At 45.3% G+C, this 117,112-nt stretch overlaps 4 protein-coding genes across 9 annotated transcripts in view; 1 reads left to right on the top strand and 3 right to left on the bottom strand.

Annotated features, from left to right (window-relative positions):
* Window positions 1-13,864, top strand: part of macrod1 (mono-ADP ribosylhydrolase 1) — a 114,030-nt gene extending 100,166 nt beyond the window's left edge. For 3 of the 5 annotated variants that reach the window (XM_014198900.3, XM_045717676.2, XM_014198902.3), the window contains 5 exons: window positions 2,999-3,120; window positions 3,203-3,233; window positions 9,239-9,312; window positions 10,684-10,765; window positions 13,042-13,224. In XM_014198900.3, the coding sequence (XP_014054375.1) occupies window positions 2,999-3,120; window positions 3,203-3,233; window positions 9,239-9,312; window positions 10,684-10,765; window positions 13,042-13,067 (335 nt within the window). In that variant the 3' untranslated portion in view covers window positions 13,068-13,224. 5 annotated transcript variants of the gene reach the window in all.
* Window positions 13,865-55,840: 41,976 nt separating this feature from the next.
* On the bottom strand, window positions 55,841-81,469 carry ccdc88b (coiled-coil and HOOK domain protein 88B). Of its 2 annotated transcripts, none has more exons than XM_045717955.2 (28): window positions 81,193-81,469; window positions 77,647-77,795; window positions 77,133-77,241; window positions 76,348-76,417; window positions 76,181-76,239; window positions 75,978-76,061; window positions 75,708-75,848; window positions 75,305-75,453; window positions 74,816-74,897; window positions 74,558-74,716; window positions 70,609-70,755; window positions 70,302-70,482; window positions 69,635-69,765; window positions 69,352-69,423; window positions 66,349-67,101; window positions 65,915-66,094; window positions 65,446-65,786; window positions 65,106-65,265; window positions 64,591-64,926; window positions 64,103-64,264; window positions 63,683-63,960; window positions 62,809-62,952; window positions 59,808-59,994; window positions 59,403-59,548; window positions 58,056-58,160; window positions 57,476-57,636; window positions 56,870-57,184; window positions 55,841-56,043 (listed from the first exon to the last, which is right to left on the bottom strand). In XM_045717955.2, exons 1-28 carry the CDS (start codon window positions 81,250-81,252, stop codon window positions 55,964-55,966), a joined length of 4,941 nt encoding a protein of 1,646 aa, XP_045573911.2. In that variant the 5' UTR covers window positions 81,253-81,469; the 3' UTR covers window positions 55,841-55,963. The 2 variants fall into 2 exon arrangements, with proteins under 2 accessions (XP_045573911.2, XP_014054410.3); XM_014198935.3 differs by having other exon boundaries at window positions 56,855-57,184.
* An 887-nt stretch (window positions 81,470-82,356) lies between these two features.
* LOC106604375 (RDS/peripherin-like protein xRDS35) lies at window positions 82,357-88,452 on the bottom strand. Its single transcript, XM_014198936.1, has 6 exons — window positions 87,603-88,452; window positions 86,000-86,242; window positions 85,499-85,686; window positions 84,078-84,324; window positions 83,738-83,899; window positions 82,357-83,157 (listed from the first exon to the last, which is right to left on the bottom strand). The coding sequence occupies exons 1-6, from the start codon at window positions 87,750-87,752 to the stop codon at window positions 83,104-83,106; spliced, it is 1,044 nt and encodes a 347-aa protein (XP_014054411.1). The 5' UTR covers window positions 87,753-88,452; the 3' UTR covers window positions 82,357-83,103.
* A 689-nt stretch (window positions 88,453-89,141) lies between these two features.
* LOC106604376 (uncharacterized) lies at window positions 89,142-96,972 on the bottom strand. Its single transcript, XM_014198937.3, has 7 exons — window positions 96,081-96,972; window positions 94,370-95,942; window positions 92,147-92,175; window positions 91,675-91,803; window positions 91,475-91,541; window positions 90,805-90,912; window positions 89,142-90,598 (listed from the first exon to the last, which is right to left on the bottom strand). Exons 1-7 carry the CDS (start codon window positions 96,380-96,382, stop codon window positions 89,915-89,917), a joined length of 2,892 nt encoding a protein of 963 aa, XP_014054412.3. The 5' UTR covers window positions 96,383-96,972; the 3' UTR covers window positions 89,142-89,914.
* Window positions 96,973-117,112: the final 20,140 nt, after the last annotated feature.

Below are 117,112 nucleotides of genomic sequence, written 5' to 3' on the forward strand. Positions count from 1 at the left end.
TTGAGAGCGAGGGAGAAAGGGAAGTGTAGAAAGGAAGGATGGAGAAAGGGACGATTAAAGAGTAGAGAAGTAGTGCGGAAATTATAAATTGTAGTGAAAAACAAAGTAGAGAATTGTGTTTTTAGATTTTGAGAATAAAGAGAGTTGGACTATATGATGGGCTCAGACTCAGTGGAGTAGTGTGGTGGTGGCTCAGACTCAGTGGAGTAGTGTGGTGGTGACTCAGTGGAGTAGTGTGGTGATGGCTCAGACTCAGTGGAGTAGTGTGGTGGTGGCTCAGACTCAGTGGAGTAGTGTGGTGATGGCTCAGACTCAGTGGAGTAGTGTGGTGGTGGCTCAGACTCAGTGGAGTAGTGTGGTGGTGGCTCAGACTCAGTGGAGTAGTGTGGTGGTGGCTCAGACTCAGTGGAGTAGTGTGGTGGTGGCTCAGACTCAGTGGAGTAGTGTGGTGGTGGCTCAGACTCAGTGGAGTAGTGTGGTGGTGGCTCAGACTCAGTGGAGTAGTGTGGTGGTGACTCAGACTCAGTGGAGTAGTGTGGTGGTGGCTCAGACTCAGTGGAGTAGTGTGGTGGTGGCTCAGACTCAGTGGAGTAGTGTGGTGGTGGCTCAGACTCAGTGGAGTAGTGTGGTGGTGGCTCAGACTCAGTGGAGTAGTGTGGTGGTGGCTCAGACTCAGTGGAGTAGTGTGGTGGTGGCTCAGACTCAGTGGAGTAGTGTGGTGGTGGCTCAGACTCAGTGGAGTAGTGTGGTGATGGCTCAGACTCAGTGGAGTAGTGTGGTGGTGGCTCAGACTCAGTGGAGTAGTGTGGTGGTGGCTCAGACTCAGTGGAGTAGTGTGGTGGTGGCTCAGACTCAGTGGAGTAGTGTGGTGATGGCTCAGACTCAGTGGAGTAGTGTGGTGGTGGCTCAGACTCAGTGGAGTAGTGTGGTGGTGGCTCAGACTCAGTGGAGTAGTGTGGTGGTGGCTCAGACTCAGTGGAGTAGTGTGGTGGTGGCTCAGACTCAGTGGAGTAGTGTGGTGGTGGCTCAGACTCAGTGGAGTAGTGTGGCTCAGACTCAGTGGAGTAGTGTGGCTCAGACTCAGTGGAGTAGTGTGGCTCAGACTCAGTGGAGTAGTGTGGCTCAGACTCAGTGGAGTAGTGTGGCTCAGACTCAGTGGAGTAGTGTGGCTCAGACTCAGTGGAGTAGTGTGGTGGTGGCTCAGACTCAGTGGAGTAGTGTGGTGATGACTCAGTGGAGTAGTGTGGTGATGACTCAGTGGAGTAGTGTGGTGGTGACTCAGTGGAGTAGTGTGGTGGTGGCTCAGACTCAGTGGAGTAGTGTGGTGGTGACTCAGTGGAGTAGTGTGGTGGTGACTCAGTGGAGTAGTGTGGTGGTGGCTCAGACTCAGTGGAGTAGTGTGGTGGTGACTCAGACTCAGTGGAGTAGTGTGGTGGTGGCTCAGACTCAGTGGAGTAGTGTGGTGGTGGCTCAGACTCAGTGGAGTAGTGTGGTGGTGGCTCAGACTCAGTGGAGTAGTGTGGTGGTGGCTCAGACTCAGTGGAGTAGTGTGGTGGTGGCTCAGACTCAGTGGAGTAGTGTGGTGGTGGCTCAGACTCAGTGGAGTAGTGTGGTGGTGGCTCAGACTCAGTGGAGTAGTGTGGTGGTGGCTCAGACTCAGTGGAGTAGTGTGGTGGTGGCTCAGACTCAGTGGAGTAGTGTGGTGGTGGCTCAGACTCAGTGGAGTAGTGTGGTGGTGGCTCAGACTCAGTGGAGTAGTGTGGTGATGGCTCAGACTCAGTGGAGTAGTGTGGTGGTGGCTCAGACTCAGTAGAGTAGTGTGGTGGTGGCTCAGACTCAGTGGAGTAGTGTGGCTCAGACTCAGTGGAGTAGTGTGGTGGTGGCTCAGACTCAGTGGAGTAGTGTGGCTCAGACTCAGTGGAGTAGTGTGGCTCAGACTCAGTGGAGTAGTGTGGTGATGACTCAGTGGAGTAGTGTGGTGGTGACTCAGTGGAGTAGTGTGGTGGTGACTCAGTGGAGTAGTGTGGTGGTGGCTCAGACTCAGTGGAGTAGTGTGGTGGTGGCTCAGACTCAGTGGAGTAGTGTGGTGGTGGCTCAGACTCAGTGGAGTAGTGTGGTGGTGGCTCAGACTCAGTGGAGTAGTGTGGTGGTGGCTCAGACTCAGTGGAGTAGTGTGGTGGTGGCTCAGACTCAGTGGAGTAGTGTGGTGGTGGCTCAGGGGAGTAGTGTGGTGATGACTCAGTAGAGTAGTGTGGTGATGACTCAGTAGAGTAGTGTGGTGGTGACTCAGTGGAGTAGTGTGGTGGTGACTCAGTGGAGTAGTGTGGTGGTGACTCAGTGGAGTAGTGTGGTGGTGACTCAGTGGAGTAGTGTGGTGATGACTCAGTGGAGTAGTGTGGTGGTGACAGTCTGTGTTTCTGACATTTATCACTCTGACATGCAGATGGATAGCCACCATAAATGACCATATTCTGAACCTTGAGTTATGTTGGGCTTTTGTGATGGTTGACCTTTGTGTTACTAACAGAGACCCCCTCTAACCCACCCAGACCCCCAAAGGTCCCCTTGCTCTTGACTGAGGCTCAGTGCACAGAGCTAATGTACTCTGTGACAAGCCAGCCCAGAAGGAAAAGGGCTTTAGTGTAGTTATAGATTGATGCAGTGTTCCTGTCGGAATTGTGTTCAGAATACTAGAGTAGTACAGTTTGTTGATTGCAGTGTGCTATAAATGAACTTAATCTCGCTCTTCGTCTCTGTCATTCTCTCTCTGACTCTCTCTCTCTCTGACTCTCTCTCTCTGACTCTCTCTCTCTCTCTCTCTCTGACTCTCTCTCTCTCTCTCTGACTCTCTCTCTCTCTGACTCTCTCTCTCTGACTCTCTCTCGCTCTGACTCTCTCTCGCTCTGACTCTCTCTCTCTCTCTCTGACTCTCTCTCGCTCTGACTCTCTCTCGCTCTGACTCTCTCTCTATATATATATGTCTGTCTGTGTGTTCCAGATGTGATCCACACAGTGGGGCCCATAGCGATGGGGGAAGTGGGGGAGGAGGAGAGGAGCCGCCTCAGGGACTGCTACCGTCACAGCCTGCAGAAGGCCACTGATACCAAGCTACGCACTGTGGTGGGGGGGGGGGTGAGGGTTATTATCATCAATCAGTTTAAAATGTATTTTCTCTGTTTTACACTGTGTTTTATACCCCCAGGCGTTCCCTTGCATCTCCACTGGAATCTACGGTTAGTCAACAAAAGTGTTTGTCTGTGTGTGTTCTCTGTGTGTTGTTGTGTTTTCCAGCATCACTACTCAGCAGTTTACAGAGGGGTGAATTGAGTTCAGCACACTAGATATCAGTTTTCAGTAGAAAGAGGTTTCCAGATTAGGGGTTGAGATTAGACAGGCAGATTAACAGAGATTAGGGATGAGATGGTGTTAGCTGGGATGTAAATCCCTCCATTTGCTGCTGGCGAGTTTAGCGATGGCAGCGCTCCAAGACTCCCCAGGGTTTCTGACTAGTGTTCTTCACACAGAGCTCAGAGAAGGTCAACTCAATGAAACTGTCTCAATAAAGATATAGTTTAGAGCTAAATGCTGATTTGTGTGTTTTTACTCAATATTGTCAGCAATTGAATTGTAGCGGGAAGATGATTGAGGCAGTGAGAACATCCAAAGTTAGTGCGCTATATAGGGAATAGGTTGCCATTTGGGACTTAGGTAGATAAAAGTGAAGCAGAGAGGGGTAGAGAGTAGACAGCCACTCTGTTAGAAGAGAGTAGACAGCCACTCTGTTAGAAGAGAGTAGACAGCCAATCTGTTAGCAGAGAGAAGAAGAGAGAAGACAGCCACTCTGTTAGCAGAGAGAAGAAGAGAGTAGACAGCCACTCTGTTAGCAGAGAGAAGAAGAGAGTAGACAGCCACTCTGTTAGAAGAGAGTAGAAGAGAGTAGACAGCCACTCTGTTAGCAGAGAGAAGAAGAGAGTAGACAGCCACTCTGTTAGAAGAGAGAGGAAGAGAGTAGACAGCCACTCTGTTAGCAGAGAGAAGAAGAGAGTAGACAGCCACTCTGTTAGAAGAGAGAGGAAGAGAGTAGACAGCCACTCTGTTAGAAGAGAGTAGACAGCCACTCTGTTAGCAGAGAGAAGAGAGTAGACAGCCACTCTGTTAGAAGAGAGTAGACAGCCACTCTGTTAGCAGAGAGAAGAAGAGAGTAGACAGACACTCTGTTAGCAGAGAGAAGAAGAGAGTAGACAGCCACTCTGTTAGAAGAGAGTAGAAGAGAGTAGACAGCCACTCTGTTAGCAGAGAGAAGAAGAGAGTAGACAGCCACTCTGTTAGCAGAGAGAAGAAGAGAGTAGACAGCCACTCTGTTAGCAGAGAGAAGAAGAGAGTAGACAGCCACTCTGTTAGCAGAGAGAAGAAGAGAGTAGACAGCCACTCTGTTAGCAGAGAGAAGAAGAGAGTAGACAGCCACTCTGTTAGAAGAGAGAAGAAGAGAGTAGACAGCCACTCTGTTAGCAGAGAGAAGAAGAGAGTAGACAGCCACTCTGTTAGAAGAGAGAAGAAGAGAGTAGACAGCCACTCTGTTAGCAGAGAGAAGAAGAGAGTAGACAGCCACTCTGTTAGAAGAGAGAGGAAGAGAGTAGACAGCCACTCTGTTAGAAGAGAGAAGAAGAGAGTAGACAGCCACTCTGTTAGCAGAGAGAAGAAGAGAGTAGACAGCCACTCTGTTAGAAGAGAGAAGAAGAGAGTAGACAGCCACTCTGTTAGCAGAGAGAAGAAGAGAGTAGACAGCCACTCTGTTAGAAGAGAGAAGAAGAGAGTAGACAGCCACTCTGTTAGAAGAGAGTAGACAGCCACTCTGTTAGAAGAGAGAAGAAGAGAGTAGACAGCCACTCTGTTAGCAGAGAGAAGAAGAGAGTAGACAGCCACTCTGTTAGAAGAGAGAGGAAGAGAGTAGACAGCCACTCTGTTAGCAGAGAGAAGAAGAGAGTAGACAGCCACTCTGTTAGAAGAGAGAAGAAGAGAGTAGACAGCCACTCTGTTAGCAGAGAGAAGAAGAGAGTAGACAGCCACTCTGTTAGCAGAGAGAAGAAGAGAGTAGACAGCCACTCTGTTAGAAGAGAGAAGAAGAGAGTAGACAGCCACTCTGTTAGCAGAGAGAAGAAGAGAGTAGACAGCCACTCTGTTAGAAGAGAGAGGAAGAGAGTAGACAGCCACTCTGTTAGAAGAGAGAAGAAGAGAGTAGACAGCCACTCTGTTAGCAGAGAGAAGAAGAGAGTAGACAGCCACTCTGTTAGAAGAGAGAAGAAGAGAGTAGACAGCCACTCTGTTAGCAGAGAGAAGAAGAGAGTAGACAGCCACTCTGTTAGAAGAGAGAAGAAGAGAGTAGACAGCCACTCTGTTAGAAGAGAGTAGACAGCCACTCTGTTAGAAGAGAGAAGAAGAGAGTAGACAGCCACTCTGTTAGCAGAGAGAAGAAGAGAGTAGACAGCCACTCTGTTAGAAGAGAGAGGAAGAGAGTAGACAGCCACTCTGTTAGCAGAGAGAAGAAGAGAGTAGACAGCCACTCTGTTAGAAGAGAGAAGAAGAGAGTAGACAGCCACTCTGTTAGCAGAGAGAAGAAGAGAGTAGACAGCCACTCTGTTAGAAGAGAGAAGAAGAGAGTAGACAGCCACTCTGTTAGCAGAGAGAAGAAGAGAGTAGACAGCCACTCTGTTAGAAGAGAGAGGAAGAGAGTAGACAGCCACTCTGTTAGAAGAGAGAAGAAGAGAGTAGACAGCCACTCTGTTAGCAGAGAGAAGAAGAGAGTAGACAGCCACTCTGTTAGCAGAGAGAAGAAGAGAGTAGACAGCCACTCTGTTAGCAGAGAGAAGAAGAGAGTAGACAGCCACTCTGTTAGCAGAGAGAAGAAGAGAGTAGACAGCCACTCTGTTAGAAGAGAGAAGAAGAGAGTAGACAGCCACTCTGTTAGCAGAGAGAAGAAGAGAGTAGACAGCCACTCTGTTAGAAGAGAGAAGAAGAGAGTAGACAGCCACTCTGTTAGCAGAGAGAAGAAGAGAGTAGACAGCCACTCTGTTAGAAGAGAGAGGAAGAGAGTAGACAGCCACTCTGTTAGAAGAGAGAAGAAGAGAGTAGACAGCCACTCTGTTAGCAGAGAGAAGAAGAGAGTAGACAGCCACTCTGTTAGAAGAGAGAAGAAGAGAGTAGACAGCCACTCTGTTAGCAGAGAGAAGAAGAGAGTAGACAGCCACTCTGTTAGAAGAGAGAAGAAGAGAGTAGACAGCCACTCTGTTAGAAGAGAGTAGACAGCCACTCTGTTAGAAGAGAGAAGAAGAGAGTAGACAGCCACTCTGTTAGCAGAGAGAAGAAGAGAGTAGACAGCCACTCTGTTAGAAGAGAGAGGAAGAGAGTAGACAGCCACTCTGTTAGCAGAGAGAAGAAGAGAGTAGACAGCCACTCTGTTAGAAGAGAGAAGAAGAGAGTAGACAGCCACTCTGTTAGCAGAGAGAAGAAGAGAGTAGACAGCCACTCTGTTAGCAGAGAGAAGAAGAGAGTAGACAGCCACTCTGTTAGAAGAGAGAAGAAGAGAGTAGACAGCCACTCTGTTAGCAGAGAGAAGAAGAGAGTAGACAGCCACTCTGTTAGAAGAGAGAGGAAGAGAGTAGACAGCCACTCTGTTAGAAGAGAGAAGAAGAGAGTAGACAGCCACTCTGTTAGCAGAGAGAAGAAGAGAGTAGACAGCCACTCTGTTAGAAGAGAGAAGAAGAGAGTAGACAGCCACTCTGTTAGCAGAGAGAAGAAGAGAGTAGACAGCCACTCTGTTAGAAGAGAGAAGAAGAGAGTAGACAGCCACTCTGTTAGAAGAGAGTAGACAGCCACTCTGTTAGAAGAGAGAAGAAGAGAGTAGACAGCCACTCTGTTAGCAGAGAGAAGAAGAGAGTAGACAGCCACTCTGTTAGAAGAGAGAGGAAGAGAGTAGACAGCCACTCTGTTAGCAGAGAGAAGAAGAGAGTAGACAGCCACTCTGTTAGAAGAGAGAAGAAGAGAGTAGACAGCCACTCTGTTAGCAGAGAGAAGAAGAGAGTAGACAGCCACTCTGTTAGAAGAGAGAAGAAGAGAGTAGACAGCCACTCTGTTAGCAGAGAGAAGAAGAGAGTAGACAGCCACTCTGTTAGAAGAGAGAGGAAGAGAGTAGACAGCCACTCTGTTAGAAGAGAGAAGAAGAGAGTAGACAGCCACTCTGTTAGCAGAGAGAAGAAGAGAGTAGACAGCCACTCTGTTAGCAGAGAGAAGAAGAGAGTAGACAGCCACTCTGTTAGCAGAGAGAAGAAGAGAGTAGACAGCCACTCTGTTAGAAGAGAGAAGAAGAGAGTAGACAGCCACTCTGTTAGAAGAGAGTAGACAGCCACTCTGTTAGAAGAGAGAAGAAGAGAGTAGACAGCCACTCTGTTAGCAGAGAGAAGAAGAGAGTAGACAGCCACTCTGTTAGAAGAGAGAAGAAGAGAGTAGACAGCCACTCTGTTAGCAGAGAGAAGAAGAGAGTAGACAGCCACTCTGTTAGCAGAGAGAAGAAGAGAGTAGACAGCCACTCTGTTAGAAGAGAGTAGACAGCCACTCTGTTAGCAGAGAGAAGAAGAGAGTAGACAGACACTCTGTTAGCAGAGAGAAGAAGAGAGTAGACAGCCACTCTGTTAGAAGAGCGTAGACAGCCACTCTGTTAGCAGAGAGAAGAGAGTAGACAGCCACTCTGTTAGAAGAGAGTAGAAGAGAGTAGACAGCCACTCTGTTAGCAGAGAGAAGAAGAGAGTAGACAGCCACTCTGTTAGCAGAGAGAAGAAGAGAGTAGACAGCCACTCTGTTAGCAGAGAGAAGAAGAGAGTAGACAGCCACTCTGTTAGCAGAGAGAAGAAGAGAGTAGACAGCCACTCTGTTAGCAGAGAGAAGAAGAGAGTAGACAGCCACTCTGTTAGCAGAGAGTAGACAGCCACTCTGTTAGCAGAGAGAAGAAGAGAGTAGACAGCCACTCTGTTAGCAGAGAGAAGAAGAGAGTAGACAGCCACTCTGTTAGCAGAGAGAAGAAGAGAGTAGACAGCCACTCTGTTAGCAGAGAGAGGAAGAGAGTAGACAGCCACTCTGTTAGCAGAGAGAAGAAGAGAGTAGACAGCCACTCTGTTAGCAGAGAGAAGAAGAGAGTAGACAGCCACTCTGTTAGCAGAGAGAAGAAGAGAGTAGACAGCCACTCTGTTAGCAGAGAGAGGAAGAGAGTAGACAGCCACTCTGTTAGAAGAGAGTAGACAGCCACTCTGTTAGCAGAGAGAAGAAGAGAGTAGACAGCCACTCTGTTAGAAGAGAGAGGAAGAGAGTAGACAGCCACTCTGTTAGAAGAGAGTAGACAGCCACTCTGTTAGCAGAGAGAAGAAGAGAGTAGACAGCCACTCTGTTAGAAGAGAGTAGACAGCCACTCTGTTAGCAGAGAGAAGAAGAGAGTAGACAGCCACTCTGTTAGCAGAGAGAAGAAGAGAGTAGACAGCCACTCTGTTAGAAGAGAGTAGAAGAGAGTAGACAGCCACTCTGTTAGCAGAGAGAAGAAGAGAGTAGACAGCCACTCTGTTAGAAGAGAGTAGAAGAGAGTAGACAGCCACTCTGTTAGCAGAGAGAAGAAGAGAGTAGACAGCCACTCTGTTAGCAGAGAGAAGAAGAGAGTAGACAGCCACTCTGTTAGAAGAGAGAGGAAGAGAGTAGACAGCCACTCTGTTAGCAGAGAGAAGAAGAGAGTAGACAGCCACTCTGTTAGAAGAGAGAAGAAGAGAGTAGACAGCCACTCTGTTAGCTGGTCCGAACAAATGGGTGTTTCTCTAATTGTATTGATTCTACAGAGATCTTGGCCACCCATAACACAGTGCTCTTGGCCACCCATAACACAGTGCTCTTGGCCACCCATAACACAGTGCTCTTGGCCACCCATAACACAGTGCTCTTGGCCACCCATAACACAGTGCTCTTGGCCACCCATAACACAGTGCTCTTGGCCACCCATAACACAGTGCTCTTGGCCACCCATAACACAGTGCTCTTGGCCACCCATAACACAGTGCTCTTGGCCACCCATAACACAGTGCTCTTGGCAACCCATAACACAGTGCTCTTGGCCACCCATAACACAGTGCTCTTGGCCACCCATAACACAGTGCTCTTGGCCACGTGCACACCCCAGTAATTGGTGTGTGTCTGTGTTTGTGTCTAGGATACCCACCTGAGCAGGCTGTGCACGTCGCGTTGGAGACTGTCAGGAAGTACCTGGATGAACACCATGAGAAGGTGTGTGTGCTCTTGTTTGTGTGTGTGTGTGTGTGTGTGTGTGTGTGTCTAATTAAAAAACAAAATCCTTTCCTTCTGGTTTTCTGTCTCACAGCTGTTGTTTTTTGTTTTCTGGAGAGAGTCAGGAGAGGGCGGACTGCGACAACACACACACACACACACACACACACACACACTCGTGGCTAAGGCTGTGTTTTAATTGGCTCCTGACGGGCTTAGAGGACTAGTACACACCTTTTCCTGACAGAAGACAGAAGAGGGAAAAGAGGAATAAATGACTGGAGGGAAGTTAGTCTGTCGCCTGTCTGTTATCTTTACTATCTTCTTCTTCATCACTCACTCCTTCCTCCTCTACTCTTCCTCCTCTACTCTTCCTCCTCTACTCTTCCTCCTCTACTCTTCCTCCTCTACTCTTCCTCCTCTACTCTTCCTCCTCTACTCTTCCTCCAGTTTAAACTATTTTTGTGATCAATTATTTATTACTTTTTTTAGTTATACTAGTTGACACAACACAACAGCATGAGATATCTACATATTAAACCAAAACAAAAAGGAAGTCCCTAAATTCATAGTACTAAAAAGATTTCCTATTTTGACCTCCAGATTCTGATGTATTGTCAATGTTCCTGTGCATTCTCCCAGCGTCCATACATCTGTCTGTTTTTACCTGATGCCAATAACATCTGCTTCCTACCAAACCCTATGATATATACTGTATAGATAATGATGGCTTCTGCTGGATCTGTGGCGTAATTGTAGTGGCGTGAACCAGCATCCAGCTCTGCTCCAGTCCAAACACTGACTTCATGAGGATGTAAAGGGATGGGAGGGTCCACTGCCAGCCGCAGGGTACCTGGCTTATAGAAGTCACTGCTGGTTATTATTAACACGGTTGTTCTGATATCGTAGAGCTCTTTTCTCTGGGCTGATGAAGACATAGCCCGGACTTACAGTCTTTAGCATTAGATCAGCTTTATTCTACAGTTATACCAGCGGTAGATAACAGCCCGTAAGCCCATCCAATCTTTTTGTTGTTGTTGAGGAGGTAATTATTATTTTGGGTTAAATAAAACTCCAGGCCACTGTTGAAAGTCTAAAACTTGATAGAAAGTAGGTAGAAATACTAATGGACCTATACATTTTCAAATAACTGCTCTTTTTCTGACGAACAAATTGTTCCAAAAAGAAAATCAGTGCTGCCCTCCGCTGAATTTTGAAATCCTGCTGTGGCCCTCGAGACAAAATGATGGTCTTCCGCTTATTTATACGGGTGTGTGTGTGTGTGTGTGTGTGTGTGTGTGTGTGTGTGTGTGTGTGTGTGTGTGTGTGTGTGTGTGTGTGTGTGTGTGTGTGTGTGTGTGTGTGATACAGCTGGACAGAGTCATCTTTTGTGTGTTCCTGCCCACTGATAAGGAGCTGTACCTGAAAAACCTCCCTCTCTACTTCCCTTCCGGTGAGTCAACACACACACACACACACACACACACACACAGTAACACCATACATATCCTACACAGCCAAATCATCACCTCTGACTCATTTGACACCAGTGGGAGTAGCTTGTAGTTTACACTGGTTTGCTCTGGTAACACCACTCCATGTAAAAGGACTTGTCAGGATGGCTCCATACCTGGAGCTATGGTACTGACAGGTCTCTTAGCCAATCATCTCTCTTTACCCCTTATCTTTGTACCCGCCCTTAGCCTGCTGATCAGAGCGCCCTGTTCGAACACAGGTAACACGCATGGTGTGGAGTAGAGATGTGTCATGTGTGTCGCTAGCTGTAGCTATGGCAACGATGGTAGTTTTGCTATCAAGGGTCTGACAGTGATTGAACTGATGGTGCTGTGGTGTTTGTGGAACCCATCTGTAGTTTCCTAACTCCTAACCTAGACCCTTTCCTAGCCAACTGACAATGTAGCAGACTGTACAAATTGTGCTGTGCTAGTATCTTAGACGAAATCTAACCAAGGATCCCCATAGGTTAAGGATAGCTTTAAGGTGAATGTTCGCTGTTCAAACTGACTGTGTGGAATATTGTACTTGTCTTTTCCTGTGAGAGATGTATGGTGTGATCCTGGTTGAATGACTGTGGTTAACCCTCTCAGCCCTGCTTGTGTTGACAGATATTGCTCTCACAGTATAATGCATTATGTATATTACACTGAACTAAAATATTAACGCAACATGCAACAATTTCAAAGATTTTACTGAGTTAAGGTTCATATAAGGAAATCAGTCAATTTAAATAAATTCATTAGGCTCTAATCTAGGGATTTCACAGGACTGGTAATACAGATATGCATCTGTTGGTCACAGATACTTTTTTAAAAAAGTATGGGCGTGGATCAGAAAACGTGTCGGTATCTGGTGTGACCACCATTTGTCTCATGCAGCATTACACATCTCCTTCTCATAGAGTTGATCAGGCTGTTGATTGTGGCCTGTGGAATGTTGTCCCACTCTTCTTCAATGGCTGTGCGAAGTTCCTGGATATTGGTGGGAACTGGAACACGCTGTCGTACACGTCGATCCAGAGCATCCCAAACATGCTGAATGGGTGACATGTCTGGTGAGTATGCAGGCCATGGAAGAACTGGGACATTTTCAGCTTCCAGGAATTGTGTACAGATCCTTGTGACATGGGGCCATGGCTTATCATGCTGAAACATGAGGTGATGGCGACGGATGAATGGCACGACAATGGGCCTCAGGATCTCGTCACGGTATCTCTGTGCATTCAGATTGCCATAGATAAAATGCTATTGTATTTGTTGTCCGTAGCTCATGCCTGCTCATAATATTACCCCACCGCCACCATGGGGCACTCTGTTCACTACGTTGACATCAGCAAACTGCTCGCCCACACTACACCATCTGACCAGTACAGTTGAAATCGGGATTCATCCGGGAAGAGCACACTTCTCCAGCATGCCAGTGGTCATCGTAGATGAGCATTTGCCCACTGAAATCGGTTACAACGCCAAACTGCAGTCAGGTCAAGACCGTGTTGAGGACAACGAGCATGCAGATGAGCTTCCCTGAGTCGGTTTCTGACAGTTTTTGCAGAAATTCTTTGGTTGTGCAAACCCACAGTTTCATCAGCTGTCCGGGTGGCTGGTGTCAAACGAGCCCGCAGGTGAAGAAGCCGGATGTGGAGGTCCTGGGCTGACGTGGTTACACGTGGTCTGCGGTTGTGAGGCCGGTTCGACGTTCTGCCAAATTCTCTAAAACGACATTGGAGGCGGCTTATGGTAGAGAAATGAAGATTAAATTATCTGGCAACATCTCTGATGGACATTCCTGCAGTTATCTTGCCAATTGCACGTTCCCTCAAAACTTGTCTTCTGTGGCATTGTGTTTTAGTGGACTTTTATTGTCCCCAGAACAAGGTGCACCTGTGTAATGATCATGCTGTTTAATCAGCTTCTTAATATTCCACACCTGTCAGGTGGATGGATTATCTTGGCAAAGGAGAAATACTCACTAACAGAGTACAAAAGATGAGAAAAATAAGCTTTTTATGCATATGGAACATTTCTGTGCTCTTTTATTTCAGCTCATGAAACATGGGACCAACACTTTACATGTTGCGTTTATATTTTTGTTCAGTGTGTATATATATATATGTATATATATATATATGTCTTACAACATGTTGTGTTATATCTAGTCATGGCTACTGAATTTCACAGGTTTCTGATGCACCTTGTTCTGTTTTTCCCTTAGGCTCACCTGTGAAGAGTAAACTCTGAAAGAGAGACGTGTGGAGTTGTGCAATATGCTCCTCCTCTTCCTCCTCTTCCTCCTCTTCCTTTCCCCCCACTGGCTCTGCACTAGAGAAGACCTGGGTGCATATCTTAACGCTGGATGAATGTCTAGAACTGAATAAACTGCTTTATTATCAATGAACCTCAGGCTTCTGACCAAACTCATCTGACGAGCTGTTTGTACATGTTTGAATAATGAGATGTTGGGAACTTTGTGTGTGTGGGAACCAGAAGTCCCCACAAGAATAGTAAACAAACAACAATTTGACCATCTGGGGACATTTTGTTAGTCCCCACAGGGTCAAATGCTATTTCTAGGGGGTTTAGAATTAGTGTCAGGAGCTAGAGTTAAGGGTAGGTTTTGGGAAAATAGGTTTTTGAATGAGACTGAATTGTGTGTCCCCACAAGGTTAGCTGTACAAGAGTGTTTGTGTGTGGAGAAGAAGAAGCTAATTAAAAGAGATCACAGAGGATTACGTGTTGGCATTTTGGGGGATTGGATTGGATTCACTGAGTTTGTCAGGTGGGACCACTCCCAGTGAGTCCTTTCGTCTTTAGTGTGCGTGTGTGTGCGTACGTGCGTTTGAGTGTGTACGTTTGTGTGTCTGACTGAGTGCGACTGCCTACCTGAAAATGTGTGTTGTCATTCTCAGACAGACCAGGTGGTGGTTTGTTTGTTCCTGTCACCCCACCCTGTGCTCCCGCTTTCATGTTTAGACAATTTTCTTTATTGATTTTCACATTTTCACAATAGCACAAAAATAAATAATCAATGCTGACAAGAAGCCCCAGCTATCATTACAACTCTCCTAATGTCACTAGCTGTCTGAATATTTATTTTAGCTAAGGTAGAGATGGAGGTAGGGAAAAGACATAAGAATTGGGGATCGAGGGAAGAGGTAACTGGAAGGAGGTGAGAAGAGAGAGATACATTTTTTTATAAGCAGATGGACGAGGGTGAGAGAGACAGGGATAAAAAGAGAGTGAGACTCATTATCCCCAACCAAATGCTTGCTTAGGAGCCCTTCCCAAACGATGCAGAGTTATATACAGGAAGTACCAGATCAATGTGGAGCTATATACAGGAAGTACCAGATCAATGTGGAGCTTTATACAGGGAGTACCAGATCAATGTGGAGCTATATACAGGGAGTACCAGATCAATGTGGAGCTATATACAGGGAGTAACACATCAATGCTATACACAGGGAGTACCAGACCAATGTGGAGATATATACAACATTTTTAACATTTTTTTGTCATTTAGCAGATGCTCTTATCCAGAGCGACTTACAGTAGTGAATGCATACATTTCATACATTTTTTTTTTTCTTCCCCGTACTGGTCCCCCGTGGGAATCGAACCCACAACCCTGGCGTTGCAAACACCATGCTCTACCAACTGAGCCACATGGGACTACAAGAAGTACCAGATCAATGTGGAGCTATATACAGGGAGTACCAGTACCAGATCAATTTGCTTCTACATACAGGGAGTACCAGATCAATGTAGAGCTATAAACAGGAAGTACCAGATCAATGTAGAGCTATATACAGGGAGTACCAGTACCAGATCAATGTGGAGCGATATACAGGGAGTACCAGTACCAGATCAATGTGGAGCTATATACAGGAAGTACCAGATCAATGTAGAGCTACATACAGGGAGTACCAGATCAATGTAGAGCTATATACAGGGAGTACCAGTACCAGATCAATTTGCTTCTATATACAGGGGGTACCAGATCAATGTAGAGCTATATACAGGAAGTACCAGATCAATGTGGAGCTATATACAGGGAGTACCAGATCAATGTGGAGCTATATACAGGGAGTAATAGTACCAGATCAATTTGCTTCTATATACAGGAAGTACCAGATCAATGTGGAGCTATATACAGGGAGTACCAGTACCAGATCAATGTGGAGCTATATACAGGGAGTACCAGTACCAGATCAATGTAGAGCTATATACAGGGAGTACCAGTACCAGATCAATGTGGAGCTATATACAGGGAGTACTAGCACCAGATCAAAATGTGGAGCTATATACAGGCAGTACCAGATCAATGTGGAGCTATATAAATGGAGTACCAGTACCAGATCAATGTGAAGCCTTATACAGGAACTACCAGTACCAGATCATTGTGGAGCTATAAACAAGGAGTACCAGTATAATATGGAGCTATGTACAGGGAGTACCAGTACCAGATCAATGTGGAGCTATATACAGGGAGTACCAGTACCAGATCAATGTGGAGCCTTATACAGGAACTACCAGTACCAGATCATTGTGGAGCTATAAACAAGGAGTACCAGATCGACGTGGAGATATATACAGAGAGTACCAGATCAAGATGGAGCTATAAACAGGGAGTACCAAATCAATGTGGAGCTATATACAGGGAGTACCAGTACCAGATCAATTTGCTTCTATATACAGGGAGTACCAGATCAATGTAGAGCTATATACAGGAAGTACCAGATCAATGTAGAGCTATATACAGGGAGTACCAGTACCAGATCAATGTGGAGCTATATACAGGGAGTACCAGCACCAGATCACTGTGGAGCTATATACAGGGAGTTCCAGATCAATGTGGAGCTATATACAGCGAGTACCAGTACCAGATCAATGTGGTACAATATACAGGGACTACCAGATCAATGTAGAGCTATATACAGGGAGTACCAGTACCAGATCAATGTGGAGCTATATACAGGGAGTACCAGTACCAGATCAATGTGAGCTATATACAGGGAGTACCAGATCAATGTGGAGGTATATACAGGGAGTACCAGAACCAGATCGACATGGAGATATATACAGGGAGTACCAGTACCAGATTAACGTGGAGCTATAAACATGGAGAACCAGTACCAGATTAACGTAGAGCTATATAAAGGGAGTACAAGTACCAGATGAATGTGGAGCTATATACAGGGAGTACCAGTACCAGATCAATTTGCTTCTATATACAGGGAGTACCAGATCAATGTAGAGCTATAAACAGGAAGTACCAGATCAATGTAGAGCTATATACAGGGAGTACCAGTACCAGATCAATGTGGAGCGATATACAGGGAGTACCAGTACCAGATCAATGTGGAGCTATATACAGGAAGTACCAGATCAATGTAGAGCTATAAACAGGAAGTACCAGATCAATGTAGAGCTATATACAGGGAGTACCAGTACCAGATCAATGTGGAGCTATATACAGGGAGTACCAGTACCAGATCAATGTGGAGCTATATACAGGGAGTACCAGTACGAGAACAATATGGAGCTATATACAGGGAATACCAGTACCAGAACAATGTGGAGCTATATACAGGGAATACCAGTACCAGAACAATGTGGAGCTATATACAGGGAGTACCAGTACCAGATCAATTTGCTTCTACATACAGGGAGTACCAGATCAATGTAGAGCTATATACAGGGAGTACCAGTACCAGATCAATGTGGAGCTATATACAGGGAGTACCAGTACCAGATCGCTGTGGAGCTAAATACAGGGAGTACCAGATCAATGTGGAGCTATATACAGGGAGTACCAGTACCAGATCAATTTGCTTCTATATACAGGGAGTACCAGATCAATGTGGAGGTATATACAGGGAGTACCAGATCAATGTAGAGCTATATACAGGGAGTACCAGTACCAGATCGACATGGAGATATACACAGGGAGTACCAGTACCAGATTAACGTGGAGCTATAAACAGGGAGAACCAGTACCAGATCATTGTGGAGCTATATACAGGGAGTACCAGATCAATGTAGAGCTATATAAAGGAAGTACCAGATCATTGTGGAGCTATATACAGGGAGTACCAGATCAATGTGGAGCTATATACAGGGAGTACCAGTACCAGATCAATGTGGAGCTATATACAGGGAGTACCAGTACCAGATCAATGTGAGCTATATACAGGGAGTACCAGATCAATGTAGAGCTATATACAGGAAGTACCAGATCATTGTGGAGCTATATACAGGGAGTACCAGATCAATGTGGAGCTATATACAGGGAGTACCAGTACAATATGGAGCTATGTACAGGGAGTACCAGTACCAGATCAATGTGGAGCTATATACAGGGAGTACCAGTACCAGATCAATGTGGAGCCTTATACAGGAACTACCAGTACCAGATCATTGTGGAGCTATAAACAAGGAGTACCAGATCGACGTGGAGATATATACAGAGAGTACCAGATCAAGATGGAGCTATAAACAGGGAGTACCAAATCAATGTGGAGCTATATACAGGGAGTAGCAGTACCAGATCAATTTGCTTCTATATACAGGGAGTACCAGATCAATGTAGAGCTATATAGAGGAAGTACCAGATCAATGTAGAGCTATATACAGGGAGTACCAGTACCAGATCAATGTGGAGCTATATACAGGGAGTACCAGCACCAGATCACTGTGGAGCTATATACAGGGAGTTCCAGATCAATGTGGAGCTATATACAGGGAGTACCAGTACCAGATCAATGTGCTACTATATACAGGGACTACCAGATCAATGTAGAGCTATATACAGGGAGTACCAGTACCAGATCAATGTGGAGCTATATACAGGGAGTACCAGTACCAGATCAATGTGAGCTATATACAGGGAGTACCAGATCAATGTGGAGGTATATACAGGGAGTACCAGAACCAGATCGACATGGAGATATATACAGGGAGTACCAGTACCAGATTAACGTGGAGCTATAAACAGGGAGAACCAGTACCAGATTAACATAGAGCTATATAAAGGGAGTACCAGTACCAGATGAATGTGGAACTATATACAGGGAGTACCAGATCAATATGAAGCTATATACAGGGAGTACCAGTACCAGATCAATGTGGAGCTATATACAGGGAGTACCTGATGAATGTAGAGCTATATACATGGAGTACCAGTACCAGATCAATGTGGAGCTATATACAGGGAGTACCAGTACCAGATCAATTTGCTTCTACATACAGGGAGTACCAGATCAATGTAGAGCTATATACAGGGAGTACCAGTACCAGATCAATGTGGAGCTATATACAGGGAGTACCAGTACCAGATCGCTGTGGAGCTAAATACAGGGAGTACCAGATCAATGTGGAGCTATATACAGGGAGTACCAGTACCAGATCAATTTGCTTCTATATACAGGGAGTACCAGATCAATGTAGAGCTACATACAGGGAGTACCAGATCAATGTAGAGCTATATACAGGGAGTACCAGTACCAGATCGACGTAGAGATATATACAGGGAGTACCAGTACCAGATCAATTTGCTTCTATATACAGGGGGTACCAGATCAATGTAGAGCTATATACAGGAAGTACCAGATCAATGTGGAGCTATATACAGGGAGTACCAGATCAATGTGGAGCTATATACAGGGAGTACCAGATCAATGTGGAGCTATATACAGGGAGTACCAGATCAATGTAGAGCTATATACAGGGAGTACCAGAACCAGATCAATGTGGAGCTATATACAGGGAGTACCAGCACCATATCACTGTGGAGCTATATACAGGGAGTTCCAGATCAATGTGGACTATATACAGGGAGTACCAGTACCAGATCAATGTGGAGCTATATACAGGGAGTACCAGTACCAGATCAATGTGAGCTATATACAGGGAGTACCAGATCCATGTGGAGGTATATACAGGGAGTACCAGATCAATGTAGAGCTATATACAGGGAGTACCAGTACCAGATCAATGTGGAGCTATATACAGGGAGTACCAGTACCAGATCAATGTGAGCTATATACAGGGAGTACCAGATACATGTGGAGGTATATACAGGGAGTACCAGATCAATGTAGAGCTATATACAGGGAGTACCAGTACCAGATCGACATGGAGATATATACAGGGAGTACCAGTACCAGATTAACGTGGAGCTATAAACAGGGAGAACCAGTACCAGATCATTGTGGAGCTATATACAGGGAGTACCAGATCAATGTGGAGCTATGTACAGGGAGTACCAGCACCAGATCATTGTAGAGCTATATGCAGGTAGTACCAGTACCAGATCAATTTGCTTCTATATACAGGGAGTACCAGATCAATGTAGAGCTATATACAGGAAGTAGCAGATCAATGTGGAGCTATGTACAGGGAGTACCAGCACCAGATCATTGTAGAGCTATATACAGGGAGTACCAATACCAGGTCAATTTGCTTCTATATACAGGGAGTACCAGATCAATGTAGAGCTATATACAGGAAGTACCAGATCAATGTGGAGCTATATACAGGGCGTACCAGTACAAGATCATTGTGGAGCTATATACAGGGAGTACCAGATCAATGTGGAGCTATATACAGGGAGTAGCAGTATAATATGGAGCTATGTACAGGGAGTGCCAGTACCAGATCAATGTGGAGCTATATACAGGGAGTACCAGTACCAGATCAATGTGGAGCCTTATTCAGGAACTACCAGTCCAAGATCATTATGGAGCTATATACAAGGAGTACCAGATCGACGTGGAGATACATACAGAGAGTACCAGATCAAGATGGAGCGATAAACAGGGAGTACCAAATCAATGTGGAGCTATATACAGGGAGTACCAGTACCAGATCAATTTGCTTCTACATACAGGGAGTACCAGATCAATGTAGAGCTATATACAGGGAGTACCAGTACCAGATCAATGTGGAGCTATATACAGGGAGTACCAGTACCAGATCGCTGTGGAGCTATATACAGGGAGTTCCAGATCAATGTGGAGCTATATACAGGGAGTACCAGTACCAGATCAATGTGCTACTATATACAGGGACTACCAGATCAATGTAGAGCTATATACAGGGAGTACCAGTACCAGATCAATGTGGAGCTATATACAGGGAGTACCAGTACCAGATCAATGTGAGCTATATACATGGAGTACCAGATCAATGTGGAGGTATATACAGGGAGTACCAGAACCAGATCGACAAGGAGATATATACAGGGAGTACCAGTACCAGATTAACGTGGAGCTATAAACAGAGAGAACCAGTACCAGATCAATTTGCTTCTATATACAGGGAGTACCAGATCAATGTAGAGCTATATAGAGGAAGTACCAGATCAATGTAGAGCTATATACAGGGAGTACCAGTACCAGATCAATGTGGAGCTATATACAGGGAGTACCAGCACCAGATCACTGTGGAGCTATATACAGGGAGTTCCAGATCAATGTGGAGCTATATACAGGGAGTACCAGTACCAGATCAATGTGCTACTATATACAGGGACTACCAGATCAATGTAGAGCTATATACAGGGAGTACCAGTACCAGATCAATGTGGAGCTATATACAGGGAGTACCAGTACCAGATCAATGTGAGCTATATACAGGGAGTACCAGATCAATGTGGAGGTATATACAGGGAGTACCAGAACCAGATCGACATGGAGATATATACAGGGAGTACCAGTACCAGATTAACGTGGAGCTATAAACAGGGAGAACCAGTACCAGATTAACATAGAGCTATATAAAGGGAGTACCAGTACCAGATGAATGTGGAACTATATACAGGGAGTACCAGATCAATATGAAGCTATATACAGGGAGTACCAGTACCAGATCAATGTGGAGCTATATACAGGGAGTACCAGATGAATGTAGAGCTATATACATGGAGTACCAGTACCAGATCAATGTGGAGCTATATACAGGGAGTACCAGTACCAGATCAATTTGCTTCTCTATACAAGGAGTACCAGATCAATGTAGAGCTATATACAGGAAGTACCAGATCAATGTTGAGCTATATACAGGAAGTACCAGATCAATGTGGTGCTAAATACAGGGCGTACTAGTACCAGATCATTGTGAAGCTATATACAGGGAGTACCAGATCAATGTGGAGCCATATACAGGGAGTACCAGTACAATATGGAGCTTTATACAGGGAGTACCAGTACCAGAACAATGTGGAGCTATATAGAGGAAGTACCAGATCAATGTAGAGCTATATACAGGGAGTACCAGTACCAGATCAATGTGGAGCTATATACAGGGAGTACCAGCACCAGATCACTGTGGAGCTATATACAGGGAGTTCCAGATCAATGTGGAGCTATATACAGGGAGTACCAGTACCAGATCAATGTGCTACTATATACAGGGACTACCAGATCAATGTAGAGCTATATACAGGGAGTACCAGTACCAGATCAATGTGGAGCTATATACAGGGAGTACCAGTACCAGATCAATGTGAGCTATATACAGGGAGTACCAGATCAATGTGGAGGTATATACAGGGAGTACCAGAACCAGATCGACATGGAGATATATACAGGGAGTACCAGTACCAGATTAACGTGGAGCTATAAACAGGGAGAACCAGTACCAGATTAACATAGAGCTATATAAAGGGAGTACCAGTACCAGATGAATGTGGAACTATATACAGGGAGTACCAGATCAATATGAAGCTATATACAGGGAGTACCAGTACCAGATCAATGTGGAGCTATATACAGGGAGTACCAGATGAATGTAGAGCTATATACATGGAGTACCAGTACCAGATCAATGTGGAGCTATATACAGGGAGTACCAGTACCAGATCAATTTGCTTCTCTATACAAGGAGTACCAGATCAATGTAGAGCTATATACAGGAAGTACCAGATCAATGTTGAGCTATATACAGGAAGTACCAGATCAATGTGGTGCTAAATACAGGGCGTACTAGTACCAGATCATTGTGAAGCTATATACAGGGAGTACCAGATCAATGTGGAGCCATATACAGGGAGTACCAGTACAATATGGAGCTTTATACAGGGAGTACCAGTACCAGAACAATGTGGAGCTATATACAGGGAATACCAGTACCAGAACAATGTGGAGCTATATACAGGGAGTACCAGTACCAGATCAATTTGCTTCTACATACAGGGAGTACCAGATCAATGTAGAGCTATATACAGGGAGTACCAGTACCAGATCAATGTGGAGCTATATACAGGGAGTACCAGTACCAGATTGCTGTGGAGCTAAATACAGGGAGTACCAGATCAATGTGGAGCTATATACAGGGAGTACCAGTACCAGATCGACGTAGAGATATATACAGGGAGTACCAGTACCAGATCAATTTGCGTCTATATACAGGGGGTACCAGATCAATGTAGAGCTATATACAGGAAGTACCAGATCAATGTGGAGCTATATACACGGAGTACCAGATCAATGTGGAGCTATATACAGGGAGTACCAGATCAATGTGGAGCTATATACAGGGAGTACCAGATCAATGTAGAGCTATATACAGGGAGTACCAGAACCAGATCAATGTGGAGCTATATACAGGGAGTACCAGCACCAGATCACTGTGGAGCTATATACAGGGAGTTCCAGATCAATGTGGACTATATACAGGGAGTACCAGTACCAGATCAATGTGGAGCCACATACAGGGAGTACCAGTACCAGATCAATGTGAGCTATATACAGGGAGTACCAGATCCATGTGGAGGTATATACAGGGAGTACCAGATCAATGTAGAGCTATATACAGGGAGTACCAGTACCACATCGACATGGAGATATATACAGGGAGTACCAGTACCAGATTAACGTGGAGCTATAAACAGGGAGAACCAGTACCAGATCATTGTGGAGCTATATACAGGGAGTACCAGATCAATGTGGAGCTATGTACAGGGAGTACCAGCACCAGATCATTGTAGAGCTATATACAGGGAGAACCAGTACCAGATCAATTTGCTTCTATATACAGGGAGTACCAGATCAATGTAGAGCTATATAGAGGAAGTACCAGATCAATGTAGAGCTATATACAGGGAGTACCAGTACCAGATCAATGTGGAGCTATATACAGGGAGTACCAGCACCAGATCACTGTGGAGCTATATACAGGGAGTTCCAGATCAATGTGGAGCTATATACATGGAGTACCAGTACCAGATCAATGTGCTACTATATACAGGGACTACCAGATCAATGTAGAGCTATATACAGGGAGTACCAGTACCAGATCAATGTGGAGCTATATACAGGGAGTACCAGCACCAGATCACTGTGGAGCTATATACAGGGAGTACCAGATCAATGTAGAGCTATATACAGGAAGTACCAGATCAATGTTGAGCTATATACAGGAAGTACCAGATCAATGTGGTGCTAAATACAGGGCGTACTAGTACCAGATCATTGTGAAGCTATATACAGGGAGTACCAGATCAATGTGGAGCCATATACAGGGAGTACCAGTACAATATGGAGCTTTATACAGGGAGTACCAGTACCAGAACAATGTGGAGCTATATACAGGGAATACCAGTACCAGAACAATGTGGAGCTATATACAGGGAGTACCAGTACCAGATCAATTTGCTTCTACATACAGGGAGTACCAGATCAATGTAGAGCTATATACAGGGAGTACCAGTACCAGATCAATGTGGAGCTATATACAGGGAGTACCAGTACCAGATTGCTGTGGAGCTAAATACAGGGAGTACCAGATCAATGTGGAGCTATATACAGGGAGTACCAGTACCAGATCGACGTAGAGATATATACAGGGAGTACCAGTACCAGATCAATTTGCGTCTATATACAGGGGGTACCAGATCAATGTAGAGCTATATACAGGAAGTACCAGATCAATGTGGAGCTATATACACGGAGTACCAGATCAATGTGGAGCTATATACAGGGAGTACCAGATCAATGTGGAGCTATATACAGGGAGTACCAGATCAATGTAGAGCTATATACAGGGAGTACCAGAACCAGATCAATGTGGAGCTATATACAGGGAGTACCAGCACCAGATCACTGTGGAGCTATATACAGGGAGTTCCAGATCAATGTGGACTATATACAGGGAGTACCAGTACCAGATCAATGTGGAGCCACATACAGGGAGTACCAGTACCAGATCAATGTGAGCTATATACAGGGAGTACCAGATCCATGTGGAGGTATATACAGGGAGTACCAGATCAATGTAGAGCTATATACAGGGAGTACCAGTACCACATCGACATGGAGATATATACAGGGAGTACCAGTACCAGATTAACGTGGAGCTATAAACAGGGAGAACCAGTACCAGATCATTGTGGAGCTATATACAGGGAGTACCAGATCAATGTGGAGCTATGTACAGGGAGTACCAGCACCAGATCATTGTAGAGCTATATACAGGGAGAACCAGTACCAGATCAATTTGCTTCTATATACAGGGAGTACCAGATCAATGTAGAGCTATATAGAGGAAGTACCAGATCAATGTAGAGCTATATACAGGGAGTACCAGTACCAGATCAATGTGGAGCTATATACAGGGAGTACCAGCACCAGATCACTGTGGAGCTATATACAGGGAGTTCCAGATCAATGTGGAGCTATATACATGGAGTACCAGTACCAGATCAATGTGCTACTATATACAGGGACTACCAGATCAATGTAGAGCTATATACAGGGAGTACCAGTACCAGATCAATGTGGAGCTATATACAGGGAGTACCAGTACCAGATCAATGTGAGCTATATACAGGGAGTACCAGATCAATGTGGAGGTATATACAGGGAGTACCAGAACCAGATCGACATGGAGATATATACAGGGAGTACCAGTACCAGATTAACGTGGAGCTATAAACAGGGAGAACCAGTACCAGATTAACATAGAGCTATATAAAGGGAGTACCAGTACCAGATGAATGTGGAACTATATACAGGGAGTACCAGATCAATATGAAGCTATATACAGGGAGTACCAGTACCAGATCAATGTGGAGCTATATACAGGGAGTACCAGATGAATGTAGAGCTATATACATGGAGTACCAGTACCAGATCAATGTGGAGCTATATACAGGGAGTACCAGTACCAGATCAATTTGCTTCTCTATACAAGGAGTACCAGATCAATGTAGAGCTATATACAGGAAGTACCAGATCAATGTTGAGCTATATACAGGAAGTACCAGATCAATGTGGTGCTAAATACAGGGCGTACTAGTACCAGATCATTGTGAAGCTATATACAGGGAGTACCAGATCAATGTGGAGCCATATACAGGGAGTACCAGTACAATATGGAGCTTTATACAGGGAGTACCAGTACCAGAACAATGTGGAGCTATATAGAGGAAGTACCAGATCAATGTAGAGCTATATACAGGGAGTACCAGTACCAGATCAATGTGGAGCTATATACAGGGAGTACCAGCACCAGATCACTGTGGAGCTATATACAGGGAGTTCCAGATCAATGTGGAGCTATATACAGGGAGTACCAGTACCAGATCAATGTGCTACTATATACAGGGACTACCAGATCAATGTAGAGCTATATACAGGGAGTACCAGTACCAGATCAATGTGGAGCTATATACAGGGAGTACCAGTACCAGATCAATGTGAGCTATATACAGGGAGTACCAGATCAATGTGGAGGTATATACAGGGAGTACCAGAACCAGATCGACATGGAGATATATACAGGGAGTACCAGTACCAGATTAACGTGGAGCTATAAACAGGGAGAACCAGTACCAGATTAACATAGAGCTATATAAAGGGAGTACCAGTACCAGATGAATGTGGAACTATATACAGGGAGTACCAGATCAATATGAAGCTATATACAGGGAGTACCAGTACCAGATCAATGTGGAGCTATATACAGGGAGTACCAGATGAATGTAGAGCTATATACATGGAGTACCAGTACCAGATCAATGTGGAGCTATATACAGGGAGTACCAGTACCAGATCAATTTGCTTCTCTATACAAGGAGTACCAGATCAATGTAGAGCTATATACAGGAAGTACCAGATCAATGTTGAGCTATATACAGGAAGTACCAGATCAATGTGGTGCTAAATACAGGGCGTACTAGTACCAGATCATTGTGAAGCTATATACAGGGAGTACCAGATCAATGTGGAGCTATATACAGGGAGTACCAGATCAATGTAGAGCTATATACAGGGAGTACCAGAACCAGATCAATGTGGAGCTATATACAGGGAGTACCAGCACCAGATCACTGTGGAGCTATATACAGGGAGTTCCAGATCAATGTGGACTATATACAGGGAGTACCAGTACCAGATCAATGTGGAGCAACATACAGGGAGTACCAGTACCAGATCAATGTGAGCTATATACAGGGAGTACCAGATCCATGTGGAGGTATATACAGGGAGTACCAGATCAATGTAGAGCTATATACAGGGAGTACCAGTACCACATCGACATGGAGATATATACAGGGAGTACCAGTACCAGATTAACGTGGAGCTATAAACAGGGAGAACCAGTACCAGATCATTGTGGAGCTATATACAGGGAGTACCAGATCAATGTGGAGCTATGTACAGGGAGTACCAGCACCAGATCATTGTAGAGCTATATACAGGGAGAACCAGTACCAGATCAATTTGCTTCTATATACAGGGAGTACCAGATCAATGTAGAGCTATATAGAGGAAGTACCAGATCAATGTAGAGCTATATACAGGGAGTACCAGTACCAGATCAATGTGGAGCTATATACAGGGAGTACCAGCACCAGATCACTGTGGAGCTATATACAGGGAGTTCCAGATCAATGTGGAGCTATATACATGGAGTACCAGTACCAGATCAATGTGCTACTATATACAGGGACTACCAGATCAATGTAGAGCTATATACAGGGAGTACCAGTACCAGATCAATGTGGAGCTATATACAGGGAGTACCAGCACCAGATCACTGTGGAGCTATATACAGGGAGTACCAGATCAATGTAGAGCTATATACAGGAAGTACCAGATCAATGTTGAGCTATATACAGGAAGTACCAGATCAATGTGGTGCTAAATACAGGGCGTACTAGTACCAGATCATTGTGAAGCTATATACAGGGAGTACCAGATCAATGTGGAGCCATATACAGGGAGTACCAGTACAATATGGAGCTTTATACAGGGAGTACCAGTACCAGAACAATGTGGAGCTATATACAGGGAATACCAGTACCAGAACAATGTGGAGCTATATACAGGGAGTACCAGTACCAGATCAATTTGCTTCTACATACAGGGAGTACCAGATCAATGTAGAGCTATATACAGGGAGTACCAGTACCAGATCAATGTGGAGCTATATACAGGGAGTACCAGTACCAGATTGCTGTGGAGCTAAATACAGGGAGTACCAGATCAATGTGGAGCTATATACAGGGAGTACCAGTACCAGATCGACGTAGAGATATATACAGGGAGTACCAGTACCAGATCAATTTGCGTCTATATACAGGGGGTACCAGATCAATGTAGAGCTATATACAGGAAGTACCAGATCAATGTGGAGCTATATACACGGAGTACCAGATCAATGTGGAGCTATATACAGGGAGTACCAGATCAATGTGGAGCTATATACAGGGAGTACCAGATCAATGTAGAGCTATATACAGGGAGTACCAGAACCAGATCAATGTGGAGCTATATACAGGGAGTACCAGCACCAGATCACTGTGGAGCTATATACAGGGAGTTCCAGATCAATGTGGACTATATACAGGGAGTAACAGTACCAGATCAATGTGGAGCCACATACAGGGAGTACCAGTACCAGATCAATGTGAGCTATATACAGGGAGTACCAGATCCATGTGGAGGTATATACAGGGAGTACCAGATCAATGTAGAGCTATATACAGGGAGTACCAGTACCACATCGACATGGAGATATATACAGGGAGTACCAGTACCAGATTAACGTGGAGCTATAAACAGGGAGAACCAGTACCAGATCATTGTGGAGCTATATACAGGGAGTACCAGATCAATGTGGAGCTATGTACAGGGAGTACCAGCACCAGATCATTGTAGAGCTATATACAGGGAGAACCAGTACCAGATCAATTTGCTTCTATATACAGGGAGTACCAGATCAATGTAGAGCTATATAGAGGAAGTACCAGATCAATGTAGAGCTATATACAGGGAGTACCAGTACCAGATCAATGTGGAGCTATATACAGGGAGTACCAGCACCAGATCACTGTGGAGCTATATACAGGGAGTTCCAGATCAATGTGGAGCTATATACATGGAGTACCAGTACCAGATCAATGTGCTACTATATACAGGGACTACCAGATCAATGTAGAGCTATATACAGGGAGTACCAGTACCAGATCAATGTGGAGCTATATACAGGGAGTACCAGTACCAGATCAATGTGAGCTATATACAGGGAGTACCAGATCAATGTGGAGGTATATACAGGGAGTACCAGAACCAGATCGACATGGAGATATATACAGGGAGTACCAGTACCAGATTAACGTGGAGCTATAAACAGGGAGAACCAGTACCAGATTAACATAGAGCTATATAAAGGGAGTACCAGTACCAGATGAATGTGGAACTATATACAGGGAGTACCAGATCAATATGAAGCTATATACAGGGAGTACCAGTACCAGATCAATGTGGAGCTATATACAGGGAGTACCAGATGAATGTAGAGCTATATACATGGAGTACCAGTACCAGATCAATGTGGAGCTATATACAGGGAGTACCAGTACCAGATCAATTTGCTTCTCTATACAAGGAGTACCAGATCAATGTAGAGCTATATACAGGAAGTACCAGATCAATGTTGAGCTATATACAGGAAGTACCAGATCAATGTGGTGCTAAATACAGGGCGTACTAGTACCAGATCATTGTGAAGCTATATACAGGGAGTACCAGATCAATGTGGAGCCATATACAGGGAGTACCAGTACAATATGGAGCTTTATACAGGGAGTACCAGTACCAGAACAATGTGGAGCTATATAGAGGAAGTACCAGATCAATGTAGAGCTATATACAGGGAGTACCAGTACCAGATCAATGTGGAGCTATATACAGGGAGTACCAGCACCAGATCACTGTGGAGCTATATACAGGGAGTTCCAGATCAATGTGGAGCTATATACAGGGAGTACCAGTACCAGATCAATGTGCTACTATATACAGGGACTACCAGATCAATGTAGAGCTATATACAGGGAGTACCAGTACCAGATCAATGTGGAGCTATATACAGGGAGTACCAGTACCAGATCAATGTGAGCTATATACAGGGAGTACCAGATCAATGTGGAGGTATATACAGGGAGTACCAGAACCAGATCGACATGGAGATATATACAGGGAGTACCAGTACCAGATTAACGTGGAGCTATAAACAGGGAGAACCAGTACCAGATTAACATAGAGCTATATAAAGGGAGTACCAGTACCAGATGAATGTGGAACTATATACAGGGAGTACCAGATCAATATGAAGCTATATACAGGGAGTACCAGTACCAGATCAATGTGGAGCTATATACAGGGAGTACCAGATGAATGTAGAGCTATATACATGGAGTACCAGTACCAGATCAATGTGGAGCTATATACAGGGAGTACCAGTACCAGATCAATTTGCTTCTCTATACAAGGAGTACCAGATCAATGTAGAGCTATATACAGGAAGTACCAGATCAATGTTGAGCTATATACAGGAAGTACCAGATCAATGTGGTGCTAAATACAGGGCGTACTAGTACCAGATCATTGTGAAGCTATATACAGGGAGTACCAGATCAATGTGGAGCCATATACAGGGAGTACCAGTACAATATGGAGCTTTATACAGGGAGTACCAGTACCAGATCACTGTGGAGCTATATACAGGGAGTTCCAGATCAATGTGGAGCTATATACAGGGAGTACCAGTACCAGATCAATGTGCTACTATATACAGGGACTACCAGATCAATGTAGAGCTATATACAGGGAGTACCAGTACCAGATCAATGTGGAGCTATATACAGGGAGTACCAGTACCAGATCAATGTGAGCTATATACAGGGAGTACCAGATCAATGTGGAGGTATATACAGGGAGTACCAGAACCAGATCGACATGGAGATATATACAGGGAGTACCAGTACCAGATTAACGTGGAGCTATAAACAGGGAGAACCAGTACCAGATTAACATAGAGCTATATAAAGGGAGTACCAGTACCAGATGAATGTGGAACTATATACAGGGAGTACCAGATCAATATGAAGCTATATACAGGGAGTACCAGTACCAGATCAATGTGGAGCTATATACAGGGAGTACCAGATGAATGTAGAGCTATATACATGGAGTACCAGTACCAGATCAATGTGGAGCTATATACAGGGAGTACCAGTACCAGATCAATTTGCTTCTCTATACAAGGAGTACCAGATCAATGTAGAGCTATATACAGGAAGTACCAGATCAATGTTGAGCTATATACAGGAAGTACCAGATCAATGTGGTGCTAAATACAGGGCGTACTAGTACCAGATCATTGTGAAGCTATATACAGGGAGTACCAGATCAATGTGGAGCCATATACAGGGAGTACCAGTACAATATGGAGCTTTATACAGGGAGTACCAGTACCAGAACAATGTGGAGCTATATAGAGGAAGTACCAGATCAATGTAGAGCTATATACAGGGAGTACCAGTACCAGATCAATGTGGAGCTATATACAGGGAGTACCAGCACCAGATCACTGTGGAGCTATATACAGGGAGTTCCAGATCAATGTGGAGCTATATACAGGGAGTACCAGTACCAGATCAATGTGCTACTATATACAGGGACTACCAGATCAATGTAGAGCTATATACAGGGAGTACCAGTACCAGATCAATGTGGAGCTATATACAGGGAGTACCAGTACCAGATCAATGTGAGCTATATACAGGGAGTACCAGATCAATGTGGAGGTATATACAGGGAGTACCAGAACCAGATCGACATGGAGATATATACAGGGAGTACCAGTACCAGATTAACGTGGAGCTATAAACAGGGAGAACCAGTACCAGATTAACATAGAGCTATATAAAGGGAGTACCAGTACCAGATGAATGTGGAACTATATACAGGGAGTACCAGATCAATATGAAGCTATATACAGGGAGTACCAGTACCAGATCAATGTGGAGCTATATACAGGGAGTACCAGATGAATGTAGAGCTATATACATGGAGTACCAGTACCAGATCAATGTGGAGCTATATACAGGGAGTACCAGTACCAGATCAATTTGCTTCTCTATACAAGGAGTACCAGATCAATGTAGAGCTATATACAGGAAGTACCAGATCAATGTTGAGCTATATACAGGAAGTACCAGATCAATGTGGTGCTAAATACAGGGCGTACTAGTACCAGATCATTGTGAAGCTATATACAGGGAGTACCAGATCAATGTGGAGCCATATACAGGGAGTACCAGTACAATATGGAGCTTTATACAGGGAGTACCAGTACCAGAACAATGTGGAGCTATATACAGGGAATACCAGTACCAGAACAATGTGGAGCTATATACAGGGAGTACCAGTACCAGATCAATTTGCTTCTACATACAGGGAGTACCAGATCAATGTAGAGCTATATACAGGGAGTACCAGTACCAGATCAATGTGGAGCTATATACAGGGAGTACCAGTACCAGATTGCTGTGGAGCTAAATACAGGGAGTACCAGATCAATGTGGAGCTATATACAGGGAGTACCAGTACCAGATCGACGTAGAGATATATACAGGGAGTACCAGTACCAGATCAATTTGCGTCTATATACAGGGGGTACCAGATCAATGTAGAGCTATATACAGGAAGTACCAGATCAATGTGGAGCTATATACACGGAGTACCAGATCAATGTGGAGCTATATACAGGGAGTACCAGATCAATGTGGAGCTATATACAGGGAGTACCAGATCAATGTAGAGCTATATACAGGGAGTACCAGAACCAGATCAATGTGGAGCTATATACAGGGAGTACCAGCACCAGATCACTGTGGAGCTATATACAGGGAGTTCCAGATCAATGTGGACTATATACAGGGAGTACCAGTACCAGATCAATGTGGAGCCACATACAGGGAGTACCAGTACCAGATCAATGTGAGCTATATACAGGGAGTACCAGATCCATGTGGAGGTATATACAGGGAGTACCAGATCAATGTAGAGCTATATACAGGGAGTACCAGTACCACATCGACATGGAGATATATACAGGGAGTACCAGTACCAGATTAACGTGGAGCTATAAACAGGGAGAACCAGTACCAGATCATTGTGGAGCTATATACAGGGACGTACCAGATCAATGTGGAGCTATGTACAGGGAGTACCAGATCAATGTAGAGCTATATAGAGGAAGTACCAGATCAATGTAGAGCTATATACAGGGAGTACCAGTACCAGATCAATGTGGAGCTATATACAGGGAGTACCAGCACCAGATCACTGTGGAGCTATATACAGGGAGTTCCAGATCAATGTGGAGCTATATACAGGGAGTACCAGTACCAGATCAATGTGCTACTATATACAGGGACTACCAGATCAATGTAGAGCTATATACAGGGAGTACCAGTACCAGATCAATGTGGAGCTATATACAGGGAGTACCAGTACCAGATCAATGTGAGCTATATACAGGGAGTACCAGATCAATGTGGAGGTATATACAGGGAGTACCAGAACCAGATCGACATGGAGATATATACAGGGAGTACCAGTACCAGATTAACGTGGAGCTATAAACAGGGAGAACCAGTACCAGATTAACATAGAGCTATATAAAGGGAGTACCAGTACCAGATGAATGTGGAACTATATACAGGGAGTACCAGATCAATATGAAGCTATATACAGGGAGTACCAGTACCAGATCAATGTGGAGCTATATACAGGGAGTACCAGATGAATGTAGAGCTATATACATGGAGTACCAGTACCAGATCAATGTGGAGCTATATACAGGGAGTACCAGTACCAGATCAATTTGCTTCTCTATACAAGGAGTACCAGATCAATGTAGAGCTATATACAGGAAGTACCAGATCAATGTTGAGCTATATACAGGAAGTACCAGATCAATGTGGTGCTAAATACAGGGCGTACTAGTACCAGATCATTGTGAAGCTATATACAGGGAGTACCAGATCAATGTGGAGCCATATACAGGGAGTACCAGTACAATATGGAGCTTTATACAGGGAGTACCAGTACCAGAACAATGTGGAGCTATATAGAGGAAGTACCAGATCAATGTAGAGCTATATACAGGGAGTACCAGTACCAGATCAATGTGGAGCTATATACAGGGAGTACCAGCACCAGATCACTGTGGAGCTATATACAGGGAGTTCCAGATCAATGTGGAGCTATATACAGGGAGTACCAGTACCAGATCAATGTGCTACTATATACAGGGACTACCAGATCAATGTAGAGCTATATACAGGGAGTACCAGTACCAGATCAATGTGGAGCTATATACAGGGAGTACCAGTACCAGATCAATGTGAGCTATATACAGGGAGTACCAGATCAATGTGGAGGTATATACAGGGAGTACCAGAACCAGATCGACATGGAGATATATACAGGGAGTACCAGTACCAGATTAACGTGGAGCTATAAACAGGGAGAACCAGTACCAGATTAACATAGAGCTATATAAAGGGAGTACCAGTACCAGATGAATGTGGAACTATATACAGGGAGTACCAGATCAATATGAAGCTATATACAGGGAGTACCAGTACCAGATCAATGTGGAGCTATATACAGGGAGTACCAGATGAATGTAGAGCTATATACATGGAGTACCAGTACCAGATCAATGTGGAGCTATATACAGGGAGTACCAGTACCAGATCAATTTGCTTCTCTATACAAGGAGTACCAGATCAATGTAGAGCTATATACAGGAAGTACCAGATCAATGTTGAGCTATATACAGGAAGTACCAGATCAATGTGGTGCTAAATACAGGGCGTACTAGTACTAGATCATTGTGAAGCTATATACAGGGAGTACCAGATCAATGTGGAGCCATATACAGGGAGTACCAGTACAATATGGAGCTTTATACAGGGAGTACCAGTACCAGAACAATGTGGAGCTATATACAGGGAATACCAGTACCAGAACAATGTGGAGCTATATACAGGGAGTACCAGTACCAGATCAATTTGCTTCTACATACAGGGAGTACCAGATCAATGTAGAGCTATATACAGGGAGTACCAGTACCAGATCAATGTGGAGCTATATACAGGGAGTACCAGTACCAGATTGCTGTGGAGCTAAATACAGGGAGTACCAGATCAATGTGGAGCTATATACAGGGAGTACCAGTACCAGATCGACGTAGAGATATATACAGGGAGTACCAGTACCAGATCAATTTGCGTCTATATACAGGGGGTACCAGATCAATGTAGAGCTATATACAGGAAGTACCAGATCAATGTGGAGCTATATACACGGAGTACCAGATCAATGTGGAGCTATATACAGGGAGTACCAGATCAATGTGGAGCTATATACAGGGAGTACCAGATCAATGTAGAGCTATATACAGGGAGTACCAGAACCAGATCAATGTGGAGCTATATACAGGGAGTACCAGCACCAGATCACTGTGGAGCTATATACAGGGAGTTCCAGATCAATGTGGACTATATACAGGGAGTACCAGTACCAGATCAATGTGGAGCCACATACAGGGAGTACCAGTACCAGATCAATGTGAGCTATATACAGGGAGTACCAGATCCATGTGGAGGTACATACAGGGAGTACCAGATCAATGTAGAGCTATATACAGGGAGTACCAGTACCACATCGACATGGAGATATATACAGGGAGTACCAGTACCAGATTAACGTGGAGCTATAAACAGGGAGAACCAGTACCAGATCATTGTGGAGCTATATACAGGGAGTACCAGATCAATGTGGAGCTATGTACAGGGAGTACCAATCACCAGATCATTGTAGAGCTATATACAGGGAGTACCAGTACCAGATCAATTTTCTTCTATATACAGGGAGTACCAGATCAATGTAGAGCTATATACAGGAAGTACCAGATCAATGTGGAGCTATGTACAGGGAGTACCAGCACCAGATCATTGTAGAGCTATATACAGGGAGTACCAGTACCAGATCAATTTGCTTCTATATACAGGGAGTACCAGATCAATGTAGAGCTATATACAGGAAGTACCAGATCAATGTGGAGCTATATACAGGGCGTACCAGGACAAGATCATTGTGGAGCTATATACAGGGAGTACCAGATCAATGTGGAGCTATATACAGGGAGTAGCAGTACAATATGGAGCTATGTACAGGGAGTGCCAGTACCAGATCAATGTGGAGCTATATACAGGGAGTACCAGTACCAGATCAATGTGGAGCCTTATTCAGGAACTACCAGTCCAAGATCATTGTGGAGCTATATACAAGGAGTACCAGATCGACGTGGAGATACATACAGAGAGTACCAGATCAAGATGGAGCGATAAACAGGGAGTACCAAATCAATGTGGAGCTATATACAGGGAGTAACAGTACCAGATCAATTTGCTTCTACATACAGGGAGTACCAGATCAATGTAGAGCTATATACAGGGAGTACCAGTACCAGATCAATGTGGAGCTATATACAGGGAGTACCAGTACCAGATCGCTGTGGAGCTATATACAGGGAGTTCCAGATCAATGTGGAGCTATATACAGGGAGTACCAGTACCAGATCAATGTGCTACTATATACAGGGACTACCAGATCAATGTAGAGCTATATACAGGGAGTACCAGTACCAGATCAATGTGGAGCTATATACAGGGAGTACCAGTACCAGATCAATGTGAGCTATATACAGGGAGTACCAGATCAATGTGGAGGTATATACAGGGAGTACCAGAACCAGATCGACATGGAGATATATACAGGGAGTACCAGTACCAGATTAACGTGGAGCTATAAACAGGGAGAACCAGTACCAGATCAATTTGCTTCTATATACAGGGAGTACCAGATCAATGTAGAGCTATATAGAGGAAGTACCAGATCAATGTAGAGCTATATACAGGGAGTACCAGTACCAGATCAATGTGGAGCTATATACAGGGAGTACCAGCACCAGATCACTGTGGAGCTATATACAGGGAGTTCCAGATCAATGTGGAGCTATATACAGGGAGTACCAGTACCAGATCAATGTGCTACTATATACAGGGAATACCAGATCAATGTAGAGCTATATACAGGGAGTACCAATACCAGATCAATGTGGAGCTATATACAGGGAGTACCAGTACCAGATCAATGTGAGCTATATACAGGGAGTACCAGATCAATGTGGAGGTATATACAGGGAGTACCAGAACCAGATCGACATGGAGATATATACAGGGAGTACCAGTACCAGATTAACGTGGAGCTATAAACAGGGAGAACCAGTACCAGATTAACATAGAGCTATATAAAGGGAGTACCAGTACCAGATGAATGTGGAACTATATACAGGGAGTACCAGATCAATATGAAGCTATATACAGGGAGTACCAGTACCAGATCAATGTGGAGCTATATACAGGGAGTACCAGATGAATGTAGAGCTATATACATGGAGTACCAGTACCAGATCAATGTGGAGCTATATACAGGGAGTACCAGTACCAGATCAATTTGCTTCTCTATACAGGGAGTACCAGATCAATGTAGAGCTATATACAGGAAGTACCAGATCAATGTTGAGCTATGTACAGGAAGTACCAGATCAATGTGGTGCTAAATACAGGGCGTACCAGTACCAGATCATTGTGAAGCTATTTACAGGGAGTACCAGATCAATGTGGAGCCATATACAGGGAGTACCAGTACAATATGGAGCTTTATACAGGGAGTACCAGTACCAGATCAATGTGGAGCTATATACAGGGAGTACCAGTACGAGAACAATATGGAGCTATATACAGGGAATACCAGTACCAGAACAATGTGGAGCTATATACAGGGAATACCAGTACCAGAACAATGTGGAGCTATATACAGGGAGTACCAGTACCAGATCAATTTGCTTCTACATACAGGGAGTACCAGGTCAATGTAGAGCTATATACAGGGAGTACCAGTACCAGATCAATGTGGAGCTATATACAGGGAGTTCCAGTACCAGATCGCTGTGGAGCTATATACAGGGAGTTCCAGATCAATGTGGAGCTATATACAGGGAGTACCAGTACCAGATCGCTGTGGAGCTAAATACAGGGAGTACCAGATCAATGTGGAGCTATATACAGGGAGTACCAGTAACAGATCAATTTGCTTCTATATACAGGGAGTACCAGATCAATGTAGAGCTACATACAGGGAGTACCAGATCAATGTAGAGCTATATACAGGGAGTACCAGTACCAGATCGACGTAGAGATATATACAGGGAGTACCAGTACCAGATCAATTTGCTTCTATATACAGGGGGTACCAGATAAATGTAGAGCTATATACAGGAAGTACCAGATCAAAGTGGAGCTATATACAGGGAGTACCAGATCAATGTGGAGCTATATACAGGGAGTACCAGATCAATGTGGAGCTATATACAGGGAGTACCAGATCAATGTAGAGCTATATACAGGGAGTACCAGAACCAGATCAATGTGGAGCTATATACAGGGAGTACCAGCACCAGATCACTGTGGAGCTATATACAGGGAGTTCCAGATCAATGTGGACTATATACAGGGAGTACCAGTACCAGATCAATGTGGAGCTATATACAGGGAGTACCAGTACCAGATCAATGTGAGCTATATACAGGGAGTACCAGATCCATGTGGAGGTATATACAGGGAGTACCAGATCAATGTAGAGCTATATACAGGGAGTACCAGTACCACATCGACATGGAGATATATACAGGGAGTACCAGTACCAGATTAACGTGGAGCTATAAACAGGGAGAACCAGTACCAGATCATTGTGGAGCTATATACAGGGAGTACCAGATCAATGTGGAGCTATGTACAGGGAGTACCTGCACCAGATCATTGTAGAGCTATATACAGGGAGTACCAGTACCAGATCAATTTGCTTCTATATACAGGGAGTACCAGATCAATGTAGAGCTATATACAGGAAGTACCAGATCAATGTGGAGCTATGTACAGGGAGTACCAGCACCAGATCATTGTAGAGCTATATACAGGGAGTACCAGTACCAGATCAATTTGCTTCTATATACAGGGAGTACCAGATCAATGTAGAGCTATATACAGGAAGTACCAGATCAATGTGGAGCTATATACAGGGCGTACCAGTACAAGATCATTGTGGAGCTATATACAGGGAGTACCAGATCAATGTGGAGCTATATACAGGGAGTAGCAGTACAATATGGAGCTATGTACAGGGAGTGCCAGTACCAGATCAATGTGGAGCTATATACAGGGAGTACCAGTACCAGATCAATGTGGAGCCTTATTCAGGAACTACCAGTCCAAGATCATTGTGGAGCTATATACAAGGAGTACCAGATCGACGTGGAGATACATACAGAGAGTACCAGATCTAGATGGAGCGATAAATAGGGAGTACCAAATCAATGTGGAGCTATATACAGGGAGTACCAGTACCAGATCAATTTGCTTCTACATACAGGGAGTACCAGATCAATGTAGAGCTATATACAGGGAGTACCAGTACCAGATCAATGTGGAGCTATATACAGGGAGTACCAGTACCAGATCGCTGTGGAGCTATATACAGGGAGTTCCAGATCAATGTGGAGCTATATACAGGGAGTACCAGTACCAGATCAATGTGCTCCTATATACAGGGACTACCAGATCAATGTAGAGCTATATACAGGGAGTACCAGTACCAGATCAATGTGGAGCTATATACAGGGAGTACCAGTACCAGATCAATGTGAGCTATATACAGGGAGTACCAGATCAATGTGGAGGTATATACAGGGAGTACCAGAACCAGATCGACATGGAGATATATACAGGGAGTACCAGTACCAGATTAACGTGGAGCTATAAACAGGGAGAACCAGTACCAGATTAACGTAGAGCTATATACAGGGAGTACCAGATCAATATGAAGCTATATACAGGGAGTACCAGTACCAGATCAATGTGGAGATATATACAGGGAGTACCAGATGAATGTAGAGCTATATACAGGGAGTACCAGTACCAGATCAATGTGAAGCTATATACAGGGAATACCAGTACCAGATCAATTTGTTTCTATATACTGGGAGTACCAGATCAATGTAGAGCTATATACAGGAAGTACCAGATCAATGTTGAGCTATATACAGGAAGTACCAGATCAATGTGGAGCTAAATACAGGGCGTACCAGTACCAGATCATTGTGAAGCTATATACAGGGAGTACCAGATCATTGTGGAGCCATATACAGGGAGTACCAGTACAATATGGAGCTTTATACAGGGAGTACCAGTACCAGATCAATGTAGAGCTATATACAGGGAGTACCAGTACGAGAACAATATGGAGCTATATACAGGGAATACCAGTACCAGAACAATGTGGAGCTATATACAGGGAATACCAGTACCAGAACAATGTGGAGATATATACAGGGAGTACCAGTACCAGATCCATTTGGAACTATATACAGAGAGTACCAGATCAATGTGGAGCTATATACAGGGAGTACCAGTACCAGATCATTGTGGAGCTATATACAGGGAGTAGCAGTACCAGATCATTGTGGAGCTATATACAGGGAGTACCAGATCAATGTGGAGCTATGTACAGGGAGTACCAGCACCAGATCATTGTAGAGCTATATACAGGGAGTACCAGTACCAGATCAATTTGCTTCTATATACAGGGAGTACCAGATCAATGTAGAGCTATATACAGGAAGTACCAGATCAATGTGGAGCTATGTACAGGGAGTACCAGCACCAGATCATTGTAGAGCTATATACAGGGAGTACCAGTACCAGATCAATTTGCTTCTATATACAGGGAGTACCAGATCAATGTAGAGCTATATACAGGAAGTACCAGATCAATGTGGAGCTATATACAGGGCGTACCAGTACAAGATCATTGTGGAGCTATATACAGGGAGTACCAGATCAATGTGGAGCTATATACAGGGAGTACCAGTACCGGCTCCATAAATGTATTATCAAAATGGCCCAACGTGCGTTTTAGTTTGAGTCCTCACAGGGGGCACCATAAATGTCGTGTCTTTGGGGTACCATTAAACTGAAGACATGTTTATCAATTAACTCCCTGTAATTATTATCACGCGATTAAACTGATTAATCGTTTAATTGTAATTAACTAGGAGATCGGGGCACCAAGGAAAATATTCAGATTACAAAGTTATAATTTTCCTAATATAACTTTCCTATATTATAACATTATATATGTTTAAGAGTGTCTGCTAAATGACTAAAATGTAATATATTATATTCTATTATAGTATAGGCCGATTATCTTCTGGTTTAAATGGTGTATTTTACCTCGCGTCCAGTCTCATTCCAAACGTCGTAAATTGTTGTATCTGCACGAACACAGTCTTTACTAAGAGTCATCCATACATCAATTGTCTTAAAATCATTTATTTACTTAACTAAGTAATTCACAGAAAGTATACAAACAGTAATTATCGTCACAAAGAATTGGTAGAGTAATGTGCCCTAGTGGGCTAACAGGCCTGGCGGCCTGTTGAACAATGGGTCATAAACGGTCAGCTGAGGAGACACACAGAGTTCATTAATATTAACAATTGACATGCTAATCAATTGCACATGAACGCTCACTCATTTGAGAACAATTGCAATCAATATATATTTACGCTCAGTGTGTCGTCGGGATCCTTGTTGGAGCGTCGTTCTGTTGGAGAGTTTTGTCCGCGTTCTCTCTCTCTCTCTCTCTCTCTCTCTCTCTCAGTTAGAATGGATCTTTCAAAGCGACATTCATTAATGTCGTTATAGAATGGATGTTTCGTTGGTCTTCGCGTTCAATGATATAATTTCTAGCTGCAGACTATTAATTAATATCAAAGACTTGTTCTTATTCTGTCGGTATCAATAGTCTAAAAGTTAACCACGTGGTATAGTTCACTTTCAGTAGCGGAATTGGATGGTCAAACCTATTGGCCAACTCGCAATGGAGTGGAGGCCTGGTCTGAAGAAAGTAGATCAGGGTATAGTTTTATAGTGAACATGTCACATGACGCCTGGTCCTGTCTGTGTCCCTGGGGGCGTGCCGATGACTGAGTTAAGCTTGGTACAGAAATACAATTCTATCACATTAACATCAGTACATAGCATCTCAATGTATTACAAATAGCTTTATCCTTATTAATACATTTTATACAACCATGTGGATGCAAGTCTCATCGCTGAGGCTAATATATAAACAGTTTTATGGTAATATGGCTATATTGTCTCTTCTGAGTATCACAAAATTGTACCAAGCGGACCAGTTCGTAGCTGGATTCTTCACCAATCTTTCATACCTTCTCCAGAACCTAAATGTCATTCGGTTCCCCAATTCTGTCAGTTGGAAGAATTTCCTGTGTCTCTCTATGGGACATGTGGCAAGAGATTCTCCTCTTAGAGTTTTACAACCCTTTCACACAGGGCCTGGGTGGGGGGAGGTAGGTTGAGGGATGGTGCAAGGGGGGAGGGGGTCAACTGTCCTCCCTGTACTCAAAGAGGCCAACGTCATGACACAGGGAGTACCAGTACCAGATCAATGTGGAGCTTTATACAGGAAGTACCAGTACCAGATCAATGTGGAGCCTTATACAGGAAGTACCAGTACCAGATCAATGTGGAGCTATATACAGGAAGTACCAGTACCAGATCAATGTGGAGGTATATAAAGAAAGTACCAGATTAATGTGAAGCTATATACAGGGAGTACCAGATCAATGTGGAGCTATCTACAGGGAGTACCAGTACCAGATCACTGTGGAGCTATATACAGGGAGTTCCAGATCAATGTGGAGCTATATACAGGGAGTACCAGTACCAGATCAATGTGGAGCTATATACAGGGAATACCAGTACCAGAACAATGTGGAGCTATATACAGGGAGTACCAGATCAATGTAGAGCTATATACAGGAAGTACCAGATCAATGTGGAGCTATATACAGGGAGTACCAGTACCAGATCAATGTAGAGCTATATACAGGAAGTACCAGATCAATGTGGAGCTATATACAGGGCGTACCAGTACCATATCATTGTGGAGCTATATACAGGGAGTACCAGATCAATGTGGAGCTATGTACAAGGAGTACCAGCACCAGATCACTGTAGAGCTATATACAGGGAGTACCAGATCAATGTAGAGCTATATACAGGGAGTACCAGTACCAGATCGACATGGAGATATATACAGGGAGTACCAGTACCAGCTTAACGTAGAGCTATATACAGGGAGTACCAGTACCAGATCAATTTGGAACTATATACAGGGAGTACCAGATCAATATGGAGCTATATACAGGGAGTACCAGTACCAGATCAATGTGGAGCTATATACAGGGAATACCAGTACCAGAACAATGTGGAGCTATATACAGGAAGTACCAGATCAATGTGGAGCTGTATACAGGGAGTACCAGTACCAGATCAATGTAGAGCTATATACAGGAAGTACCAGATCAATGTGGAGCTATATACAGGGCGTACCAGTACCATATCATTGTGGAGCTATATACTGGGAGTACCAGATCAATGTGGAGCTATGTACAGGGAGTACCAGCACCAGATCACTGTAGAGCTATATACAGGGAGTACCAGTACCAGATCATTGTGGAGCTATATACAGGGAGGACCAGTACCAGAACAATGTGGAGCTATATACAGGGAGTACCAGTACCATATGGAGCTATATACAGGGAGTACAAGTACCAGATCAATGTGGAGCTATATACAGGGAGTACCAGTACGAGAACAATATGGAGCTATATGCAGGGAATACCAGTACCAGAACAATGTGGAGCTATATACAGGGAATACCAGTACCAGAACAATGTGGAGCTATATACAGGGAGTACCAGTACCAGATCCATTTGGAACTATATACAGGGAGTACCAGATCAATGTGGAGCTTTATACAGGGAGTACCAGTACCAGATCAATGTGGAGCTATATACAGGGAGTACCAGTATTAGATCAATGTGGAGCTATATACAGGGAGTGCCAGTACCAGATCAATGTGGAGCTATATACATGGAGTACCAGTACCAGATCAATGTGGAGCCTTATACAGGAAGTACCAGTACCAGATCAATGTGAAGCTATATACAGGAAGTACCAGTACCAGATCAATGTGGAGCTATATACAGGAAGTACCAGATCAATGTGGAGGTATATACAGGAAGAACCAGATCAATGAGGAGCTATATAAAGGAAGTACCAGATTAATGTGAAGCTATATACAGGGAGTACCAGATCAATGTGGAGCTATATACAGGAAGTACCAGTACCAGATCAATGTGGAGCTATATACAGGGAGTACCAGTACCAGATCAATGTGGAGCTATATACCGGAAGTACCAGATCAATATGGAGCTATATACAGGAAGTACCAGGTCAATGTGGAGCTATATACAGGAAGTACCAGATCAATGTCTGGGTATTCCTCCAAAGCTCCATTGTCCTGAGTCTGCACAACTCTGCCAGGACCTAGGATCAAGGGAGATACTAAAGTGTTTTAGTACTATATCTCTTGACGCAATGATGAAAATAATCATGGCCTCCAAACCCTCAAGCTGCATACTGGACCCTATTCCAACTAAACTACTGAAAGAGCTGCTTCCTGTGCTTGGCCCTCCTATGTTGAACATAATAAACGGCTCTCTATCCACCGGATGTGTACCAAGCTCACTAAAAGTGGCAGTAATAAAGCCTCTCTTGAAAAAGCCGAATCTTGATCCAGAAATTATAAAAAACTATCGGCCTATATCGAATCTTCCATTCCTCTCAAAAAATTTTGAAAAAGCTGTTGCACAGCAACTCACTGCCTTCCTGAAGACAAACAATGTATACGAAACGCTTCAGTCTGGTTTTAGACCCCATCATAGCACTGAGACTGCACTTGTGAAGGTGGTAAATGACCTTTTACTGACGTCAGACCGAGGCTCTGCATCTGTCCTCGTGCTCCTAGATCTTAGTGCCGCTTTTGATACCATCGATCACCACATTCTTTTGGAGAGATTGGAAACCCAAATTGGTCTACATGGACAAGTTCTGGCCTGGTTTAGATCTTATCTGTCGGAAAGATATCAGTTTGTCTCTGTGAATGGTTTGTCCTCTGACAAATCAATTGTAAATTTCGGTGTTCCTCAAGGTTCCGTTTTAGGACCACTATTGTTTTCACTATATATTTTACCTCTTGGGGATGTCATTCGAAAACATAATGTTAAATTTCACTGCTATGCGGACGACACACAGCTGTACATTTCAATGAAACATGGTGAAGCCCCAAAATTGCCCTCGCTAGAAGCCTGTGTTTCAGACATAAAGAAGTGGATGGCTGCAAACTTTCTACTTTTAAACTCGGACAAAACAGAGATGCTTGTTCTAGGTCCCAAGAAACAAAGAGATCTTCTGTTGAATCTGACAATTAATCTGGATGGTTGTACAGTCGTCTCAAATAAAACTGTGAAGGACCTCGGCGTTACTCTGGACCCTGATCTCTCTTTTGAAGAACATATCAAGACTGTTTCAAGGACAGCTTTTTTCCATCTACGTAACATTGCAAAAATCAGAAATTTTCTGTCCAAAAATGACGCAGAAAAATTAATCCATGCTTTTGTTACTTCTAGGCTGGACTACTGCAATGCTCTACTTTCCGGCTACCCGGATAAAGCACTAAATAAACTTCAGTTAGTGCTAAATACGGCTGCTAGAATCCTGACTAGAACCAAAAAATTTGATCATATTACTCCAGTGCTAGCCTCCCTACACTGGCTTCCTGTTAAGGCAAGGGCTGATTTCAAGGTTTTACTGCTAACCTACAAAGCATTACATGGGCTTGCTCCTGCCTATCTTTCTGATTTGGTCCTGCCGTACATACCTACACGTACGCTACGGTCACAAGACGCAGGCCTCCTAATTGTCCCTAGAATTTCTAAGCAAACGGCTGGAGGTAGGGCTTTCTCCTATAGAGCTCCATTTTTATGGAATGGTCTGCCTAACAATGTGAGAGACGCAGACTCAGTCTCAACCTTTAAGTCTTTACTGAAGACTTATCTCTTCAGTAGGTCCTATGATTAAGTATAGTCTGGCCCAGGAGTGTGAAGGTGAACGGAAAGGCTGGAGCAACGAACCGCCCTTGCTGTCTCTGCCTTGCCGGTTCCCCTCTTTCCACTGGGATTCTCTGCCTCTAACCCTTTTACAGGGGCTGAGTCACTGGCCTACTGGTGTTCTTCCATGCCGTCCATGGGAGGGGTGCGTCACTTGAGTGGGTTGAGTCACTGACGTGGTCTTCCTGTCTGGGTTGGCGCCCCCCCCTTGGGTTGTGCCATGGCGGAGATCGTTGTGGGCTATACTCGGCCTTGTCTTAGGACGGTAAGTTGGTGGTTGGAGACATCCCTCTAGTGGTGTGGGGGCTGTGCTTTGGCAAAGTGGGTGGGGTTATATCCTGCCTGTTTGGCCCTGTCCGGGGGTATCATCGGATGGGGCCACAGTGTCTTCTGATCCCTCCTGTCTCAGCCTCCAGTATTTATGCTGCAGTAGTTTATGTGTCGGGGGGCTAGGGTCAGTCTGTTACATCTGGAGTATTTCTCTTGTCTTATCCGGTGTCCTGTGTGAATTTAAATATGCTCTCTCTAATTCTCTCTTTCTCTCTTTCTGTCTTTCTCTCGGAGGACCTGAGCCCTAGGACCATGCATCAGGACTACCTGGTATGATGACTCCTTGCTGTCCCCAGTCCACCTGGCCGTGCTGCTGCTCCAGTTTCAACTGTTCTGCCTGCGGCTATGGAACCCTGACCTGTTCACCGGACGTGCTTGTTGCACCCTCGACAACTACTATGATTATTATTATTTGACCATGCTGGTCATTTATGAACATTTTAACATTTTAACATTTTGACCATGTTCTGTTATAATATCCACCCTGCACAGCCAGAAGAGGACTGGCCACCCCTCATAGCCTGGTTCCTCTCTAGGTTTCTTCCTAGGTTTTTGGCCTTTCTAGGGAGTTTTTCCTAGGGAGTTTTTCCTAGCCACCGTGCTTCTTTCACATGCTTTGCTTGCTGTTTGGGGTTTTAGGCTGGGTTTCTGTACAGCACTTTGAGAATATCAGCTGATGTACGAAGGGCTATATAAAAATAAATTTGATTTGATTTGATTTGAATGTGGAGCTATATACAGGGAGTACCAGATCAATGTGGAATTATGTACAGGAAGTACAGGTACCAGATCAATGTGGAGCTATATACAGGGTGTACCAGATCAATGTAGAGCTATATACAGGGAGTACCAGTACCAGATCAATGTGCAGAGGTACAAGGTATTTGAGATAGATATGTACAGTGCCTTCAGAAAGTATTCATACACCTTCACTTAATCCCCATTTTGTTGTGTTAGTCTGAAAATAGATTAAATCATTTTCTTTCTCTCACCGATCTACAGACAGTACCCCATAATGACAAAGTGAAAACATGTTTATACATTTTTGCTAGTTTATTGAAAATTAAATACAGTTCTCATTGACATAAATATTCACACCCCTTTACTATAACACTCCAAATTGAGCTCAGGTGCATCCAATTTCCTTTGCTCATCCTTGATGTCACTACAACTTGATTGGAGTCCACCTGTGTCCAAATCATTTGTTCTGACAGGATTTCAAAAGAAACCTGTCTATACAGTGCATTCGGAAAGTATTCAGACCCTTTTACTTTTTCCACGTTTTGTTACATTACAGCCTTATTCTAAAATTGATTAAATTGTATTTTTTACTCATCTACACACAATACCCCATAATGACAAAGCAAACAGTTTTTTAGAAAAGTTTGCAAATGTATAAAAAATATTTAAAAAAAGGAAATATAACATTTACTAAAGTATTCAGACCCTTTACTCAGTACCTCAAGTCTTTTTGGGTATGTCACCACAAGCTTGGCACACCTGTATTTTGGGAGTTTCTCCCATTCTTCTCTGCCGTTCCTCTCAAGCTCTGTCAGGTTGGATGGGGAGCGTCGCTGCACAGCTATTTTCAGGTCTCTCCAGAGATGTTCGATAGGGTTCAAGTCTGGGCACTGGCTGGGCCACTCAAGGACATTCAGAGACTTGTCCCGAAGCCACTCCTGAGTTGTCTTGGCTGTGGGCTTTGTCCTATTGGATGGTGAACCTTCGCCCTAGTCGGAGGTCATGAGCGCTCTGGAGCAGGTTTTCATCAAGGATCTCTCTGTACTTTGCTCTGTTCATCTTTCCCTCGAGCCTGACCAGTCTCCCAGTCCCTGCTGCTGAAAAACATTCAATGCTACAGAAATGTATTGTATTACCCTTCCCCAGATCTGTGCCTCGACACAATCCTGTTTCGGAGGTCTAAGGACAATTCCTTCGACCTCATGGCTTGGTTTTTGCTCTGACATGCACTGTCAACTGTGGGACCTTATATAGACAGGTGTGGGCCTTTCCAAATCATGTCCAATCAATTGAATTTACCACAGGTGGACTCCAATCAAGTTGTAGAAACATCCCAAGGATGATCAATGGAAACAGGATGCACCTGAGCTCAATTTGGATTCTCATAGGAAAGGGTCTGAATACTTATGTAAATAAGGTATTTCTGTTTTACATTTTTTTATACATTTGCAAACATTTCTAAAAAGCAGGTTTTGCTTTATCATTATAGGGTATTGTGTGTAGATTGATGAGGATAAAAAAAAATGTTCATCCATTTTTGAGTAAGGCTGTAACTGTAAAGTCAAGGCGTCTGAATACTTTGCGAAGGCACTGTATAAGGTCCCACAGTTGACAATGCAAGTCAGAGCAGAAACTATACCACGAAGTCCAAGGAACTGTCCATAGATTTCTGAGATAGAATTGTGACGAGGCATCTACAGTGGGGGGGAAAAGTATTTGATCCCCTGTTGATTTTGTACGTTTGCCCACTTACAAAGAAATGATCAGTCTATCATTTTAATAGTAAGTTTATTTGAACAGTGAGAGACAGAATAACAACAAAAAAATCCAGAAAAACGCATGTCACAAATGTTATAAAATGATTTCCATTTTAATGACGGAAATAAGTATTTGACCCCTCTGCAAAACATGACTTAGTACTTGGTGGCAAAACCCTTGTTGGCAATCACAGAGGTCAGACGCTTCTTGTAGTTGGCCACCAGGTTTGCACACATCTCAGGAGGGATTTTGTCCCACTCCTCTTTGAAGATTTTCTCCAAGTCATTAAGGTTTCGAGGCTGACGTTTGGCAACTCGAACATTCAGCTCCCTCCACAGATTTTCTATGGGATTAAGGTCTGGAGACTGGCTAGGCCACTCCAGGACCTTAATGTGCTTTTTCTTGAGCCACTCCTTTGTTGCATTGTCATGCTGGAATACCCATCCACGACCCATTTTCAATGCCCTGGCTGAGGGAAGGAGGTTCTCACCCAAGATTTGACGGTACATGGCCCCGTCCATCGTCCCTTTGATGCGGTGAAGTTGTCCTGTCCCCTTAGCAGAAAAACACCCCCAAAGCATAATGTTTCCACCTCCATGTTTGATAGTGGAGATGGTGTTCTTGGGGTCATAGGCAGCATTCCTCCTCCTCCAAACACGGTGAGTTGAGTTGATGTCAAAGAGCTCCATTTTGGTCTCATCTGACCACAACACTTTCACCAGTTGTCTTCTGAGTCATTCAGATGTTCATTGGCAAACTTCAGATGGGCATGTATATGTATTCTTGAGCAGGGGGACCTTGCGGGCGCTGCAGGATTTCAGTCCTTCACGGCGTAGTGTGTTACCAATTGTTTTCTTGGTGACTATGGTCCCAGCTGCCTTGAGATCATTGACAAGATCCTCCCGTGTAGTTCTGGGCTGATTCCTCACCGTTCTCATGATCATTGCATGGAGCCCCAGGCCGAGGGATATTGACAGTTCTTTTGTGTTTCTTCCATTTGCGAATAATCGCACCAAATGTTGTCACCTTCTCACCAAGCTGCTTGGCGATGGTCTTGTAGCCCATTCCAGTAGGTCTAGCCCTTGTGTAGGTCTACGATCTTGTCCCTGACATCCTTGGAGAGCTCTTTGGTCTTGGCCATGGTGGAAAGTTTGGAATCTGATTGATTGATTGCTTCTGTGGACAGGTGTCTTTTTTACAGGTAACAAGCTGCGGTTAGGAGCACTCCCTTTAAGAGTGTGTTCCTAATCTCAGCTCGTTACCTGTATAATAGACACCTGGGAGCCAGAAATCTTTCTGATTGAGAGGGGGTCAAATACTTATTTCCCTCATTAAAATGCAAATCAATTTATAACATTTTTGACATGCGTTTTTCTGGATATTTTTGTTGTTATTCTGTCTCTCACTGTTCAAATAAACCTACCATTAAAATTATAGCCTGATCCTTTCTTTCTCAGTGGGCAAACGTACAAAATAAGCAGGGGATCAAATACTTTTCCCCCCCACTGTATATGGGGAAAGTAATAAAACAATTTCTAGAGTGTTGAAAGTTTCCAAGAGCACAGTGGTCTCCATCATTGGGAAATGGAAAAAATATGGAACTACCCAGACTCTGCCTAGAGCTGTCAGTCATGCCAAACTGAGCAACCTGGCTAGAAGGACCTTGGTCAGGGAGGTGACCAAGAACCCAATGACCACTCTGACAGAACTATAAAGTTTCTTGGCTGAGATGAGATGACATGCCAGAAGGACAGCAGTCTCTACAGCAATATACCAATCTGGGCTTTATGGGAGAGTGGCCAGACGGAAGCCACTCCTGAGAAAAGGCACAAGACAGCAAGCCTGGAGTTTGCAAAAAGGCAAGTGAAAGACTGAGATCATAAAGCTAAATATTCTGTTTTCTGATGAGACAGAAATGTAACTCTTTGGCCTGAATGCAAAGCGCTATGTCTGCAGAAAACCAGGCACAGCACATCACCCGTCTAACACCATCCCTACTGTGAAGCATGGTAGTGGCAGCATCATGCTATGGGGATGCTTTTCAGCGGTAGGGACTGGGAGACTGGTAAGGATGAGGGAACAGTGAATGGAGCCAAATACAGGCAAATCCTTGATGAGAGCCTGCTTCAGAGTGCAAACGTTCCAACGGGGCAATGACCCCAAGCATACAGCCAAATCAAAGGTGGAAGGGCTTCAGAACAAGAAAGTGAAAGTCCTTGAGTGGCCCAGCCAAAACCCAGATTTGAACCCCATTTGAAAATTTGTGGAAAGACTTGAAGATTGCTGTTCACCGCCGCTTCTCGTTTTACTTAACAGAGCTTGAGAGAATCCCCAAATACAGATTTTCAAAGCTGATACAGACAGGGGGTGTGTGTGTGTGTGTGTGTGTGTGTGTGTGTGTGTGTGTGTGTGTGTGTGTGTGTGTGTGTGTGTGTGTGTGTGTGTGTGATGTGAACGTGTGTCGGTGTAGTGAGTGTGTGTATATATAGTCTTGTGAGTTTGCATAGAGTCAGTGCAAGATGTATCCAGGCTGTATCACAACCGGCCGTGATTGGGAGTCCCATAGGGCGGTGCACAATTGGCCCAGCATTGTCCGGGTTTGGCCGGGGTAGGCCGTCATTGTGAATAAGAATTTGTTCTTAACTGACTTGCCTAGTTAAATAAAGGTTCAATAATTATTTTCTTTAAAGATAGAGTCAGTGCAGATAGTGCAGGTAACCATTGAATGAACTATTTAGCAGTCTTATGGCTTGGGGGTAGAAGCTCTCAGAGCCTGTTGGTCCAAGAGCCGATGCTCCGGAACTGTTTGCTGGAGGGTAGCAGAGTGAACATTCTATGACGTGGGTGTCTGGAGTCTTTTGCCAATTTTTGGATCCTTCCTCTGACACTGCCTGTTAAAGTGGTCCTGGATGGTAGGGCGCTCGGCCCCAGTGATGTACTCAGTTGTACACATCACCCTCTGTAGCGCTTTGTGGTTGAGGGTGGTGCATTTGCCATTCTAAGCTGTGATGCAGCTTGTCAAGATGTTCTCGTTGGTGCAGTTGTAAAACATTTTGAGGAGCTGAGGGCCCATGCCAAATCTTTTCAGCCTCCTGAGGGGGACAAGGCCCTGCTGTGCCCTCTTCACCACTGTGCGGTTTACAGTCTATTTACAGTCTGTTTTATTAGTATACTGTTTCTCAAGGTTTTAGCTGTTTCTCTTCTGGGTGGAGAGTTGTGTTTTCTTTCAGTCAGGCCATCACCAAGTGGGAGGGAGACAAAGAGAGAGAGGATGGAGAGTATATGCAGGGATAGAGGATCAGGGTTGGGTGATGTGTATGGAGGAGGGTCTGATGGGAGGAGGGATGGAGAGGAGGAGGAGGGGTGGGGTGATGTTTATGGATGGGGGAGCAGAGTGGTAAACTGCTAGTGAAATGAAAATGGCTCTTTAGCAGAATCCAGGACACTTGGGCGCTGCTGCTGGATAAATGTTTCTGATTTACCGCTTGAAAGCCTGTCAGAGCGAGGGAGTGGAGGAGAGGAGAGCGGGAGGGAGTGAAAGAGAAGGGGAGAAGTTTGAGCAGAGCCCGTGGGAGAAGAATCCTGAGACAGAAGGAGAGACAGAGGGAAATGCGGGGTGTTCAAGAGGGAGACAGGTAATAAACTGAGTAGTGTAGTAGTGTTCAACCACTTCCATCTGTCCCAAAACACACACACATTCACAATAGAAAACCAGCACAATTCAGACACATGCTAACACCACATGTACAACCCCATAAGGAACGTTGCCCTTGGGTAACCTGGAGTCCTCAACACGGTTCTTTTAGACCTACTTAATTCTGTTCCTCTAGTTCCCGACCATTCCCACGAACCGCTACATTAATGTCTACTTGAGAATGTGTGATATTCATATGTTTAAGTGTGCGTGTGTTTGCTGGGAGATCTGCATCTGTATGCGAACAAGACTGAGTCTGAGTGCGCGCTGACCTGTGGAAAGTTTGACTGAGACACTATTCAATATAGACTGTGGCCTGTGGGGGTGTGTGTGTGATCGAAGTGTGTGTCTCTCATTCATACACACACACTCCAGACGTGCTGAAGGCCGGGGACGGTGGACGGGACGTTTACTTGCACCCTGGGGAGGTTAGGATTATTTTATTTTTATTTTGAGTGTTTAATGTATTAAAAGGGCCGAGGTAATGAATTATAATCTTTAATGCAGCGACCGATCGATACCACAAGAGAATAAATCAGCTTTTACTGAGAGGGACAAACCCTTTAATACACTAGGAGAGAGGGAGGGAGAGAAAGAGGGAGAGAGGGAGGGAAAGAGAGAGAGAGAGGGGAGAGAGGGGGGGAGAGAGGGACAAAGACTGAAAGGGAGGGAGAGAGGGAGAGAGAGACATAGGGAAGGGAGGGAGGGAGAGAGAGGGACAGACTGAAGGAAGGAGAGAGATGGAGGGAGGAGTGGTAAAGAAGAAAGTGTGCGGATAGAGTTACCTTAGGGGTAGCCTCATTGACTAAAAGGCCCTGAAAGCTCTGAGATTTTGACAGTTTTGTGATGACGCAAGGTTGCAGGGTCAGACTCTGAGTTAAGACAAACACTTATTCTCTCTCTCTCCTGCTGTCTGTTGTTGTGTTTAGGTTTTTCTCCTCTCAGCAAGTCCTTGTCGATCTCAGAGCGTATCCACAGCCCAGGGCTGGACTTTAATTAATTAGATGAAACCTTATTCCTCTCTCTTGATCAGAGTTCAGCTTTCTAGGTCTCTCATTGTACATGCTCTAGTCCTACAGGTAGCTAGCACCTCCGCCTGAGGAAATAATACAGCAACAAAAATAAAGATATACCTTGAATATCTGATATCACCAAGGGCCGGTAACTACAGTACCATCTCTGAGTAAATAATACATCAAAAACAAGGAATTTAATATTTCCAAATTCTCAATTCATCGTGCTTTTTAGTCGGGGAATAGGCTTAGTCTGTGTCCTGGAAACCGAACCCTAGTGTTTGCTGGGTCCAAGTCAGTGTTACTGTCTCTCAGTTTTTGCTAGGTCAGTGTGATTTCAGGCAGGCAGTAAAGCTAAAGCTGGCCATTAGTGGCTCTTTAGAGAAGGCACCCACATTCCCATTTGATGTCCAGGGCTGAAATAGTTAAATAGACAGACTCAAGACAGAGAGAGTTCTTCACTGACAGAAAAACACAGATGGCATTACACCACTCCACTTGTCAATTACAGTGCCTTCAGAAAGTATTCATACCCCTTGACTTATTCCATATTTTCTTGTGTTACAGCCGGAATTCAAAATGTATTATTGTTTTTTTCTCTCACCCATCTACACACAATACTCCATAATGAGAAAGTGAAAACATGTTTTTAGACATTTTTGTACATTTATTGAAAATTTAATTCAGAAATATCTAATTTACATAAGTATTCACACCACTGAGTCAGTAAATGTTAGAATCACCATTGGCAGTGATTACACCTGTGAGTTTTTCTGGGTAAGTCTCCAAGAGCTTTGCACACCTGGATTGTACAATACTTTTACATTATTATTATTTTTTAATCTTCAAGTTCTGTCAAGTTGGTTGTTGGTCATTGCTAGACAGACATTTTCAGGCCGATTTTAAGTCCAAACTGTAACTAGGCCACTCAGGAACATTCAGTGTTGTCTTGGTAAGCAAACTAGTGTCTATTTGGTTATTGTCCTGCTGAAAGGTGAATTTGTCTCCCAGTGTCTGTTGGAAACCAGACTGAACCAGATTGTCCTCTAGGATTTTGCCTGTGCTTAGCTCTATTCCATTTATTTTTATTCTGAAAAACTCCCTAGTCCTTGCCAATGACAAGCATACCCATAACATGATGCAGCCACCACCGTGCTTGACAATATGAAGAGTACTACTCAGTGATGTGTTGTGTTGGATTTGTCCCAAACATAACACTTTGTATTCAGGACTTAAAGTTAATATTTTAGCCAAACTTTTGGCAGTTTTACTTTAGTGCCTTATTGCAAACAGGATGCATGTTGAATAGTTTTATTCTGTACAGTCTTCCTTCTTTTCACTCTATCAATTAGGTTAGTATTGTGGAGTAACTAAAATGTTGTTGATCCATTCTCAGTTTTCTCCTATCACAGCCATTAAACTATGTAACTGTTTTAAAGTCACCATTGGCCTCATGGTGAAACCCCTGAGCGGTTTCCTTCCTCTACAGCAACTGAGTTAGGAAGGACGCCTGTGTCTTTGTAGTGACTGGGTGTATTGTTAAACCGTCCAAAGTGTAATGAATAACTTCACTATGCTCAAAGAGATATTCAATGTCAGATTTTTTATTTTTACCCATCTACCAATATGTGTCCTTCTTTGCGAGACATTGGAAAACCTCCCTGATCTTTGTGGTTGAATCTGTAATGAAATTCATTGCTCAACTGAGGGACCTTACAGATAATTGTGTGTCGTGTAGAGAAATTAAGTACTTAAAAAATCATGTTAAACACTATTATTGCACACAAAGGGAGTCAATGCAACTTATTATGTGACTTGTTAAGCATATGTTTACTCCTGAATTTATTTATGCTTGACTTAACAATGAGGTTGAATACTTATTGACTCAAGACATTTCAGCTTTTTATTTTAATTAATTTGATTAAAAAATGACAAACATATTTCCACTGACATTATGGGGTATTTTTTATAGGCCAGTGACACAAAATGTCTAATTCACGCTGTAGCACAACAAAATGTGGAAAAAGTCAAGGGGTGTGAATATTTTCTGAAGGCTCTGTGTTGAACCACCACTACAGAAACATACTGACACGTTAAGATGACCACTGGGCTGTGTACTGTATATGTCATTTATCTTTATTCTTGTCTATTGGCTGAAAGGAATCAGAAATGTTTATTTTTTACACCCCTACTCTTCAAACGTACATGTTAATGACAGCTGGCACAGATGTACAATGCATTTAGTTTTATTGAATGCAAGGAATGAGAAGGAGTTTCATTCTCTTTGTTCTGGGTTTTTGTGTCACTGCTTTTTTCACCTTGTGGTTGCTGTCTGTCTGCAGGTGTCAGAGGAAGACGTCTGACTGAGTGGCAGGCCCAATATCATCCTCCACACTCACATTCACTCACGCTGGAAGCATCTCAATTTCATAAACAAAATGTTCAGAGGCTGGGGCCTCATTTTGATTAATGTTGTCATGACAACTACATAATTCATGAATTGTATTAGCCTTCCATTTGTCTTTTTCTGAATCGTAATTCACCGGGGCTTCGGTGGAGAGCCTCTCTCTCTGCTTTTATCCTTTAGTGTCAGTCTTCTCTCCCCTTAATCCCTCCATCCCCCACCCTCCCCAGCTGAAATGCTGACGTGTTGCTCCCTTGGTGTGGGATGCAGGGAACCAGAGAGGCCCTACAGTCGTGATGAACCTACAGGCCATGTTTCTCATTTAAAAGATTCTCCCGCATCTGATCTGTATTGGTGTCTAACTAGCTCTACACTGACACCTATTGGCCACAGAGGAGAAACGGCTGCTTATCACCCCAGAAGAACAGCGACATCTATTCAATGATATATACAAATACAGTACTAGCTGGGAGAAAAACATTTCGTTTACAGTCTATGGAATCGGAAATACTGTATTTTCTGGCACCTTTTACAAAAATCAGACAACACATTTGAATTTGACACTTTTAATTTGAGTCCCTATCTGGATTTAGATCAGATCTGTATGCAGAGGTCGGATGTATGCAAAGGATCATGTTAATTCCAGTTGAAGCAGAAAGGCAGTACTTCTCTTTTAGTTTGCCGGTTTATCCTTACTGGACTGACAGCACGGGTCTGAGTTGAGATGTCCTTCAATGTTGTCCCCACTCACGGCTAAAACCAAACACACACAGAGGTCCTGTCAAAACCAGTCACTTCACTTCAATTTGTTAGGGTTGGTCAGGGACATCAGTTCCAGCTCATGTCTAACCCCTCCCTCTGTCCTCCTCCACCTCTCCATCCCACTTCCCCCACTCCTCCCTCTGTCCTCCTCCACCTCTCCATCCCACTTCCCCCACTCCTCCCTCTGTCCTCCTCCACCTCTCCCCTATAGTCCACACCTGCATCTTCACCTCTCCATCCCACTCCCCCCACTCCCTCCCTCCCTCTGTCCTCCTCCACCTCTCCCCTATAGTCCACACCTGCATCTTCATCTCTCCATCCCACTTCCCCCACTCCTCCCTCTGTCCTCCTCCACCTCTCCCCTATAGTCCACACCTGCATCTTCACCTCTCCATCCCACTCCCCCCACTCCCTCCCTCCCTCTGTCCTCCTCCACCTCTCCCCTATAGTCCACACCTGCATCTTCATCTCTCCATCCCACTTTCCCCACCCCTCCCTCTGTCCTCCTCCACCTCTCCCCTATAGTCCACACCTGCATCTTCACCTCTCCATCCCACTCCCCCCACTCCCTCCCTCCCTCTGTCCTCCTCCACCTCTCCCCTACAGTCCACACCTGCATCTTCACCTCTCCATCCCACTCCCCCCACTCCCTCCCTCCCTCTGTCCTCCTCCACCTCTCCCCTATAGTCCACACCTGCATCTTCACCTCTCCATCCCACTCCCCCCACTCCTTCCTCTGATCCCTCCTTACCTCTCTCCCTGTTTCCCCCCACTCCCTCCCTCCCTTGTCATCCCTTCTCACCTCTACCCTCCTCACCTCTTCCTCCCTCCTCCATCACATTCTCCTGGCTGTTGTTGGCTGAGGTCATGGGTGTGGTTTTGGGTGTGTCTGTAGGGCTGCTCTGCCCTTCCAAGATCACTCTGTCTGCAGATTGGAAACGCTGGAGGGGTGAAGTCTTCTGGTCTCCGGGACTGAAGGACTGGGAGCCCATCTTTCGATGGGAGCCCAGCTTTCGACGGGCCCCCAAACCTGAACGCAGCGGCAGCCCACACAGCCCTCCCGCCTGGTCAGAGTCACTCAGGGAGGGGGCATGTCGCAGGGGGGAGGGGGAGGCGGGGGCACTGCAGGGGTCTGGAGGAGAGAAGAAAGAGAACAGATGGGAAAGATGTAATGGAGATAGAACAGAGGGGACAGTGAGGGAGAGAGAGAGAGACGTATGAGTTGTAGTATCAGTACAAATGACTCATGTAGGGATTTGAATGGGATCTGTGTATAATAGTGTCTGTGGACTCTCACGAGTTGTCTGTCTGTCTGTCTGTCTGTCTGTCTGTCTGTCTGTCTGTCTGTCTGTCTGTCTGTCTGTCTGTCTGTCTGTCTGTCTGTCTGTCTGGTCTTGTCTTGTCTTGTCTTGTATAGTCTCACCAGAACCAGCAGCAGTCTGTGTGTCTGGTGGGTAGTCTGCACTGTCAGCCAGGTTCTCTATACTGCCAGCAGCGTAGAACAGAGCACGTCCCTCTCTCCCTCCTCCTCCTCCTTTAGGCTTAATCAGCTTCTTCATCCTGTCTGCTATCCAGTTGGACTTCCTACAGAGAGGGATGGAGGAGGAAGGGAGGAAAGGAAGGAGACAAAGTGAGGGAGATCAAGATCAATAAGAAGTGAGGGAGATGGAGAGAGTTGGTGGAGGTGGGACGACAAAAAGAGGGATTTGGCCTTGATCTGTGTCTGCATCCCAACGAATTGCAGGAGTCCAGAAGAAACGCTGGAACCTCTCTCGACAAGTCCACCTGTCCATGACAGCATCTTTACAGAGGTGCATCAGCCTCCACAGCCCCAATCTTAACGGCGCATCATTGACTTCAATGGACAACCTGTGTGTGTGTGTGTGTGTGTGTGTGTGTGTGTGTGTGTGTGTGTGTGTGTGTGTGTGTGTGTGTGTGTGTGCGTGCGTGCGTGCGTGCGTGCGTGCGTGCGTGCGTGCGTGCGTGCGTGTGTGTCTCTTTACTTGGCCTTGCTGGGTGTAGGCATGCTGGGGTCCAGGACTCTGTACTGATCCATGATCTTCTCCACCAGCTTCTGTTTCTCTCTACGCAGCTCACCCATCTTCTCCCTGGAGAGGGGGAGGAGAGGAGAAAGAAGAGAGTTGAAGAGAGATGAGAAGTTAGGTGAAAATAGAAGAATATTTACATTTGTGTGTGTGTGTGTGTACTGACTGGTACTCTCTCTGCTGTGTGTGTGTGTGTGTACTGACTGGTACTCTCTCTGCTGTGTGTGTGTGTGTGTGTGTGTGTGTACTGACTGGTACTCTCTCTGCTGTGTGTGTGTGTGTGTACTGACTGGTACTCTCTCTGCTGTGTGTGTGTGTGTGTGTGTGTGTGTGTGTGTGTGTGTGTGTGTGTGTGTGTGTGTGTGTACTGACTGGTACTCTCTCTGCTGTGTGTGTGTGTGTGTACTGACTGGTACTCTCTCTGCTGTGTGTGTGTGTGTGTGTGTGTGTGTGTACTGACTGGTACTCTCTCTGCTGTGTGTGTGTGTGTGTACTGACTGGTACTCTCTCTGCTGTGTGTGTGTGTGTGTGTGTGTGTGTGTGTGTGTGTGTGTGTGTGTGTGTGTGTGTGTGTGTGTGTGTGTGTGTGTGTGTGCTGACTGGTACTCTCTCTGCTGTGTGTGTGTGTGTGTGTGTGTGTGTGTGTGTGTGTGTGTGTGTGTGTGTGTGTGTGTGTGTGTGTGTGTGTGTGTGTGTACTGACTGGTACTCTCTCTGCTGTGTGTGTGTGTGTGTGTGTGTGTGTGTGTGTGTGTGTGTGTGTGTGTGTGTGTGTGTGTGTGTGTGTGTGTGTGTGTGTGTGTGTGTGTACTGACTGGTACTCTCTCTGCTGTGTGTGTGTGTGTGTGTGTGTGTGTGTGTGTGTGTGTGTGTGTGTGTGTGTGTGTGTGTGTGTGTGTGTGTGTGTGTGTGTACTGACTGGTACTCTCTCTGCTGTGTGTGTGTGTGTGTGTGTGTGTGTGTGTGTGTGTGTGTGTGTGTGTGTGTGTGGTGTGTGTGTGTGTGTGTGTGTGTGTGTGTATGTGTGTGTGTGTGTGTGTGTGTGTGTGTGTGTGTGTACTGACTGGTACTCTCTCTGCTGTGTGTGTGTGTGTGTGTGTGTGTGTGTGTGTGTGTGTGTGTGTGTGTGTGTGTGTGTGTGTGTGTGTGTGTGTGTGTGTGTGTGTGTGTGTGTGTGTGTACTGACTGGTACTCTCTCTGCTGTGTGTGTGTGTGTGTGTACTGACTAGTACTCTCTCTGCTGTGTGTGTGTGTGTGTGTGTGTGTGTGTGTGTGTGTGTGTGTGTGTGTGTGTGTGTGTACTGACTGGTACTCTCTCTGCTGTGAGTGGTGCTGGTCCTTGCGCTCCAGGCTCTGCTCCATCAGGTCTCTGTTGTGATTGGTCAGACTCTGGTTCTGCTCCAACAGGTGACGGTTTTCCTCCTCCATGTTCCCCTTCAGCTGGGTCAGCAGCTACATACACAGGTTTCAGAATGATTTATAGTAAACAAGGTCATGTGTGTGTGTGATCTAACTTAAATATACTTTTGTGTTCCAAAAGTCATCACAAGGATAGTAAAACAAGGACAATTTGACAAGTGTGGACATTTCGCCGGTCCCTAAAAGGAACAATGATATTTTGTGCTCAGGGTTTAGGGTACAATTAGGGTTTTTGGTCCCAACTTGGGATAGTAAAACCAACGTGTGTGTGAGACCCTCCCTTCCTCCTGACCTGGTACTGGTTGGTGAGGCGGTCGGTGCTGAGCTCCAGTCTCTGGTTGTTCTCCCTCAGAGAGCTGACCTCTCCCTCCAGCCTGGTCCTCTCCAGCTGGGCAGCACTCAGCTCACCCCGCAGCATCGAGCCCTGAGCCAGCAGCTCACTCTGTACCTGAGCTGACTCCCTCTGCACGCCCTGCAGCCTGGGAGAACAGAACAACATACATTACAACACAACCAGATAGGATCAGATCAGACCGACAGACAGAGACAGAAAACCAAGAAATTACTTGACAAAATAAGACAGTGAAGCAGCAACTCAGGCTATTTGTCAGTGAAACAACCAACTGCTTGGTATCAGACTGAAAAGATCAGGAATGAACTGAATAGATCAGGGATGAACTGAATGGATCAGGAATGAACTGAATAGATCAGGAATGAACTGAATAGAATAAGGACAAACTGAATAGATCAGGGATGAACTGAATAGATCAGGAATGAACTGAATAGATCAGGAATGAACTGAATAGAATAAGGACAAACTGAATAGATCAGGAATTAACTGAATAGATCAGGAATTAACTAAATAGAATAAGGACAAACTGAATAGATCAGGAATGAACTGAATAGATCAGGGACAAACTGAATAGATCAGGAATGAACTGAATAGATCAGGAATGAACTGAATAGATCAGGAATGAACTGAATAGATCAGGAATGAACTGAATAGATCAGGGATGAACTGAATAGACCAGGAATGAACTGAATAGATCAGGAATTAACTGAATAGAATAAGGACAAACTGAATAGATCAGGAATGAACTGAATGGATCAGGAATGAACTGAATAGATCAGGAATGAACTGAATAGATCAGGAATGAACTGAATAGAATAAGGACAAACTGAATAGATCAGGAATGAACTGAATGGATCAGGAATGAACTGAATAGATCAGGAATGAACTGAATAGATCAGGGATGAACTGAATAGATCAGGAATGAACTGAATAGATCAGGAATGAACTGAATAGAATAAGGACAAACTGAATAGATCAGGAATGAACTGAATAGATCACCAATGAACTAATAGAATAAGGACAAACTGAATAGATCAGGGATGAACTGAATAGATCAGGGACAAACTGAATAGATCAGGAATGAACTGAATAGATCAGGAATGAACTGAATAGATCAGGAATGAACTGAATAGATCAGGAATGAACTGAATAGATCAGGAATGAACTGAATAGATCAGGAATGAACTGAATAGATCAGGAATGAACTGAATAGAATAAGGACAAACTGAATAGATCAGGAATGAACTGAATAGATCAGGAATGAACTAAATAGAATAAGGACAAACTGAATAGATCAGGAATGAACTGAATAGATCACCAATGAACTAATAGAATAAGGACAAACTGAATAGATCAGGAATGAACTGAATAGATCAGGAATGAACTGAATAGAATAAGGACAAACTGAATAGATCAGGAATGAACTGAATAGATCAGGAATGAACTAAATAGAATAAGGACAAACTGAATAGATCAGGAATGAACTGAATAGATCACCAATGAACTAATAGAATAAGGACAAACTGAATAGATCAGGAATGAACTGAATAGATCAGGAATGAACTGAATAGATCAGGAATGAACTGAATAGATCATGAATGAACTGAATAGATCAGGAATGAACTGAATAGATCAGGAATGAACTGAATAGATCAGGAATGAACTGAATAGAATAAGGACAAACTGAATAGATCAGGAATGAACTGAATAGATCAGGAATGAACTAAATAGAATAAGGACAAACTGAATAGATCAGGAATGAACTGAATAGATCAGGGACAAACTGAATCAATCAGGAATGAACTGAATAGATCAGGAATGAACTGAATAGATCAAGAATTAACTGAATAGATCAGGAATTAACTGAATAGATCCGGAATTAACTGAATAGATCAGGAATTAACTGAATAGATCAGGAATGAACTGAATAGATCAGGAATTAACTGAATAGATCAGGAATTAACTGAATAGATCCGGAATGAACTGAATAGATCAGGAATGAACTGAATACATCAGGAATGAACTGAATAGATCAGGAATGAACTGAATAGATCAGGAATGAACTGAATAGATCAGGGATGAACTGAATAGATCAGGAACATAATGAATAGATCAGGAACATAATGAATAGATCAGGAACATAATGAATAGATCAGGAACATAATGAGTAGATCAGGAACATAATGAATAGATCAGGAACATAATGAATAGATCAGGAACATAATGAATAGATCAGGAACATAATGAATAGATCAGGAACATAATGAATAGATCAGGAACATAATGAGTAGATCAGGAACATAATGAATAGATCAGGAACATAATGAATAGATCAGGAACATAATGAATAGATCAGGAACATAATGAATAGATCAGGAACATAATGAATAGATCAGGAACATAATGAATAGATCAGGAACATAATGAATAGATCAGGAACATAATGAATAGATCAGGAACATAATGAATAGATCAGGAACATAATGAATAGATCAGGAACATAATGAATAGATCAGGAACATAATGAATAGATCAGGAACATAATGAATAGATCAGGAACATAATGAATAGATCAGGAACATAATGAATAGATCAGGAACATAATGAATAGATCAGGAACATAATGAATAGATCAGGAACATAATGAATAGATCAGGAACATAATGAATAGATCAGGAACATAATGAATAGATCAGGGATGAACTGAATAGAACAAGAACATAATGAAGAGATCAGGAACATAATGAATAGATCAAGAATGAACTGAATAGATCAGGAATGAACTGAAGAGATCAGGAATGAACTGAAGAGATCAGGAACATAATGAATAGATCAGGGATGAACTGAATAGATCAGGAAGTTATATTACATGAAATAAGTTGAAGAGAATAAGTGATGACGGAGCAGTTAGTTGTTTGACTGAGAGGGTGTTTTCTTTTACCTCTCATAATCCTCTTTCAGTCTCTCCAGTTCTCTTTCTCTCTCCGCTTTCTTCTGCACCTCTCCCTCCATCTTCTCTCTTTCCATCTTCATCTCTGTTTCTTTCTCCTCCAGATGGGATTTGAGGCCCAGGAGCTCCTGATACCTGGAGAACATGAAGGTGTTATGAACATTGCTATGAATTTTACTTAAACACTCATTAAGGTGTCATGACTAATTTCATAAACGTTATTTTATCAGGGTTTTTCTCACAAGTCAGTTTACAGTGTATTCAATGGCATATGAAATTACAATCAGACTGGTTTCATAAAGTTAAGAATGCCTTATGTATACTTCTTTAAATAAAGTGTTACTTGGTGTTCACTACCTTCCTTCTAGCTCCCTGTGCTCCCTACCTTCCCTCCGGCTCCCTACCTTTCCTCCGGCTCCCTACCTTCCCTCCGGCTCCCTACCTTCCCTCCGGCTCCCTACCTTCCCTCCGGCTCCCTACCTCCCCTCCAGCTTCCTCCCTACCTTCCCTCCAGCTCCCTACCTTCCCTCCGGCTCCCTACCTTCCCTCCAGCTCCCTACCTTCCCTCCAGCTCCCTCCCTACCTTCCCTCCGGCTCCCTACCTTCCCTCCAGCTCCCTCCCTACCTTCCCTCCGGCTCCCTACCTTCCCCCCAGCTCCCTACCTTCCCTCCGGCTCCCTACCTTCCCTCCAGCTCCCTCCCTACCTTCCCTCCGGCTCCCTACCTTCCCTCCGGCTCCCTACCTTCCCTCCAGCTCCCTCCCTACCTTCCCTCCGGCTCCCTACCTTCCCTCCGGCTCCCTACCTTCCCTCCAGCTCCCTCCCTACCTTCCCTCCGGCTCCCTACCTTCCCTCCGGCTCCCTACCTTCCCTCCAGCTCCCTGTACTGTGCCTCCAGGTTACGGTTGTTGCTCCTCAGGTCAGAGTGTCTATCCAGCAGCTCCTCTAGCTCCGCCTCCTGCCTCTGCTGCAGCGCTGTCATTCGCTCCTGGTCCCTCCTCAGCCCCTCCGTCCTGGCCAATGACTCCTCATGCTCCCTGGCCCACACCTTAGACTCCGCCTCCAGAGCAGCACACCTGGCCTCGCTCTCGCTGCACCTCGCTAACACTGCTGCATGCTGGAAGCTCAGGGCCGCCTGGTCCACCTGGGAGAGGGGAAGGGGGGGGGGGGGGGGTGGAAACCAAACTGTGACTCTGACACAGGTGACAGTACTACAGTCTCTGAAGTGGCGAGAGGTAACAGTTTCAGTATAATAACTATATAAAACAATAGTAGCTGTATGATACCTGTAGCTGAGTGTTGAGGGCCTGCAGCTTGGTGCAGGTCTCCTGTAGGCTGATAGAGTGATGTTGCAGGGTGTCTATCTGCTCCCTCAGGTGGCTGCAGGCTGACTGGGACTGAGACAGCTGGGATAGCAACACCTCCCGCTCCGCACCCACCGCTGCATTCTGAGGGGGAGGTGAGAAAGAGATGATTTGACTAGAGAAAGTTGACAATCACATGACTAGTTGTCACAGCATATATCAGCAGATTAGAATCTGAGAGGTGAACACACACAGACACACATCTCCCGCTCCGCGCCCACCGCTGCATTCTGAGAGGGAGGGGAGTTGAGTACAAATATGTGATTAGGGTATAAGCAGAATGTTCTTCCTAGAGAGGTACACTGGGGGACAGGGTATGGTCCTCTGTAACTAGCTTCTGTTATCTAGGACATATGATATGGCACAGCAAATATCAACAAATCAAACAATAACGACAGGTGAACACACACCTCTCTCTCCAGGTCTATCAGTCGTTCACTCAGAGACCAGTCCATCTTCTCTACTCCAGCTTTTGGGGTCGTAGGGAGGTCATGGGCCTCGTTTGGTTGGGCATCTTTAGCCTCTGGGTGCTCTAATGTGAGTGTGTCTGAGGATGTAGCCTGCTGTGTGTTAGCAGGGCTTTCTGGTGGGAAATTAGCAGGGACGGCATCTCTCTCCCGCTTCTCTGAAAGAAGAAGGTCAGCGGTAACTGTCTTCAGTTCAGCCTCTGCCCTCTCCAACTCCTGCTTCAGCCGTGCAGCCTCATTGGACAGTTTTTGAGCCTGCACCTTCTCATTGGCTAGCTCCTGTGGGAAAAGGAGAGGATGAAAACGTATTTCTAGGCTCAAGGCACACACACCCACACACACACACACACACACACACACACACACACACACACACACACACACACACACACACACACACACACACACACACACACACACACACACACACACACACACACACACACACACACACACACCTGAGTCAGAGATCTGATTTTATCCTGGGCTTCTGTGTTCAGCTCTTTAAGCTCCTGGCTCTCCTTCTCCAGACCCTGTAGCCGAGTACCGAGCTCCTGCTCCAGGTCCTGTAGTTGAGCACAGAGCTCCTTGGATTGAGACAGCTCCTGACACACATGCCTACAGAGACAGAGAGATCAACTAGGTCAGACCCATAATATGGTAATAGTACAGAAACACACTGTATGTACATGGAGGGGACTGTTCTGCTACCTCTATTTTAAATGAATTGTGTGTGTGTGTGTGTGTGTGTGTGTGTGTGTGTGTGTGTGTGTGTGTGTGTGTGTGTGTGTGTATCACCTGTGCTCTGTCTCCAGACTGCAGGCCTTCTGGTTGCTGTGTTCCAGGGCTGATGCTGTGCTCTGTAACTGCTGCCTCAGCCTGGCCGCCTCCCTCTCCCTCTGCCTCTGCTCCTTTCGTTGGCTGTCCAGCTCTCCCTGACACGACTCTTTCTCCTGCTCCAATCGCAAGGCCTCCAGCAGAGCCTGGTCCCGCCCCCGGGTCAGAGACTCCACCTCTAGTGCTACCTCGCGAAGCTCCGCCTCTAGCTCCTCCTCATTGCGCCGTGAGGATTCCAGACTCCTCCCCTGGCGCTCTAGCTCCGCCCTCAGGGCTTGGGTCGTCAGCTCCAATTGGTCACCCTGGCAAACAAGGTAGCGTTCAGGATCACAGTATTCAGTGACATTGTGTAATCTAGTCCTGATCTTTCTGTTGGTAGTAATGTGTGTGTGTTTTGCAGTGCATAGTGTGTGTATTGTAGCAGTGCCACCTTGCGTTGGGCAGTGCGTAGGGTGTCCACAGAGCTACGGAGGGTCTCTCTCTCTCTCTCCAGCATGGCTCGCTCCCCCTCCAGAGTAGCGATGACCGAGGCCTGCATCCGCTGCAGCTCAACCTGGCTCCGCAGACGACATAGCTCCTCCTCCATCTGCAGACGCTCCGCCTGCAGCACCTAACACACACCAGAGAGGAATGATGTGGAAGGGACAGAGGGACGGACCATCTGACAGACAGACTGCAGTAAGGAGGACGAGGAAGACTAAGAATTAAAAGACAGACGATGGTACTCTATGGAAGACTATGGATGGACGAACAGATGGACGGATGGACTACGACAGCTGCAATGTGAAGGAAGAAAGCCCTATGAGTCTGGCACATGAAACTACTGGCAGAGTAATGATTTTCGGATCGTGATTGGTTCCATACCTCTATCTGTCTCCTAGCCTCCGCCAGGCTCTCTGTAGCCTTCCTCAATCTCTGGCCCTCGGCCTCCAGTAGCACCAGCCTCTGCTCAGCCTCCCAGGCTTTCCTGCTCTGCTCCCCCAGCTTGGAGCGCAGGTCCTGGGCTACAGACACCTGCTTGTCAGCCTCCTCCAGGGCCTGCTGGAGCTCAGAGGCCAGGCGCTCCACGTCAGGCCCAGGGAACACACATACGTCTTTTTCACTGAGTTCCACTGACTTTTCTTTCTCTTCTCTCTCCTTTGTTTTTAGCAATTTCTCTTCTTCAGTGGCTGGGCTGGGGTCTTGTATCTCTTTCCGGTCAATATCTGCCTTCCCAAGATCCTCTTCCTTCTCATTTGTAAAATGTTTTATCTCTCTCTCTATCTTCTCACACTCTGCTTCTTCTTCTCTCTTTTTGGGTTTCAGCACCTGATCCTCTGCTTCCACCTCTCTCTCTTCAGGATGGAGCAGCTCTGCCCCAACTCCAGCTTCTCTTTGGGTTCTAATGATGTTGGCTCCCCTCTCACTGTCCAACCCTCTCCGGGCAGTACCCTCCCCTTCTCCTCTTGAGGACTCAGAACCTTGGACTCCCCTCTCTCCCCTCTCCTCCTTCTCTCCCCTCTCCTCCTTCTCTCCCCTCTCCTCCTTCTCTCCTTCTTCCTCAATACTTTGATGCTTTGTCAACAGCAGTTCCAGGCTCTTTTTCAAAGTGGCATTTTCATTCTTGACATTCTGAAACTGAGTGGAGAGGAGGGTAGACAATGACAAGAACAGTAAAAGTGTCAGACGACACAGTGAGGTCACATCTAGATACATGTCAGACGACACAGTGAGGTCACATCTAGATACATGTCAGACAACACAGTGAGGTCACATCTAGATACATGTCAGACGACACAGTGAGGTCACATCTAGATACATGTCAGACGACACAGTGAGGTCACATCTAGATACATGTCAGACGACACAGTGAGGTCACATCTAGATACAATGCCTTTAGAAAGTATTCAGACTCCTTGACTTTTTCCACATTTTGTGACGTTACAGCCTTATTCTAAAATTGATTAAATACTTTTTTTCCCTCATCAATCTACACACAATACCCCATAATGACAAAGCAAAAACAGGTGTTTTGATATTTTTGCAAATGTATTAAAAATAAAACACTGAAATACCACACTTATGTAAGTATAAATACCCTTTACTCAGTACTTTGTTGAAGCACCTTTGGTAGCGATTACAGCCTTGAGTCTTCTTGGGTATGACGCCAGAAATGTTCGAATGGGCTCAAGTCCAGGCTCTGACTGGGCCACTCAAGGACATTCAGAGACTTGTACCGAATCCACTCCTGCGTTGTCTTGGCTGTGGGCTTAGGGTCGTTGTCTTGTTGGAAGGTGAACCTTCGCCCCAGTCTGAGGTCCTGAGCGCTCTGGAGCAGGTTTTCATCAAGCATCTCTCTGTACTTTGCTCTGTTCATCTTTCCCTCGATCCTGACTAGTCTCCCAGTCCCTGCAAAACATCCCCACAGCATGATACTACCACCACCATGCTTCACCGTACAGATGGTGCCAGGTTTCCTCCAGACGTGACACTTGATTCTTGTTTCTCATGGTCTGACAGGCTGACTACACCGCTCGTGTCGCCTGCGCGAGTGTCGCAAAATACATTTTGAAATCTATGTTATTCAATTATTGCACCCACACTGCTCGCGTGCGCCAACGAGCGTCTGCGTTGCCAAGGGATAAAATAGAAGTCAGTTCTATTTGTGACGCAGATTGCGCTGCAAGTCCTATCTCTCCCATCTCCTCATTGGTTTATAGAATCAGGTACCCACGTGACGTCTCCTCATTGGTTATACCCACGTGGGTAACTGAAAGACGAATGAGGTCAGTGGCGGTAATGCACATAATTTATGAAAGTTGCCAATCGCATTATAAAGTCAAGAGAAGAAAAAGCCTGGAAGGAGGAGAGATGACTAGAAACGATTCGGTTGACCGTTTTATGTGTGGATTAATTGTCGGAGTAGAGGACCTTGTGCATTTCAGGTAAAATAACAACTCAATGTTTATATCCCAGGACAAATTAGCTAGCAACAGCAAGCTAGCTAAATAGGACAAATTAGCTAGCAAGTACAAGCTAGCTAGTTAAATTGCCATACATGTTTAATGCTTTTCGACCTGTCCCCAAATTAATATAATTGGTTCAGAGTTTGTTTGATATTTGAACCTGCATGTCGTGATCGCGTTTGGTGTGGGGGGACAAAATACATTAATGCACGATGGCGCACACGCGCAGCCGGTTTGGGTTCCGTGTGAGAGTCCTTTAGGTGCCTTTTGGCAAACTCCAAGCGGGCTGTCATGTCATGGTGGTTCCAAACTTCTTCCATTTAAGAATGATGGAGGCCACTGTGTTCTTGGGGACCTTCAATGCTGCAGAAATGTTTTGGTGCCCTTCCCCAGATCTGTGCCTCGACACAATCCTGTCTCAGAGATCTACGGACAATTCCTTCGAGCTCATGGCTTGGTTTTTGTTCTGACATGCACTGTCAACTGTGAGACCTTATATAGACAGGTGTGTGCCTTTCCAATTCATGTCCAATCAATTGAATTTACCACAGGTGGACTCCAATTTCGAGTCTCATAACGAAGGGTCTGAATACTTATGTAAATAACGTATTTCTGTTTTTAATACATTTGCAAACATTTCTAAAAACCTGTTTTCGCTTTGTCATTATGGGGCATTGTGTGTAGATTGATGAGGACATTTTTTTATTTAATCGATTTTAGAATAAGGCTGTAACGTAACAAAATGTGGAAAAAGGGAAGGGGTCTGAATACTTTCTGAATGCGCTGTACATGTCACTGTAACGGTTTAGTGAACCACACCCACATGATGAATAGCGTTCTCTTAGACCTAAAGACTTTTGTTAGCCTCCTAATGCCTAGGCTTTAGCTCAGAGGGTTAACACAGTCGGTCACATCAGCTCACCTCTCTTAGCATATTCTGATGTTCTGCCTCCAGACAGGCCAGCTCCTCCCTCACCTCCGGCAAATCAGCTTGCTGCAAAATATAGCAGACAGTTGGATCCTCCAATAGCAGTGCCCTTAGCCTGGACACTAACTTAAGTACTTGGCAAGCCACAAGGCTCCCTGTGTAGTCTCATTCTTCTTTACTGTTCCTTGGTACTGTTGCCTTTGCCTGCTCTCTGGAGGTTTAACCTAGACTCAATCCATTTTGATAGATTGACCCTCGTGACCCTCGTGACCCTTACCCTCTGACCCCTGAACTCCTGTTCGGACTGCAGGTCCTCCAGGCGTCTCCTCAGCTCAGCGTTCTCATTCTCAGCTCCCAGAAGCCTCAGTGACGATGCCTCGCCAACCTCCACACTCAGAGGCTTCAGATCTGAGAGAGAGAGAATGAGAAAGAGAGAGAATGAGAGAGAGAGAGAGAGAATGAGAGAGAGAGAGAATGAGAGAGGGAGAATGAGAGAGAGAATGAGAGAGAGAGAGAATGAGAGAGAATGAGAGAGAGAGAGAATGAGAGAGAGAGAATGAGAGAGAGAATGAGAGAGAGAGAGAGAGAATGAGAGAGAGAGAATGAGAGAGAGAGAGAGAGAGAGAGTGAGAGAGAGAATGAGAGAGAGAGAGAATGAGAGAGAATGAGAGCGAGAGAGAGAGAGAGAGAGAATGAGAGAGAGAGAGAGAGAGAGAGAGAGAGAGAGAGAGAGAGAGAGAGAGAGAGAGAGAGAGAGAGAGAGAGAATGAGAGAGAGAGAGAGAGAGAGAGAGAGAGAGGGATATATATTTCATTGCTTTGGCAGCAGTGGTACCATTCATGCCATTAAAGCTTATTTGAATTTGAATTAGAGAGGAGGGGTCGTTGACAATAATCAAATCATTTAACTGAAAAGACACACAACAGACAGGCAGACTGACTGACCAATCTCTTCTCTTAGCTCCACTCTTAGCCCAGCCTCCTCGTCAGACTCCACCTCCAATTGGTGGAAATGTGGAGCCGCTGTCATCGTGCCTGTATTGTTGTTGTTATGTCTAAGCTCCGCTTCCAGGCCCATATTCATCTCCAAGAGCTCATCGACCCTCTGCCTCTCAGTATCCCGCTCCTACAGACACACACACACACCAACAAATTAAGGAAAATGTCTACGTGAGCCTGGCCATTAGATACCAAATTCCTTACTTGTGATTCAGAAACACATTACCACACACACATTACCATCATTACCTACCCCCTCCAGGTCTATGAGTCTTCGTCGCAGGAGTAGATTGTCTCTCTCCAGCTCACGTAGGCTGGAGCAGCGTAGTCGTGTGTCCGCCAGCTGCTCCTCCAGCAGGACCCGGGTCTCCTGCAGCGCCACACACAGCTGCTGCTGCTCCTACAGGGGGTGCCACACAGAGACAGGGGACAGAGACGCAGAGAGAGACAGGGGACAGAGATGCAGAGAGAGACAGGGGACAGAGACGCAGAGAGAGACAGGGGACAGAGACGCAGAGAGAGACAGGGGACAGAGACGCAGAGAGAGACAGGGGACAGAGACGCAGAGAGAGACAGGGGACAGAGACGCAGAGAGAGACAGGGGACAGAGACGCAGAGAGAGACAGGGGACAGAGACGCAGAGAGAGACAGGGGACAGAGACAGGGACAGGGGACAGAGACGCAGAGAGAGACATGGGACAGAGACGCAGAGAGAGACAGGGGAAAGAGACGCAGAGAGAGACAGGGGACAGAGATGCAGAGAGAGACAGGGGACAGAGACGCAGAGAGAGACAGGGGAAAGAGACGCAGAGAGAGACAGGGGACAGAGACGCAGAGAGAGACAGGGGACAGAGACGCAGAGAGAGACAGGGGACAGAGACGCAGAGAGAGACAGGGGACAGAGACGCAGAGAGAGACAGGGGACAGAGACGCAGAGAGAGACAGGGGACAGAGACAGGGACAGGGGACAGAGACGCAGAGAGAGACATGGGACAGAGACGCAGAGAGAGACAGGGGAAAGAGACGCAGAGAGAGACAGGGGACAGAGACGCAGAGAGAGACAGGGGACAGAGACGCAGAGAGAGACAGGGGACAGAGACGCAGAGAGAGACAGGGGACAGAGACGCAGAGAGAGACAGGGGACAGAGACAGGGACAGGGGACAGAGACAGGGAGAGGGAATAGAAACAGGGAGAGAGAGAGAGACAGGGGATAGAGACACAGAGAGAGACCGGGGATAGAAACAGGGAGAGAGAAAGAAACAGAGACAGGGACAGGGGATAGAGACAGAGAGAAAAACAGGGGTTAGAGACAGAGACAGTGGATAGACACAGAGAGAGAGACAGAGGAGAGAGAAAGAGAAAGAGAGAGAGAGAGAGACAAGGACAGGGGATAGAGATAGAAAGACAGGGGTTAGAGACAGAGACAGTGGATAGACACAGAGAGAGAGACAGAGGAGAGAGAAAGAGAAAGAGAGAGAGAGAGAGACAAGGACAGGGGATAGAGATAGAAAGACAGGGGTTAGAGACAGAGATGGGATAAAAACAGAGAGAGAGAGACAGGGACAGGAGATATAGACAAAGAGAGAGAGACATAGACCGGATAGAGACAGAGAGAGAGAGACAGGGACAGGAGATATAGACAAAGAGAGAGAGACATAGACCGGATAGAGACAGAGAGACAGAGACAGGGGATAGAGACAGAGAGAGGGACAGAGACAGGGGACAGAGACAGACAGGGGATAGAGACAGAGACAGGAGATAGAGACAGGGGATAGAGACAGAGAGAGAGACAGAGACAGGGGATAGAGACAGAGACAGGGGATAGAGACAGAGAGACAGAGACAGGGGATAGAGACAGAGAGAGGGACAGAGACAGGGGATAGAGACAGAGAGAGGGACAGAGACAGGGGACAGAGACAGAGAGAGGGACAGAGACAGGGGATAGAGACAGAGACAGAGAGAGAGACAGGGGATAGAGACAGAGACAGGGGATAGAGACAGAGACAGGGGATAGAGACAGAGACAGGGGATAGAGACAGGGGATAGAGACAGAGACAGGGGACAGAGACAGGGGATAGAGACAGAGACAGGGGATAGAGACAGAGAGAGGGACAGAGACAGTGGATAGAGACAGAGAGAGGGACAGAGACAGGGGATAGAGACAGAGAGAGAGACAGAGACAGGGGATAGAGACAGAGAGAGGATAGACACAGAGAGAGAGACAGAGACAGGGGACAGAGACAGACAGGGGATAGAGACAGAGACAGGAGATAGAGACAGGGGATAGAGACAGAGAGAGAGACAGAGACAGGGGATAGAGACAGAGACAGGGGATAGAGACAGAGAGAGAGACAGAGACAGGGGATAGAGACAGAGAGAGGATAGAGACAGAGAGAGAGACAGAGACAGGGGACAGAGACAGACAGGGGATAGAGACAGAGACAGGAGATAGAGACAGGGGATAGAGACAGAGAGAGGGACAGAGACAGGGGATAGAGACAGAGAGAGAGACAGAGACAGGGGATAGAGACAGAGAGAGGGACAGAGACAGGGGACAGAGACAGAGACAGAGAGAGAGACAGAGAGAGGGACAGAGACAGGGGATAGAGACAGAGACAGGGGATAGAGACAGAGAGAGAGACAGAGACAGAGGATAGAGACAGAGAGAGAGACAGAGACAGGGGATAGAGACAGAGAGAGAGACAGAGACAGGGGATAGAGACAGAGACAGGGGATAGAGACAGAGAGAGGGACAGAGACAGGGGACAGAGACAGAGACAGGGAATAGAGACAGAGAGAGGGACAGAGACAGGGGATAGAGACAGAGAGAGAGACAGAGACAGGGGATAGAGACAGAGAGAGGGACAGAGACAGGGGACAGAGACAGAGACAGGGGATAGAGACAGAGAGAGGGACAGAGACAGGGGACAGAGACAGAGACAGGGGATAGAGACAGAGAGAGGGACAGAGACAGGGGATAGAGACAGAGACAGGGGATAGAGACAGAGACAGGGGATAGAGACAGAGAGAGAGACAGGGGATAGAGACAGAGAGAGAGACAGAGAGAGAGACAGGGGATAGAGACAGGAGAGAGAGACAGGGGATAGAGACAGAGAGAGAGACAGGGGATAGAGACAGAGAGAGAGACAGGGGATAGAGACAGAGACAGAGAGAGAGACAGGGGACAGAGACAGAGACAGGGGATAGAGACAGAGAGAGAGACAGAGACAGGAGATAGAGACAGGGGACAGAGACAGAGACAGGGGATAGAGACAGAGAGAGAGACAGAGACAGGAGATAGAGACAGAGAGAGAGACAGAGAGAGAGACAGAGACAGGGGATAGAGACAGAGACAGGGGATAGAGACAGAGACAGGAGATAGAGACAGAGAGAGAGACAGGGGATAGAGACAGAGAGAGAGACAGAGACAGGGGATAGAGACAGGGGATAGAGACAGAGACAGGGGATAGAGACAGAGACAGGAGATAGAGACAGAGAGAGGGACAGAGACAGGGGATAGAGACAGAGACAGGGGATAGAGACAGAGAGAGAGACAGAGAGAGGGACAGAGACAGGGGATAGAGACAGAGACAGGGGATAGAGACAGAGACAGGGGATAGAGACAGAGACAGGGGATAGAGACAGAGACAGGAGATAGAGACAGAGAGAGAGACAGGGGATAGAGACAGAGAGAGAGACAGAGACAGGGGATAGAGACAGGGGATAGAGACAGGAGATAGAGACAGGGGATAGAGACAGACACAGACACAGAGAGACAGAGAGAGAGACAGAGACAGGTAACAGCATTCAATGTCCCAGTAGAAAAACAAGGCATAGCACCTACAGTACCTAACACCAATACTACAGGTATGTACAGATCTGCAAAGTATTATCAGTATTGAGGGAGCTCACCTACTGTAAGCCCATCTGCAAACACAGAGGGAAGTAGCTAGGGGGAAGGGGCTGAGGGATGTTGTGGGAATGGGCCAACCATCAGCTGAGTGTGGCTACAGTTGGCGGTAGAGGTGGTGTGGTACCTTCAATTGTGCCTGTGTGTGGCAACAGTGTGTGGTGTATTGGTGGCGATACCTTCAGTAGAGTCTCTGTGTACTAAACAGTGTGTGTTGTATAGGTGGAGATACCATCAATAGTGTCTCTGTGTACTAAACAGTGTGTGGTGTATAGGTGGTGGAGGAGATACCTTCAGTTGTGTGCGAGTGACTTCCAGACTGCGTAGTCTATGAGTGCAGCTCTGTAGTTCTGTCTGCAGCTGCTCGGCTCTGCCTGCACGGTCACGAAGACAGTCCAGCTCGTCACGCAACGCTCGCATTCCCCGCACCTCACCCTGAAGACTGCGGTTCTGCCCAACACACACAAGATAGAGGTGAGGTTAGAGGAGGACAAAAGTAGCAGAAAGTTCCGTTCCAGTTACTGGTAGTGATACCAGAGAAAATCTTACCTCTTTCTGAAGTTTCTTCAGCTGCTCGTCCATAGTCTGAACTTCCTGCTTGTGATCCAATAGTTGATCCCCTTTGTCTTCCCTTTAGAAACAGACATCATTATTGCAATAGTATTGTACTACTAAACTACAGACACCTCTTACAGAATAGTCCTCTTCCAATTTAAAAACCTTAAACACACCCACACACACACACCCACACACCCACACACACTTGCCTTTGTCTTCCCTAGAAATGGACGACATACTGTAGTTCTAACAGTTACCAGATGTCTTTCAAAGAAAAGTCTTCCTCCAACTTAAAAACATTTTGATGCACACACTGACATGACTGTCTCACACACACAAGCATACACACACACACACACTCACACACACACACACACACACACACACACACACACACACACACACACACACACACACACACACACACACACACACACACACACACACACACACACACACTCACAAACACACATGTCTTACAGTTCTTGTTTGAGGCGTCGTAGTTTGGCCCTGCTGTCTGCAAGCTGGACAGCCAGACCCTGGGGCTGCTCGTCAACGTGACCACCTCGGGTTGCCATGACAGACTCAGCCTGCTGGACCTCACTCTTCCAACACAACTCTGCTATCCTCTGAGAGAGAGGGAGGAGGGAGAGACGGAGGGAAAAAGAGAGACGGAGAGAGATGACAGGAAGGTGATGAAATTAGCACCAGGTTCTGTGTGAATCTGTGAGAGGAAGAAACCCTTAGAGCTTTTTAAATCAGGTTTGACACAGTGATGCTTTCGTTGGGAAGACACTCTCCTATAGAGGCTGAAAGGCCTGGTTTCATCATTCAATTTTTCTTCTGTTGTTCTGGACCTATTTGTGAGTATTTGTCTGTGTACCTCCAGGTGTGTGTCTCTCTGTGCCAGCAGGCCTTGGATCTGTCTGGCCATGGAGCCAAACAGCACCTGTAGCTCCACCCCCTCCAGCCCTCCCAGCTCCTCCCACTGCAGCGGCAGCACCGCTCTGGGGTCCTGCGTCACCTGCAGCAACAACACTTTCTTACCTCTCTGTGGTAATAACAGTATGTGACTGAGCATTCCAGCACAAAATGCCTGACGTGGTGAACGTTAATGGTGGATATGGGTAGATGAGTAGGGAACTGAACTGACCTCCTGGATACAGTTGGCAATGGCAGTTTGAGTCTCGATGTCCAGCGACTGGATTTGCTGTATGAATGTTTCCTTCCTCTCACACTGTTGTTGATCAACAAAGAGTAGTCAGTAAGGTTGGCTCAGTTACAATTGCAGTGTGTGTGCGTGCGTAAATGTGTGTGTGTGTGTGTGTGTGTGTGTGTGGGAGAGAGAGACATCACCTGTACAGCACATCCCAGTAAAAGCAGTAGCAATCTCCTCAACTCCTCCACTGCTGCCTCTGAAAACACAGATACCACTCTTATGACTATCTTGTTCCCATCATACTCTCATAGACAACATAGGAGCCCAATCAGAGATTCTGTACTTTCAACTGGCTCTTTTTTACCTGTTAGGGGGTCTTGCCCCAAAATGGCAGTGTTCGGAAGAGGCATCAGAATCAGCTGCTGTAGGTCATCCTAAACACAGAATCACAGGGTTTGAGCAAAGGGAGAGCTTGAAGGGATTCAAATATGTATTTATTGTAATTTCCCTAACCACATTGCAGTTACTGTATTCAAATCAACATTGAAATGACAAAACCTTCCAGTTTAGTTCAGTTTAGAATACAAACACAGATGACATCAGAGGGGAAAGTAGGCCAATATTGTTCATGTATGTTTCTACATAGTACGATGACTATATTTGGTTCTCAGACACCAGCCCTGGTAGAGAGGAATTAGGCTGCAGAGTGACCACATGCTGCTGGTGGTTTAAGGTTTCACAGCCCTGCCAGTGTGCCCAGGAAACACAAAGTAAGAAGTGAAACCGCAATAACAAAATGACATCGTAGCAACACCAGACAAGACGGAATTGTTGTCATGACAAACAGTCCTGTCAATAAGGGATTTATTGACAGTCCTGTCAATAAATCCCAGAATATTATTTGAAACTTGCTGGTGTTCCTCCCATGATGCTCCACTGTTCAGAGGGTTTGAATGACTGATCAAAAGCAGGAACTCAAACAGTGAAGACTCATGTTTTTGTGTGTTTTGTACATTGTATCGGACTAAAGTTAATTTCTCACAGAGATTTGCCTGGATGTCTCCCTAGGCTCAAGTCTGGACCTTGTGCGGTAAATTACTCTGAGATGTGATTGTGTATCAAACAAAATCACGACACAAATACCAATACCTGGTAGAAGGCCCTGAGGTGTCGGTTGAGGATGGAGAAGTTCTGGACTCGGAGCATCTGGTCGTCTCTCCCACTGCGGTACAAATGCTCCAGCTTGGGGTTGGGGTCTCTGGGAATGACAGACAGACGGACAGGCGGACGGACGGACAGACGGACGGACAGACAGACAGGCGGACGGACGGACGGACAGACAGACGGACGGACAGACGGACCGGCGGGCGGACAGACAGACAGACGGACGGACAGACAGATGGACGGACGGACAGACAGACGGACGGAGGTGAAAGGCACAGCTTATTCAGTACAATAGCCAGAGTGGGGATTGAGCCAGTGTGCACGTCTACTTGTGCCATAATAGCTCTCACCTCTTGGCAGAGGTAACTATCCCAGCCCAGTATTTCACCAGCTATAATACCTTTGATCAGGTAAAGTAAAATAAATGTATTACATTGAATCCTTCAGTACACATTCCATGGCCACAAAATTTGAAGCCTGTGCAAAGGTGTGAACTTACATGACCCTCATGACCTCGTTGAGAAAGATCCCATTGGTCAGCCTCAGGTAGCGGTCATGGGAATTCTGGGACTTGGAGTTCACCTCCATGTACTGGTTGTAGAGCATGACATTCTCCTCCCTGTCCACTACACCATCAAAGAGCTGTACCTGAGGGAGGGGGGATCCTATTAGGGCCTTTAGCGCGATCAACAATTAATGTCTTGGAGACTGCATTCACAGTAAACGCTGTATTCACTATATATACAAAAGTATGTGGACACCCCTTCAACTTAGTGGATTTGGCTATTTTAGCCACACCCGTTGCTGACAGGTGTATAAAATTGAGCACACAGCCATGCACACAGCCATGCAAACATTGGCAGTAGAAGGGTCTTACTGAAGAGCTTAGTAACTTTTAACATGGCACCGTCATTGGATGCTACCTTTCCAAAAAGTCAGTTTGTCAAATTTCTGCCCTGCTAGAGCTGCCCCGGTCAACTATAAGTGCCGTTATTGTGAAGTGGAAACGCCTAGGCGCAACAACGGCTCAGCCGCAAAGTGGTAGACCACACAAGCTCACAGAATGGAACCACAGAGTGCTGATGCGTGTAGAAATGGTCTGTCCTCGGTTGCAACACTCACTGTCGAGTTCCAAACTGCTTTTGGAAGCAACGTCAGCACAGGAACTGTTCATCGGGAGCTTCATGAAATGGGTTTCCATGGCTGAGCAGCCGCACACAAGCCTAACATCACCATGCGCAATGCCAAGCCTCGGCTGGAGTGGTGTAAAGCTTGCCGACACTGGACTCTGGAGCAGTGGGAACACGTTCTCTGGAGTAATGAATCACGACTTCACCATCTGGCAGTCCAACGGAAGAATCTGGGTTTGTAGGATGCCAGGAAAACACTATGTGCCCCAATGCTGTAAAGTTTGGTGGAGGAGGAATAATGGCCTGGGGCTGTTTTTCATGGTTCGGTCTAGGCCCCTTAGTTCCAGTGAAGGGAAATCTTAATGTTACAGCAATACAATGACATTCTAGATGATTCTGTGCTTACAAATTTGTGGCAACAGTTTGTCGAGATCGGTGTGGACAAACTTGACTGGCCTGCACAGAGCCCTGACCTCAACCCCATCGAACACCTTGGGGATGAATTGGAACGCAGACTGCGAGCCAGGCCTAATCGCCCAACATTAGTGCCCGACCTCACAGCAATGTTCCAACATCTAGTGGAAAGCCTTCCCAGAAGAGTGGAGGCTGTTATAGCAGCAAAGGGGGGACCAACTCCATATTTATAAACATGATTTTGGAATGAGATGTTCGACGAGCATATTTTTGGTCATGTAGTGTATGTTGGCTCAATCAGAAATTACCTTTAAATGTGAACTGCGCCACAACGCAGATATTCTGCGCTACAGATTGAATCGAGTCCTAAATTCTATAGAAACACAATAAACAGTGCCTTCGGAAAATATTCAGACCCCTTCCCTTTTTCCACATTTTGTTACGTTACAGCCTTATTCTAAAATTGATTAAATAAATACAAATCCTCAGCAATCTACACACAATACCACATAATGACAAAGGAAAGCAGGTCTTTTGAAATGTTTACAAACATATTAAAAATGTAAAACAGAAATACCTTATTTAAATATGTATTCAGACCCTTTGCTTTGAGACTCGAAATTGAGCTCAGGTGTATCCTGTTTCCATTGATCGCCCTTGAGATGTTTATTCAATTTGATTGGAGTCCACCTGTGGTAAATTGAATTGATTGGACATGATTTGGAAAGGCACACACCTGTCTATATAAGGTCCCACAGTTGACAGTGCATGTCAGAGCAAAAACCAAGCCATGAGGGCAAAGGAATTGTCCATAGAGCTCAGAGACAGGATTGTGTCGAGGCACAGATCTGGGGAAGGGCACCAAAACATTTATGCAGCATTGAAGGTCCTCAAGAACACAGTGGCCTCCATCATTCTTAAATGGAAGATGTTTGGAACCACCAAGACTCTTCTTAGAGCTGGCTGCCTGGCCAAACTGAGCAATCGGGGGAGAAGGGCCTTGGTCAGGGAGGTGACCAAGAACCTAATGGTCACTCTGACAGAGCTCCAGAGTTCCTCTGTGGAGATGGGAGAACCTTCCAGAAGGACAACCATCTCTGCAGCACTCCACCAATCAGGCCTTTATGGTAGAGTGGCCAGATGGAAGCCACTGCTCAGTAAAAGGCACATGACAGCCTGCTTAGAGTTTGCCAAAAGGCACCTAAAGACTCTCAGACCATGAGAAACAAGATTTTCTGGTCTGATGAAACCAAGATTGAACTCTTTGGCCTGAATGCCAAGCGTCACGTCTGCAGGAAACCTGGCACCATCCCTACAGTGAAGCATGGTGGTGGCAGTATCATGCTGTGGGGATGTTTTTCAGTGGCAGGGACTGGGAGACTAGTCAGGATCGAGGCAAAGATGAACGGAGCAAAGTACAGAGAGATCCTTGATGAAAACCTACTCCAGAGCACTCAGGACCTCAGACTGGGGCAAAGGTTCACCTTCCAACAGGACAACGACCCTAAGCACACAGCCAAAACAACGCAGGAGTGGCTTCGGGACAAGTCTCTGAATGTCCTTGAGTGACCCAGCCAGAGCCCGGACTTGAACCCGATCGAACATCTCTGGAGAGGCCTAGAAATAGCTGTGCAGCAACGCTCCCCATCCAACCTGACAGAGCTTGAGAAGGTCTGCAGAGCAGAATGGGAGAAACTCCCCAAATACAGGTGTGCCAAGCTTGTCGCGTCATACCCAAGAAGACTAGATGCTGTAATCGCTGGGTCTGAATACTTATGTAAATGTGTTTTTGATTTTTAATAAATTAGCAAGAATTTCTAAAAACCTGTTTTTGCTTGGTCATTATGGGGTATTATGAGTAGATTGATGAGGGGGGAAACTATTTATTCCATTTTAGAATAAGTCTGTAACGTAACAAAATGCGGTAAAAGTCAAGGGGACTGAACACATTCCGAAGGCACTGTACAACCTAAACAATTTATATGGAGTCATTAAGAGGATCACTGCAAACAGAGAAAACTGCTATCTGGAATCTGTGGTGTAGATCAATGAAACTCGAGATGGTCATATTTTACTGAGAAATAAATAAGAAAGGGAATAGGAAGTCACAGATATAAGGTAAAACAACAAGATACATTCTATGAGCCATTGTAGAGAAAGCTGTGAAAAGGAGAAGTTTGAGAACTAAGTTTTTGCTGTTATGACAAAAGTTATGACAAGCATTTACATCTGATTCAAGTTCAACCCATTCATGTTGTTATAACTTTTGTAAATAAAGAGTTATACATTATTTATAAAATGCATAATCTCATATGTGTATTTTTTTTGTTAATTTAAACGTCGTTTATTTACAGGATTTGTATGTATTGATACTCCATAAAAGCAAACCAACAGCAATAGGGTATGTGTTTTTATGTTTTATAAACGACTATCATCATCACGTATATCTAGGCCTACTACTATAGCATCTGAAAGTGATTTAAATAAGCTTTGCCACATACCCAAGTCACCAACGCACTTTTCATGAATTCTTCTAGAATGTCCATTATGTTAGAGTCCATGGTGTCGCATAAATAATTTACAAACTTCTATAAAAAATATAAATAAAATATATTCTACATTATTAAAGCAATTTTACTAAATACTGAATCCATTCTGTGTTCGTCATTTCAGTTCCCCTCCCTATCGCTTCCTCTCTCACTTTTTCAGTTAGTGCTGGTGGTGAGCACATTGCAAAACCACAAGTGAATTTCTTAACGAACACATTTCATTAGTGCTTTAGGCCTACCCGGAACAATCACCACCTTTACCAGTGTTTGTTTCCAGAAAACAAAGTCGCTCAATGACAAATGAGTAGGTGGCTTGAGATGGATGGAAAATATTAGACTACTTTGTGCGCACTGTGGTTCCTTGCCTAGACGTTTGTAACAATGTTTATATTACAATTCACTTATTCCGTTGTTTGTAGCCTATGCATCAGATTGATCAAGATATACTCTAAACAATTTCGAAATGGTAAATTCAGTAGGACGGGCGTTCGTTGCGCTTTCAGGTGCAATGGCGAACCCTGGTGGAATTATGGTGTAAAGGTCGCTAGTCTACTATCTATGAACATCCTACTTCTAAAATAAAGATGTTGAATGAACGTTGTCGTAAAACACACAGATCAGCGTGAATGAACCATTTGACAAAGAAACAAAATAAACAGCCACTACAAATGAAAACATGTTTGCTATGTGTAAGATAGTGCACGTTTATAATGCACTCGACATTTCTTTTATTTTTTGTCAAAACATAATGGAAAATGTAATTACCACTTTCTACATGGCCACGCTTTGACGTGAACTTTCTCCTAACCCTGTCCATTGTTGTGGTATGTTTGATAGTCATACATCCCGAATGTTCCTGTTGCTGTGAAGAGAACTGTTGTAGCAGTAGCATATGGATTAGCTATATAGGATTATGAAGGTGTTATGAGAGCAGCCCAGATTACATTATACAGTCACTCCTCTCCATCCTGTCATAAACCTACAGTAGCCTAGGTCTACTGTATCACTGGCATCACTCAGTCATTACACACATCATCATCCTATCCCTCTGGGTGAACTGAAATAACCCAACTCAGTTCAATGTTTATCTAGTACAAAAGGACTCAACTCCGCAAATCCATTAAAAGCAACTAACTTTAATATATTCAATGCCAGATGCAAACTTCACATGTTACTTAGCAGTGCGTTAACAAACTCTATACCCAGTCCAGTGTTCAATTGACTGTAGGCCTTCTTCACATGGGGTGAGTGTTTGTATTATGACGTTGTTACCTGTGTGATTTAGATTTTGTCTGATCCGAATCAAAGATCAGAACATCAGTGTTGTGTGTGATTTAGATTTTGTCTGATCCGAATCAAAGATCAGAACATCAGTGTACTTCAAAGTGTGTGTGATTTTTCATTTACTCATGTACCAGTATGTGAATATTGTTTTTGAATATTTACAAAATGTATGTGTGTGTTCTTGGGTGCCTTTCCGTAGTTTGACTTTGTTTGTTCTTGACCACATGAAACATCACCCTCTCGTGATGTATTGTCCATCAGGAGCAACAGAACACAACATTGTGTCTGAAAGATTATCATTCCAAATTCTGTCAAGTTAAAACACCTCTGGATTGTTAGATCTTGTCGTGTCTAGTCTGTGCGGAGCATGATAAGATAAGATTCCCTATGTATTTTAGTGCTCATGCATTGTTGCAGTATAAATCAAGCCAAAAAGATCAGTGCCTGTGTCAAAGCCAACACAGAGCGCTAGCTAGCCCAACATTAGCCTGGTCACAGGCAAGACCACCATGAGGTCACATGACAAAGCATCCTCATTCCCCTTCTCAAACCCATATATGGTTATATATTATCTTTCATCTAGCTGGCCTTCTCGCCGTCCGCCCCAGCTTCTGCCTCGTCACCTGCTTCCACCTGTATTGATAAACAGACGGGACACATTAGTGAGATACAACCAAATGCATTACCCAAAGCACTGCGAGTACTGTAGTACATCATACAACACCGACGGTCTGATCAGGAGGATGTATTGTTACAGAATGTTAAGATAGAAATGTTTTGTGTAGGACAGGTACAGATGTAGGATCTTCATTTTATTAGTCTTTTGTTGCTGAGAATTTTCCTGCACAGCAGGGAATGCAAACTTGTAGTGTATTTGAGGTTTAAAAAGACTTCTAAAGTTTGTGATTTCCACTTTGAAATTTCAGACTTGATTTGCACTAACAAAAAATGTATCAACCCCTACAAAAAATGTCCATTCATTATATTCTGCATAATAATTCACATTTCCTATTGCTGCAGGATCATTTTCCTGCTGTAGCAAACTGGCTCAAATTTAGATCCTACATCTGTATGATTGGTCAGTCAGATCCAATAGGGGCATTTTTCCAGCTTTATTTATTCTCCTTCTATCTGCAACATTTAGAGCGTTCCACGTCCCTGAACACACCCATGATATGTTTCACAGAGCATTATGGGTACTGTAGTTCACTACCTGTCCGAACTGCAGCAGTTTGAACACAGTGGTCTTGACATCCATCAGGGTCTCCTTAACCCCCTTTGCCAGGATGTAGCCTTCGCTGTCACCTTCGGGGTTCTCCGGGTCCACGCCCTCCAGAGACGTGTGCAGGTACCGCAGGCTCACCAACACTGATATCTGTGGAGACGATGTTACAGGGGTCAAGGTTCAACTCAAAGCCAAGGTTACAAAATGTATATCTAAAGCCACCTTATCACAGGGGTAGAGGTTGATGGTAACAAAATCACCAATGAAAACTACTGTCACCACATTACAGGCCAAAAAGAATTCTCTCTGTGTTTGTGCATATGCATACCTGCAGGGAGATGACCGACAGTATCCCGGGGCCAATGGTGTTCATGAGGCCCATGTAGTAGTCGACCAGCGCCTGTCTGCAGCCGCGGTTGTACAGGTTAAGCTCCTCACTCTGGTGCTCGTAGTTGTAGTGGGCAGTGTTGTCAGTCAGATGGTTCTGGAGGCAGGGCCGAGGGGAGCCGGGGTTACAGCAGCTGAAGGGGACTCCATCCATCAGGTAACGACCGTCCACGTTGCTACGCACACGACTGGAGAGGAGATTAGGTTTGATTGGAGAGGAGAGGAGGTTAACGGAGAGGAGAGGAGATAGGTTAACGGTTTGATTGAGCATTTCCCTTGTACATTTTTACCTTACATAAATGACACTGGCTTTAATGATGGATGACACATTTATGAGATGGCACTTGGAGACATGGTGTATGGAAATCACGTGAGTCATCATCACCTCAGATAAATCAGACAACTATGGTTTGTGGGCTTAACTTCACCTCTCCTCTCCACCCCCCCTCTCTCTCACTCCTCCCCCCCCCTTTCCCCCTTCCATCCCTCTCTCTCCCCCCTCGATCTCCTTTTCACTCCCTCCATCCCCCTCTGCCCCCCCTCCATCCCGCCCTCTCACACTCCCTCTCCTCCTCCCCCCTCTGTCCCCCATCTCCCTCCTCCATCCCCCCCTCGCACTCCCTCTCCTCCTCCCACGTCCTCCCCTCCCTCCTCCATCCCCCCTCTCGCATTCCCTCTCCTCCTCCCCCGTCCCCCCCTTTGTCCCCTCATCCACCCCCCCTCTCACTCCCTCTCCTCCTCACCCCTCTGTCCCCTCTCTCCCCCTCCATCTCACTCCCTCTCCTCCACCCCTTCTGTCCCCCCTCCACCTCCCCTTCCATCCCTCTCCCCCCTCCATCTCCCTTTCTCTCCCTCCATCTCCCTCTCTCCTCCTTCCATCCCACCCCTCCATCCCCCCCTCTCCCCCTCCATTCCCCTCTCTCCCCCTTCCGTCCCACTCTCTCCCCCTCATCCCACCCCTCCACCCCCCTCTCTCCCCCTTCTATCCCCCTCTCTCCCCCCACCACCGCCTCTCTCCCCCTCCATCCCCCTCTCTCCCCCTTCCATCCCACCCCTCCATCACCCTGTCCCCCTCCACTCCCCTCTCTCCCCCTCCATCCCCCTCTCTCCCCTTCATCCTCCTCTCTCCTCCTTCCATCCCCCTCCATCCCACCCCTCCATACCCCCCTCCATCCCCCTCTCTCCCCCTTCCGTCCCATACTCTCCCCCCTCCATCCCACCCCCCTCTCTCCCCCTCCATCCCCCTCTCTCCCCCTCCATTCCCCTCTCCCCCTTCCGTCCCACTCTCTCCCCCTTCCATCCCCCTCTCTCCCCCCTCCATCCCACCCCTCCATCCCCCTCTCTCCCTCCTCCATCTCTCACTCTTTGACTTCTTTAGAGGTGAAGTCCAGGTATCTGTTGCTGATCCACTGCACCTCGAACCAGTCCCTGTAGTTGGTGTTGCCGCAGCAACGCAGTTCCATTTGCAGCCTGTCGATAGTCTCCTTCTGGAAGCAGCGGCCTGGGACGTCCGTGTCCCGGTAGAACCGGATACCGTTCCTCAGGCCCACCTGGGATTGGACAGAGATGATGTCATAAAAAAGACCAGGAAGTACTCAAGGCTTGTTTTCAATTAATCTTTCCTGGATTCCTCAGTTCTTATGTCCTTGCCTTCTTCTCAAAACGAATTGGAGGGGGGTGGGGGGACCTTGACCTTGACCTTTTCCTCCAATACGGTTGTGGCGCAGGCGAGGAGATAGGATGTGAGGAGATAGGATGTGAGGAATCACAGAAAGACTAATTGAGATAGGATCCGACTGTTGTCATTATGTTATTCGGCATTTACTGTCTCATCCTTCTTCATCCCATCCCAGAGGCCCTTACCTTGAGTGACTCCTCGAGGTGTCCCTGCAGGGCATAGCTGAGCACCACAGCAGACAGCAACCAGACACACACCATCCAGGCCAGGCCATACCAGGGCAGCAGGAACGGCTTCCAGGGGGGGAATCGGGCAGAGTCCAGGGAGTCCTGACACACCCGCCCAGCAAACAGGTTGATCCCCATGGTTACCAAGCCCACCAGCATCAAGATGTTGGGCACCACGTGGATCTCTGTGTTGTCCATCACCTGGAGGGTCAAAGGTCAAACCTAGGGTCACCTTACTATACCAGTTATAACAAAGGCAATATACTAGTTATAACGCAGTAATAAAGTACATCTAAACAATCTATCTATGTTACATTACAGAGCTAAGCACCAGAAGATATGTTCTGCCATGTTCCATTCCATGATGAGGATTCCATTTGTTCATATAAGGCAATATGAGTCGTAGTCAGCACCCTACATAACTACTTCTATTGCTCCACTATATCCACTTCAGTACTATGACACTGTAGGTAAAGTGCAATCAACTACATCATTTGTCTGTTTTTTCTGTTGTATTGGTGTTATTGAGTTCAGCAATGTTGTTCCTTTTCAGTAACATTCATGTAACATGTAACAACTTGTCAGATCCAGGTTGCTGTATATAAAAAATCTATGAGCGTTGAAGCTAGGCGTTTGTCACCAGCGGATGCACCGGTAAACAATGTTTCCTTTTTTGAAAGGCCCCAGATTGAAGGCACCCGTAGTCAATGGTTGATTGGAGATATACTGTACCGGTGCACCCTACATATCTGAGTGATAGGTTACAGCTTCCAAAATGTCACAAGTGTGAAGCTTCGACCAACCCCTCTCCCTCCCTCCCTCACCCTCCCTCCATACATACAATCCATACATAGCATGAGTCATGAACACAACCACACACCAATACGCCCCCCTTCTCTCCCACACACAGCCACACACCAATACGCCCCCCTTCTCTCCCACACACAGCCACACACCAATACGCCCCCCTTCTCTCCCACACACAGCCACACACCAATACGACCCCCTTCTCTCCCACACACAGCCACACACCAATACGACCCCCTTCTCTCCCACACACAGCCACACACCAATACGACCCCCTTCTCTCCCACACACAGCCACACACCAATACAACCCCCTTCTCTCCCACACACAGCCACACACCAATACAACCCCCTTCTCTCCCACACACAGCCACACACCAATACAACCCCCTTCTCCCCACACACAGCCACACACCAATACAACCCCCTTCTCCCCACACACAGCCACACACCAATACGCCCCCCTTCTCTCCCACACACAGCCACACACCAATACGACCCCCTTCTCCCCACACACAGCCACACACCAATACATCACCCTTCCCCACACACACAGCCACAGTCACACACCAATACATGCGTGTGTGTGTGTGTGTGTGTGTGTGTGTGTGTGTGTGTGTGTGTGTGTGTGTGTGTGTGTGTGTGTGTGTGTGTGTGTGTGTGTGTGTGTGTGTGTGTGTGTGTGTGTGTGTGTGATTTGCCATGTGTGAACAGGTGTGTGTGCCGTGTGTATGTGTTATAGTTCCAGCCAGTACCTCTGCCCTGCGGAGCAGCTCGGTCTTGAGGTACACTCCCAGGGAGAAGGTGAAGGCCCCAGCCAGCACGGCCAGCCAGGACAGCAGCCACAGACCCTGGGCCAGACGCACACGCCTCTGCAAGGGGAACTGCAGCTTCAGCAGCACCATGGCTGGTGCTCACAACAACCAACACAGCACACAGAGAGAAGAGAGCGAGAGAGAGAGAGGATAGAGAAAAGGACAGAGGGAGGAGATGTTGAGATAATCAAGTAGAGAGAGATAGCAGTGAAGGATGAGGAAAGAATATTGGTAGGTTCAAAGAAGGAAAGTTCTGGGCAAAAAAATAAGGTGGACTACTGCGATTCATAGGAGTAGGTTATGCGAAGGTTGTTGTATTAGACAGACTGGTATGGCTTGGCCTTTCCAGGGTGCGTTGGTGAGTTATTATCAGGTTGATCTCCTGTAAGTTGTTCCTGTGGGCCGAGATAAGAAGGGAGACCTGTCTGATGTTGAAGGACAGGTTCAGGTTGGGACGATAATCCAAAACTTTCACGTAGAAAGGAAAATATTAGAAATCTCCGTAGTAATCCAATTGAAGTTGTGAGACAAAAACTGAAGGCCAAGAAAATAATGAATCTAATAGATATTTGATAATCCACGTTCTTTTTTGACAGCAAAACTATAATCCTTCAAATCATCAGGTTATGGTTGCACTACGACAGTGACTCTTCGATTCACACAATAACTGACGATGACAAGCCCAGTTTGTTTTGGACGGAACCCCTCTGGTGTGGTCTGTGAGTGGTCAGGGTGCATCCTTAAATTCCTGCTGTGGCCATGGTGGAGGACACGAACTGGCCAATGTCAGTTGTACAGTATGGATATGGTAATCCCCCATCATAGTCCTTGGGATCCTATTAGGAGAGGAGCACCAATAGGAAAGCAGGCCAGTGTCTGATCAGCAAACCTGTTCTGGGCCTATAGGTTGGATTTGACGGTTATGACGGGTAGACTCACAGAGAGTTGAGACAGAGGATTGGGGGGAGGGAGAGCAGGGCTATAGTTTATACAGGTAGATAGAGAGAGATGGATAAAGCTTACAGGCCGAGGAACTGGGGGACAGGGATATACGTACACTGAACAGAATTATAAACACAACATGTAAAGTGTTTCATGAGCTGAAGAAAAAAAAATCTCTGAAATGTTCCATATGCACAAAAGGCTTATTTCTCTCAAATGTTGTGCTGAGGAGTATTTCTGCCTATAATAAAGCCCTTTTGTAGGGAAAAACTCATTCTGATTGGCTGGGCCTGGCTCCCCAGTGGGTGGGGCTGCACCTCTGCCCAGTCATGTGAATGCCATAGATTAGGGCCTAATGAATTTCTTTAAATTGACTAATTTCCTTATATGACCTGTAATTTAGTAAACTCTTTGAAATTGTTGCATGTTGCGTTTATATTTTTGTTCAGCATAGGTTAGAATAGGAGAGAGAGTGATGGCTTAACACCAGAAGTGGGTCATGTTCGGTAAAAACAAATCAAGAAACCTTGTCAGACATCTTTAGAATCAGTCCTTTTATTGATCTACAACATGAAATGTATTTGGGGGGGTGACAGCAACTTTATACAGTTTTAGCTAAGAGAGTATATTAGGATGTACAGCATAGCATTCATAAGTAGGGCCCTGTGTTTTGGACAATCATGTCACATGACCTGGATTTTAACCTTTATTTAAAGCATTTTCATCAAACTGTCCACTTCTCTTTTTATGTCAGATGGTCCAGCACCATCCTCAGACAATTACCTTCATTGTTGGTGTAATTAATATCTCTGGATAAGGCTTAAAATAAAGGTTAAAATCTAGGTCATGTGACATGAAAGCCCAAAACACAGTGGGTAGCAGCTGGATTGATGTTTTTCAGATATGAAGGTTACTTCAATGGCTTACTGGAGCTTACAAAATAGCAGTCATTGTTATAAAATAGAAAATCCTACTCACTGTCTAGACATGAACCAAAAACTCCTTCAATTCTGCATCACTTCATAAGGGAAAGAAGGAACTGGACCACATGGTAAACTTAAATCAATAATTATATTCTGTGAGTATGCAAATTAATTGTTTAAGTCTAATACTTTCTTTACCACTGCACTACAAGACATTTGGGAAGGAAACAGAATGTAATATTTACAATGCTATCACTCAAATGTATAGTGACATTTAGTGAGTCAAATAAATGCAGAACTAAATGCAGAACTACAAACCATCACAAAGAAACCGTCACAATTTGAACAATCCTAGCCTATGCAAGATTAGGTTACAATTACAGAAGTTCATAGGTTCCTTTCACTCCGCACCCCTCTTGTCAGTTCTTCCCCCTCCCCGTTGGCCTTGTTTCCCCTCCCCCCACCTCCACTCCCATCCTCTGGGTGCGTCAGCTGGTGCAGGAAGTCATCTAAAACCCTCTGGGCCGTCAGATAGGACACATCAACAACAGCACCCTGCTTACTCTCAGCTGCTCTCCCTGCCTCTGCCACACACCCCTTGACAGCAGGCACAAGGTAACCCTCCCCCCCTGCACCTCCTGCACCCCCGGCACCCAACTCCACCAGCGGGTAGGGGTTGGGAGGGGTGTCAGTGTGAGGTTGGTAGTTGGAAGGCCGGGGCTGTCTTGCTGCTTGGCTGACAGCTAGCTTCTTATAGATAGCCATACTGATGTCAGCAACGGAGAAAGGGGGACTCATTGAGCCAGAATCCTCATTTCCTGTCTGACCTATCACCCCAAACCCCTCCTCCTCCTGCTTCCAGGGCATAAAAGCAGTGACCTTTTGTGGACCCGCCTCAAACTCCCTCAGTCCTACGCCTGACCAATCAGACGGCTTCTGCTCCAGTTTTGGACCCGGTGATTGGATGTCGCCCGTAGATTGGCCAGTTTTCAAGGCGTTCTTCAGGAACTGCTTGACAGCGTCTCCAGAGTCAAAGTGCTTCTCCAGGAGCTCCTTGATCAGACAGGGAACCTGGAGGACAGCACAGACATCCTCTCAGTTCATACAGTACAACAGACACAGAGAAACCAGTACCGGAGTTACAAGAAATGATCATGTAGGCAGCAATGGGCTGAACACGAGTTGAGGAGATTATGGATACAGTGTTTTAATGTAAGGCCACTATCAACTTTACAAAGAAAGTGCGGGTATTGCTCAGTAGATGGTGCTGTGCTCACATTGATGTTCTCCAGAGAGGCGATAGTGGCGTTGGCCTGCTCCAGCTCTGTGCTGAGATGGGCGATATGCTGCACCATATACTTCCTCTCAGAGCTAAGGCTCTCAGTCTGCAGGGATAGAACAGAGTGCATGACTCAACATGTTCACTACAGATGGTATAACAGTAGTACTAATTGTGCTCTAAGTCTTCAACGACTGAACAGAGGACATCAGTCAACACAACACTGTTTGTTGTAGAGGTGACAGAGCGGGAGAAGGATATTCAGAACAGTGAATGTTTCTATGTCGCTCTCTCATGGACTCAGGAGAGAGAGAGAAGGTCAAGAGCCATGCATCCTCCGAAACACAACCCAACCAAGCCACAATGCCAACTTAACCCAGAAGCCAGCCGCACCAATGTGTCATAGAACACGTGTCAGCGCGCACTGCCCCCAGCCAGCCACAGGAGTTGCTAGTCCGCGATGGGACAAGGACATCCCTGCCAGCCAAACCCTCCCCTTGTGTGGGTCTCCCAGTCGCGGTCGGCTGCGACAGAGCCTGGACTCGAACCCAGAATCTCTAGTGGCACAGCTAGCACTGCGATGCAGTGACTTAGACCACTGCACCACTCGGGAGGCCACTCTCTCTCTCTTTTGACTCTCCATCTTTCATGTTTGACCTGATTCTTACCGCTGAGTGCAGTTTCTCCCCCAGAAGGCTGTTGGTGTGCTGGGTACCTGTGTGTGTGTCCTGGAGCCTGCAGCAGAGAGAGACAGCATCATAAGCAGGGGTCTGGCTATGAATTCTGGGCCTACGTTGTATGCCCGTCCTCCTATAGCTCCTCCAATGCCAGCCTCCACTGCCGTCATCATATTATCATGAGCCCTGACCTCTTGAACTTCTCCTTCATGTGGCTAAGCTCCTCCCTGGCCCTGGCTAGCTCCGCCTCCAGGCTCTCGATGCAGACCACTGTTTGCATCAGGTTCTGGTGCAGCTCAGCATTCTGCTCCTGCAGTGTCCTATTTACACACAGGAGGATCATGGGAGATGGAGTTGTATTTTTTAAATGCAGTCACATTTCCTAAGGAGGCCATTTTAGCACATTAGATGCAGCTCATGTCAGCTTCTAGAGATTTCACATAGCCTAAGTAATCCAGACTGAACGCTGTGCCTTGTACCATTGTTACACACATTTTTCATACAGCTTATCTGAACATGTTCTTCATCCATCTTTACTGATGGTGATGAGAGAGCTCTGGAAGCCATTAGTGGAATCCATATCCAGTGACATTTCACAATCAAAAGCATGCTCTTTAGAGTGCATGGATAAACAGAGGAGAAGAAGGAAAACATCACACTCACTGGAGTTCGCCTATGTCACCCGTCAGGGCCTGTGGAGAGAGACAGCAAAAGAGAAGATTAACGATAACTGTCAATGACTTTCTAATTTAATAACTTTTAATACAGTTCTATTAGTTGTATTAGTAATGTTATTATCAACGTTTTTTTCTTTGATTATCTTTTGACTCATTACTATACACATCATTCACTTTGGATATTGTTACTATAAGCTTTGACAATGTACAGTGCAGTTTCTTCACTTGCTAATAAAGTTTCATAAACTGAATTGAATGTTTTTTGGACAGAGATGAAAATGACAGAGAGAATGATGGGGACATAACAGGGCCAAAGGGATTATTTATTGAATTTGAGTTCATACGCTCCAAGAAAAGCTATGGATTGTGTGTCAGATATGGATCAGTGACGTTAATAGAGCCATAGCCACAGCAGGGTTACTCTGTGCATCTCTGTGCTAGCTGGCCCTCTCTGTGCTAGCTGGCCCTCTTTTTGCTAGCTGGTCCTCTCTGTGCTAGCTGGCCCTCTCTGTGCTAGCTGGTCATCTCTGTGCTAGCTGGCCCTCGCTGTGCTAGCTGGTCCTCTCTGTGCTAGCTGGCCCTCTCTGTGCTAGCTGGTCATCTCTGTGCTAGCTGGCCCTCTCTGTGCTAGCTGGTCCTCTCTGTGCTAGCTGGTCCTCTCTGTGCTAGCTGGCCCTCTCTGTGCTAGCCGGCCCTCTCTGTGCTAACTGAACCTCTCTTTGCTAGCTGGCCCTCTCTGTGCTAGCTGGTCCTCTCTGTGCTAGCTGGCCCTCTCTGTGCTAGCTGGTCATCTCTGTGCTAGCTGGCCCTCTCTGTGCTAGCTGGTCCTCTCTGTGCTAGCTGGTCCTCTCTGTGCTAGCTGGCCCTCTCTGTGCTAGCTGGCCCTCTCTGTGCTAACTGAACCTCTCTTTGCTAGCTGGCCCTCTCTTTGCTAGCTGGCCCTCTCTGTGCTAGCTGGTCCTCTCTGTGGTAGCTGGCCCTCTCTGTGCTAGCTGGTCCTCTCTGTGCTAGCTGGCCCTCTCTGTGCTAGCTGGCCCTCTCTGTGCTAGCTGGTCCTCTCTGTGCTAGCTGGTCCTCTCTGTGCTAGCTGGTCCTCTCTGTGCTAGCTGGCCCTTTCGGGTTGGGTATTGTGTTATTCCAAATGCAACACAATGCCTATAAAGGTTACTCGTTACCTAATATGGTTCAGTGTGGACAAGCGTCACAGACAGAGGATGACGCTTGAGTTCTCCTTATATAACTGCTGCTTTGTGGTTTAGGACACCAACTGACACTCCCTGTGTGGTTTGAATCACTTTGAGAACATTAAAGAACTTTGGGACAAATCACAATGACATCAATGCATGATTTACCTAACTCTACAGTTAGGACCTACTATCTATAGTATGATATACCTAACGCCACAGTTAGGACCCACAGTTAGGACCTACTATCTATAGTATGATATACCTAACTCCACAGTTAGGACCTACTATCTATAGTATGATATACCTAACTCCACAGTTAGGACCTACTATCTATAGTATGATATACCTAACTCCACAGTTAGGACCCACAGTTAGGACCTACTATCTATAGTATGATATACCTAACTCCACAGATAGGACCCACAGTTAGGACCTACTATCTATAGTATGATATACCTAACTCCACAGTTAGGACCCACAGTTAGGACCTACTATCTATAGTATGATATATCTAACTCCACAGTTAGGACCTACTATCTATAGTATGATATACCTAACTCCACAGTTAGGACCCACAGTTAGGACCTACTATCTATAGTATGATTTACCTAACTCCACAGTTAGAACCTACTATCTATAGTATGATTTACCTAACTCCACAGTTAGAACCTACTATCTATAGTATGATTTACCTAACTCCACAGTTAGGACCTACTATCTATAGTATGATTTACCTAACTCCACAGTTAGGACCTACTATCTATAGTATGATTTACCTACCTGCAGAGCAGGAAATACAAACTTGAAGTGTATTTAAGTTTTAAAAAGGCTTCTAAAGTTAGACATTTTCACAATTTCAGACTTGATTTGCCCTAACGAAAAATGTATCAACCCCTACAAAAATGTCCATTAATTATAATCTACATAAGACATTTCCATTTACTGCAGGATTATTTTCCTTCTGTAGCAAACTTGCACAAATTAAGATCCTACATCTGTAGTTGACATCAGTTATTTCTCACCCTATATGAAGTAGGACACCAGCGGTAGGTTGACTGGCTGTGGCGGTCGCTCTGCTCGGAGTTGGGGCTGGCCGTGTCTCGTTCTCTGTTCCGGGACGAGTCCGACTTGCTGGAGGGAGACTCCGACTCTGGCCCTTGTACTGGAGGAGGAGAATGTGTGTGGATCGGGGCGTGGTGGGGTAGCTGGGGCTGCTGGGTGTGTGGAGATGAAGGTGGGCTATGGCTGGGCCTGTGGCTCTGGTCAAGGTGTTTGTAGCTCCGGTGTTTGTGATGGCTGGGCTCAGGGCTGGAGCTGACAGTGCCATCTGTAAGAAGCGGGCCATACCGCCCATGCCTATTACCGACAGGACCCTGGAAGTCAGGCAGGGAAGCTGGTTGGTCTTCATAGCCAGCTGGTGGGTGGGGCGGGTAGGGTTGGCTGGAGTGGAGGGTTGGGGGGCTGCCTAGACGAGGAGTGTGGTTCTTGCTTTCATACCCAAACTTTGCAGGGAGACATATTTTCCGTGACCGTGTGTCAGAGTCATTCCTCAGTTTCCTAGGCAGAGCCTGCGGTTTAGTAGCCGGCTCCCTCTCTTCCCCCTGCCCATCTCCCTGCTTTTTCGAGGGAAGCTGGGGCTGACTTTTCGGTTGAGATTTGGGGGATGCTGGGGCTTTGGCTGGACATGGTCCTACCGTCTCGACAGGGACCCCCAGAGTATTGAGACGAGCGGGGCTGATAACCTGTTTAGTGATCTCATCCAGGAATGCAGAGAACTGTATCTTCCCCTTCACCATGCTCTGCCTGGCTGCATCCTTCAGAGCATCCACATCCTGCTTCCCCTTGGGCCCTGCCGCCTTGCCTGCCACCCGGGGGGACAGCACCTCCATGGACTTGGCCTTGCGGATGTCCCGTGGAGCCTCCTTGTTTTTCAGGATGCCTTTACTGGGGAGCTGGATAAAGGACACCGCCCTCTTCGGCCCAGCCAAGACCTCTTCACTGAAGGCCAGGCTCCGGCCCAGGCTGGCTGTCTTGTAGAGGGATCCGTGCTTCAGGTGTGGGGGTGTCTGTACTTTCCCTCTGTCAGTTCCTGTGTTCTGCAGCAGCCCCTCTTCACTGCGGCTGTGGCCCCGGTTTAGCTCGGAGTAGCTGGGCTCGCGTCCTCCCCTCCCCTGGGCCCGAGGATGGGTCCCAGGACTGCCTCCTCCGTGAATTCGCCCCTGTTTGACGGTGGCATACACCTGCAGCTCGCTGTCGTCCTCACGGAACTGTCGTCCTCCCGCAATGTTGGAGCAGGACATGGTATGCTGCGGCCGGCTGGCGTGCTTCATGGAGAACTTGTCGTCAATGCCGGCCTCAGAGGACCATTCGGTGGAAGAGTCGGAGGGGGAAGATGAGAGGGAGGAGGAAGATGCTCTGGAGAGGGTAACGGTGGTGTGGTGGTCCGACATCTCGTCGTCATGATGAAGGTGCTGAGGATGGTGATGGTGGCGTCTAAGGGGTTGCTCCTGGTCATCTTGGGGATGGTTACCCTGGGTATAGTGGTGACCGTGGCTTTCACTGCTGCGTCTATCATTGTCCCGTAACCTGCTGTAGCTGATATTGAGAAATTAAGTAGTAATGCTGTATTCATTCAATAACCACACTCAATTATAGTCTTCATCAAATGTGCATTCCTCATTACTGTTTAAAAAAGGAAACTTTAATAAAAGGGAAACTCAATAGTGATCCTACCTGTGTGTCTCCCGTTCTTGATCCCGGTGCTGGTGGTGATGATCGGGGTTGTGATGGCGGTGCTTCCCTGGTTTCATCCCACCTGGAGAAGGACTATGAACAGGAGTGAAAAACTTCTCCATCATTTGTCTCTTCCCTGCAGGGAGGTCGTCGATGCCCTCCTGATGTCTCTCCTGTAAAACATAGTGTTGATCAGCTTCTGCTCTCTGTCTGGGGCTGCGGTCCCTGTCCCTGTCCCTGTGCCCATCTGATGGTGACCTCTTGGGTCTAACTGCTCCCTGTCTGTCAGCCTCAGAGATCATAGCTCCAGAAGATGAACAACCATCACTCTGTCAGCTGGTTACCGGTGTTAATTATGTTCTGTATGAATGACAAATTAATACGAAATCCTTCAAGATATGTGCACCACAAATGCCTATATGTCCAAAAAGGGTCTGGTTTAAAAGAAAATCTGAAATGTTTCCAATTAACTAACCCAACGCTGTTTCTGCTGAAAGGGGAAAGTAATTATCTCAATGAAGTATCCAGCTGTTAAGTTATTCTGGACAGTTTATCAGCCTCTCATCTTGTTGCTATCCCACTGTCTCCCTCACCCTCCAACTCTAGAATAGCTGCGTGACAGTGGAAGAAATATGCCACATCCCTGACCAGACATCAGTCAAGCTGCATCGAATCCTGATGTAATGGTGTTTCATCGAACCAATTGAAAGCGCGAGACAGACAATTGTCCTTGTGAATGCAGAACAGGATCGAACCGACACAGCTGGAACAAGAACATTAGTGCAGTTCATTTAGCCTATTGCTCTGGATTATTGATAGAAATTTGGGGTTACCCTTGGCCTCTAGCGGCGCACTTACAGGCCTATTATCATTGATGATTATGGATTATATGTAGGCCTTGTCCCCCAGTTTCACTACAGTCAGTCTGAGAGTAAGGTAGGGCTTGTCAACCATGAAACACATGCAGCCTAGGGGCAATTTTGTAGCCTGCCATCTGGTTGAATGTGGGCCCAGACTTGTACTCCCAACTCCAGCTGCCTAATAGAAGTGAATTCACATGTAATGCTGTTGAGGCCGACCCTATACTGTGACAATAGGCTACTGTAAATAGAGGAATGTAAATCAACTTTTTGTTTGCCAATGTGTGGCCCTACAGACCATTATGGTTACAAAATGGCCCCTGAAATTACTTTGACACCCTTGATGTCAGACCTATCAATTTAAAACTCACGCATCATCAATGACCATTCAATGCAAATTTGCGGTAACAATTGTTTGTTTGTGTGACTCAGGGACTAGTCATTATCATGCCTAACAGGGACTAGTCATTATCATGCCTAACAGGGACTAGTCATTATCATGCCTAACAGGGACTAGTCATTATCTATATGCAAATAAGGTGGAAACTGAAACAGCTTATTTACCACATTTTACATTTACATTTTAGTCATTTAGCAGACGCTCTTATCCAGAGCGACTTACAGTAATGAATGCATACATTTCATTTCATTTGTTAACAAAGCCTAAACAAAAGCTTTAAAAGTAAAAAATATATCCTGTTTAAACCCCCACCAGACAAGACATGATTACATTGAATCGTTTGAGTTCATGATGAGATGCTTAAACTACCAACATCCAGAGGACAGAACTCCACTCCCTACTCTCACCGATCAATAGATTAGTTGCCTAAGAGAGCAGGCTGCCCAGTCCTCTAAAAATGAAAACACAATGACTGATAGTGTTTTTCGCCTGGAGCGACTGATAGATTGGTTCAGACACAACCCAGTCTGTTGTATTGTATTTGTATGTGTGTGTGTGTGTGTGTGTGTGTGTGTGTGTGTGTGTGTGTGTGTGTGTGTGTGTGTGTGTGTGTGTGTGTGTGTGTGTGTGTGTGTGTGTGTGTGTGTGTGTGTGTGTGTGTGTGTGTGTGTGTGTGTGTGTTGTGTGTATGTGCGAGCGTGCATGTGTGAAGAACTCTTTTTGTATTTGAGTGTACTAGATGGTGTGATGTATGTCTTGTTCGACATGTGCTATTATAGGCTAGGTCGTTGTTCTTTTCAATGTAGGCTACACTCTTAGAAAAAAAGGTTCCCAAAAGGATTCTTCGGCTATCCCCATAGGAGAAGAGAAGCCTTTTTGGTTCCATGCACAGTGCTTTCAGGAAGTATTCATACCCCTTGACTTACTCCACATATTTTTTACATTTTACATTTTAGTCATTTAGCAGACGCTCTTATCCAGAGCGACTTACAGTACTGAATGCATACATTTCATACATATTGTTGTGTTACAGCCTGAATTCAAAATTGATTAAATAGATTTTTCAATACCCCATAATGACAAAGTGAACACTTGTTTTTAGAAATGTTTGCAAATGTATTGAAAATTAAATACAGAAATACAGTTACATAAGTATTCACACCCATGAGTCAATACATGTTAGAATCACCTTTGGCAGCGATCACAGCTGTGAGTCTTTCTGGGTAAATCTCCAAGAGCTTTGCACATCTGGATTGTACAATATTTGCACAATACAATTTTTAAAATTCTTTAAGCTCTGTCAAGTTGTTTGTTGATCAGTGCTAGACAACCATTTAAGCTGATTTAAGTCAAAACTGTAACTAGGCCACTCAGGAACATTCAATGTTGTCTTGGTAAGCAACTCCAGTGTATATTTGGCCTTGTGTTTTAGGTTATTGTCCTGCTGAAAGGTGAATTTGTCTCCCAGTGTCTGTTGGTAAGCAGACTAACCTGATTTTCCTCTAGGATTTTGCCTGTGTTTAGTTCTATTCCATTTCTTCTTATCTCCCAAAAAACTCCCTAGTCCTTGCCGATGACAAGCATACCCATAACATGATGCAGCCACCACAATGCTTGAAAATATGAAGAGTGGTACTCAGTGATGTGTTGTGTTGGATTTGCTCCGAACATAATGCTTTGTATTCCGGACATAAAGTTAATTTCTTGCCACATTTTTTGCAGTTTTACTTTAGTGCCTTATTGCAAACAGGATACATGTTTTTGAATATTTTATTCTGTACAGGCTTCCTTCTTTTCACTCTGTCATTTAGGTTAGTATTGTGGAGTAACTACAATGTTGTTGAGCCATCCTCAATTTTCTTCTATCACAGCCATTAAACTCTGTAACTGTAACTGGCCTCATGGTGAAATCCCTGAGTGGTTTCCTACCTCTCTGGCAATTGAGTTAGGAAGGACGCTGTAGCGTGTGCGTAACTGGCTGCAGGGAAGTCAGGCGCAGGAGAGCAGAATTGGGTAGCAAACGGAGCAGTTTATTTCGGTGAACAAAACACACGGCAGGAACCGAGTTCGGTAGAAGTCGTGACAGTACCCCCCCCCCCCCCCGACACGCGGCTCCAGCAGCGCGCCAACACCGGCCTTGGGGACGACCCGGAGGGTGAGGACGGAGACGGTGGAACTCCCGCAGCATTGAATGGTCCAACACGTCCTCCACCGGAACCTAGCATCTCTCCTCCGGACCGTACCCCTCCCACTCCACGAGGTACTGATGGCCCCTCGCCCAACGCCTCGAATCCAGTATGGAGCGAATGGCGTACGCCGGGGCCCCCTCGATGTCCAGAGGGGTCGGAGGAACCTCCCACACCTCAGACTCCTGGAGCGGACCAGCCACCACCAGCCTGAGGAGAGACACATGGAACGAGGGGTTAATACGGTAATCGGGGGAAGCTGTAACCTGTAACACAGGACTTTAAACGGCCCCACAAACCGCGGACCCAGCTTCCGGCAGGGCAGGCAGAGGGGCAGGTATCGTGTCGAGAGCCAGACCCGCCTCACTGCGGTGATGGTCTGCGCTGGCTTTCTGGCGCAGCATGGCACGCTGAAGGTGAAAATGGGCGGCATCCCATGTCTCCTCCACGCGGCGGAACCAGTCGTCCACTGCAAGAGCCTTGGTCTGACTCTGATGCCAAGGCGCCAGAACCGGCTGATACCCCAGTACGCATTGGAAAGGGGAAAGGTTAGTGGAGGAGTGGCGAAGCAAGTTCTGGGCCATCTCTGCCCAGGGCACGAACGCCGCCCACTTCCCCGACCGGTCCTGGCAATAAGACCGCAGAAACCTACCCACATCCTAGTTAACTCTCTCCACCTGCCCGTTACTCTCGGGGTGAAAACCCGAGGTAAGGCTGATCGAGACCCCCAGACGCTCCATGAACGCTTTCCAGACCCTCGACGTGAACTGGGGATCCCGATCAGACACTATATCCTCAGGCACCCCGTAGTGCCAGAAGACGTATGTAAACAAGGCCTCCGCAGTCTGTAGGGCCGTAGGGAGACTGGGCAGAGGGAGGTGACTGCAGGACTTAGAAGAACGGTCCACAACGACCAGGATCGTGGTGTTACCTTGTGAGGGAGGAAGATCGGTAAGGAAATCCACCGACAGGAGCGACCAAGGCCGTTGGGTAAGGGGTGTAGCTTCCCTCTGGGCAGGTGCCTAGGAGCCTTACACTGGGCGCACACCGAGCATGAGGAAACATAAACCCTCACGTCCTTAGCCAAAGTGGGCCACCAGTACTTACCACTCAGACAGCACACCGTCCGACCAATGCCTGGATGACCAGAGGAGGGTGACGTGTGGGCCCAATAGATCAGCCGGTCACGGACAACAGACGGAACTTATAGATGCCCAGCAGGACACTTGAGGGGAGTGGGCTCTGCACGTAGCGCCTGCTCAATGTCCGCGTCCAGCTCCCACACTACCAGCGCCACCAGGCAGGAGGCCGGGAGTATGGGGGTGGGATCCATATGGGGGTGGGCTCCTCTGTGTCATACAGCCGGGACAGTGCGTCTGCCTTCACGTTCTGGGAACCTGGTCTGTAAGAAAGGGTGAAAACAACACGGGTGAAAAACATGGCCCACCTTGCCTGGCGAGGATTCAGTCTCCTCGCTGCCCGGATGTACTCCAGATTGCGGTGGTCAGTCCACATGAGAAAAGGGTGTTTAGCCCCCTCGAGCCAATGTCTCCACGCCTTCAAAGCCTTGATGACAGCCAACAGCTCCCGGTCCCCCACGTCATAGTTTCGCTCTGCCGGGCTGAGCTTCCTCGAGAAGAAGGCACAGGGCCGGAGCTTCGGTGGCGTACCCGAGCGCTGAGAGAGCACGGCTCCTAACCCAGCCTCGGACCCACCTCCACTATGAATGCCAAAGAAGGATCCGGATGGGCCAGCACCGGAGCAGAGGTAAACAGAGCCCTCAGGTTACCAAAAGCCCTGTCCCCCTCAGCCGACCACTGCAAACGTACCGGTTCCCCCTTTAGCAGTGAGGTAATGGGAGCCGCTACCTGACCAAAACCCCGGATAGACCTCTGGTAGTAATGGGCAAACCCTAGAAACCGCTGCACCTCCTTTACCGTGGTGGGAGTCGGCCAATTACGCACGGCTGAAATGAGGTCACTCTCCATCTCCACCCCTGAGATGGAAATGCGGTACCCTAGGAAGGAGACGGACTGTTGGAAGAACAGGCATTTCTCAGCCTTGATGTACAGGTCATGCTCCAACAGTCGACCAAGCACCCTGCGCACCAGGGACACATGCTCGGCGCGTGTAGCGGAGTATATCAGAATGTCATCAATATACACCACTACATCCTGCCCGTGCAGGTCCCTGAAAATCTTGTCTACAAAGGCTTGGAAGACTGATGGAGCATTCATCAACCCGTACGGCATGACGAGGTACTCATAATGCCCTGAGGTAGTACTGAACGCCGTCTTCCACTCGTCTCCCTCCCGGATACGCACCAGCTTGTAAGCGCTCCTGAGATCTAGTTTGGTGAAGAAGCGCGCCCCATGCATTGACTCAATCGCTGTGGCTATGAGAGGTAGCGGGTAACTGTACCTCACAGTGATCTGGTTTAGGCCTCGATAGTCAATACACGGGTGCAGACATCCCTCCTTCTTCTTCCCAAAAAAGAAACTTGAGGAGGCGGGTGAAGTGGAGGACCGAATGTACCCCTGACGCAGGGATTCGGAGACATATGTTTCCATAGCTGCCGTCTCTGCCTGTGACAGGGGATACACGTGACTCCTGGGAAGTGTGGCGTCTACCAGGAGATTTATCGCACAATCCCCCCGTCGATGGGGTGGTAATTGAGTCGCCTTCTTTTTGGAGAAGGCGAGAGCCAAATCGGCATATTCGGGGGGAATACGCACGGTGGAGACCTGGTCTGGACTTTCCACCGTAGTAGCGCCAACGGAAACCCCTAAACACCTCCCTGAGCACTCTCGCGACCACCCCGTGAGAGCCCTCCGTTGCCATGAAACAGTGGGGTCATGACAAGCTAACCAGGGTAGGCCTAGCACCACGGGAAACGCAGGAGAGTCAATGAGGAAGAGACTGATTCTCTCCTTGTGACCCCCCTGCGTCACCATGCCCAGGGGAGTGGTGGCCTCCCTAATCAACCCTGACCCTAATGGTTGACTGTCTAAGGCGTGAAATGGGAAGGGCTTAGCCACTGGAACAATGGGGATCCCTAAACTATGGGCGAATGACCTGTCTATAAAATTCTCAGCCGCACCTGAATCGACGAGAGCCTTATGCTGGGAATGCGGGGAAAACTCAGGAAAAGTAACATACAAAAACATGTGTGCAACAGAGGGCTCTGTGTGAGAATGGTGCCGGCTCACCTGGGTTGATGCCAGAGTGCCCTGCCTGCTGCCTCGACCCCCAGAGGAACCAACCCGGCACCAACCGGCAGTGTGACATGGTGCACGGGAAGGAACCTCCTCCGGTCTCCCTGATCGCAGCACCTCCCAGCTCCATGGGCATCGGAGCGGTGGTGCTGGGGGATGGAACCGACAGACCCCGCTCTGGACGTCCGCGGATAGCCAGCAGGTTATCCAGCCGAATGGACAGGTCCACCAGCTGGTCAAAGGTGAGGGTGGTGTCCCTGCAGGCCAACTCCCAACGGACGTCCTCGCGCAAACTGCAGCGATAGTGGTCGATCAGGGCCCTGTCGTTCCATCCCGCGCCGGCGGCCAGGGTTCGAAAGTCCATTGCAAAGTCCTGGGCGCTCCTCGTCCCCTGCCTCAGATGGAAGAGACATGAAATCCTCAAAATGGTCCAGCGCCGCATCTCCTTCTCACCACACGGTTGGCCCACTCCAGGGCTTTCCCCGAGAGGCACGAGATGAGGGCGGACACCCTCTCACGGCCCGAGGGAGCCGGGTGGACGGTCGCCAGATATAAATCCAGCTGCAGCAGGAAACCCTGGAAGCGTGCGGCGGTCACATCGTACTCCCTGGGAAGTGCGAGACGAATCCCACTGGAACCGGGTGTGGAGGGGGTGAGTAGTGGAGACCCCTGTGGTGCTGGTGGGGGCGCTGGAGGGACTCTCTGTCTCTCCCAGTGGTCCATCGTCTGGACGACGTGGTCCATGGCGGCGACGAGACAGTGAATAATTGCCGTGTGCTCCTGGACGCGCTCCTCGACTCCGCTAACATAGGTACCTGCTACTGCTGACTCCATACTTGGTTGTGGAATTCTGTAGCGTGTGCATAACTGGCTGCAAGGAAGTCAGGCGCAGGAGAGCAGAATTGGGTAGCAAACGGAGCAGTTTATTTCGGTGAACAAAACACACGGCACTTAGAACACTAAACAACTAAGGGTAGACATACCCCGGCGCAAACCAGTCAGACGTGCACATACACGAAACAACAAACAATTCCACACACAGACATGGGGGGAACAGAGGGTTATATACACGACAAGTAATGAGGGAAAGGTGTGTGGGAAAACAAGACAAAACAAATGCAAAATGAAAGGTGGATCGGCGATGGCTAGAAGACCGGTGACGTCGACCGCCAAACGCCGCCCGAACAAGGAGAGGAACCGACTTCAGCGGAAGTCGTGACAGATGCCTGTATCTTTGTAGTGACTGGGTGTATTGATACACCAAAGTGTACTTACACTGAACACAAATATATAAAATAAGCACAAAAAGGATATTTCTCTCACATTTTGTGCACAACTTTGTTTACATCCCTGTTAGTTAGCATTTCTCATTTGCCAAGATAATCCATCTACCTGACAGAATGATTACACAGATTAAACAGTATAATCATTACACAGGTGCACCTTGTGCTAGAGACAATTAATGGCCACTCTGAAGTTCAGTTTTGGCACACAACACAATGCCACAGATGTCTCAAGTTTTGAGGGAGCGTGCAATTGGCATGCTAACTGCAGGAATGTCCACCAGAACTGTTGCCAGACAATTTAATGCTCATTTCTCTACCATAAGCGTTGTTTTAGAGAATTTGGCAGTACATCCAACCGGCCTCACAACCGCAGACAACGTGTATGGCGTTGTGTGGGCAGCTTAACTAGGTCTTTCCTTGCAGCACTCGACCACACCACTGGACAATAATCAAGATAAGACAAAACTAGAGCCTTCAGGACTTGCTTTTTGGATCTGTTGGGTCAAAAAAGCAGAGCATCTTTTTATTACGGAGAGACCTCTCCCCATCTTTACAACCATTGAATCTATATGTTCTCGACCATGACAGTTTACAATCTAAGGTAACACCAAGTAATTTAGTCTCCTCAACTTGTTCAACAGCCACACCATTAATTACCAGATTCAGCTGAGGTCTAGAACTTAGGGAATGAGTGTTACCAAATAGAATGCTCTCATTTTTAGAGATGTTCAGGACCAGTTTATAACTGGCCACCCATTCCAAAACAGACTGCAACTCTTTGTTAATGGTTTCAGTAACCTCATTGGCTGTGGTTGCTGATGCGTATATGGTTGAATCATCAGCATACATGGACACACATGCTTTGTTTAATACCAGTGGCAGGTCATTGGTAGAAATAGAAAAGAATAAAGGACCTAGAGAGCTGCCCTGCGGTACACAATGCTTTACATTTGACATTAGAAAATCTTCCATTAAAGAAAACCCTCTGCGTTCTATTAGATAGATAGCTCTGAATCAACGATTTGGCAGAGGTTGAAAAGCCATAACACATACAGTACGTTTTATCAACAACAAGTTATGGTCAATAATGTCAAACAGCTGCACTGAAATGTAATAGTACAGCTCCCACAATCTTCTTATTATCAATTTCTTTCAACCAATCATCAGACATTCGTGTCAATGCAGTAGATGTTGAGTGCCCTTCTCTATAAGCATGCTGAAAATATGTTGTTAATTTGTTTACAGAGAAATAACATTGTATTTGGTCAAACACCATTTTTTCCAACAGTTTGCTAAGAGCTGGCAGCAAACTGATCGGTCTGCTGTTAGAACCAGTAAACGCTGCATTACCACTCTTGGGTAGCGGAATGACTTTGACTTCCCTTCAGGCCTGAGGACAAAGACTTTTCTCTAGGATCAGATTAAAGATATGACAGATAGGAGTGGCTATAGAGTTAGCTACCATCCTTAGTAGCTTTCCATCTAAGTTGTCAATGCCAGGAGGTTTGTCATTATTGATTGATAACAATATTTTTTCCACCTCTCCCACACAAACTTTACAAAATTCAAACTTGCAATACTTTTCTTTTTTATGCATGAGTACAATGGCTCACTGTTTGTTGTTGGCATTTCCTGCGTAAGTGTGCCCACTTTGCCAATGAAGTAATCATTAAAATAATTGGCAACATCAAATGATTTTGTGATTACTACGGCATCTGATTTGATGAAAGATGGAGTTGAATTTAATTTCTGCCCATAACTTAATTTAAAGTATTCCAACGTTTTTTTTCTCCATCATTCTTTATATCATTGATCTCGGCTTCATACTACTGTTTCTTCTTCTTTTTGTTGAGTTTAGTCACATCAGTTCTCAATTTGCAGTAGGTCAGCCAGTCAGATGAGCAGACAGATTTATTGCCACTCCTTTTGCCCCATCTCTTTCAACCATACAGTTTTTCAATTCCTCATCAATCCATGGAGCCTTAACAGTTCTAACAGTCAGTTTCTTAACAGGTGCATGTTTATCAATAATTGGAAGAAGCAATTTCATAAATTCATCAAGTTCAGCGCCTGGATGCTCCTTATTAATCACATCAGTTCCAACAAATATTTTTAACATAATCCACATAAGAGTCACAGCAAAATATTTTGTATGATCTCTTATACACTATTTTAGGCCCAGTTTTCGAAAATTAGGCTTTTCTGGATATAGCCACCATATTGAGATCACTGCATCCAGTGGGTACGGTTACAGCTTTAGAACAAAGTTCTACAGTATTAGTAAAAATGTGATCAATACATGTGGATGATCTTGTTCCTGTAGTGTTTGTAAACACCTTGGTAGGTTGATTAATAATTTGAACCAGATTACAGGCACTGGTTACAGTGAGATGCTTCCTCTTGAGTGGACAGCCTGATGAAAACCAGTCAATATTCAGATCCCCAATAACTTCATCATGCTCAAAGGGATATTCAATGTCTGTTTGTTTTTTGGTTTTTTACTCATCTACCAATATCTGCCCTTCTTTGCGAGGCATTGGAAAATCTCCCTGATCTTTGTGGTTGAATCTGTGTTTGAAATTCACTGCTCGACTGAGGGACCTTACAAATAATCGTATGTGTGGGGAACAGAGATGAGGTAGTCATTCAAAAATCATGTTAAACACTATTATTATACACAGAGTGAGTCCATGCCCCTTATTATGTGACTTGTTAAGCACATTTTTACTGCTGAATTTATTTAGGCTTGCCATAACAAAGGGGTTGAATACTTATTGACTCAAGACATTTCAGCTTTTCATTTTTAATGAATTTGTAAAAATGTATAAGAAACAATTCCACTTTGACGTTGTGGGGTATTGTGTGTAGACCAGTAACACACAATCTCTATTTAATCAATTTTAAATTCACACTGTAACATAACAAAATGTGGAAAAAGTCAAGGGCTGTGAATACTTTCTGAAGGCACTGTAGAAACATATTTTGGAAAGGGTTCTACATGGAACTCAAAAAGGTTCTACCTGGAACCAAAAATGGTTCTCCTATGGGGACAGCCGAAAAACCCTTTCAGGTTCTAGATAGCACCTTTTATTCTAAGACTGTACTCTCCTTCATCAACCTGCTAGACTAGTCTGGGCTTGTCCCTTATGATTTCATTGTGAAATAAAACAAATTATTTAACCTTTATTTAACTAGGCAAGCCAGTTAAGAACAAATTCTTATTTACAATGACTGCCTACACAGGCCAAACCCAGACGACCATGGGCCAATTGTGTGCCACCCTATGGGACTCCCAATCACAGCCGGTTGTGATACAACCTGGAATCGAACCAGAGTATCTGTAATGACACCTCAAGCACTGAGATGCAGTGCCTTAGACCTTTGCGCCACTCGGAAGCCCCATGTCAGTGTGATGGAGACTAAATAGCCTACTCAGATCCAATAATAGGCTCTGGGGCCTCCTGCATTGCTTTTAGAGACGATTAATTCCTAGTTTGATCGCCATCATGACATCTAACTAGCAGTAATGCAGGAATTCTGTGAAGTAGCTTTGTGCCATCTGGTGGTGAAGGCAAACTCATTCCTCTGCCCTCCAGAGTCCAGTCTGTACTTTTCCACACAGATTCACAATCACATACTGCGACTTTGTTAGATTCTCAAGATTCTTTTGTAGAATCTTCTAGATTTGAGAGGCTAAAAATGTCCTTGGTGAGCTGATATTGACAATTGGGTGTCTAAAAAGACAGATTGACCGATATAATTCAAACATTTCCCCCCCTATTATTCCATCATCTTGTTGTGCCAAGATATGTAATGGAAAAGCTAATTATGAAACACAAACAAACCTGCTGATGAATAGATAGTGGTTTGGTTGCTGATGTAGGCTACATTAATTATCATCACTTTTCTTTTACAGCATATAGACCGTACAGGTTTGTTATGGGCTACTGTAGCCATCTTGAGTTTTTTTCTGATGATGTTATATTTGGAATGCCCATGATGAGTCATTTCACAGCTCCTCCGCTTATTTTTTTTAAGTAAAAGGAAACTGGTTTGCTCTCCCATAGTTAACAACTAGCTCTTCTACAAATGTCTAGTTGTTACAATGTTTAAAAACCGAGTGAGAATTATTGGTTGGTAGGCTACATAATGTTCGACATTAAGCAAATTCAAATTCAGCAATGCAGTATAAGGGAAGTAGACCCGGTAGAAAGAACCAGTGAATTCCAGTTTAATCCGGTTTGTATGGACTGTTCACATCTTGCACTGTATTTATCCGAGCACCAAATGCGTTGACGTCAGCTGTTGTTATTCGAAAAGTATGTCGAATGACTGACTCCCTCTTACAACAGCAGCCTTTGTAACTCGAGAAATGAGAACACGTCATAATACATAATGGCAATATTTACAGTACTGTATTATGATTGGCAAGTTTGATGCTGTTGTTAACAAATGTACATAGGTAGGTTGGTTCATGGTTGAGATGAAAGCAATGCAAGTAAGTACATTTTGATAGACTCCCACATTTACCAAAACCTTTTTTTCATGACCATACATTAAAATAAGTAGGTTTGTACGCTTGTGTTTCACGGTGAAGTAAAACAAAGTGTAAGTAAAAGTTCGCAGCCATTTCATAAATGCGCGACGAATGTGGCCCTATTTCGTGAATCACTAGGTCGGAGGTATTCTCATGGTGACGTTAGCCGCATCACAACTCGTGTATAACTACCACCCGCAACCCCCTTCCAACTCCAAACTCTTTATTGATGCCGTTTTACTGTGCTGCGTTGGTTAACGGTTCGGTTTCGTCAAAATTTATTTTTCCTGAATCTCTTATTAGGTTACTTTAATTTTAGAACTGACGAATGATAGCTAAGACTAATATGTAACAGGTCTCGTGTGACGAATGTAGTATGGAAGTAGTTTAAATTGATCAGATAAAGTAGCTATCTTACGTTACCTGCTAGCTTGTCTTTCGACGCCTACATGATTTGTTGCCTCAGCTTTTTTTTTTGCGATTGTTGCTTTTACTCGAGTACTGAATTACTTACGATTCGTATGCAATAAGATTAACATTATAGCTATAAGAAACGATCAAGCTGACGTGTCCATTATGAAAGCCACAACAAGGTTATCGTTAGGTGGCAGGGTATTGTTATTATCATCGTCAGTTACGTAGTTTAACACAAAAGAATGCTTATTTCAGCTGAGTTGGCATCTCTACGCTAAGTAACAGCGAAAATGTCACATTTGTTAATAACTACGGTACCTAGTCAAGAAGGCTTTACCAAACAAAATGCGCGTGTTGTGGCGCAGTTGTAGGCCTGATAAAAAAAATCGCGGCGTGTCACGATGTAGTGGAGAAATGGCTGCCCGGGTGATTCAGTACTGGTGCAGCTATCTGAAGTTAAAAAAAAATGAAGATCATGAAAGAATCAGGTTGTATAAGTGTCATTGAAAGAACCAAGTTACAAGACCAGAACCTTATGAAAGGAGTGAAGCCGTTCGAATAGCCAGCTAAATATTTGAATAGAAGTTGAGCGTAGGTCCCACACATCCGAGGCAGTATAGCTACTTCGATGCGTATAGTATTTTGTTAACCTAAAATGAAGACTAGTTTACAAGAGGAGAATTTTGAATCCTTGGGAATGGGCAGTAAAATATACCACTTACAAGACGAGCATCATATGAAGAAATGAGAATGGCTAGCTAAATATTTGAAGATCAAGTTGAACGTATGTCCCTTAAACTGCCTCGGATATATCTACTTCAATGCGTTAGAAGTGTTTATTTTAGTTGGTTGCGCATCAGGAAATACAATTTATAGTGGGTAAGGAACCAAGGAAAAATGACTTTGGTTTTATGTAAACTGAATAAGTGCTGGTAGTTTGTCTCATCAGTGTAGGCAACATGTGAAATAACCAAGTTACTGATCTTGAACCATATGAGAAGTTGTGAAGCCTCTTGAATAGCCAACTGCATATTGGAAGTTGGGCTGCAGTTGCTTTTGAGTAATTTTTATATATTTTTGTAGCCTGAAGTGAAGTACAATATGTGCTTAAGTTGTGAGACCTTACTTCAATAGCAAACTAAATATTGGAAGATAATTTAGGCCAACAGTGGCTGTTTGTCAGTCATTTAAGCTGCTTCAAGAAGTAAAAATGTTTTGAGCCTAAAATGAACAAGATGTGCTGCGGATTTCATTTCCAAGTACAGCAGTTGCTTTGATAGCACTAGCGGTAGTTCAAGGAGTTGCAGGCTAGTGACGTTGCTTTGTCACGCTTCAGATCTGATAAACTTTTTCTAAACACAATTGGCTCTAGTTGGTGAAGAAAAGAAGATTTTTCTGTAGAAGAATGGACTGAGTTTGAGTTTTTTTTTAAAGTGCTGTGGGGGCACTTAGCTAGTAGGCAGTTTGTGATCAGACGAGGAAGGACGACTTCAGGATCAGGCAAGGACCAGGCAGAGGGAATCTGGGCGGACCAGGCAGAGGGAATCTGGGCGGACCAGGCAGAGGGAATCTGGGAGGACCAGCGGGGAGCCAGGCAGGATCCAGGTGGATCGCGGGAGGAGCAGATGGGAACCAGTTGAGCGAGCGGAATGCAGCAGAGTTTTCATCAAAGGGAGCGAGCCAGGTGGCAGGGTAGCGAGCATCCCAGAGTGAGCTGAGAGCGGAGCAGTCCCAGGTCGAGTGTTGCCCTAAAGCAGCCAGTGGGTCCCAGCAGCAATGAGGTGACGAGTAAAAGGGCCAACTAGCTTCGCAAGTGACAAGTGTTTGTATGATGGGTAGCGGTATACAGTAATGTTTAACTAGGCCAAAAATCTTTGAAATTAGTCAATGTTAAATCTGTCAACACATTTGCTCGCGAAGTTTTCTTCCTCTTTCAGGCAATGGTAAAGTGTTAATTTTCCTGGTTGCGGCCCTTTCCTGTGTGATGTCTGCTGTGATGAGTCCCCCTTGGCATACTTGGTAGAGTGCACTGGCGAGAGGACTGTCTTAAAGGATTTCACCCTCCTGCAGCGCAGATGTAGTACCCCCCCTGGGCGGAGGCGTTTCTTCTTCATTGAGTTCAATAGGTCTACCCCCGAGAAGTGGTCTACATGGGAGTGTTGAGAGTCGAAATTCTTCTGTACGTTCGTACCACAACGCAGCTTTGGTGCTGAGCAGCTACATCTGCTGGTTAAAGTGAGCAGTGAGTTTAAATGCATGAGATGATCTTGTGGGGAGTAACTATTCCCCTCAATAAATATTGATATCAAATTTCTATTTGCCTTTGTAATGGTAACTGAAAGGGATTATCCCTGCATTTAATTTGTAGTATTGGTTAAACTGTGGTGCATTTGTGGATGGTGGGGGGGAGACTTTTTCCGAGTTCTTCTTTTCACAGGCTCGCACCTTAAAGCAAACCTGACCATCCAAGGGAGTCCCTCTTTAGTACTGCCCGCCACATTAATCAAAACGGTTGAGCACGTCCCGTAACAGATAATTCTAAGGATGGATCAAGGGAAACCTCTGGTGTTAAAATCATGTAGGAAGGTATTTTGTGCTGGTTTTCTGTAGTGAGTTGATCATTTGCATATACTGTTTTTCTTCCAATATGTTGTAGGGATACACACTTGAGTTCTGGGAGGGTTGTGGGGGTGTTAATCAAATATTTTCCTAGAATTTCTTTTCACACAGCTTCGTGTAAAGCAGCGTTTTAAAGATCCAAATGGCTAGCGTTGAGGTTTGAGGAGCAAGGAATCAACCCGGTGGTCCACATCTTTCAGGTTTCCTTTTGCCTTGTGGTGTGGATATTCCTTGGTGTCTACAATGGTGTAGCAGGAGGCGGGCCACATTTTGGGATGTGAACTTGCGGTGTTCTCCCAGGGAGTGTGGTAACCCTTAACTTTTAGGCTGATGCATTTTATATCCTGGAGTTGAAATTTGCATTTGGTTTCTGGGGTCAGGGGAGAGCTTAACTGTGACTCTTCCAGATTATGACCCACCCCTCAATGAAAGAAACTGGAGATCTACATCTCCCTCGTCTTAAGGAGAACAGCTGATGCCTTGAGGCCAGTGGTATTTAACTGTTTCTTGTGGAAAGTTATTGATTTGGTGTTAGTGAATTTGTGTTAATTGTATTTTAGCAACTGTTAATACAATTTTGATAGTGGGTTGGTTACTGTCTGGGTTTGTATGGGTGGGAATGGTGGAAGTCTTGTTTTCCCTTTTGCGTTTTCCAGTGTGCTGTGTCCTACTGCGCTTTCAATACTGAAGATCAACAGGAACGCCCCTAACGCATTGTATGTAAAGGTTTACTATTGCTTCAAAACACCACGTTGGGTCTCAATGTTTTCACATTTTATATTTCATTAATGACATTTTGCAACTTGCCTTAATTGCTCTCCTTTGCAAATTAGTTAAATGTTTTGTATTGATGCAACTGAACTCTGTCAAGGAATGATAATTGGTAATAAATACATAGCTTGTTGTGATTGAAGACAGTTTTGGTATGCATTTGTTATTCTGGGGGACTCTTGTGTGGGGGCTTTTCTTGTGCTTTTTCAGGTATGACTTAGCTTGGTGCTTTTAGATCACGGAAGTGACCTGGGCCTGATGGCAGCTCTTACAAGGTGGAAAGTGAAGGTTTCAGATAAGTTCAATCCAGCTTGTATCATGTCCAAAAGTGGGAAAATTCATGACATGCCGCCTGGTTGTCTGAATGGGCCCCATTGCTGCCTCAGTTGATTGGTCTTCAATAGAGACGCATCTACTTAGCAATACGACTCTGCCACTACTTGTGGTATGTAGAAGTTGCACTGCTGTGCTTTCACTGAGTGCAAATCTCTTCTGGTGGAGACTTTTCAACTCAAAATGTTATGCTAATTATAAAGCATATTTTGTCTATGGGTAACAAATGTCAGTGCTGTGAGGGTGGGTATAGGGCTGTTTGTTTTTGATCTTTCAGAATTACAAAAGCCCAAATGAAGACTGCCATCTACCCGTGACATGACCACAGGAATCGCCCCTCCTTTGAACTCCTCTACACAGGCAGGACAGTTTGAACACCTTCATTACATTAGACCATTTCTAGTTTGCTTTTGGCTCTCAGCTACCTGCACTTGTGCAACTGTGCAAGCAGTCTTGTATCGTAGTAGCCTTTCATTCCTCTTCAACTGTATAGCATATTTGGTTTTCCTTTGTAGCTGTCGTGCAACTGTGACAGCGTTCCCAAATTAAGGTAGCTGAGGAACACTGCGCAACTGTGCAGCTGTAATTTGGACTGCAATTGTTTTGCTTTTGGATTGGTAGATGAGGGTTGGGAGGAGAATTCTGCACTTTTTCTCTACAGAAATCTGAGTGCGTCTTGGTGAAGCACGAATGAAGTCTTCTAACCTGCCGCACGTAGTAAGGTGTTGGTGTACCTTTTCAGTCTTCATTTCATATCAAACTCCAGACCCCTGCCATGTTTTAGTTTGGTTCAATGGACATCTTCAACTGGCTTCCTGTTAACCTCCTATCGTTAATAACCATCATCAAGCCATGCTTTTACCAGCATATGCCCCTTTCTTTGGCTCAGAGCCCTACTGCTTTGCATCTTTAAAGTAAGTTGAGTAAAATGTATGTTGTGAGTACTGTGGTGGTTTGTGTAGAAACCTTTGTTTCAGATCATTATCTTGTATCACTGTCCGCTGACTGCGCCTCCATCTGAATGTAACGCCGTCGCAGGAAACTCGACAAATGAATGTGGCCCCTGAATGAAGTATCTACCCTCTGCGCTTGAGCTTAGTCAAACCTCTCCACTCGACGGTCTTCAGTCTCTTCTCTCTCTGTGCTGTCTGTGCTCCTTTCCTTTCCCCCTTTTGGTTTCTCAGGTGACAATTTCTCATCCGACGTAAAATTGTCATGAATTGGCATTCGTTATCTGCCTCTAACTGCGTGATGGAACACTGAGAACCCAGTCACTTTCAGATCAAGAGCCACAAGCTTGTCTTGCTGAAAATTGAGCATCACTTCAGTTTCTTGGTTACTAAGTTAAGTCATTTTGGTTCCCTTTTGCTTTTGAACACACCATGGCTATGTTTTAACACAACCTTTTGACTCTGCATGCATATCAGCTCTGCATAACATTTTGAATTTCAAAATGCGCAACATAACTTTCATATAGTTAATGTGTAAAATAGGCACATACCAGTAGGTGTTGGGAGGGTGGGGGCAACACTTTCTTCCTTCCTTTCAGGTATCTCTTGAGTGAACTTGTCGTTACTGGGTGCTTGCAGCTGCAGGGAGTCACGGGAAGTGTCTTGGTTTGATCCAGTTCTAGGAAGTTGAGAGCATCAGTGTAGAGAAACTGGTTGGTTGTGGTTTGTACTGTTTCTGTCAGTCACAGTAAATTACATCTTAAAATATTTTCTATTTCAGGGATATGTTTTGGGGGGGGGGGGGGGTGTAATTGTTCCTCTTTTGTCTTTACAGCTTCAAATCTAAGAGCTCAATCCTTGCAAGTTTGACTGACCTCTGGACCAATGTCAGTGATAAGATCTACACTTACGTTGTGAATTTGTCTTACTGTTATCATGGATGAAATGTAGTAATGTGGAATTGCTCTAATGGCATTAAGTGTCTTCCTGGGGTTTGCTGGGGATGGGGGGAAACAAGTTGTCTTTTCCTCTAGTTTCAGGCTTGCGACGATGCTAAAGTCCTCAGGTTCGTGTAGAGCAGCAGGTGCTAAGGGTTTTTCTTTTCCTGGGGGAACAAACCCTCTGGTTTTTGTTCTTCCAGGTTTTGCTTTTTGTCCTTGCGCAAAAAAAGCAAAAGACTCCGGTGGTGGCACTCCTGATAGTCCTCAGGACGGGGTTCAATTCCCTGCGGCGTCTTTGCTTTTCTCAACCTGCTGCTTAGTTGGGTAAGCTAGTTAAAACAGGAACCTAGGTAGTTAAAATAATTTATAGGGTCATATTGCGATTTTTAAATGACGCGAGCAGAGCTCAGCTTCTTATTAGCTAGCTAACATTAGCTTTATTATATCTATATAGTGTTAGGTGTACTGTTTTGAAATAACATTCTTTATATTGATTTGATTGTATACATAGTCTTAGCAAGCTCTTTGGCAGCAAGCTAAGCATTTTTAGCTATAATATTTAGCTAGCTTGCTTTGCAAATGTTAGCCTAGTTAGCTAGCTAGCATCAAGTGTTGGTGATAGAAAAATGGCCGTAGAAGCAACTCGAGCTTAGTTTAGAAGACTTGACTTTTCAATTCATTTTGAGGCACCTGTAGAACAAGGAGCTAGTTAGCAAAGATTTTTTCTGTGCCCTTGGTGTACAACAAACTCCCTCACGACGCCAGGACAGCGGAGTCAATCATCACCTTCCAGAGACACCTGAAACCCCACCTCTTTAAGGAATACCTGGGATAGGTATATAGATGTACTATTGTAAAGTGGTTGTTCCACTGGATATCATAAGGTGAATGCACCAATTTGTAAGTCGCTCTGGATAAGAGCGTCTGCTAAATGACGTAAATGTACATCATTGAAGTGTATCGTCTTAAATTGACAGTTGCCATAGTTATTGAGGCTTTTTAGTATGCGCCCCTTGTGGGAACACAACCAAATATTAACTGTTCCAAAAATGTTTCTACTTAGGCTTGCTTGCCAACCCATAAATGTTAGTTAGAAGAAACTGGTTTCTAATGGAATTTATTTTGTTTAGTCTATTGGTTGAGACATGACTTGTAGTTCAGGAGATGAGTTTAATTTACTTTAAGTTATGAATAAAATCTATGAGCTGTACAAAATTGTGTGCTGACTGTCATACCTCATTACAATGTTTTAAATGACTTAATTCCAAGGATTTATTTAGGTTATACGTTACAATTTTACTTGACATGTTTTAATGTGCTTTTCATATTTGACAAAGCCAATTTTAGTGACCTGAAGTATATTTTCATTACTGAGTAGAGTAAGCCTACATAACCAAGGAATGGGGGTGTATTTAATTATTTCACCTTTATTTAACCAGGTAGGCCAGTTGAGAACAAGTTCTCATTTACAACTGCGACTTGGCCAAGATGAAGCAAAGCAGTGCGACAGTTACAAATGTACAGTCACATAATATATATATATATATATATACACAGTGTGCAAATGTAGGGAGGTGAGGCAAAATAATTACAATTATGCATTAACACTGGTGTGATAGATGTGCAAGTAGTGCTACTGGGGTGCAAGAGGATAAGTAACAATATGGGGCGAGGTAGTTGGGTGTGCTATTTACAGATTGGCTGTGTGCAGTGATCGGTAAGCTGCTCTGACAGGATTGATCAGCAAGTACCAGAAGCAATGGTGCATGTCAAGTACAATCACACTGCATTCAGTATGTCTCATTTACTGATTCCCCAATGTTTTACTAAATATACAAACCGGTTCTGTCTGGCTCAGTTGGTAGAGCATGGGGCTTGCAATGTCAGGTTTGTGGGTACAATTTCCATGGAGAACCAGTAAAATGTTAGCTTTGTACTCTACTGTATTCAGTGGCTACACTGACAAGTCAATCCAACAGTTGTACACAAAGTGGCATGGGGGGTTTGTCTAGCTCAGGGGTTTCTAAACTTTTTCACTGGGGGCCCCCCTTCCAGCGTTGGAACATCCTGCATGCATGGGCACAAGCACTGTTCATGATGGAAAGAATATTGCAGGTTTAAAGCTTATTTCCTGCAATACATGTTTTGTCATGTAAAGAACCTGTTTTAAAGCAAATTCTCTTAGAAATCTATACACTTTGCTATGTGTGTACTCTTGATATGAGTGACAACCAAGGGCCAGTTGATCTGGACTGATCTGAAAGTTATACATAGCTCTCGACGGTACACCATGACTAACATGACAAGAACTGATGCACTACCCAATTTTGAAATTGCACCTTGTGCATTCTATTACAACTTTCAAGAGTTTTTTTAGTTTTGGGGGGCCCACCCCACAATTTGGGAGCTAGTATACTTTCGTTGTATTGGTGCATACATATTGTAATTATTTTAATATTCTATGAATATTCAATAGGTTGCAGCGATGCTATGCTACCAGCCCATTTGATGAATATCCAT

This window comes from Salmo salar, chromosome 05, assembly GCF_965601325.2.
Source record: "Salmo salar chromosome 05, fSalSal1, whole genome shotgun sequence".
Lineage (NCBI taxonomy): Eukaryota > Metazoa > Chordata > Actinopteri > Salmoniformes > Salmonidae > Salmo > Salmo salar.

Excerpts from the sequence above, each read along its gene's own strand:
- ccdc88b (XM_014198935.3), bottom strand. The coding sequence starts at position 81,252 with ATGGACTCTAACATAATGGACATTCTAGAAGAATTCATGAAAAGTGCG. Across the intron at positions 74,898-75,304 it reads CGACGCCTCAAACAAGAACT|GGAAGACAAAGGGGATCAAC; the intron begins GTAAGACATGTG and ends CTGTTTCTAAAG. Across the intron at positions 63,961-64,102 it reads CCCTCAACACTCAGCTACAG|GTGGACCAGGCGGCCCTGAG; the intron begins GTATCATACAGC and ends CCCCTCTCCCAG.
- LOC106604376 (XM_014198937.3), bottom strand. The coding sequence starts at position 96,382 with ATGATCTCTGAGGCTGACAGACAGGGAGCAGTTAGACCCAAGAGGTCA. Across the intron at positions 92,176-94,369 it reads GGTGTCCTACTTCATATAGG|GCCCTGACGGGTGACATAGG; the intron begins GTGAGAAATAAC and ends CTCTCTCCACAG. Across the intron at positions 91,804-92,146 it reads GGTGACATAGGCGAACTCCA|GACACTGCAGGAGCAGAATG; the intron begins GTGAGTGTGATG and ends GTGTGTAAATAG.
- LOC106604375 (XM_014198936.1), bottom strand. The coding sequence starts at position 87,752 with ATGGTGCTGCTGAAGCTGCAGTTCCCCTTGCAGAGGCGTGTGCGTCTG. Across the intron at positions 85,687-85,999 it reads ACCTCGAGGAGTCACTCAAG|GTGGGCCTGAGGAACGGTAT; the intron begins GTAAGGGCCTCT and ends GTCCAATCCCAG. Across the intron at positions 83,900-84,077 it reads TGTCGGTCATCTCCCTGCAG|ATATCAGTGTTGGTGAGCCT; the intron begins GTATGCATATGC and ends TCGTCTCCACAG.